The following is a 144,179-nucleotide window of genomic DNA, read 5'->3' as shown; positions in this document are numbered from 1 at the left end:
TAGACCTACAACAGTTCGATATCCTTTGCCTCCAGGAAACATGGCTGCTAGACAAACCTGTGCTGGATGGATACGAAATTGTGACATCACCGGCGGTAAAGGGTCCTCTGGGTCGTCCCTCAGGGGGTCTCTTAATAGCGGTGAGATCGGACCAAAATTTAAAAATTCTCAAAACCACTGCTAACTCCTACGGGGTTCTGGCGGTCCTGTTGGCATGGAACAGCCCGTCGGACCCACTTAGATCATCTTCTAAACCAAGCCTGCCACCCCCCCTTGCGTTGATCACCACCTATTGGAACCTACAGAGAATTTCCACATCTCTCTTTTGCCAAACTATGGAGGAAACAATCGACGACATTTGTATAGAATGGGAGACGCCATGGATCATCATTTGTGGTGACCTCAACGCTAAGTGCGACCAGCCGAAAGAGATCTCTTCGAAGGACACGGAACCCACGCAAGCCGAACGAAGAGGCGAAGTATGGATGACACTCATGTCCTCTAGGAACCTACATAACGCTGCCAAGATCAGAGAAGGCCAGCCTCTTCTACCAACATGGAAAAGAGGCCACTGGTCGGCCACTTTGGACTACATTTTTGCCTCTCCAGCCCTGTGTGCACAAGTCCAAGACTTCCAACTGCTGGAAACCACGTCAAGCGACCATAATCTTTTGTCCCTCTCTTGGGCCTCATTAGCGCTCTTGAACGGCAGCTACCTCCCTGAGGTGGAGCTCAATCCACAACAAACGCGCTTGCGTCTGTCTGCCGCAAATATAAGGACAATCACCTCTCAGTACGTGACAAACCAAAACGCGGAGTCACCCTTGGAATCTCTTGGCAGACCAAACTATCTCCCACTCCTCCTATCCTACAAGTATTCTTCGATGTTGGGTCCAAAAGCCCAAAAGATCCACACGCACCATTTCGACAAACAAATAGCACTCAAAAAAACAGCATTGAGAAAGCTAAAAAGACAAGTCAAAGCTGTCAAAACCGCCGAAGCACGGAACAAGTGGGCCAACGAATTTCGAATGTATAAGGCATGGTTAAGAGCCAGACCGGCAGGCACCTACCAGCGGGATGCTGAACTTATGCTCCGAGTCCTCACTACCAAAAAGACAGCAGACTTCTGGTCTCTAATAAACCACACGCAAGCGACAACCTCCTCAAACATGAGTAACGCTGTTCCGGAGCAAGCCTGGGTTACTTTCTTTACCGACCTTTTTGCGAGTCCATCGGCAGAAAAATCTCAGTGTATCACCATGTCAGACTCCCCATGGGTGGACCTTTCAGCCGTATCAGACATATCTCTCGCAATCAAAAGGCTTAAATCGTCCAGAGCGCCAGGTCCGGATGGGCTGTCTAACATAGACTTAAAAAAACATCACCATGAATGGTCCACCTTCATTTCTAATTTGTTCAGCCACTGCAGACAAACAAGAAAGATCCCACTCTCGTGGTGCACATCCATCATTATTCCCATTTACAAACAGGGACCCAGAGACGTCCCGGGCAACTATCGCCCGATAGCCTTGCTGGACATCATGGGCAAGATCTTTGCGTCTCTCCTCCTAGGCCACCTTCAACAATGGGTCAAAACAGCCCCCTGCAATGACCCTCTTCAAACGGGCTTTAAAAAGTATGGGAGCACTACACTGAATATATTCATACTATCCCTGCTGAAAGCGAAAACGAAAGAAACTTCTCAGCCTCTCTATGCTGCCTTTATCGACCTTTCACAGGCTTTTGACAAAGTCGACAGAAGGAAATTATGGGGCAAGCTAAAAAACTGGAATTGCCCAGAATCGGTCCTAAATCCACTAATGGCCTTGCATACCAACACCACTCTCAAGGTCAGGCTGAACAGACAAGGCACTCTCTCTAGGGAAATTAGTGCAAACAGAGGGGTCAAGCAAGGCTGCCCACTGGCTCCAGCCCTTTTTGTCGCATTTCTTGGCGACTATAAAGACTCTGAGCGGCTTGTCCGCTCCTTTCCGCCAAAGCTTGGAAACACGGTTCTGTCACGACTCCTCTATGCGGATGACATGATTTTGTTCGACCAGACGCCAATTGGCTTGCAACGGCAGCTCGATAACCTTGCAGCCTATATGTCAGCCAACAATCTACTAATAAACCAGGCCAAAACCAAAATCATGATTTTTTCAAAAGACATTCGTCCTCACAAAAAACCTACATCGTTGACAGTAAACAACATCAGAATTGAGGTGGTTTCCCACTTCAAATACCTGGGGGTGGTATTCGATGGTTCAAGCAAGGAACAGAAAATGCAAGCTCATCTCTGAACAAAAACAAAGCTTTTGACTTCTCAGCTCAAAGCGATCGACAGGAAATTTGGCAAATACTCACTCTCCCCGGCCATTGCCTTCTATAAAGGGAAAATAGTGCCAGCGTTAACATACGGCATGGACGCAATGTTCACGATTCCACACCAACTATGGTGAAGGCTAGAGGGCCACATCTGGAAATCACTTTTGGGTTTACCAAACGCAATTCCCATCGAAGCAGTCAGAAGAGAGCTGGGGCTGCTCTCGTTAAGCGCGACTGTCAAAGTGGCCTCGCTTGCCCTGTTTAGAAAGACCTTAATAAAAGATGGCCTTCAAATCTGCAACTTCATCAGCCAAGAGCTGTCCTCCACGTCCTCCAAAGCCGTTCTGCGTTGGGTGCGTCGGCAAGAACACACACTGGAGGAAGTGTCATGTTCCAAACTTGACCTAATTTCGAACCCCCAAAGGGTAAGCGACAAACTAAAGACTCAAGACTGGATCTCCACCATAGAAAAAGCGGCAGCAGCGAAATGCTTAAGACATCTCCCGCCAACATTTAACAAGTTGAAGTCGCCCCTAAGTTACTGTGTTAAATTCCCAGACAAAAAACTTCGAGGGATATTTTTACGAGCACGTCTCAACCTGCTCCACACAAGAGAAATCCTGGGGATTAGATCTTTAACTGCCACAACTACCTGCAGGCTATGCCACGATCCTGACTCCACGGAGTCAATACGCCATCTTTTGTTGAACTGCCCCTCGCTGAACCGAGAACGCCTGGCCTATCTCCCTTCACTATGGCACGACTCAACCCTGATCGAAGAAAACACATGGTGGTGCCGTTTGATTTCGGGTGAAAAACCCCGCTGGGCAACGGCCACGGCAAAAATAATTCAGGAGGCTTTCCTCAAAATTGCGAACCAAAGCTCGTATTCCCTACAGGAGGTGCATAGTGGATACCAACACGACCACACAGATGCACGACACGAAGTCTCAACTGGCGAATCAGGCGTCGGCTGAATATCCCCCTTTATTCTGTAAAATTTCCACCTTGACTTGACCGCAACTTTCCAACGCCTCGTCTGATCGCCGCCTTTTGCCCCTGTGTGGGTCTTCGAATTTTTATTGAAATTATGAACTGATACCTCTTGTAAAAATCATGCTTTTCTAGTTGATTATGTACAAGTAATAATAAAAAAAAAAAAAATAAGAACTAGGATTGATATTGGCTGTCCACTATCAGGTGGAGAACATATGGCTACCTCTAAAATGTCATCTTCAAAAACATTAGATAAACAGGTTCTTATTGGTCTTCAAACTATAAAGTCCTTCGTTATGTGGACTACTATAATTGGTTGGAACGCTTGTGCCATGGCTGGAACATTTGGTTCATTTAACAGTACGTAAGCGCAGACTCAGGTGCAAGGAGATGGGTCATGACACTACCTTCCCACCCAATTAGCCCAACACCTCTCATCGCCCATGCCTTCTGTCATGAATATTGTCTTTGTACTTGGCCTTGCAAAAGTATCCTTGTCTAGGACTCCAAGTTCAAACTCTATTTTCATCTTTGGCTCACTTGACAGGAGACCACCATTTGATCCATTTTGCAGGTGTTTAAATGCTCTAAATGTTTTAAACTTGGCACTCTCGGTGTTCTTTCTTTCCACTTTAACAAGGGATGATTCATCCTCTGCACATTTGCTCCTTTCCAGAATGGATAGCTGACCTTGGCTGCTTCAGTCTTGACTTCATGCCAGACAACCTCACCATACAGATCCATGATTCTCCTTATTCTTGCTGCCACACAGTTTTCCCTTCCCGCTTCATGGGTCCTGGCTTACTAAATTCATGATACTGATCCAACTTCTATCTATCTATCTATCTATCTATCTATCTATCTATCTATCTATCTATCTATCTATCTATCTATCTATCTATCTATCTATCTATCTATCTATCTATCATGTTCATATATACCGCGATTCACCCATAAGCCTTAGTGCGCTCACATGGCAAGGACAACAGAGAACAAAGAAAGCAGTGTCAGAAAAACGGGAAAGTCAAAGCCAGTAAAACTAGATGGACACTTCAGCCCAGCTCAAACAGATATGTTTTTAGCATTTTCTTGAACAGGGTGGTAGATTCACAGCCTATGTGAGAGGACGGGAGCTGGTATCTAACCAATGGTGGCTTTGCCTGCATCTATTCACTACGTATTCAGCTTCTATGATGACTTAATTTACCTTGTGTTTCAGCATCTGTACATTTATTAAACGGTTGATTCTCTACAGCACTTTGTGCACGTGTAATCTTCTTCTTCGTAGTTAAAAGCTCACTTAATTCTTTACTTCATCATTCATTTCTTTTGGAATTATACATTAACTTCTGTCAGTATCTCAGGACGTCGTACATACTTTTGATGATGTCACAAACTTCTTTACTTTGCTCTTTCTCATTTTCCTTCAGGGAGTTCCTCCCTTAGGTTGTCATCACTTCAGGGATACATTCGGTATGGTTGACTCAATGGGTATCTTCTTTTGAACACACGCTGCAGTATTGGCACAACGGCAGGTGTCAAACACGGCGCAGTCTAATTTCTCCAACATATGGGATGAAGGGGGTGGGGTCTCCTACAAAGTTATAGAGCTGCTCCTCTGCATTCCCCCTCTGGTTGAGTCCTCAACCACCTGCTCGAGTTTTTCCACATCTGGTATTTTCTCTTGAAGAAGTGTTTCTTAGGTGTCCATATTTTCATCACACCCCTCAGGGTGCCTGCTGTTTTGACATGTTCATCTACACTCCAGTTCATATAGTTACATTGTCCATTCAGGGTACAATAGACCCATCGTCCCGCATACTTCTTATAATTCTTTGGATACAGAAACATTGTTCCCTCAGGTGCTAGGATGCTAGCCTCTAAATATTTTTTGACAGCGTCATCAGTCAGATCCTTGGTGTTTGCTTCATTTTTTACATCAATCATGATCTTCATTCCTAATACCTTCTTTGCCGTTTTATTTTGCACTGGGCAATCACCATCTTCACTATACAGAATCCAAACATTACTAGCACCAGTATTACTCCAAGAAACTTGAATAGGTTCACCAACCACTGAGGATTCCATGAAACAAGGAGGTAAACCAACTGTCATCTTCAATGTCATCTGTCTCATCTTCCATCTTGGTATGCTGGTCTGTCAACATCGATATGGCCTCTGTCAAGGTTCCATTCTGGCCATTGTGAGGAGGTGTGAATGTGCAACAAGATGGCCCCATTTTGATGTAAACTCCTCCTTCCTTCATTGTGATCATTTCAAGGACATAACTATTCTGGAGGGTCATCAATCGTATGGCTCTCAGCTCTTCTTTAATGGGATTGAATCCCTTTATAGTAACATTGATTTTCTGCAGAAGCTCCCATCTAGTGATTTGCAACCATTTGGCGTTTGCTACTGTCTGAATTTCAGGCATGAATATAGCAGTCATTATCATAGCAGCCATGCTGAACAAATTGTGCTCTTCAGGAATAGTTTCAAACACTGTTGATTTGGCTCAGAAGTAATTTTCTCTTTTCATCCATATGAGTTCAAGTGATCTTCTCCTTCTTAAATGGTCATCCACTTTTGGAAATTCACCAATGTTTAGAACACTCTAAGGAATCACTAATGCTGGAACATAGATGAGCACCAAGGAACACACTCTGCCCCAATCCTTGGGAAACTTCATATAGGCTCTAGATCCACAAGCCCAATATCAATCCATAAGGATAGCTGTCCCTTCTCCCATTCTGGGAACGTCAATTGTGGTTTTGCATTCTTTGTTATATCCCACATGGTTCTTTCCATGTCTTCGGAAGCATAGTGTTGCATTAACCAATGGGATTACAACAACTGGGCATGATTCGTCTTCTACCCATGTCAGTAGCATAGAGTGCTTGGCCCATGGCATTAAGCATCCATCATTCACTTTCTGGACTTTTTGTACATAGTCTTTTTTCAGCAGATGAGCTGCACAGGACATCATCCCTTCTTCCCATCTCTTCTTGGTATGCACTTGTCCATACATAAATAATTGAGTTTGTTCCCAACATCCAGGCAATCCTGCTATTTCTTTCATATCAGGAAAGTTCATTCTCTTAATTTCTTCAATGATTACCTCATCCTGTCCTGCAGCAGGATACACAAGCATTTTGTCTGTCCAGTCAGGCTCCTTCTCCATTCATATGGTCTTGATATAGTCATCCTGGTATGGAAATTACCATTTTGATCTCCATCGCACGGGGCCCAACTTCCTAGGAACTGCCCTTGAGAAGTAAATGCTGCAAGATGGCTGAGGCATTTCACATCATGTGCTGAAACCTCTTTCGAAATGAAAGTACTTAATGGCATAGGGGATGAGAGAACAGACATAGCAATTCTCATCAGATGCTCATTCCCCCACGTTTGTCATGTTTTGGTGTAGAGGTGGAGCCAAGTACCCCCACCCAAAGCTCCTCCTCCATGCTGCTTATATGTTGGGAGCCAGAGTATGAGACACGTGCGGTGCAAGTGAAAATACCTATACCAAAGAGAATCTTGGAAGTGAGGTTCCCATTAAGAAAGCCATACGTGTATTCATGACAATATGATGGACATTTGAATGAAATCACGCCTGATGTGTGAGGACTGAGCAAAAGAGAAGATTGGTGACATCATGAAGAAACAGAGCTGATGCACCCAGAAGAGATGCAAAGACGAGAGAATCTAAATATTTTATAGGCTCTAAAGAGGAGGTGTCAGAGATGAGTAACATTTTGGGCTTGAGAAGAAGATGTTCATGCTACAAAAATAATGAAGAAGATATCAAGTTATTTTACATTGTACAGATGCAGTAACGCAAGTAGACAAAGTATTCTTAAAGGCTGGCTGTGTATTGAATAGATTGCGACAATGTGCCAACGTATATACATAGGAAATATGTGGACTATGGATGATTCCACAAAGTACTTTTGCAGAGCTGGAACCCGTGAGCAGAAAGGTTTTCAGTGGGTTCTAGTTAGAAATCGAAAACTGTACCATGGATGTGAATCAAAGAAAGGCTTGGTTGGTCCAAGACCAGGAAGTCAAGGCCACCGTGGGTCTGAATGTTCGAGCAATGGTTACAGAACGTGTGAAAAAAACACAACTCCTGTCTTAGGTGAGGAGCGAGAACATTGAAGACGTCAGAGGTTCATCATTTAATAGTATTTTAAATACAGAAAGACCCTAAAACGTGGTCTGCAGTCACATGAATGGATAAAAATAGACACTAGGAACTAGGATGAGCTGTATCGAAACCAAGAAGACAGAGTGCGTATATACTCTCTCCTATTCTCTGGAGCAAAGAACATTTCCAAGGCCAAGTTCAAAGCCTGAATTGACTAGCAGGCTACAAGAATGATGATAGCTGACAGGCTAATTGGTGGGAAGCTTTGGTTATAACCAGCCCACCAGCATCTGAGTGCCAGCCTGCGTGCTGCTTACATGTGTGGAATATTACAGACGGGTACGAGGGTGCCAACCAATTTTAGAGGGCCACGTAATAGAGAGCCCTATAGTTTGTATAACCAATGGGACGTTGTGTATTTGATGATGTTCGTAGAAACTTGAAATAGAGGAGGACTTAATTGCCCCACCTGATGTTAGAGACTCAATCACCTTCCCTGACAAGTATGGAACATATAAATAGATGTTCCCTGTAAACCAATCTCCTTTCCAAGTAGTTTGTTGTAGTTTGCCACATTAATGATGACAAGTTTTTAGTATATGAATTGCATTTTTTATGATGTGCATTGAGTGAGAAAATTGAGCGATTTCATTGATGTTCGTTATATCTCCCTGTTTTAGATAATTGATATTAAAATAGACACACATTGCCAACTTCCTGAGTTAGTTTGATTATTGATGTTTGAGTATATTCTGCATCCCCATCTATCTCAAAGTATTGCTACCTCGTCTTAAAGGGCTGGGTGGGACACCCCATTTCACTTGGTAGCAGAGCTGATGGTTAAAAATCCATCAACCTAGTAAGCTGTGAGGTCCCAGAAATTTCGGACGTCCTCCACCATTTAGCTCGAGGAGCGTGAAGCTCCCTGTAGATAGCGGCCACTAGTTTAAAAAACCTTGAAAATACAGGTGGGACGGGTCCCTCGTTTTCAAGCGTAATCCCCTCCCGACTACTACAGGAAGCTGAACGGAATGAAGGTTGACGTGGTTGGTTGAGGAGGAGCCGATCCCGAGGGTTGGAATTCAAAAATGCGAATGGTGAGTAGACTTCGTGAGGTGGCAAACTGAATGAGCACTGAGTGGGGAAAAGTGATAACGAGAAAAGAATAATGAAGGGTTGGTTGATTGGGGTATTTTATTTTTTGGTAAAACGAAGAGCATCATAGTATAAGATGAAGAGTGTCATAGTTTAAGGTATATAGACGAGGAGCGATCTATTTGATAAGCCCAGAAACCTATGTCAAGAACGTTTAGAAGCAACTCATCCTAAAGTCAAAGTGGACGTATATAGGCTATGAACGATAGAGGATCATTAAAGAGGATAGTTCATTCTCCCATCAGAGTCATTATTAGGGGCAGGAATAGTCACGAGGAGCATTGAAGGAAATATATGTGGGCCGGCCAGTTTGTCAGTCTATCTGTTTGTCTATATATTGTATATGGAGTATGAGGCAAAAAAATGAAATATTGAAAAACGAGGAAGAAATATACTATGGTAGAAACACTGAGAGTTTGAAATGTATTTATTTATTTATATAATCGACTGATAATGTTCAGTGAATAAGTAGATTGAAGTAAACGTGACACAAAAGCTTGGAGCTGCGAGGATTGGTGCACGCTCATATTGTATTATTTTTCTGGAAAGCATTTCTTTGTGTGATATAACAGTAATGTGTGACAGTCGATTGCGACTAAGTCATGATGGAGGATATTACTCTCCTTATACATTGTGCAGACAGCAGCCAAAACACTCAGCCAAGCTCAAGCAGTACAGTGCAGAATGGTTTAAGGGTACGGCAGATAAAATGTTCATACCACAGCCACAAGGGGATCACTGTCTAAAGCAGTTTTGCAACACATGATGACATATTTGCATGCAGCATACACGGGAAAATTGTTAGAAAAGAGGTTAGTCAGCTCAGAGCTTTGGAAGATGTACCAGGAGGAACAGGAAGACCTGCCTCCTGAAGATGGGATGCTTAACCATTGTAAAAAGGAGGGTGAAGAGCCTTCTGCTTCCTCTACCGAGCCTGAAGTAAATGGCGAAAGTGCAAAAGATGGAGGATTATATCCTTTCAGATAGCTTAAGGCAGCGACAGGGTATAGCAAAACAACGTATAAATCGCCTGCATATAGCAGCAACGAGAGTCCCAAAAAGACTCTAGAGCGAGATGTGATTCCTAAAGTCCCACGGGACAAGGAGAGAAGTGATCGACCAGGTATGTCTCTAGACATAGAGAGGGAAATAAAAAGATGGAAAGGAGAGAAAGATAAAGCTGATGAGGTAGCACTCGTACAAAACAAATGGATGGGTGGTCAAATATTGCTCAAACTGAATGGAAAGAGCATCGAGGAAGTAAGGCAAAAGGACAATCAGAATGAGCAAGATAAAAAAGATGAAGAAAGAGAGAAGCGGTTGAAAGAAGACAAGGCCAAAAGAAAGAGAAGACAGAGGTGAGAACAGCTGTATCAAGATGAACAGTTGAAAAAACAGAAAAAAGCAGAGGAGCAATGGAAGTATGATAAAAGGCAGAGAGCCATCGAAGAACGAGAGGGTCTAGAAAAGAAAACAGAGGAAGAGGAAGAACAGAAGTTAAGATAAAAGGATACAAAGATGCAGATATAAAGAAATGCATAGAGCAAACAAGAGAAGAGAGGTGAAAAGACAGGAAGAGGAAAGGGTTAGGGAGGAGCCAAGGAAATTAAGAGAGGTTGACGAGGAAATAGAATTTAAGAGAAGGCAAAGGGCACGCGACATTGATCGCATAGAGAGAGAATTAATAGCACCTAATGCAGTAGTAGCATAAGAAGACATAGAAGAATTCTTCCTGACACATGAAACAATGCCAGGATCGTCTAGAGCAGATCTAGAGGATAATTTTGATATAAGAAGCATTGTAGAGAAAATTGATAAGGTCTATCATGAGATGCGGACCAAAAGTGAATAAAAAAACAGGGGAAAAAACGATGTGCAACCGCAAGGCAAAGAGGGACGTTTGTTCAGCCTCAAGCCTTATCTTTGGTAAACTGACTCTGAATAGAGATGAGAAAGAGGGAAGCCAGGAAAGCAGGATACACAGGTTTACTGCCAAAACATAGCTCATGATGAAGCACAGCTTAATAATTGTTGAGTGGCAGTCTGGAAAGCGCTTCGAGTACAGTTTCCTGATATGTCAGATATGGGAGCTATAATGGCACATAAGAGGCAAGGAGGGGAGGATCCACTTATTTACATTCAGAATTTCCAAGAGCACTGGAGCTCGAAAACGCGTGAGCCGTGGGGAAAATCCATACCTGTATTCTATCATATTTTGTGGCAGATTCAGGGAAAAATTAGCGCCGAAAAAGGGGGACTTGCGTGTGAAAACACGTGCAAGCGCCGTTTGACGATTCATGGAACACAATGCGCGTGGCTCACCGTAGTCCTGCGATGATTCCGCGCATGCCCAACACGTCACTGCGACATCACGAACGCCATGCACGAGACACTCAGCAAAGGGGCGCACCGTCCTGCGCATTCACCTAAAAAGGGGGCGGCACACGTGGAATGGGGAACAACAAGAGTAAATGTGGGCATTACGTGGGAAGTGCCCCAGCGAAATACTCGAAACGCCCACACGCGTGCCGACAACACATATTCATGGAATCAAACGGGGCTCACCAGCACGTGTGAAAAGACAGGCAAACCCGGAAACACGTCCGCCAAGCGAAAGCTGGCATAAGCATCATGGCGCACCAATACAATGCATAAATAGACACACACAATACAAATGAACATATACTGCTACAATGAACATGCCATTTCTCACAGCAATGATCGTGAGACACTGCAGGAGGAGGAGGATAGCGTGTGCCTGCATTTTTTTACCAAGGACCAGCATTTTTGGGATGACTGATGACCAGGTCTATGGCACGTATAGGTTCCCACCTCATATCATCCTGACCTGGTCAGGGAGAGGGAAGATGACCTCACATATCTCACCCTGTGCTCCCAAGCACTGAGCCCCTTGGGAAAGGTGCTCATTGTACTGCATTTTTTGGCCACTGTGTCATTTCAGCAGACAAATGCCATAGTTGGGGGAGTTTCACAGGCCACGCAGTCACGCTGCCTACACCAGGTGTTGGCAATCATGACTGCATGCCCCTCAGTCCGCAGGCACAACATATACACCCAGAACACCCACAGAAAGGCAGGACGTGGTCGAGGACTTGTATGGGGTGGCACACTTCCCTAAAGTGCTTGGTGCCATCAATTGCACCCATGTGGCCCTACGCCCACCCAGGGCCACTGAGCAAATCTATCGGAATCGCAAGCACTCGCATTCCATCAACGTACAACTTGAATGTGATGCCAAGGGAATCATTACCTCTGTATATGCTAACTATCCAGGGTCCACCCACCATAGTTTCATATTCAGAATGTCACCCCTACACCGGGCCCTGGAAGCTGGGAGGCATGGCAACACATGGCTCATTGGTGAGTACAAATGGCCCTGCAAATTAATGCATGTCTCACACAGACCAAACCACACCACTGACAAGCCATCTCACCTCTACAGGGGACAGTGCCTACCCACTGAGTACCTATATGATGACACCTATACGGAACCCCGCCACACCACCCCAGGTAAGATACAACGCAGCCCATATCGCAACCCGGACCATAGTGAAGCACACATTCAGAGTGCTCAAGTCACACTTCCGCTCCCTTGACCACTGTGGTGGCGAGCTACTATATGCACCACCAGTAGTGTGCAGGATCATTGTGGCAGCATGTGTCTTGCACAATGTTGCAACACAGCGGGGCATACCGGTGGACATGGTGGTGCCCCCACATCCCCAATCACATGCACGCCCACTGCTCATGGGAGGGGTAAGGGACTGTGGTGAGGCTGCCCGTACCCAGCTTGTGGCACAATGTTTCACCTAAAATCCAACCCATGTGGAGTGCACACAGGCCTGGCAGATACTAGGTGACAATCAATGATGTCAAAGAGACAATCTCTGGCACAACCTTTCCACCCTGAGAAACTGTCATTGGAAGCGCTACATTGTGTGCTTCCCTTACAACTAAAACAAAAACAATCTTGTGTGCACAAAAGGCACACATGGAAGATGCATTATGCCACCACCCCATGCAGAAATACACATCCAAATGGCGATATGTCACCTAAAGCCCCCCAAACTCAATGACACCTGGTCGGTACGCCATGCCATGGCATGCAATGTCAACAGTGGCACATAAATGTCCAACGCATAACATCACTGTCAACAACCAACCGTCCCACCACTCAAAGAACCAACCACACACATCAAAACAATAATGTACACAGGAACATCAATTGGCCAGTATGACATACCAGAAACACAGGACACAACCGTGAATATGCCTGACAGTCACCAATCAGAATACCGTAAGTGAATCAATGTGCCCTAACTAGCCCATAGCACCCTTCCATCAGTAGTGATGTCCTGCCAAATAAAGGTTGGATGGAAGCGCATGCAGCTGGAAGGGCAACAACAATGGAGATGGGCAAGCAAATACATGATGAAGGAAAATGAACAAAGGAACTATCTCAAAGTCAAAACAAAAAGGGATACCAAACATGCACTGGACAAACAATCATGAATCCCACCAGGAGTGTATACACAGGTTGGACCTGAGACTACCCACAGATGAAACAGAACCTCAATTTATTTATTTATTTATTTAGTGTGCTTTACAGTACAAAAATATACTTTTAACACATAGCATTAACATCATACATTATTTTTCATCATCATTAAGATCATCATTTAAGAAGAGGGAACAAAAAAAAATGAATAACATTGCAGAATACCGTTCAATCTATTATACTAAAATCAGTCTAAAGATCCACTGCACAAGCCTTTAAGAAATCTAAAATATGAACGGACAAGCGTCAACTCAATACATTTTAAAATCCTTCTCCAAAGGTCTTCTTCTGTAGGCATAAATAAAACATGACATTTATTTACGCAAAGACCACAAGATCAAACACTGAAAACACAAATGCTTCAGAGTCTCTATGTGTGTGTAACAGTGACCACACAGTCTCTGGTCCCTGGGAATATTGTTTCGCTGGCCCAGGGTTTCTTGTGTAAACACTAAATTCAGCCTAAATCTCAGCATTTGGGAAATAAAGTGCCTTGAAGGGTGTTTTTTCAAGTATGGAGGAGGCGTATTGAAATTTGTAATTGTCTGGTCGAAATGATCCCAAAAACATTTGTGCTGGACTAGGGATTCTCTTAATTTGCACTACACCTGTCTAAATAATTTTGTCTTAGCCAATTTTGGTGTGGATCTCAATACATCTAAAGATTGACCTGTTTCATCTGATATTTTTGTGCAACCAGAGGCCCAATCTTTCAATACCTTGCAACCGCCTTTGCTCCATACTCGATTCATAACCTCAATGCCACTGTGTAAGTTACTTTCACATGTTGCAATCCTTGCAAGCCCATGGAAAGGGGAAGCAGGATTCACGTATGTGTCTGGACCCTAAGGCACAAACAAGGAGGGTACAACCATGAGACAAGCCTGTACGGGCCCAGCAGGAACCTACAGTGGATGCCCTTGGAAGCCACACAAAGCAACACACTGTTACATAAATGCACAATAGGCAAAATAAAAGTAAGAAAAATCAAAAATGCCCATGGTGGACCAGGGGCGAGGGGACCACCCAAGTGGGTGGAGGGGCAGGGTGCACCTCAATACCCACTTGTGTTGAAGCTGAAGAAAAAATAAATGCATGGCCATCATGGATTGGGAGAGCTGTTGCTGCTGTCGGCACCCTCTGGTGTAGCAATAGAAGGTGTTACTGGTATGGAAGGCTGACCACATGTAACCCTGGCCTGGTCCTCCATGGCAGTGGCCATGCAGGACTGTGAGGTGCGTATCTGCAACATGATGGCACGGATCTCTGTATGCAACACCTAATGGGATGCACAAAGTTCAGCTTGCAACAGCTCCCGGGATGCACAAAGTTCTGCTTGCAACACCTCACGGGTTGCTCACAGTAAATCTGATATGGTGTGTGTCAACTGTTGCATGAGCACTTCTGAGAGTCTACTGCATGCTGCCTCTAGTGCAGCCGGTGTATGCTGCAGTGACCTAGCCTCTGCCTTCAGGGCAGCCCTATGGGCACAACGCTCTGCGCACATGGCTGCACGCAGTGACCACATCTCTGCTCGTCTGCACCTGTTGCTGACCTGTAACTGGAGCATGCGTGAGCAGCATATGGACCGGACTGCCTGCTGCCGGAGCTGTGCCTGTCTTTCTGGGGGGAGAATGGAATTGGCCACCCTAGCCATGCCCTGAGCCAACAGCTCATAAGCAGCCCCCTGCTGTTGTCCAACAGAATACATGGACTGCTCCCACACATCATGGCCTGTTGGCAAACAGCCACCATGTTGGTGTGCACCACGCCCACTGGGCCCAAGGAAACCTGGCCCTTGATGTGCTGGCACTGTCTGTGGCTCCAGGACTGCATCCCGTCTTTGAACAGCTGTCCCAGGAACAGTAGCCAATACTGTAGAGCGTGGCCTTGCAGCCGTAACTACCAAAGACCGATGTGCCAACACTGACTGGCCTTGTGAGGGTTCTTCCCCCTCCACAGATGCTTGTAATGGGCCAGAACCCACAGTTGAATCACTCACCTGCGACAGTTCCAACAATTCATTGACTGACTCACCACCAGAGCCATAGGCTTCCTCAGAGGCAGAGCCAGAGTAAGCAATTCCCATGATGGACTGCAGCACTGGGTTCTCATGGGCCACTACACTACGTCCTCTACTGGTGCCTGGTTGCGGCACACTGTCCTGCACCTCTTCCACCTCATCCCCTGCACCCAGTGGCTCATGACCTACAGAAGGACAGCCAAATACATGAAGACACTGTTAGTAAGCCGAGCCCACACACATAGGTATCATAATGCAGCCCAGCCCACACACATAGGTATCATAATGCAGTCATGCAACACATTAACCTGCCATGTCAGTGAGTACACAAACTCTGCCACGTACGCAGTCGAATTGGAAGGCAAGGGGATCATGAAATCAGACATGGATGCACGTTATGGGCATAACACCACATGTAGTGCATGGTGCATAGCACCTGCTTCACACACAAGACCCAGACAGGCATAGTTGAGTCACTAGCATCACTGATGCACACACACAGATGACACTAGCATGGCCATGCCTGAACAGTCAAACTGCATGACATGTAAGGTGATGTCCACTGCCCCTGATCCATGTACAATGCATGTGAACTGACGTTAACTGGAAATGCCAATATTCATAAAGACAAGTGTTACACAGTGCTACGATGCTAGGGTGGTGGAACAGAGTGAAGGCAGGCACACTGATTCCATGAGTTCAGGTCACATTAACAGAATCCAAGAGAATAGCCATGTAGAAGGTGAGACCTGAGCATGGAACTGTATAGGCCATTGCAGTACATGGGAACATGCTCAATGTACAATTAAATGACATTTCCTGGGAAAGCAAAGTTGCGAGACGATGGCGGTGTAAGGACTAGTGCATGATTCAGGTGTTAAGTGCCGTCAGTGGGTTATAGGGATCTAGCAAATACCCCCAAGTGTAGATGCTGGGATCCAATTCCATCATCACCATCCTAGTGTGATACCTGGCCCTTCAACCAAGGGACCATACACCCAGCCCATTCCTGTGTGAGCTGCAGAGGGAAGAGAGCAGAAGTGCATGAATCTCTGTATAGTCAGTTGCAGCAGTCCATAGGATTCACCAGTCACCCGGAGACAGTGAGCTGTTGGGGGAATGAGCCGTAAGGTAGAATACCTCTGCGGAGAGACAGCTGGCAGGGTGACCTCTCACAGATGTCAAGAGATGCAGCGAGAGAATGAGAGTGTGCATAGGATGACAAGCACAGGCAATACGCCATGACAGGTTTCAGCAGGAAGAGGGCCAAGCGAGGCAGTAGAGAGAGTAACATGGAATGAGTGATTAGGTTTATACAATCTGTGATGGCCTGCCAGTGAGACATGCGCTGAGCAGGCGTATGTATGCACCCTGACTGCACAAGCATGTCACATTCATGTCCCAACACGTAGTCCATGAGGATGTCCAGCTCCTCATCACAGAAGCTCCTCATCCTCGACGTGTGGGTCTCCTGTGCCGTGCCTTGGGTTGGAGCCTGTCCTGCTGCTGCACGCTTTCACCTCTTGCAAGGACGTGCAGACCCAGAGTGGATTGTGCCACTCTGATCAGTAGGGGCTGCAGCACTGGTGGACTGGGACATGGCATCAGCCACTGATGGGACGAGAGTAGGCTGGCTTGCAGGTATCCGTACCAGGGCACTGGTGCTAGTAGCATGCGCCGCACGTTTCTTGCCCCTACGGGCAAGGCAGTCTTCCCCAGAGTCACTATGGGCCTGGACCCTGACAACTACTGTCTGGGCTGGCTGAGCCTGGGTCGTGGTAGCCACAGCTGCCCTTGCAGCATCCACACCCTGGCAGTCCTGGACAGCAGATGTCACTGCTGCACTGTGACCCAGGGTGCTGGTGCCAGTAGCCTGCGTTTCTTGCCCTTGGGGAGCCTGAAATCGGCCCCTGAGTCACTCAGGGTCAGGACCACTACAGTCTGGCCTGCCTAACCCTGGGCCTGGGGGGTGGTAGCCACAGCTGCGCCTGCAGCTTAAACACCCTGGCTGCTCTGGACAGCAGATGGCACTGCTGGTCCGGGACCACGGTTGCTGGGGATGTTAGCAGCAGCATAGGTCTCCCAGCACGTGCCTGCACACCTTGCCCAATTAGTTCCACCTCACCCACCTTGCCCACCTTGCCCACCTTGGGCACCTCGCCCACCTTGACCACTTTGCCCACCTTGGGCACCTCGCCCACCTCACCCATTTTGGCCCTCTGTGCCAGGTCGCCCACCTTTGCCTCCCTTCCCACTTGTTGCCCTCCCAGACATGGCACTAATGGAGTAGTGCTATGGGAGGTGCAGCTAATAATTTTCCTGGGCAATTTGAGTGAGGGGGCAGGGTACGTGATGTGAAACGTACCACTGTGCTCCAGCAAGGCTGTATGTAACCCCTGGTGAAAAAAAAAATAACCCTTGATAGCCCACGTGTGAAGAAAAACTGTCACGCAGTACGCTGTGCTACCCAGCAACACAATAAATGTATACGCGGGGAACACGTAGGGTACTATGACCTCAAAAATGGAGTACGCGACAAACAGGGGCAACCACAGTATGAAATATGCGTGCGTGGCTCACAGTCTGCCTCGTGGAAAGAAAAGAAATACATGCGCAACTCCCCCACCAAAACAAGAAGTATGCACTGCCACAGTAGTGACCTAATCACGTGTGACCCCAAAAAACTCAGAAGTGCACGCGTCCGTCCCACTGAAAAGCACGTACATTGCACTGTTGTCCTCTGCACAGCTTTATCCCATACGTAACGGCAACGCCCAACGTACAGCATGTGTCATGTAACTTACGCGCTTAGGGCGCTTAGGGCCATTCCTCAGATTCCACGCAAATTCGCTGTTTCCGCACGTGCAGAGTCACTCTGTTTCTGGCTGGCCACGCAAAGAACATGGAAGACCCACACTCCTGCCTACCACCCAATTTACCTGCCTCCAAGTGCCCTGAGCTGCTTCCTATGAGCCATCTGCTGCTGTCAGCCCACTCTGTGTGCCGGCTGCCCATGTGCCCTGCATTTTAGTGCCTGCTCTGAAGCCACTGCCAGTGATCCTGTGACTACCTCTGTTGATCCTAAAGACTCCCGACTGCCATACCACCACTCCACAGCCAAGCCCAGCTCCAGGACCACTTTGCCCACCCACATCTGCCTTAGGGGTTGCCATGTCTGACACAACACCATCTGAGGCAAGTGGCAACGCACGGACAGAGAGGCAGAGTGCTGTGAGCTTCTCACCCTGGGAAGTTGGCATCCTGGTGGAGCAAGTCTTCACCGGCCCATCGCAAGTCCGCAATGAAGGACAGAAGAAGATCTGGGCGGTCATCGTGGGTGCCATCAACGCAGAGCGGGTTGCACCCCCTAACTACCATCATGTCCACAAGCGCTGGGAAAACTTCAAGTCCAGGACCCACAACAAGGTCTGGCGCCTCATCAATGCTGTTGATGATAGAGTGAAGCGCCGGGCAGGTTAACCACTGATGAAATGAGGGTCTTGGAGTGCTTCTACCCAGCGCTGTGCACCCAGGTGTTGGAGTTGGCGCTCCGTCTGGAGTCGACTCGAGTCGAGTGTTCATGTGTTATTGTCCACCATAGTGCATGTGCATGTTGATGTGTGGCTGGAGTGTGCACCTTGGCCTTATGTTTGGCATGCCTCCTGTACAGATGGCTGTATACCTGTGTCTGGACTGGGGCATGCAAGAGTTGTGACACATGGGTGCTTATGTCACCCTCATGGACATGCATGGTGTACATGTGCGTGTGTCTGAGTAGTGAGTGTGTTATTGGCCAACACTCTGGGATGTATGTTACTTGAGTTATTGATTTGTGATTGCCTCATGCTGCCAATTTGCCCTAGAGTGCACTGTGATGTGATAGCTCCATGGCCTGCCTCATGACTGTCAGGTGATGTGTGTGAATGAGATGTGTATGTCCTATGATGTGTGTGAGTTGAATACACAATTATGATCTTGTGTCAGTGCCTTGTCCAAGGATGTGAATGTCTGTTGTGAATGACAGACATGTTTTGAATGTGTGTGAATGGCACTTCCCTGTGTGTAGTGGAGGGTGATGATGGTTGTGACCTTTGACAGTACCATTGATGTACATTTTCATTGTGACAAACACACATACACACATATGTCCAGTAGGCCGATGTTTGTGTTCTATGTTTCCCCATCCACAGCGACAATGGAAGAAGGCGCTGTGGAGCACGGCAGCAGGGATGCCTCCATCAGGCACAGAGGCATGGCCCAGTCCTCCTCCCAGGTAAAGTCCTCTTCCGGGAGCGAGGACACTGGTGCCGTATCCACGACAACAGCAGCAGCTGCTGAGGGGCGGCCCAAGAGGGTGAAGTTGGTTGTGGGCTCCTCGGCAGTGGGAGGGACAGGTGAGCCCAAACAGGGGCAATCAGATGTGGAAGACAGTGGGCTGGCATCCAGGTTGGTGGAGGAGGCCACATCAGCCCAGCACATGGGGCCCGGCGGGGGTGATGAGGTGGGTGTAACTGGTGCAGTCCGGGGTCAGGGCCAGAGTCAGTGCACATCACCGTCGAGGGGCCTGTGCCTAATCTTGTCCCTGGAACTGCGACTGCACCAGTATGCACCTGCGGGCATGCCTCAGTCCGGACCCATCCGCAGGTGGTGGATTTATCCACACAAATGGATCTACCACTACCTGCGGATAAAGCAATTCATGACAGTGTGGAACTGTTGCTAGCCGGTATCGCGTGGCGTTCAGGCACCATTTGTGATGATGTGCAGGGTTCCAATCGGGGGCTTGCACATCATCACTTTGAGGTCTGCGGCCTCATGAACTGGCTACCTCAGTTCCTGGTCACAACTTTGCTACGTGTGCTGCCCACTCCGGCGAACCCCTCCTCCTCTTCCTCCTCTGTGTGCCAGTCATCCTCCCTGCCGTCTTCCAGCCCAGATACCACCAGGGCCCCCTGTGTACCTGTCCCAACCCAGGCAGCCAGTCTGCTGGAGGTCACATCCTTGCCACAGTCGGGAGTCAAAGGAGGATCAGCAGAGTGGTCACTACAGCATCAGGAGCTATGGCAATGGAGGAAGTGCAGGCACCAAGCAGCAGGGAATGTGCACAATGGCACCGGGTGGTGTCATCATCCCGGAGGCTGTCCTTGTGGTGCAGGCACCGGGCATTTTGGCAGCAGCAGGCTATGTGTAGGATGCAACAGTCTTTGGTGTTCATCATCAGAGGGGCAGGTTTCGACCATCGAGCAGGAAGCAAACGTGGACCATACAACAAGGAAGTCTTCCGTGTTGGAGCGTTTGGGCCAGCAAATCAGGGCAGCGCAGCAGCGAGCACAGGAGGAATGACTCACCATGGCCAGGCTGGAGAATTCACTGCGTCGGGCAGAGAGGCAGGCGGAGGTCCTTGAGGAGACTTGCAGGGAGTTTGAGAGGAGCATGAGGCAGTCCCTGCAAGCCCTCGAGTGGGAAGCGGAGGCCCGCCTAGTGGAAGTGGATGCAGTGTTCTATGATGCCCTGACGGGGACTATGAGAGAGCATGGTGAGGAGATGGACTAGCCCGCTGCCTTTGTATATAGTTCTTTAGGAGTAGGATTTATTTGTTTTTTCATTTTATTTGGAGTTCCTGGACTTTGCACTGTATCTTGTATATAGTTATTTTTGTATTGCATTTTTAGGATGTTTCAACATGTTTTGGGACCATGGACCCTGGATCTTTGTAAATATTTGGAATTTAATTTGAACAGTTTTTTTCACCATGAAGGAATGGTTTTCTTATAATATGTGATTTCATTTGTACATACATTCATGGACATGGACCACATTTTTGAGTCTTTCATTTTTCCCATCACATTGATTTTGGTTTTAACTTTCTTGTGGTTTTTGATGTGATTCATGCAGGTTTGATTTGATGTTTTTACTGTGTGTGACTTAGATACATGTTGTTTAATATATTTGTTGACATTGTAATCTAAGTGATGTCTGGTCTCAATGAAATAGTGCATGTTTCACTCCTCCATGACTCATTTGCGCATCCCTGCTGTTCTCCAATAATGTTGTTCATGTGTGTGCACATATGCATGCACGTGTGATATTAGCATTCACATGCCATGGGGCATGTACTAAGAAGCATGACCAATGGATGGGTGTTGAAGTGCACAAGGGGGTGCAGCGTGTGGTGGCATTTTAGTTGGCATGTTCTGTATGATTGTATGTTGGTCCAATGTGTTTTGGGGTGGGGACATGTGGCGGGGCCTGCCTGCCTGTTGCCATCTCAGGTGGGGGGTGGTGACATGTGGTGGGGCCTGCCTGCAGTTTGCCGTCACAGGTGGGGGTGTGGACATGTGGCGGGGCCTGCCTGCAGGTTGCCATCAAAAGTAGGGGCTGGAGACATGAGGCGGGGCCTGCCTGCAGGTTGCTGTCACTGGTGGGGGTGGGGACATGAGGCGGGGCCTGCCTGCGGGGTATGATCATGGGTCATGGGGGACATGTGGTGTGGGCTGCCTGCGTGGTATGATCACGGGTGATGTGGTGGCCATGTGGTGTGGGCTGCCTGCGGGGTATGGCCATGGGTGATGGGGTGACCATGTGGTGTGGGCTGCCTGTGGGGTATGATCACGGGTGATGGGGTGGCCATGTGGTGTGGGCTGCCTGTGGGGTATTGTCATGGGTAATGGGGTGGCCATGTGGTGTGGGCTGACTGTGGGGTATGATCACAGGTGATGGGGTGGCCATGTGGTGTGGGCTGCCTGTGGGGTATGGTCACGGGTTATGCGGGGCCATGTGGTGTGGGCTGCCTGCAGGGTATGGTCACGGTTTATGTGGGGAGCCATGTGCTTTGGGCTGCCTGCAGGGCATGGTCAAGGGTGATGGGTTGGCCATGTGGTGTGGGCTGCCTGGGGGGAATGGACATGGGTGATGGGGGCCATGTGGTGGGGTCTGCCTGTGGGGTATGGTCATGGTTGATGGGTGGCCATGTGCGTCGGGCTGCCTGCGGGGCATGGTCACGGGTGATGGGGGCCATGTGGTGTAGGTTGCCTGTGGGGCATGGTCACAGGTGATGGGGGGCCATGTGGTGTGGGCTGCCTGCGGGGTATGGTCACAGTTGATGGGGGGCATGTGGTGTGGGCTGCCTGCAGGGTATGGTCACAGGTGATGGTGGGGGTCCCATGTGGTGTGGGCTGCCTGCGGGGTATGGTCCACTGCTGGGGTCTGGCTGTCCCGTGAGAAGGCGTCTGCTTAAAGGGGAGTTGTGCGTGAATCATGGGCCTTCCCCATGCGATTTGGCTGGTGTGAGTGGTGCACGCAATTTTGCTGGGGTGCGGATGGGTTATTTGCTGGCCATCGCACGCGATTTGGCTGGTGCGAGCGGGGTATGCGATTACGCTGGGGTGCAGATGGGGTATGCGTGGCCCTTTCCATGCGATTTGGCTGGTGCAACCAGGGTAGGCGATTTCGCTGGGGTGCGGACGAGGTACGTGCAGGCCTTTCAATGCTATTTGGCTGGTGCGACCAGGTTACGCGTTGATTTTTCACGCAATTACAAAGGGGGGCTGTGTGCTGTCCCATGGATGGCGCGGGGCCTTGCGCGTAGTAGGCATTTTACTGGCTTTGTCCTGCACATGCGGGAATGTTGGGGGCGTTACTAGCGCTGCTTTATGTTCATTGCGCCACGGCTAGTGATGCCTCAGAAAATCCATGCATATGCGTGCCGCACAATGGCTGGTTTGCACCATGGTTGGTGCATGCATGGCACACGCTCCTTTTCGGCGCACAGCGCTTGTGCTTCTTCTGCACTGGATTCTATGAATTGGGCCCTTTATGTCAAGGGCTGCTAGACAAGGTGCAGAGATAGCTCAAGAAGCTGGTGGGTATGGAGGTAAATCCTTGGGCAGAAATACAGCTGACCATAGCGCACCATTGCTGATTGTTACAGGGGAAAAATCAAAAGAAAGAAGATGGTAGGAAGCTTGAGGAGGCTTTTGTCAATGTGATATTTGGACAAATAGGCCATTTATTAAGTATAAAACACACATTCTCTTCTGCGTATCACCTGCAAGCGAACAGGATATGTGAGAGACTAAACGGCCTCCTCAAAGAAAGGATTGGCAAGATTAAATTGACTTTGAAAAAGGGATGGCTGTGTGCCTATCGCTGTCCTTATATGCCCTTCGGAATCAGCCAGGATTGGACCAGCACTTCAACCTCCATAAGCTGGTTACAGGGCATCGAATGAGAACACCCCTTACACCTTAGTCTAGTATTAGGAGTGATGCCCAGAGTGCAGCCAAAGCTTTAGGTGATGAGATGCATGATTATTTGATATGTATGACTACCATTATTTCTTTCATTTCAGATCAAGTCAAGCATCAGGGGGGAAGGTCTAAGAATATATAAGATTACTTGGGGTCTAATCCGAGTGAACTATTACCACCACCTAAATTATATGTTTGGGACCTATTCTGATCAGGAATTTCACCAGGAAGTGGCATGAGACTTGCTTCTATGGACCATTCTGTATTGAAGAAGTGCCCCCTTCTGCAGTTAAGATGCAAGGAAGAAGAGATTGGCTCCACTTAAACAACATGAAGATGTATAAAGGCGAGACCCTCCCTCCCACTGTGCAGACCTGATCGATGGGTAAGAAGAAGGACGATAAAGCAACAAGTGATTAACACATACTTTATTTGGACTAGAATTCTATAGACACTCTTTATATATATTTTAGCAGGAAGTGTAAGGACTTGCAGGGAATTCCAGTAATTTTTAAATGAACATTTAGAAATATATTGAAACAGAAAATAATGCATAAGAGTTATTCCTAAACATCATTTCTTGATCAGAAATTGGAAACAAGATCAGTATCCAGATTCATTTTGTGGAGAATAATTGTTTTAAGTGATTAAAACACATGGTATCTGCCGAAAGTGACATCCATCGGCTTGTGATTACTGTCTTTGTGTTCATACTTCAAACTTACCCTGCTCTTGTTAGAAGAGATGTTAATATTCACACTTTTTTTTGTTACAGGATCCTAAAAACAGTCCAGTGATGAGAAGACTCCTTATTGCTATCATGGAACAAATTACACAGTTGCAGACATAAAAGAAATGTGATGATTTTATTAAAAATGGTAACTGAGGAAGATGGCATGATCATAGAGCATGAACAAATTCAACAGGCAGTAGGATGGCAGGAGAAATGGTTGCCCATATTTGTATGCATGATATATATTTGCATGATTGTTCTTGTTGTCTTTCTGTTCCTCATCTGTCACAGCTTCTATCATCTTAATGTTTATACCGAAGAAAGAGCTCTTATGGTACTCTCCACTATGAAAATGAATAATGACAAATTCCTTGCGCTCTATAAACAAATTGGTAGGCATGAAAGTGATGCAGATGGAGATAATAAAGGGATACATTGATATCTAGATAATGCGGCTCACCTGGGGAATATGATGTGGTATAAACACATGAAAAAGGTGGGGGAAAGAGCATGTGATGAGAGTTGCTCTGTCTGTTCTCTCATCCCCTTTGCCATGAATACAGTAAGCAGTTTCATTTTGAAGGAGGTTTCAGCACACAATGCAAAGTGCCTCAGCCATATAGCAGCATGTACTACTCGAGGACAGTTTTAAGGAAGTTGGGAAACCTTGCGATGGAGAACAAAATGGTTGTTTCCTTGCCAGGATGACTATATCAAGACCACACAAATGGAGAAGGAGCATGGATGAAAGTGCAAGATGCTTGTATATCCTGTGGCAGGACAGGATGAGGTGATCATTGAAGAAATGAAGAGTATGAATTGTCCTGATGTGAGAGAAATAGCAGGATCACCTGGATGTTGGGAACAAGCTCAAATGTTGATTGGTTAATGCAACACTATGCTATAACAAAGAATGCAAGACCACAATGGACATCTGCTGTATGGGAGAAGGGACAGCCGTCCTTATGGATCGATATTAGGCTTGTGGATCTAGAGCCTATAAGAAGTTGCCCAAGGGTTGGGGTGGAGTATGTTCCCTGGTTCTCATCCATGTTCCAGCATTAGTGATTCCTCAGAGCGATCTGAACATTGGTGAATTTCCAAAAGTGGATGCCCATTTGAGAAAAAGGAGATCACTTGAACTATTATGGATACAAAGAGAACATTATTTCTCAGCCAAATCAATAACAGCGTATGACACCATTCCAGAGGAGCACAACTTATTTAGCAAGACTGCTATGATAATGACAACCATATTCATGCCTGGAATTCAGACAGTAGCAAACACCAAATGGTTACAAATCACCAGATGGGAGCTTTTGCAGACAATCAATGCTACCATAAAGGGATTCAACACCATTAAAGAAGATTTGAGGGCCATATGACTGATGACCCGCCAGAATTGATATGTCCTTGATATGATCACAGCAATGGAAGGAGGAGTTTGGCCCAAAATAAGGCCATCATGTTGCACATTGATAACTTCTCACGATGACCAGAATGGAACCTTGACAGAAAGATAACATTGTTGACAGACCTGTATGCCAAGATGGAAGACGCAACAGATGACATGGGATCCACAGTGGTTGTCAAACATATTTAAGGTTATTGCAGAGATACTGATGTTAGTAATGTATGGATTCTGTGTAGTCAGGATGGTGATTGCCCAATGCAAGAAAATGGCAAAGAAGGTGGTAGGGATGAAGATCATGATCGATGTCAAACCTGAAACAAACACCAAGGAGCTGACTGATGATGCTGTCAGGAAGTACATAGAGGCCAGCACCATAGCACATGAAGGATAGTTTCTGTATCCAAAGAATCATAAGAAGTATGTGGGACAACGGGTCTATTGTACCCCGAATGGACAATGTAACTACATGACCTGGATAGTAGATGAACATGTCAAATCAGCAGACACCCTGAGGGTGGTGATAAAGATATGGACACAAAAGAAACATTTCTTCAAGGGAAAATGCCAAGATGTGGAAACGATTGAGGAGGTGCTCGGTAAATTGACCGGAGGGGGCAATATAGAGGAGCAGCTGCAGGCCTCTTCAGGGAACCCTGACCAAATACCTCCCATATGCTGGAGACCTGCGATTGTGCCTTGTTTGACAACAGCAGTTGTGCCAATACCGCAACATGTGTTCGAAAGAATATTCCAGTTCAGAGAACCCTAGCGAATGTATCCCCAAAGCAATGACAACCTAATGGAGGAACTCCCTGAAGGAATATGAAAAAGAGCATAGAAAGAAGCTAGTGACATCAGAAGAGACATATATGACGTTCCGAGATACTAGCTGAAGAGGATGTATGAATCCTAGAGAAACTAATGATGAAGTAAAGAATCAATAGAACCTTTTAAATACGAAAAAGAAGATTACACATTCACAAAGTGCTGCAGAGAATCAACCGTTCGATAATTGTACAGATGAAGAAACACAAGTAGACTAAGTCATCATAGAAGCTGGCTATCCGTAGTGAATAGAATGCAGGCAAAGCCACCATTGTATGGAAGCTGGACATCAGTATCATGAATTTAATAAGCGAGGACTCATGAAGAGGAAAGAGAAAACTGTGTTGCAACAAGAATAAGCTGAATTGTGGAGCTGCATGGTGAGGTTGTCTGGCCTGGAGTCAAGACGGCAGCAGCCAAGGTCAGCTATCTATTCTGGAAAGGAGAAAACATGCAAAGGATGAATCATCCCTTGTTAAGGTGCAAAGAAAGAAAAAAAAGAGTGACAAGTCTTATTCATTTAGAGCATTTAAAACCTGCAAAATTGACCAAATTGTGATCTCCTGTCTCGTGAGCCAAAGATGAAAATAGAATTCGGACTTGGAGTCCCAGAACACAATAGTGAGTGCTCGCACTCCCATGTATTCTGAAGACAAGGATTCTTTTGCAAGGCCAATTTCAAAGACAATCTTCATTGCAGAAGGCTTGGGTGATGAGATATGCTGGGCTAATTGGGTGGGGAAGTAGTGTCATGACCCTTTTCCATGCAACTTGGTCTGGGTTCACATGCTGCTAAGTGAACCGAATGTTCCAGACCTGGCACAAGCAAGCTAACCAATTGTAGTGGTCCATATAACGAAGGACTTTATAGTTTGAAAATCAATGAGAAACTGTGTATCTAATGTTTCTGAAGATTACATTTTTTAGAGGTAGGCATATGTTGTCAACTTGACAGTGGGCAGCCAATCACAATCCTAGTTCCTATAGAAAATATACTTAGATGTTCCCCTTAAGCCAATCCCAACTCGTAGTAGGTTTTTCATTATTTGCCACGTAGTGTAACATCACCTCTGACGTATTATTGATGTATATATATACTATGTTTTGTGAAAAGATCGCTGAGAGAACATGAGCGTGGGTCAGTTGATGTTCGTTGTAAACTCCCTGTTTTAGATAATTGTAATAAAACAGTACTTTGCCATCTTCCTGAGTTGGTTTGGTTATTCTGTATGATCCCATCCATTACATGCATGTTCCTAAAGGGTCCTAAGCTCAGGTGCATATGGTACGAGTCATTGATAAAGATTGAGCACCCATTGTGCAATGCTGGATATGGGGGAAAAGAAAAGGGGTGTTGCTAGATCTGGAAAACATCTGGGGCTATGCTAATGTCACCACTGATGGGACTCTGGGTAGCTAGCCTTTTATTTGTAGCCCCTGAGCTTCTATCCAGGGTTACAACCAAAATAGCCGGGGCTATAGCCTCCCCTTCTCCCACCTAGCAATGCCTCTGAGAGAAAGTGACTGCTGTGGAGTACTTTTTGTGCCCCTCCCCCGCTTTTCCGGTTCTGGCATGACTGTGCCAGGGCTCACTTGAAGTGGTGAGCAAGGGAAGTGGGAAAAGAGATTATGGTATGTCCAAGCCTGGACACTGGAGTCTGCAGAGGGTCCCAGTGGCCATAAAGGCAACGGCTTGTCCTCAACCCCCCTGCAGCCAGTGTTAAGGAGGTATCTAGCCTCATACTTCCAGTGTTCGGTTTAGCCTTGCATCCAACAGTAGAGGCTAAGAGGTTGCAGTTGCTCCTTCTACATCCTTGATCCCAGGATTTGAACCCAACTTATAAGGGATCCACAGTGATCAGCATGGCCATTTCTAAACCCGGAAAGAAGAGTTTCTGAACAATATCCTACCTGAAAGCAGCAGCATTGCGGTGAATGCTGGGGTTCGGGCTTCCCTGGAACCAGAGCTATCTAATCAGAGCATCGTTTCTCCTATCTCTGCAAGAAAGCCTTCTCTGCGGGTAATACGCTTTGGAATTGCCACAGGCACATGCAGTACTATACAAAACAATGAAATAGCTAAATGTCATTAAATGAGTTCCTTCCTCCCCACTCAATCGATCCCCAAGTCCATGTGCCTGGATATTTAAAAAAAAGGTGCCTTTTGAAATTATACACATTAGCCCGTGAGTTTCAGCAATGCCAGTTTGGGGGCGAATTCATTTCACGTGCAAACAGCTCTGCATTAAGAGAATTCGAAAACACTCACCTCATCTACCCGCAGACCTGCAGTTAGTATTATATGCTGCTGATAAGAGCATAGTTTAGTGCCAGGCCATAAACTTTGGGCAAAACAGATGACTATCTCTCACATCCCATGCATCCAAGCGCCTCTATTTCAGAAAGAATGCAGTCCATAGTGCTTATTATAACCCAACCTTGCTGATAAAGGTCTATTTTGGGTGTAGAAGAAATTATGTTTACAGCTTCATGTTTCTAGTAGTTAGAAGAACACGCAGAAATATTCTTCTCATCACGAGCCACTTCTGGCATCAGCGCCACATAAAATGCTCTGATCCCACGGAAATGCAGCAAAATGTCAACCACGTAACTGCGACTGCGCCCAAGCAGAGCGATGGGTTGCAGGGGTGTCCTCCCGTCTACTTGGACGCATTGACAGGAGTCGGGGTTGTGGTAGGTGGGGAACAAGAACTTTTTAAAAAAGCACCCTGTGGGGACATCACGTGATCGCCGGAGCGCGGTCTTGTGAGATCTCGGCCAAACTGGATCTCGCGAGCCCGCGCTCCGCGAGAAGCGTTTGGCGCCATAGAGCGAGGCTGGCAGTGACAAGACCAGTCGCACTGGCGAGTGCTGCTCCTGATGAGGAGCCTTATAACAGGAAGCCTGTTAACCTGTTGACTACCACTTCCAGGGCATAAGTCCAATGCCACAGGAGGCCTCATGGTGGCCCTGGAAGTTACAGCGTGCAGTCCATGCACACCTTGCCCCCAGTGAAGTAACTGGGGCAGCCCAGCCTGAGATGTGAGTACATGCCCTGCCCCTTTGCATGGTCAGTTGCAGTTAATTGTTATATCAGGCAATAAAGCCAGTTAGAACCTCTCCAAGCGTCCTGTCATCCTTTGAGGCCACAACATAACTGGCAATAAGGATATCTCAAGACCCACGGACCCACCATGCAAGGCGCCACACTGCCCCCTGTGTTCCTCCCCTCACCCGGGACCCCGGCAATTCCATGGATGCAATGGGATCCACTTCTCTCCACGTATCTGGAGGCCGTAGGCGGCACGGGATATGCCCATGCAAGTAAGAAGGCGATGCTGCTGAACGCAATGGGGGTTGATGGACAGCGCATTTTTTCCAGTTTGACAGCCATACCAGTGGAGGATGACGACGACAACGTCTACAAAGAGGCAATCCGTCGCATTGTAAAGCGGTTCACCAATAAGGAGAACGTGGTGCTACACAGGCTAGGATTCTACACTTGCAAACAAGAAGGGAGTTTACCCGTGGAAGACTACATCACCAGGATGAGGGAGCTGGCATCCTTAAGCTCTTTCGGCGCCAACGCGGAACAGGTCATCTGTGACATGCTAGTCGTGCACACCAACTCTAGGAAGGTGCAGGACAAGTTCATACAAGAAAAGGAAGTGACCCTCGACAAAGCCATCCAAATTGCCAGGGCGGAAGAAGAAACCTCCAGCAGGCGCAAAGAGGCGGGAAGTCATCCACCCGTACCCGAGCTTGCAGCGCTACAATGGAGAGGGCGCAGAGAGAAGCAGCCCTGCGACACTCCCAGGGAAAAAGGTCCCAGGCAAAGGGAGGTGCCGAAATGCTACAGATGTGCCAGCACCAAGCACATGGCGAATGATTGTGACTGCCCCGCCAGGAATAAGGAGTGCTCCAAGTGCAGTCGCATCGGCCACGTGGCCCCGGCATGCACGTGGCAGGAAAGAACTATCTCCCGCGTCGATGGCGACCACGCCTCAAGCAACGATGATGAGCTACAGGACAGACCCATGGTCGTCATGGTAAATGCCCTTCACGCCAGGAGAGAAAAGCCCCACTGCACTATCAAAGTGGACGGCATGGAAGCACATGTTATGGCAGACTCAGGATCGGACCTCACAATCCTCCCCATCGACATGTACAAGGAGATGATGGGACAAGCAAAAGTGGAAATCATGTCGACCAGGCAGAAACCAACAGTCTTCGGCGGAGCAACCGTCGACCTACTGGGGTACATCAGAGCCCAAATTGAATTCAAAGGGAGAACCACCACCACCAAGGTGTACTTCTCACCCAAAGGTCCAGCTGTGCTCGGATGGGACGATCAACACAGACTTAGCATCAAACTAGATCCCAGCACTCCGGAACAGGTACTTATGGTCTCCTCAGGAGCAGCGCAAGATTACAAGGAGATGTTCCCAGACCTGTTTTCCGAGAGACCGGGGAAAGTGAGAAACTTTGTTCACAAGATTCGTTTGAAATCCAATGCGGTACCTGTGAAACACACAGTTAGACTGGTGCCTACCACGGCGAGACCTGCGTTGGAAGCCCATCTCCAGAAGATGGTCGAAGAAGGGACCATTGAGACAGTGGAATCCTCAGAGTGGCTGAGCCCGGTGGTTTTAGTCAAGAAGAAATCCAGCAATGACCTCAGAATATGCATCGACCTGAGAAGTCTGAATCTAGAGGTCGTCACCGACAGCTTCCCGCTCCCCAGTATCAGCGAAATTGTCCTAATGATGAAAGAAGCGGCAATCTTCTCGAAGTTAGACATGCAAGACGCCTATCACCAAATTCCATTACACAAGTCTTCACGCCCCCTTACGGCATTCTTCACTCCTTTCGGCACTTTTCAATACACCCGTATGCTGTTTGGGCTGTCCTCGGCAGCGTCCGCATTTCAGAGAATGATGAATTCCCTACTTAAAGGACTCACAAACGTGTCATTCTTTCAGGACGGCAATCCTTGTGTATGCCAAGGACAATGATACCCATGACAGAGCACTCAGGGCTGTCCTGAGCAAGCTTCAAGAGGCAGGCATGCATCTTCGCCACGAAAAATGTGTCTTCCGGGCGAGCAAGGTGGAATACCTTGGATACGGTATCTCGAGCGAAGGGGTGAGCCCCAAGAAGAACCTTATGGAAGCCATAGCAGACGCCCCGACCCCGATGTCCAGAGAAGAACTCCACTCATTCCTGGGCCTGGCGGAGTTCTACGCAAAATTTGTCCCAAGTTTCTCCGAAACCAAGTCTCCCATGAGGGATCTTCTGAAGAAAGGTGCAACATACTCCTGGGGCCCAGAGCAAGACGGAGCCTTTTCAAAAATCAACAGTAGGATTATGCACGCACCATGCCTGAAACCCTTCAACCCTGAATGGGACACCTGCATCACCACGGACGCCAGCGCGTATGGACTGGGGGCTACCCTAACCCAGAAAAGGGGCGACACTGAAAACATTGTGGCATTTGCATCTAAAGCACTATCATCAGCGGAGAAGAACTACTCCACCGTAGAGAAAGAAATGCTGGCCTGTGCCTGGGCCGTCGCCTACTTCAGATCTTACGTTTGGGGCACAAAATTTAAATTGGTCACCGACCACAAACCCCTCATCCACATGTTAAGCCCAGGCGGCACCAAGACTGCTACCCCGAGACTGGCCAGGATCGCCGCAAAACCTCAAGAGTATACATATGAGATAGCCCACATTGCCGGCTGGAAAAATGCACAAGCGGACTGCATGTCCAGGCTCTTGAACCAAAACACCCCTGGGACCACATTCCTAGAAGACAAATGTGCTGTAGCCTCCATAGGCGACTTGAGGAATGGCGAATACATGGACCTGACTGAGCGCCATTGGCAGGAGGAATTTGAGCAGGATGATGCCCTATTGCGCGTGGCAGCCTGGGCCCGCGAAGGTTGGCCTGATGAAAAAGCGATTCCCGAAGGCCTACGTCCCTACTGGAAGGTGAATGACGAAATCACTGCCATGAACGGTCTCATTCTGAGAGGCGACCAAGTGATCCCGCCCAGTGGAATTCGCAAAGTAATACTGTGCAGAGCGCATTCAGGCCATCTGGGGTGCAACATGACCAGGCGCAGGATTCGCGACACCTACTGGTGGCCATGCATGGATCAGGGCATACGACGAATGGTTGAAAGATGCCATGAATGCACAAACAGCTAAAAGCGCCTGTCTGTGAGACAAGCCTCCATGTTGCCCACCGAGATCCCCAAGGGAGTTTGGCGCAAACTATGCTTGAACTTCATCGGCCCCCTGGACAGCATGCCTCCAGAACATAAATACGGGATTGTCACAGTCGACTATTTCTCAAAATGGGTCGAAGTTGATTTCACTTCAGACATCACCGCAAACACAGTCATTGAAGCACTCACCGCCATATTCCAGCGTGAAGGCCTCCCGGAGGAAATTGTGATGGACAATGGTGTCCAGTTGGTCTCTCGAGAAATGGAGAAATTCCTCAGACTCAACAATATTGGACAGCGAAGAGCAAATCTCTACCACCCACAGGCCAACGGCCTGGTCGAGCGGGCGAACCGCTTCATCAAAGGAGCGCTGCAACTAGCGCATGCCTCGGGCCTCAACCCATACAAGACTGTCAAGGAGGCCGTCGCGGCCCACCGCATCACCCCCAACGCAGTCACTGGCGTGTCACCATTCCATCTGCTGAGGGGGAGAAGGGCAGCATCCACACTGGTACCCCCATGGCTCCATCAAGTGAGGGCTGACGAAGACGTGGACATGGGAGACGTAGTCTTTCGCATGCAGCGGAACAAGGAAGCCATGAAGGCTCAAGGAGACACGCGGCGGGCTGCTCGACACACAGCAGTCAACAGAGGCGACTTGGTCAAAATTCGTCTTCCCCACAAAGACATGGTGACTGGTTCCAGGTACAGCAGTCCCATAGAGGTCGTTGCCAAAGGGTCAAACCACATCTGCACCAGTGACGGAAGAAAATGGAATCTAGAGAGAGTGGCAATGTACCGGAGGAAGGAATCCATGGAACAGCCACACTGGGAGACCGGAGAAGATCAAAACCAACAAGAACAATCCAAAAGCCATCGCCAGTCGGAAAGAGGTCCCTCGGAGTCAACCTGCGGCAGCGAAGTCTCCAGGAGCAACTCCCCAGCCCCACTCAGGGAGTTACAGAGCTGGGCAAAGCAAGGAGAACTTGAATCACCCGCACCTCCCCAAGAGTACTCTCGCATCCCTGCCCCGTATCCAGATCAAGGCAGACCACAGAGAGAGAAAAGGAAACCCAGCAAGTTTGCAGACTTTGTCATGGAGTGACCGTCCATCCTTTTCCCAGCAAAGGAGGTGTGTGGGGACATCACGTGATCGCGGGAGCACGGTCTCGTGAGATCTCGGCCAAACGGGATCTCGCGAGCCCGAACTCCTCGAGAAGCGTTTGGCGCCAGAGAGCGAGGCTGGCAGTGACAAGACCAGTCGCACTGGCGAGCGCTGCTCCTGATGAGGAGCCTTATAACAGGAAGCCTGTTAACCTGTTGACTACCACTTCCAGGGCATAAGTCCAATGCCACAGGAGGCCTCATGGGGGCCCTGGAAGTTACAGCGTGCAGTCCATGCACACCTTGCCCCCAGTGAAGTAACTGGGGAAGCCCAGCCTGAGACTGTGAGTACATGCCCTGCCCCTTTGCATGGCCAGTTGCAGTTAATTGTTATATCAGGCAATAAAGCCAGTTAGAACCTCTCCAAGCGTCCTGTCATCCTTTGAGGCCACAACACACCCTGCAGCGTCAGCACCGACCTACGTTAGTGGGAGGAACTGACACGGCATGGATAGCGTGGGGTCGGCGGCACACACAGAAATGTGCCACTGTAAGGTAAGTGGGGTGGGGGTTGGGGGGTCGGGTAGGGGAATGGGGGCCAGGTGTCACGGGCAAAGTGATCTATCTGATCAGTGCGCCAAATTCAATCCCACACCCGCACCAACCATTGCTTCTGATATCAACCCACACTCATCCAGGGAAGAGAGGCACATGCATTCACAAATACACGTGGGTTGTATCTGATTTTAGAATCTGAAATAACCCTTATTAATAGGGTTTCAACACAGTCCACCCCTCCGCCCCCCAAACTGGTACCCTTTGAAAGCACCCCATCCTTCTGTTCGCCCTCTACAGCTCCCCATGGCCACTGCACCGCTCCCAGCTTCACAAGTATATTTTTTCTTACTGGAGCTCAAGCAGGAAAAAAGGTGGTTGAAAAACAATGGTTTGTAGGTTTGCCTTCCAACCTACTAATGCCCACATACTGATCCCACAGGCCGACATTTTGATATCTCCACTAATACCAAATGGAAATGAACTATAGGCATCTACACCCATGATTGGACTATTCACTTCTCTGTCCATACAGAACTGCACTAAATCGTTCTTAAAGGTGATTGGTGGGGAGGGCCTGATGGCACACAAACTACTTTGCTGGCGACTAATAGGAGTTCCACAAATGCTCAAAATATCTACTAAAAAAACCTGGATGGGCAAGAGGAAGGATATTTCACAGCACCCACCTCAAAGACAGGGGTGGGTCCTGCTATGACACCGCCATATATCATGGTAGAAACCCACACTTGTTGACAGTGTTGGAAATGGAGATAATTAACTGTGGGATCCCACCATTTTTCGAAATTGCCTTGCCCCCATAACTAAACATTTCCATTTCGGGAGATTAATTAATACATGAACAGCTAAAAAGTAAACCAAGAAAGAGAAGTGTTTCCGATAATATTGCAAACAAATTATAAAAGGTGTGCATCTTTTAAATGTACAAGCTGTACTCCTGCAGAGTACATTCCTTAACAGGAATATTCAGAAGTGCTTGACAGGTGGGCCAGTGGTCTAGACTAAAGGGCCTCTATGACATAATTTGAATCCTGGCTTCTGCAAAAAAAGAAGACCACTCACATTAAACGATGCAAATGGATTTCCTGGATCCGGGGAGACATTTGTTTTTCCAGATGCAAGGGAAAATCCGGCCCAATGACCAGCGCTGCTTGTAGGGAGATGTGGCGTCCCAACAGGCACATTAAGACTCAGACATCAAAATAGACCTATACAGACATTCTGTCCCACATTCCCAAATAGCAATTTGTAACTTTTCACAACCAACTGATTAAAACAGAGGGGTGCATTTTTAGTTTTGGCGCATTTCCTGGTGCTTGCACCACCATAAGGCCAATGCCATTGCTACAGTAAAACAAGGAAGGGAAGGGCGTTGCAAAACGTCTAGGCAGTTGACATGGCAACTGCATAGGTTTGTGGCATGAATCTCCTGAAATACTATTTGTTCTTTATAAGGCTTTCCCACATGTATTGCAATAAGTGGTTGTTTCACAGTATGTGTGTCAATCTATGTCTCGTGTTTGCACAACTTTCATAGCAGGGAACAATGCGTGCTCCAAGTATGCTATCCCTTTCTTGCACCAGGCCCTGTCAAATAAACTCCCCTTTCTTGCCCCAGGCCCCGTCAAATAAACTCTGAAGCTCGCTGATGACACAACACCAAGACAGCCCCAGACTGTGGACATCCACTAAGACAGTCGCCATTAGCACTGGGTGAAGGCACGGGGAGGGACGCATACTGACTGATCCCACTTATTGGGCAACGGGGGAGGGTGAGCTCTGAGCTCCACAATCCACTGAAGGAAGATGCAATTACCGTTTACCCATGTTTGGAGTGCCAACTTCTCTTCTCTGTCCTGGGAGATCTCTTAGTCTATTGACATATGTGTTATGTGTGGTTCACCTGCCGTTCGCTAGCTGTGTTTGCTCTTCTAAATCATCCCCTCCATCCCCTGTTCTGTCCGTCCTAAACTCCCATGATTCCCACTTGTCTGTCCACGTGGATTGTGACTGGTGCTGAACCCCCTTCTCGTCCCGCTGTATTTGTCGCCATTGTCAGATCCTGTGTCCATGTTACTGCATAAATCATCAACAAAGCTTAATCTCCTTAATGACAAGTCTGTGTTAGGTTTCATGCTAAAATCGATATCTACCTCCTGCCCATGCTCCTGCACTGTGAGGGTGTACTGTCTGGCTCTGCCCAGCTTTCCTCCTCTTGTTTATTTCTTTCCCACTCAAATGCTCCATGTGTCATTTACTGCACTTATGGCCCGCTAGTCCTCCTCCCTGCATGCTCATTCGCTTGCCAATCTATCCAAATGTGACTTTCTCTGTTCCCTTTCTGCTAACTTGTGTTTTTCTTGCTCTGCTATCTATCTCCGTCCCTCTGCCTTCTCTAGCTCCCTCTCCTTTTTCTCCCTCATCTACCGCTCAGCTCTCTTTCGTTCCTTCAGGTTCCTTTCTATCCTTTCTTCCCGTTCCCTTTCCAAATGCTCCCATTCGTCTTCCCTTCTCCGTTCCCTGTCTTCTCGCTCCAGTTTCTTCTCTCTCCTTCTTTTTCTATCCTTGTGCTCGAATCTCACTTCCCTGTTCTTCTCCCTTCTGTCCTCTTCTTCCATTAGTTCTGCCCAATCTGCCATGTCGTTGTCCCTCTTCAGGTTCTGTATGGCCTCAGTTGCCCCTTCTGCCTCCCCATCTGTCTTCCCCTTGAGCTTTAACAGTATCTGCGCTGCTATCCATTCGTTAGTGCTTATGTTCCCGAACTCATCCCTCGCGCTCTGCTCTGCCTCGCTGCTTGTCCCTGTGTCCCCAGCAAAACTGTCCTGTACCCTTCAGCTTATCCTCTTTAGTGTATGGTGGTGGCTTATATGTTGGATGAATACCCCTCTGCTTCCCTTAGTTCCCTCATTGGGTACATTCCCTGTTCCTCGCCTGTGTCATCAATAATACACTTGGAGGGGAAGGGGGTGGTGCAGGGGGATGGGTTTTTTCGCCCTTCACCACCTTCTGGCTTAGCATCCAATGACGCCTCGCGGTTTCCCCATCTCCCTCTTGAAACATGGACCACAACTCGAATATGGCCATATTTGTTGTCAATTTCTTCCTTTTGTAAGCACCCTGCATGTGTGTCATAAGTGGTTGCTGCACATCTTTGGAGAAACTACCACAAGGTGGCCATGGTTTGGTTAATTTACCTTCTGTACCTTTGGACCATTCTATACTATATGTACAGATCTTCTTCTTATGAGGTGGCAGTGTCTTACATAAATGCTGAAGTGGGCTAACTCTCTCACTGTTCCATTGATACATTTCAATACCTCTTTTACCTGACCTCAAGTCGAGGCTTTGGATAATCCGCTGTTCAAGGATGAAAAGTCACAAAAGTACTACACAATATAGATGAAGGAAAGACTGTGCACACAAAATAATAGCCCATTACTCCAACCCCACACAAAACCCTGACAGCTGACTTCCTTATCTCCAGGCAGAGTATACCAATATTCTCTTGTGATCGAACTGCACTGGTTGCGTCACCTAACATGTGACATGCCTCTCTCCAGGAAACTTAACCAGTCAATTCATCTTCTGCAATCTAGGATAACTCCAGCTAACCCTCCTGGGAATACCATCATCTATGAACTGAGCTAAAACGCCCAACCCACAGGATCACTTCTGTCACAAAACTCTTGTCATCCGAGTTCTCTCAGCCAATAGCCTAGACTGTTCCCCAGAACTTTTTCACCTCGAGCACCGAATATGCCCTAAAAAGAGAAAAGGGACTTCTACCTCCACTCCAGTCCCTACTCACGACAGTGTTAGAGAATACTATGATTCTACTAGACAATACTTTGACAATACTTCAAAATACTAGGCAATACCCCTCAATACTCAATACCCTCCCGCACACCCACAATTGCTGTCAGTCAGGCCAATATTTACATTCCGTGTTGCACTGGTGCTGATCGGCTGCCGGCTCCCCGTTAAGGTGCTCGGCTCCCCGTCCTGGTGCCTGGATAACTTGCTGATATGGGGGGGATGATTTCCAAATGGCTCCTGACGACCTTTAAATGGAAGCATATTCCTGTCTCTCTCGAAATATGCAAGGGTCCCACAACCACTCAGGTTCGGCGGCGAAGGAGTCAGCTTCATGCCAGGCTGGCTCATCTTACCATATTCAGCTACCAACTTGTTAGACCAAACTCTCAGGTAGGTTCGAGGGCTACTAGGAGTTTGTGGACTCGTGGAAGGCCCACCACATTCCCCAAAAGGAAGCAGACCCAGCCAGAAAGCAAGTTCAAACTGCAGTTTATTACAGCAAAAACCAGCAGGGATCAGTACAAGATCGAAGAAATCCAAGAACCACTCAACGTCTCCTGGCTCACACGCCAGTTTTGTCCTAAAATTGCGTCACAATAACATCACAACCTGGGCTCCTCTCCAGCAAACCTATTGTGCAACTGTATTGGGTACGTAGTGATAATCTACCTATTGCAGACCCTGTACGTGTTAATCCACTGGCTCTCTCACATCAGGTGGGTGGCCTGATCCATCCCCAGTTATCTAACTTTACACAATGTTGCAGTGTGAGGGTCTTACTGTTGGTTCTTGCCCGTTGCTACCCACCCCTAGGCTACTGAACTGTGGTCGCCTAGAGCTGAAGTTCCCAGGACTGGGACCCAAAATGATTCCCAGCTCTTGTACATTCTCAGGGTAATAAGAACAATTCTGTGTCTGCATTGTAACTTTTGTGTAACACCATAGTCTATGAGAGTGCCTGTTCACATCGTGCAACACTTGTCTCTCTGTGTAACTTCTTTGTTGAAAGCCTCTGTCTGGCGGCGTGAGATCACTCCTCTTTCCCAATGTCGATTTTGATTCATCATCTAGGTCGGCCAGATCACGTGTTCAGAAACAGTGATTTGGGCTTCTCTAGCTCTGAATTACTCTGAATTAGGAGGCATTATTCATCTTTATTGCAGCTGGTGTTACTGCCATTCAGGGAATGGATTGTCACTCGTATCTCGTGACCTTGGCAGCAGGCCCTGTCTCACACGTTTGTTTGTCTGTTCAGCCTGAATTCAACTCAGCTCAGCTCTTGTTGAGGGTCTGTGGCGTGCTGTAATTTTCCTAAATCATAACAGGCCCCTTCTTGTTCGTGCTATTCTGTAGTGTCTTTATATTAGACAAACATGGCTCTGTCAGGTCCCAGAGGTGCTCCTGCAGTTCCATAAGGTTGATTGCGTATAAGCATCTACAAACTTTCTCAGGATCTCTTCCTGACAAAATAATAAATTCAATGGCAGTATGTATATTTATCTGTCCTCTAACTTATAGAGCTGTTATGCATGTGTTCTTCATGTATTCGGGTGCATGTTTATATCCCGATGTGCGGATGGCACGTGTGCTTCCTGTCTAATGCTGCTCTGTCATGCTGTCTCTAACAACATCTGCACATGGTTTCTTGGCGCTTTAATCTATATCATCAACTGAGGTCTCCTTAGTTGCCGCCCAAAGCTTTTCGTCCACTCTAGGCAAGGTCTGTACAGCTCCTACTCTGTGTAGCTGGCTGAGTGGGTAACTCTCTACATACTGGTTAATCATTGGAGCGCTGGAAATCGGTTTGAAATAGTATGGGCGATCACGGTCTCCTGTTCTTCTTCCGCATCATATACTTCATAGGAGGGGGAGGGGATGATTTTGCCGATCCGTCTTCAGCATTTAACACAAGCATACATCGTGTTTGTTCTATTAAAAAAAAGACATTTCAAACACCGCCGGTGTCGTAACAATGAACACACAGTTTTACAAAAGTAGGCAATTCCTCTGCCGCATTAAAACGTGTTGCTAGCCAATCACAAATGCCATACATCGGCTTGATGCACATTAAAAGTGTCGTGAGCCAATCACAAATGCCATGCATCGGCTTGACGATCTTTAATATATTAATATCACCAGTTCATACAGAACGGCAGAGGCACCAATACCTCAAACCATAGGAAAATAGCCTCCAATTTCCCACTATAGCACCAGACAGCCTGAGATGTTAGATGCGTTTTTGTTGATGCAAGAACACAGGCTAAACAGATACACAAAGCTAGCAGAATAGTCCATCCTCCGACTTACATAAACTCAGGGCAAATATTACTTTTAAATCTCCCTCTTGCTCTTTGCAACACTGCACATACTCTCTCTGTGCCGCACTCTTTCTCTCTCTGCTGCACTCCTTCTCTCTGCTGAAATACCCTCCAACTCTACCACACCTCTGTTTGACACTCCCTGCCTCTCTTTACCAGACTCCCATAGCACCCTGTTTTTTTTTCTAATATACTCCCTTGTCTCTGGCATACTACTCCCTGCCCCTACTACAGTTTGCGTTCGCACTCTCTCTGCCACACTGCCCACTCTTTCTATATTTGCCATATCTACCACATTGCACCTCTCTACCACTCTTCCCCTCTCTAGCACACACCCTCTCTCTACCACACACCCTCTCTCTAGCATGTTCTCCCGCTCTTCTGTCACATCCCCTTTCTTACATACTTCAACATTGTACTATACCACCCTCTAGCACACTCCTCCTTCTCTATCTGTAATGACTCTACCACACTCAACCCTCTCTCTACCACACTTCACCCACTCTCTAGAACACTTCCCCTTCTTTTTACCTTACTGCATCCTATCTCTCTACCACCCCCTCTGCGTGTCATACCACTCTCCACCCTCTCTGCTACCCCTGTTTTTCTCACACTTCCCTCTCTCACCACCACACTTCCTGCTGAACCACTCTCACCATTGACCTCAATGCCCATCTCTCTACCACACTGCCATTTCTCCATATACTAGGCCCTGTCTCTATTTCACCCCCTTCCTTTCTCTGCCATTCTCCCTCTATCTCTACCACAGTCCACTCTTTCTACCCAGATCAGTCTCCACCACGCTCTCTCTGACCACACTCAACCTTTCTGTACCACACTCCCCTCTTACCACACACCCTTCTATTCACTACACTGCACCCTCTCTCGCTACCATTCAGTTCCTTTCTCTATCACACACCCTCCCTCTCTACCCGACTCCTCATTCTCACTACCTCTTTCTGAATCTACCTGCCTCCACTCTCTGCCCTTTACATCTAATCCAGAACAGGACTGCAAGACTTGTCTGTGACCTCAAGCATGGGATCAAATCTCTCCAACTCTGAAATCCCTTCATTGGCTCCCAGTGGATGCAAGGATTAAATTTAAAACCCTCTGCATTGTCCACAAGGCATTCTGGGGCCAAAATATCTTCTAATATCCCTCCGCAAATACCTCACCTCTCGAGACCTTTGCTCCTCTACTTCTAACTCCCTCAGGGTGAGACATTTTTCAAAAAAAACGAACTGCTGGTAGATCTCTATCTTCAGCTGGGGCCTCCCTTTGGAACAGCCTCTCTGCCACCTTGAAATTGGAGGAGAACCAACTCCGGTACTGGACGCACCTCAAGACTTTCCTCTTCGCTTCTGCCTTTGCCCTCTTCTCCCCTGCTGATCTGCTTTTTCTCTTGGCACCATGCAGCTGCCCCCCCCTCTGTCCTTCAGGCCCAAGTACCTGCTCATCTTGCCACCCTCCTGCACTGCCTCCATGCCACCCCTTGCACTGGGTTCTGTATCTGTACCCATACAGTCCCCCACCCACTTCTTTTCTGCACTTATCAGATATATCCTATCTGTTTAACCAATCACTTGCCACTTGCTGGCTGCACTACCACCCTTATTTTCTTTTACTTATATATTTATTCTGTTCTCTTCCCTATGCCACTCTTTCCACCTCTCCCCCGTGCCATGCATTTTCCCCCTTTTCCTGTTACCATGCGCTTGCGTGTTCTCAATGTCACTGGGCCTAGTAAGATCGTTGTTTTGTTCTCCCCTGTTCCCTTCCTTTTGCCTGGTCGTGCTCTATAAATCTTGTCTAAGAGTGCAATATAAATAAAATATCTTTTCATTTTATTACCATCCTCCCCGTCTATACCAGACTTTAGTCTTCCTCCCCATCACACTCTACTCTCACTCTCGACTACTTTTCCCTCCCTCTAACTCATTCCAACCATCTATTTCTACCACATTTCACCCTCTCTGCTACACTACATCCTCTATAGCACACTACATTCTTTCTTTGCCTCACTACCCCATATCATTTCCACACACCCCACACTCCTTACCCCCTCTCTTTCTACCATGCACTCCCCCTTTCTAACACACTCCCCTTTATCTACATCGTGTCACCTCCAAATACAAACACCCCCACCCTCTTTACCACACTCTTGATGCACTCTTGATGAACTCCACCTCCCTCTCCCATACACTGTTCTTTCAACAACACTCTCTGTCCTCTACAACATTCTGACACCTCTCACTCTACCATACCCACACATCTCTATCAAGCCCCATCACTTTCTAAAACACCCCTCTGTACCACTCTCCAACTTCCCACTCTCTCACTACAACACTTCAATTCTTTCTCTCTCTCTCTCTCTCTCTCTCTCTCTCCCTCTATGCTCCACACTCCCCCTCCCTATCTTAACCACACACCCCTCTCTCTAATGTACGCTCAACTCTATCACTGCTACAATCACCCCTTTCTTTCTATGCCACTCCCATCTCTCTGTACCCCTTTCCTTTCTGTATATATATATAACACTACCCTGTTTCTCTCTACTTTTTATTTTTTATTTTGTTGTTTTAATGAACTTAGTTTATTACAAACTTTTTCATTTTGATCATCATTCACAAAAAAGAGATGAAAGAATGGTAGAAGAATGCAGGAGTCCAAAAAGGTAAGAAAACGCAATCAGCGGGCATGCAAGAAAAGTGATGGTATCACATTGCTCCAATTGAGAGCTACAAGCCCTAAGAGTTTCGAAAGTTCAATCCAGAACTTCAGCACTGTAAAAATCACTATTTTTTCTTTGCCCAACGATATAGAGTTCCATCACTCCTCAGGGGTGACCGTGGAGCTGACTCATGATAGAAGCTGTGTGAATCTGTGTCTTATCTCATTTAAGGCCTCACATTTCATCCCCACATGGTGTAATATTTCCACCTGTGAGTTGTTATGGCAAAAACTGCAGGTGTTTGGTAGACCCCCTAATTGATTCATTTGACCCAAGACTTCACGTGTTGGTAGTAAGTTGAGAGTCAGTCGTAGGAACAAATCACATCATTTTGCAGAGGGGAAGAGATGAATATATGGAGGAAGTTGGTTCAGCTTTCGGGCTTCAAACAGGCAATTGATGGACAACTGGTAGAGTGTCTTCTGGTTCTGGGTCTGTATCCAATCTTCATTTTTTCTTTTTTTCTTTACTGCTAGTGGATGTTGTTTTAGTGTATCTAATGAGGATTCCAGTTCATGAATCCATCCTATACAGATGGTCTTCCGTTCAACATGAGGTTATTTGAGGTGGGTAGATGTGTCCTCAAAATTTTAATGGCATGAATATCATCATCAGCTATTGTTTTTCGAAATAAGTCCAGTGATTTCCATAGAATCTGCAAATTTATGGATTGAAGCCCTTTTTCAAAATGTATCCTGGCTATTGGAAAAGAGCACTTTTCACCAGAATAGGCCATCCCATCTATCCCAGATGTGATACGATAGGTTTAAGATGGTTTCTGCTCTGTAGCATAAAATGGGAATTGCTTTTTGCCTGTAAAAGGTTGTTAGTGGTTGCATGGAGAATTTGCCTTATTTTTTGTGTAGAATTACTCCTTGACAGGCTAGAGATAACATTTTAGCCAAATGGAGCATCTCCCAATTTCTTTCACAGATACTAGAGTTGAGGGGAATGTCTGGGTACTTATATGTCTGGACCTGGGTGAGTCGTGTTGATTGTAAGTACACGGAACGTTTTTTCTGTTTACTGCCTTGCAAAGTAGAGACAGTCGTAATCTTTGATGTATCAGTGTTGATCGTCAGGTTTTTTAATTCCACATAGGTCACAAATCCATCCATCCATCTCTGTAGATCCATCTGGGTTTTATCCAGCAGGACCAAATCATCCACACAGATCAGCCATGGTACTGTTATGCCATTCAAGATGGGCGGAAAAACATGGATCTCTTCTTGTTATATTTCAATATCCGATATATAGAGGGTGTTGGGTGTTGCTGCGAGGGGACAGCCATGTTTCAAGCCTCTCGCTGTCTCTATTTTCCTTGTTTCTAGCCCTTTCGCTGACAGATGCACTCTCACTGACGTGTTGGAATAAAGTGTTTTGATGGCTGCCAATGTATCTGCGGGAAAGTCCCATTGTTGTAGTTTGACCCATAAGATATCTCGGTCCATGAAATGAAAGGCCTGTTTTAGGTCTATGAAGATCACATGCAGATAAGTCCTAGGGACTCATTATAACATATTTCAAAAAAGGTAGCTGGCGCTGCTCTCCAGAAAGAACAAAGCATGATAACCTGTTCTGAGGTGAGAGTTTGCAGCACACGCTTTTTGCTCACTGTGCATTTCACAGATAATTTGCATATCAGTCTTTGTCCCACCCACATGGGCAGTCCAGCACCAAAATGCTATGGCAATTCCTCTCTGAACAAGAGTACCAAAAGCAACCCCATACACGTGTTTCAGCCTTGTTGGGTCTCATCAGTGAGGTGAAGCTTTGCCTCTCTGAGCACAGTGAGCAGGGAGTCCACGTCTGGTAACCCACAGGTAACTCAGGGTGACCAACCCCAAGTCCCCTGCAAATATTTCAAAAAAGGTAGCTGGCGCTCCTCTCCAGAAAGAACAAGGCATGATAACCTGTTCTGAGGTGAGAGTTTGCAGCACACGCTTTTTGCTCACTGTGACTTTCACAGATGGGAAATATCCATTTGCATAACAGTCTTTGTCCCACCCACATGGGCAATTCCTCTCTGAACAAGAGTACCAAAAGCAACCCCGTACACGTGTTTCAGCCTTGTAGGGCCTCATCAGTGAGTTGACGCTTTGCCTCTCTGAGCACAATGAGCAGGGAGTCCACGTCTGGTTGCCCCCAGGTAACTCAGGGTGACCAACCCCAAGCTCCTTGCAAATATTTCAAAAAAGGTAGCTGGCGCTCCTCTCCAGAAAGAACAAGGCATGATAACCTGTTCTGAGGTGAGAGTTTGCAGCACACGCTTTTTGCTCACTGTGCCTTTCACAGATAATTTGCATATCAGTCTTTGTCCCACCCACATGGGCAGTCCAGCACCGAAATGCTATGGCAACTCCTCTCTGAACAAGAGTACCAAAAGCAACCCCATACACGTGTTTCAGCCTTGTTGGGCCTCATCAGTGAGGTGAAGCTTTGCCTCTCTGAGCATAGCGAGCAGGGAGTCTACGTCTGGTAATCCACAGGTAACTGAGGGTGACCAACCCAAGTTCCTTGCAAATATTTCAAAAAAGGTAGCTGGCGCTCCTCTCCAGAAAGAACAAGGCATGATAACCTGTTCTGAGTTGAGAGTTTGCAGCACACGCTTTTTGCTCACTGTGACTTTCACAGATGAGAAATATCCATTTGCATATCAGTCTTTGTCCCACCCACATGGGCAGTCCAGCACCGAAATGCTATGGCAATTCCTCTCTGAACAAGAGTACCAAAAGCAACACCATACAGGTGTTTCAGCCTTATTGGGCCTCATCAGTGAGGTGAAGCTTTGCCTCTCTGAGCACAGTGAGCAGGTAGTCCACGTCTGGTTGCCCCCAGGTAACTCAGGGTGACCAACCCCAAGTTCCTTTCAAATATTTCAAAAAAGGTAGCTGGCGCTCCTCTCCAAAAAGAACAAGGCATGATAACCTGTTCTGAGGTGAGAGTTTGCAGCACACGCTTTTTGCTCAGTGTGCCTTTTACAGATGGGAAATATCCATTTGCATGTCAGTCTTTGTCCCACGCACATGGGCAGTCCAGCACCGAAATGCTATGGCAATTCCTCTCCTAACAAGAGTACCAAAAGCAACCCCATACACGTGTTTCAGCCTTGTTGGGCCTCATCAGTGAGGTGCATTATAACATACGTGCTCCCGTAAAAAGGGTGCTGGTACGGGACCGGCACCGTTCATTACGGGTTGCCCTATTACGAGGTCCCCTTGCGGACCCGTAATAGGGCTGTCCTGCGAGGGCACCAAGGAGCTAATATCGGGCCCAGTAATTAACGGGCCCGTTATTAGCTCCATCCCCATTCCCATTGAGCCCTATGGGGCTCAATGGGAATGGGGATGGGTTTTTCCAATGAGGATTTACCAGGTCCTCCATGGTTGGAATAGCCCGGTAAGTCCTCATTGGAGGAACTTGGTACTGGAGCCTGGTATGGAGGCAGCCATGCCCTTAAGGGCATGGCTGCCTCCATACTCATAATGAGACCCTTTGCCTTTATAGCATCAAGCTTCAGAAGATTCATGATTAATAGATGGACATTTGTGCCCAACCCCTTGACAAATCCTGTGTGTCTAGGGTCTCCTCGTTGCGAGGTTTTCATCCAGCTAATTAGGTTTTTGAGCAGCATTTCATGCAACAAGCTGCCCCAGCAGATCTTAAAAGGCTATGGGCCTATCGCTCGAAGGTAGGGAATCTGTCCCCTTGTTTGTAAATGGGGTTTAAGACTAGCGTTTTCCATGAGTCCGGCACTTGTTTTTGGACACAGATTGCTTTAAAGATCGTGTGACAGAGCTCGGCCAATGCTTCTGGGTTAGTTTTGAGATGGTTGTTCGATAAGCCATCAGGGCAAAGGGCACAGGAGGCGTTCAGATTCTTAATTTGCATGACAATCGTCTCTCCATACCACTTGAGCTTCCATCTTTACATTGTCGCCTGTCCCTTATAAGATTCAATAGTTGTCTTGGGGTAGTGTTTTGCTTAATTTTTCCTAGGTCAGGGTTTGCGAAGAGTGATGAAAAGTGGCTCCCCCACGTTGTTTTGGGGATTTCAGAGATGAGTACATAGCTTGATTTGATTTCCCGTTCACAAAGACCAATATGCATACAATGTCCGATTTGCCAAAGCACATAACATAGATTCAGCATTGTGTTGCTATTGGGCAGCTTTGGAAATCAATAGCCAGTTTCTGTATCGCTGCTTGATTTTCTTCTGCTCATTCGTCCGCTGATTCAGGGGTAGAAAGGGAGCGTTCCTAAGTTCATTACGTTGCTGTTTCCTTTTTTTCAACCAGATCGCCATTGGTAAGCGTGATCATAGTTGACATCCATAATTGGAGAGATCTTTCTTGCTCATCTGAAGGGAGTAAGTATCCAATCATAATTCAGTTTTCCTTGTCATGATCCTGCACTATTTAGAAAGGTAGATGAAATAGACTGGGCTTCTCTGGAGCCTATTCGAAGTCTAGTGAGGCCATTGTCTAGTCGCAAGTTGGGGAGATTTATCAAAGGTCTTCTTTCTTGAGGTAGTTTCCAGGACAAAGATAATATCATAAGGTCACTTTTTGTAGCATTGTTTATTAGCAAATTGTCCAAATCGAGTAAAGCTGCCGAGAGAAAGATGTAGTTCAAGTATGCCTGTGTCTTGCTCCCATGCCAATAGAGGGTATGTCTCCTTTTATCTGACCATTTAATAAAAAGCTAAGACAAGCAAGCGTTCAGCTCTTTTTGCCATATGATCAGCTTCTCTCTACTACACATCCCTCTCTTGCTAACCACCCCTCTCTCCCTGTCACACTCCCTATCTCGTTCCCACATTTTCTCTAGCTCAATCTACAACACCCCTCTTTCTCTACCACAGCTACCCCTCTCTCTGCCACACTTTGTTTCCCTCTCTCAACTACACACTTCGTCTGCACCACATTTCCCCTCTTGCTGTGCGAGATTTCCTCTCTCTCTACCACACTCCCAGATTATTTCTCCCATACGCCCCTTCTCTCTGCCATGCTCCCACTGTCTATATTGCTTTCGCATTCTCTACCACACTCCCTCCATTACTACACCTCCTCTCTCAACTACGCTCTGCACATCTTTCTACCACATTCACTCTCTCCCCACACTGCACTCTCTGTACTACAATCCCAACTCTCTCTGATATGCTGCCACCCTTTCTCGCTCTACCAAAATCCCTCTCTCCACACTTGCTCTTGCTTAGCATCCCTCGCTAGCACATACCCTCACCCTCTCCACTCCACTTCCTTTATCTCCACACCCTCTCTCTCTGCTCTAACTCTCTCCACCAGTCTCTGCCACACTCCCTCTCTGCCACACTCCATCCGTCTTTCGATTACACTACCTACATCGCACTATACAACAGACTCCCATCTCTTTATAACACACTCCCATCTCAATAACAAAACACAAACCCTCCCTCTCTTGCTAACCAACACCCTGCATCTCTCTCTCTAATACAATCCCTCCTTCTACAGCATCTCCTCCCTCGACCATGCTCCCTTTCTATGCCATGCTCTCTCTCTCACTACCACACTGCCATGTCTCTCTATACTACCCCCCTCTCCCTTAATAACACTGCCCTCCCTCTCTACCACATGAACATTTTTCTCTCTACCACACACCCCTCTATCTTTATCACACTCCCACTCGCAACCTACCACACTCCCCAATTCTCCATCTGCCTAATGTCCTATTTCTCTTGTCAACACCCCTCTCTCTCTACTACAATCACTCCTCTCTCTCTCTCTCTCTCTCTCCATCGCTCTCCTTCTCTTTCTCTCTCCCTCTTTCCCTCTTTTTCTTTCTATACCGTATCCCCCTCTCACTGTACTACATTCCCAATCTCTCTTCTACACTCCCAGCCTCTCTGCCTCTTCCACAAACTCCTCCTCACTGCCATGCTCCCCCATGTTACTCCCACACACCTCACTACCACACTCCCTTCCATACTACCAAAGACCCATCTCTCTCAATCATATCCCCTGTCTCTCCCCATACTCTCTATCACACTCTCTAATGTATCTATTAAACTCTGCCTCACCCATTCTATCTCTCTACCTTGCACCCCTCTCCTTCCATACCCGCCCTTTCCACAAAAAATATCTGAAGCTCTAGCTCTACTACACCCCTTCTCTCTCTCTCCACCACACGCCCTTTCTCTCTCTCTCCCCCTCTCTCTTTCTCTCTCTTTCTCTCTCTCTCTCTCTCTCTCTCTCTCTCTCTCTCTCTCTCTCCACATTGCCCATCTCTACCCATGCCCCCTCTCTCTACCACACCCCACTATCTTGGCTCTCTACCACACTTCCTCATTCTGTCTACATATACTTTCCCCTTCAAACAGTACGCGGCCTCAGTCTCTCCACTACACGCTCCTCTCCCTCCAGCAAAATCCATCTCTCACTCGCAAACACACTTCTTTCCAACAAACTCCTCTCTCTTTCTAATGCACTCCCTCCCTCTCCCACACCCTTCTCTCTCTGCAGCACTGTATCGCTCTCCCTTGCTCCCTCTCTCTACCACACCCCCTCTCTCTGTCTCACGCTCTATCTATTACACTGTCCCGAATTTCATCAAACACTGCTTGCCTGAGTTTAGCTTCCACCATAAAAGTGGGAAACGCCTCAAGCCATGCCCCCCTCATGCTAAAGGGTGGTCCGGCGCTATCAAAGGTGTATGGGTTGCTTTGTTTTGTATTTATATGTTCTCCCTGTCAGCCATCTAACATCAACTAACCCTTGCGCCCACCTGATGCCACCACAACACTAAACACTTACACACCACTAATCTGCACACTCCGTACCACAATACTCCACACCACCACCACACCCCTAAAGCTAAAAGGAAAACCTACACCTCTGCCCTGTCATACCTCCACACCCCTACAATTCCACCCTAGCACTCAACACTACCACCACTCCACACCACACCACCACAACACATCAGCAGAACCACCATGCCCCAACACTGTGACACACTAGCACCCACAACCATCACAAAAACCAAACACCTCACCCCACATCCATATTCATGCACTGCCACTCTGGAACTCCCCGCCACACCACCACTCCTCACTACCAATCCATACTACCACTAAACACCACCACTCTATACCACCACTCCTCCACAAACCCAAACCTCCACACCCCTCAGACTCCACACCCCTATACCCCAAACGTCTAAAATCACACCATAGCCATTCAAACACCTTCCCTACACCCCCACTCTGCATCACCATTCTAAACCGCCAGCACTCTACATCACCACTATACACCACCCCACATCACCACTCTGTGGCATCACCTTTACACACCTCCACCACTACACAGTGCCACTCCAACATACCACTCCACCCTGCCACACATTCACTTTATACCACCACTCAATGTCACCACTCCATTCCCCCACTCCACATACCCACCACTCCACACCATACCACACCCTAAACCTCTTCTCCACTCCAATGCCACACTATTTTGTTTGTCACCACAACGCCACTCCACACCACCCCAAACCCCAACCTCCACACCACCATTCCACACCACCACCATGCTACACCATTCCTCGCCACCACAACTCTGTTCCACTCCACCACACCACTCCTGTCCCCACTCTAACTGCAGCCCCCCTCCAACACACATACTTTACTCTTTTTTAGCCACCCACTCCACCTCACTCTTGAATACAATACTCAATCTACCTCTTCGCACCCACACCTCTCCCCACTCTCCCCCACCCACCTCCTTGCCCCACTTTACCCCACTCCACATTTCCCTACCCCTATCTTTCCTACCTCACCCCTGCCAGGTTCTACCATGCCCACCCTACATCCTCCCTCCATTTCTCACCCCTGCTTATCTCCACCACCCCACCCACCTTAGCAGACCTCTGCCGGCCACCACTCCTCTAACTCGTACATGCCTACCATGGTCCCTCTGCCTACTGCCTACCCCCTTGGCTCGTCTCCTTACCCTTTTTCTCCCTTACCTCACCCATATGCATGAAAGCTTAGCTCATTCTTAAAATATCCATGCTTCTATTCAAAGCTCCTAACATGTCCTTTAGTTAGATTGCTGACACGTAACATTGTTATTTTTCTGCAAACATGAACTTGAAGGCATGTTTGGAAATACTGGGTAAGTAGAGCCCACGTAGTTACTGCATCCTTACCTATAAAAGTAAAATGTCATAAACAATGGCATACGCCAAAACGATTGACTTTGCCAATGCTTGTTGGTGAATGGTGGGTGTTAAAGCAGATTGGGCCGAAGGAAATGGGATACAGCTAGCCATGTACTGCACAAAGTCGCTCAATAACGCAACAGACCCACAAACTTGACATGGTGTAGGGGCACGTCAAGCACTGTTTTATTGACATGTAGTCCAATCCGAGTTTGCCCACAGGCACCCTACCCATCTCCTCTGCCAGGACTAGTTATTTTACCAATCCGTCTCACAAACACCATTGTTACAGGAGAATGGTCGAAGACCTAGAGGAGCCACATCCTTGACATCACTGTACCGGAATTCTCAGATGCTCGCACATATCATCATAACAAACCCGACTGACAGATCTCTATAGGCAACTGGACAATCAGCCAGGAGCAAGCATCTCAGCCTTTCAACAGACAAAAGTGCGAGGACCCATAGGTCTCTAAAATCGCTGCAGCCAGTAGGAACAGCAGTCATCCAAATACACCAACATTGAACCATATTTCACGGACTGGCAGGGCAAACTCCATGTATCCAACACCTCTGAAAGCATCTTTCACCCGAACTATTCTGCGGTGTTCTCCCCTACCGGAAGTTCAGCGATAATTTAGGATATTCGTTAGGGCCAGGGGGTCATGCCAATGGCAGTGATGCGCTACACAAATATTACTTAGCATACTCATCATGCCCGTGTGCCAGTATACCATGTGCAGACACCATGAGACAAAGCGTCGTTCGCCATTCCCAACCCGAGTACAGCCAGAAGGGGGTCTGGGCATGACTGGTCCTGACTCATGACATGTTCAGAATGAGCACGCACGCACTCGTAGTAAACATTAAGACGTCCATGAGCCGGCAGCGTGACGTTTGAACAGTTTCCAGGAGCCGCATCGGTGCCCACATCAAGTGAAAGATGACGAGAGCTCTGCTCCTCTTCCTCCCGTCGTCCTCGCGCCGCTTGGCAGGGATGAAGCATTATAATATAATGAGAATCATGTTTGTTTGCAGAGAAATGTACGCGCCTGAGCATTTTGCAACATTGTCACCGTGAGCCGGAGAACGTTCATACAGTGGCGCAGAGAAATCATCACCACTGGTACTGCGCCGAAGGACAATAGCCAGATAGAATTTCAGCATTCTGGAAAATCAACGCAGGCTTTATGGGGGGGAAGAAGACCATTCCTCAGCGGCACTGTTGTTGTGCAGATTAACATTCGTAGGCAGTAACAGTGCCAAGACTAAGAATTATACATAAACACGCTACATAATGGCATGTTTCATTATTATAAGTGGGCCAGACAAACATGATAGTGGGTAGGTGTGCCCACGAGCACCTAATGGTGGTAACAGGTGGCCCAAGAACATTTGATGGTGGTCATGGGTGTCGATGAAAACAAGTGTGTGGCTCAGGAGCACTGTGGGTCGTCATATGCACCCACAGCCCTCCCAAGTGCAGCCATGAGTTGACCAGGAGCACCCACTGGTGGCCAAGAATGTCATAAGGGCATCCATTGATGGCATAGGGTGGCCCAAGAGTTTCCAAGAGTGCCCTGTATGGCCCAGGGGCACCAAAGGGCTGAAGGACACATTATGGGACTCAAAGTGTTATCTATGGCGCCCCAAATATGAAGAAGGCACCCAAGGATGACCTGTTGGCACTTAAGAGTACCTAAGGGTTGTAGCTGGTGGCCGTAAGCCCCAAGGGTATACGTGAAATTGTATCAGCCCTGCTGGGTGGTCCAGGATGTCCCTGAGCACCCAAGAGTGCAGCTCAACAGTACCTAATGGTGCCTAGAGTAATCCAAGTGCATCTAAGAATTACCTACGGTCATCCCAGGGTGTTCAAGGTGGCTTAGGGTGGCCATGGGTAGTGTGGGTCGAGCATAAACTGGGGTGACCCAAGGGAACGAAAGTGTGGAATATGCTGGTCGAAAGCCAGCTGCGGATGGCTATGTGCACCTTGGAGTGGCAGAAGGTGACACAAGGTGGAGGGCGTTCACTTAGGGTCCAGAGAATGCTTGCAGCCTTCAGGAAACCCTATGATGTGTAAATGGCTGTGCCAGTAACCATTTTCCTACTCCTAAAACCGGAGGAGAGCTTTGCTTATTGTATCCTCATCAGTTTGCCCTTTCTCTCGTTCTGCTTCCTATTAGACACATTGGGCCTCATTCCAAGGTGGGCGGTAAGGGGTTAAAGGTGCCGGTAAGAGTGCCGGCGCCGTTAACCCCTTATCCCCCTATTACGAGTCTGCTCGCGGGACCCACAAAGGGCGCCTGGTAAAACCAGGCGCCCTTCGCGGGTCCTGCTAGCAGACCAGGGAGCTAACAATGGGCCTGTTATTAACTCCCCATAATGCTCCCTCGCATTCCCATTGAGCCCTATGGGGGCTCGAATGGGGATGGGTTCCCTGAATGGGGAAATACTGGGTCCTCCAAGGCTGGAATGGCCCGGTATTTCCCCATTCAAGGAACCAGGACCGGGTATGCGATATGGGGCTAGTCATGGCGCAAGTAGCGCCATGGCTACCTCCATACTGGTAATGACCCCCAATATTTCCTATGAGTGTACATGTAGTAATACACTTACATCAGTCAGGGAATAGGCAGGGCATGGTGATATTGTTCAGACTCTTCGCAGGACATGGAAGCATTGGCTGAAATGACTTAGACATACATCCCTTGCACATTATGCAACACGAAGGTGGGACAATATGCAAACCATGCTTGACCATACCCATAACACTACTCATTGAAAGGCAGGGCTACTGCTAGCATGTATAGGTTAAGGCGAGAAACAGGGGAATGCGGGCGATTTTAAGACTAGACAAGAAGACAATGGTTGTATTCTGGAGAAAATCGGCTAGACAGGCAACATTAGTAGATATTATGGACAAGGCTTTTATTTATCATCAGTGTCAAGATGGTCAGTGCAGTGATAAAACATTTTCTTTTTAACCCTTACTCTTCTGATTCTTTCCATTACTGTGCTTCCCCAAAATGGTTCTGCCCATGCCACCCTTCCAGTGTGCAAAGAGGGGTTACTCAGATTTAGGCAAGTGTCCAATGATGGGATTGTAGCACCTGCAAAATTCTGCTACACATCTTCCCTGGCAGTTTAGAAGGTCTGACCACATCTCTCCAGCACTTTTTCAACATGATCGGTTGGTTGCCTGTTGAGTTTCACACTTTTTGCGTGGTCCATAATACACACAACACAAACTTGGGGTCTTCCACTGAAACATTTGTGACCATAGGGCCAGTGGAACTCATATTGCAAAAACACTAAAGGGGGATTCTATGTCAAACATAGTATAAAGCAATTGTGGACATAGTGAAAACAACGTTCAAAGGCATTGAGAAGGCTAATATAGACAATGGAACAGTCTGGGGAAAAGGAGGAATGCTATTATATTTACAATTCTCAAAATTACAAAAAAGTGCAAACACTTTTTTAAACATTCTTTTAGTTAATGACATCGATGTACTCATGAAAAATACATTAATAAGTAAATCTCAATAGGTCGGCACTCAGCAAACGGTCAGTAAAACATAACGACATTCACACTCATACACAACCAAACAAATAACCACAACTCACACTTGAATTAAAAACAAGTATCTAAAGCTAGACACTGTTTAAACCTTAATTTGTGTACAAAATAACCAACACAGTGGGCCTCATTACGCCCCTGGCGCTAATAGGTTAAAGGCGCCGTAAAAGGCTGCGGCGCTGTTAACCCATTAGCGCCTAATTACGAGGTCCCTTTGCGGGACCCGACCTTAACGGCTGGTCTAGACCAGCCGTTAAAGTAGTGGCCCGCAAAGGGACCTTCGTGGTAAGTATGGTAACGCAATTTGCGGTACCGTACTTAGTGCCTTCGCCATTAAAAATGGGAATGGGGAAGGGATTGGGGAAATGGGGAAATACCGCCCGCCAACCTCGGAATGGGGCGGCACTTCCCCATTTCACCCTGGCGGACACGTTACGATACCGGCACCAACCATGGTGCTAATAGCGCCATGGTTTAGCGCCGGTATCGTAATGAGGGCCAGTGACTTGTGCGGGATACAGTCTGGCACTAGTATTTCATAAGGCGTGTGCCCATCCTTTCGAAAGCCTCCCGGCTCAAAGGCTTAACATCTAGGGCAATGTGCTTAGAAAAGATGGCCCATAAGACAAGCATTACCTCGCCCTCCAGTCTATTCTAACGGGGTCTCATAGATTTCTGCCCTCACCTATATATCAAGATCTTGTGCCACGCTTCCCAGTAAGAATGAATCCTCAATTTGCCTTGAAGGAGGAAGATACTTGCAGCCGGGCTCTGGATATACCTGCCACCCTCTATTATGATATGATATGGCATTTGTAACGCGCCTATACACAAGTGTTTCATTAGAAGTGTGGAGGCACACAGACTCTTCTAGAAGATGCTTGAAGTCCTTTCTCTTCCCTAGTAAGCCTGCCAGCTTGAGCTTCCGGGTTGTTCTTTCACTTGGTTATCTCCGTGCAGCTTTGAGCCTATTAGACATAACTCTGGCATAACATACCCAAACATCTTTGTAACACCGTGAATTTGGACTGTTGAGGCCAATATGATATGCTAGGAGAGAGAACACAGGCACGCTCATGATCTTGTGTCTTGTCGCGTTTGTTATTTTCTGCCCCAGACAACAGAGAAGACGGGAGAAAGCATGTTTTAAATTGGAACAACATGCTGTGTGAAAGGTTTGCACGTGTTCGCATGATATGGGTCTGAGCATCAGAGTTTTGGAACAACGTCCCAGTGTCCTTTTTTTGAGAATCGGACTGCCTAGGGGCCCTGGGGGACGTTACATCGCATTGCATTTTGAAGGGATTGGTTCAAGGTCGTGTGTTTACCTTCCAGGTGGAGCAGTGATTTCAGGGGTGATCATGGGGACTCTGAAAGTTTGAAAGCCAGCACTGTCAGAATAGTGCTTAACGCATCCTCATCACCTCATGTGGACCTTGAAAAGCGGCCAACCATTTTTGCCCTTTCAATTATTTTTCTAAAGGTTCCAAATCCTTTCTGCTACTGCTGACTCGTGTTGGTTTCTTAATTAAAGCAACAACATGACTAGGAGTTCCCTTTGACACCTTGCTATCGCCTGGTCTCTGACGTGTTCACCTGTTCGGATGGGCGCGAGGAAAGCCCTGGAGAGGCCATCTCGTGTTATTACAGAGAGGCAGTTTTCTCCAATCGGAAATTTCCTGTTCACGTCTCTGTCGCTCATAAAACAGCAGTGGGCAGCTCGGAGTGTGCTGGCCAGCTGCTGGTCCAGCTGGTGGCCAGCCAAGACCACGGCATTCCGTTGATGTCAGCGCTTCTCCGTCTGATGACATCAGTCCTCTTGGAAGCTCCAGCCACTCTCCCTGCGAATGATAGGGGGAGGAGGCGTCGTCGCTCGGAACAGGGAGCCCACGTAGGACGTAGGCCTGAGGAGACGCATTGCAACAGGCGGGAAACGGGCTTCCTGTTTTCAGGGACTCCATGAATCGTTAGAGATGTCGTGGTTCCGTGTCCTGAACACTCAAGGGGAAATGCTTTCTTGCTGCTGTTTTTTGTTGATCTCGATAGGCCCGGTGGAGGAATGTGCTGCGTGCATTGTTTGAGCTTCTATGAGACACTTAAGAAAGCATTACGTTGGAGGGATACGATAAGCCTTGTCACCAGCACCTGCACTTGCTCTCTTCCTATGCCTGGATGTGGTGGGCGAGGGGCTCTTTCATTCTTACGCAGGTGGTACCCCAACAATCAGGGGAAGTCAACACGTGCGTTGCTGGACGCACAGACCGTCTTCCTTGCATGTACAACACAAATGCATATCCCCAGAGGTGAAAGGCTATTGGGATATTCAAAGATGTCTTGGTAGAAGACCATAGCTCTTGTTTCTAGTATTAAGTCCTTGGGTATCTGCTTGCTTTATCATCAGTAATTACTTTGTGGTAATTTACTACAAAGTAATTACGTTGAATTTACTTCAAAACATATCGGTATTTATGGATTAAGTGGTACAAAGGGGATGTGGAGGTATTTGGATAGATGTAGTAATGAAGGGGGAAGGAAGACACCTTCTTTTAAGAGCGCCTCAATGCCCTTGGGCTGCCAGTGAGCTTTATAAATGGAGATCAAATAAATAAATAAGGGTATAGACGGGGGACCCCACCAAAATAAAAAAGAAAACGCATTTCAAGTAACATTTCGAAGTTATTTCCCTAGCAATAAATGACCATGAAGTAATTATTGTCGATGAAATGACATGGAACCAGCCCCTGGATTTAAATAATATGAAGCATCAGTCACACCATTTAGCAACATTGGGCTTCATTATGGGTTTGGTGGTAATTTACGAGGAATTACCATACCAACAAACTCAATTACAATTAACTCCCATTTTTAATCGGGTGAAATCCTCCCACTTACAAGAGGAAGAATGGCAGCGTTAATCCCCATTTTTGTAGCTCACAGGGTTCCATCTCGATTTTTGAGGAATTTGTGTTGGTGGTAATTTCACCTGCAATACCTCTTCTGTTGTTGGACGTAAAGTGGAGGAGTTACCTCAGTCTATATGCAAGAGGTTACTCCTCCACTCTATCTCCATTCTCAGAATTTGGCACGGTTGTATATTTGGTGGTAAATCTGTTACTGCTAAAAAGGTGGGGTAGTGGATTAACTGCCTACTTTTTTTTTACTGCACTGCAATACTCATAATGGGGCCGTGATATGTTTTTGGAAATGGTGTTCTTGTGTGTGTGATTGTGTGAAGAAAACGTGGTTGTCACATACACACATTTCAGTACACTGCTGTGTGTATTTAAGAGAACACAACCTTTTAGTACGCGGAAGAGTGCGTGAAAGTGGGCATGCATGTGTGTGAGTCTACAGCCACATGCACACCCACCATAGGTGGGAGGTAGGTGAATAGAACATGTCACCCTGAACTTTTGAAATGGTCCTTTTGAATCCTACAACTTTTGACCAGTGCTTCCAGCAGAGCAGTTTAACTGAGTGAGCACTCACATGTGACCCTTCGTAGCTACTAAAGTTCTGCTGCAGTCAAAGCGTTAGTGGAGAACACCCCACGAACATGCTGTTAATGCATAATTTATAGTGCGTGTGCAAGGAAGATACTAACAGACCTCCATGTACACTTGCATCATTCCTAGCTGGCCCCATTTAGGAGGATTAGTTGCAATGTTCAAATCAATATTTGACACACTTATGTGCATTTCATGGAATAGTATTTGTATAGTGGGACCCTTCCACATGGTTCCAAAGACCATCTTTCCAACGTGCTTGTGTTGCAGGGTATGTATACTGCTGTTTCTGATCAGTCTTGGGGTGCCTATCAAACACCCACAAGCTGCTCACTTCTACTTTGAAAAGCTTACAGTAAAGGAAACATTTTGACAAAGAAAATACTACTAGCTTCTAACCCGGGATAGCCTCGATGCAGAAAGTTCTTCAGTACAGGGTGCGTACTCACCCCGATGAGCATTATTATGATTGTGGAAGTCTGGGCTGGGCTCTGAAATAGAGTTGCAATTATTCCCCTTTCAGCCTGAAGGGAGTGATGCACGCCCCGGTCTTGCTCGCTTTATTCCTTGGGGCGTGTCAAGTTCAAAGTTGGCCTGTGGAAGCCTTCATCCTAGGCCTTGTCTTGGGACTCCTGTGAATCTCTGCTGGTGTTGTCTGTCCAGGGCAAGCACCATTGGTGTACCTGAAGTAGTCCTGTTGAGCGGCCAGGACACGTCTCTATCCATGGCACCTGCATTTTGGCCGCTCCCTAGTTAGTCTCTGTTAGGGATGTTGTCTGGACTCCCATCTATTTCATTTGGAGGAAGAGGGTTTGTGATTTTCCATGAGATGGTCTCTACTCCTGCTGTGCAAAGGGGAGGTCATTTGTTTTCAGTGCAATTATTTTCCAGTCCGATCCTTGAATCTTTGATATACTACATAAGAAAGGATTTTTATGAGGACGAGGGTCATAGAGGTAATGCTATGGTTATTTACGGGTAATCTTCATTACTCCGCGACATACTCTTCCACATCACAGAACTCACACCGTCCTCTCGCTCCCCAGTTGTAAGATCGCCCCAGTTCCTTCGATATAGACAGGACGATAAAGAGATGTGGCAGGTGCTTTATACCATGGGCTGTGAATGGAAGGGCTCTACGAAATATGTTTTTGGGAAAGGGTTCTGTCGGAAAGCAGATTGCCTTCATATTTAATTACTGTGGTGAGGAAAAGTAGGACTAGGAGTAATGAAGATTAGTGGTAAGAATTCAGAGCATTGAAAGTTACTACCTTTGTTGACAATGCAGGGTGAAAGTTAGAGTTGGGCCTGCAGAGATACTAACCTGTGATCTGTAGTTTACATGCAGATCTCTGCAGCAGGCACATGAACTATTTCATAATGACTGGAACCAGGCTCCGGCAGGCTATGCATTTCTCTCTGTAGCAGACACATTCACCCCTTAAATGATCAGACTGGGATGTGAACCTGTGGCTCGCAGGTTATACGCACAGATCTGCAGTAAAATAATTTAGCTCAGAAGCATCTAAATGGCTGTAGAACCTTCAAGCTGTAGATTACAATCACATTTCTGAAGTGGGCACATATACCCTACGTCATATTCATATATCTCTTAAAAAATACTCCCCTATTTTTCATGGGAACTTCTTTTTGGCCTTTTCTATTTCGAGATGCAAACACATGTTTAGAGAATGCAGATTAATAATCTGGGATTTGTAAAGTACGTTCAAAATGAATGAGATGGATGCAGTTAATACAGAAATTCTTTTTTAAAATGGTACCTTTTGGACCAACCACCTAATTGCATTTCACTTGCAGTATTTCAATTTGAAAAAAGAAGGTGTGTGGTATTCAAATGACGGAGCAGGCAGAAAATACTGCATGCAGATTATGAAACTCTGCAAATGGTAATTACTGCCTCAAAATGAGTAAGGGCAACCTTCAAAAATGCATCAAGACATCTACTCCACTAAAAAGAACCTTGGTATTTGCTTCCATCTGAAAACAAACTGCACAAAGGTCAATATGAGCCCATACGTAGGAGATGCGCATGAAAGCATCCTGGAAAAGTGAGCACCCATCAATGTAATTCGGTACACTATGGGCCTCATTACGACCCTGGCGCTAATGGGTTAACACCGTTGTAAAAGGCTGCAGCGCCGTTAACCCATTAGCTCCTGATTACGAGGTCCCTTTGCGGGACCCGACCTTAACGGCTGGTCTACACCAGCCGTTAAAGTAGGGCCCCGCAAAGGGACCGTGGTGCTAAGTACGGTACCGCAATTTGCGGTACCGTACTTAGCGCCTTCCCCATTCCCATTGAGCCCTATGGGGCAAAAATGGGAGTGGGGAAGGGCCATGGAGGAAGGGGGAATTACCGCCCGCCAACCTAGTAATGGGGTGGTAATTCCCCCTTTCTCCATGGTGGAGTCGGTAAGTTACCGGCATGGACCATGGTGCTGTTAGCACCATGGTTTTCCGCCTGGGTCGTAATGAGGCCCTATGTCCACTATGTTATCGCCACATTGTGCACAGAAAAACTAGGAGTGGTAAACATCTAAAAGACAAGAAATTCCAATCGATAATGCACACGCAACATCTGAAGCCAATGCCTGGAAGGTAATCAGAAAAGGTATGAAAAGTCAGAGCCCTAGAGAAACTCAACTGAGAAACATGTATAGGACTGGCCCCATGCACATGCATGTGCAGCAACTGATGATGATCTTTGAGGAAAATCAGAAGGAGGATGTGAGGAGGCATCTGGCTGGGAGAAGGGAGAGGAATGGTGCCCCATCCCAAGCCCGATTTGCAAACTGTTCTTGGGTGTGCTATCCAAAGAAATTGGAAGAACCTCTTGTGTGATTTACAAACGCAAATATGTTTTCTCAAAAACACAAAAATAACTATTTTTTCTATATTTTTGAAATACATTTCAAACCACAATGTTATTTTCAAATGGTAGAATTAAGCTTGAGCAAGCTCTCGATTTCATAAAAGAAATTCTTGAATCCAAAGTCACTGGCACATTTTCTTTATCCAATGCATTTTGGTCCATTAGACCATCTTCAGGGATCGTGATCTATAAAAATAGATGAACATAACTGTAATTTCATCAAATGGTTTGGATCTCTAGATTTTCAATGTTTATATTTTGAATTTGTAAAAATTAGTATCTCCCCACCTGCCTGTTTTTGTGTGTTCATATCTAAGAAATAATAAACAAAAATAATGTTTCCATTGTTTGCAAATTTCAAATTGAAGGTACAACTAAACAATGTTCATTTTTTCTAAAAAGCTATAGATCATACCAGTGGTATCATGTTCCTCTTCATGCTACTCAATTAAAGTTTGTGCTGCTACTGGCTTTTCTTTAACTCCTATGTTCTAATTGGCTCTATATTATTATTGGTCCTTGTTAAAATATATGTCCTGTTAAGAACCTCTGCATAGATTTGTACTTGTTCTCTTGCCTTTTTCTGGTGCTCTGTGGTCTCCCTCTGCATCAATCGGTTCTGAAAATGATCTGGCTACTTTCTTCTTCTTGCTGTCAGATTTGAGCCATCAGCAGTGATTATTGGATACTGAGGTTTAAGCCTCGTTACTCCATCCTCTCGGGTCCAGTGTATAGTCATGGGTTGCTCCTGGTCTATATGGACTTGTCACAGTAAGGCTGCTTTCACAAGGTCTTCACCGTGATGGACCGCAAGTAGTGGTCAAAAGGTTTTGCAGTGGTGAAACCGATCTGCTTGAAGGATACCCTTACTAATTCTTCAAAATGGTGCTGCCTCATAAATGTGATGATACCGTTTGGCGTGATGACGTCATTGTGTGTGGCTCACGACCATGTTTTATTTAATGTTTACTGTACATGTCGATATCACAGTGAATACACGTACATTCAACCAATATATCTGGGAACATGACGTGATGATTCTTAATTCGCTTTATATGTGAACTATAGACAATTCCATGGTTTATAATGACAGTAAATTCTCAGATTTTCGTAACACTCATTGCTTTGCAGTATGTTCATGAACTACATGTTCCATCACATTAACAATTACAATGTGGCATTTCTGTGATGCATCACATGCAATTCTTTCAAACTACTGTTGGTAACAATGTGTGTCACTTATATTAAGGTTCATGAATTTACTTTATAAGCTCCACATTGTTTTGTCAACATCTCCTGTGCAGCTCAACTTTAAATAGGCTAGACAGCATCACGTAAAAAGTGAGATAACCATACAGGCAGCATGCCCATCAACAAATTCCACTGGCCATCCTCCACTTTTCTGTCTTGAAGATATTTCGATACACCTTTGGACTTCTCCATGTAATGTCCAAGACAACATTCTCTGATGTGCACAGTTAATGTCGTGGATGCTTTCCTGTCCTACACCCTTCCCAACATCTCCCTACCCAAAACATCATGAATGTACAAATGACCTACAATGCCTTTCTATTCAGTGTGAACATATGTGCCCCTTTCACAGGTTGCCCAGTGTCCCTAAAATCCTTCAGAAAAACACCTTGCTCAGGTACATGGATCACTCAGTCAAACACTCACCTAGCTCAGAGGCATACAAAAGCCTCATATTCATATTGATTCTTACTTTGTTCCTTATTCAAGGTGTTCATGGACACTGTGCCACTGGGATTACCCCCCCTACTACGTCTGGGGCTTCCTATGCATATAATTGTGCATTAGTTGATTATATGTGACGGATGTGCCTTAAGGCCACAATACCCAGAAGGCCCTTAATTAAGGACTGCTCAGTCACCTGTGCAATGCAGTCATGTGGTCACCTTAAACCCCAAACCACCCCTTAACCCCTCATGTACCTTCCCAGTCAAACACTTCCTCACTCACCCATGGTGTGTAATGGTGACAGCAATTTCAAGTTCAGGCACAAGGATATATGGTGGAAGACAGAATGTATTCAGTGTCACTGCCTGCCCAGGGCCTCGGATAATGACCTTATGTCTGTGTCAGATATGGACGGGACTGTGCATGTGCACCAAAACTGCTGACTATAAGCAATTTTGCGGACAAAGGTGACTGGGAAAAGGCAATTGAACTAAGGGCCGCAGATCTCACCAGCACAGGTGGGATAGAGAAATAGACTGTTCATAGATGCAGGATGTCATCATGTGTGTGAAAGCCTTATATCCCTTGCCTGACGAGGAGAGGCTGGAAGTATATTGAAACAGCCACTGAAAACTGGAAGTGCCATTGTGACATGTCATTCTCTGATATTGATTAAGAAGACGGACTAACGTTTCCATGAACACACTTTTTATTCAAGGTGGGAGGGTGAGAATGTCAAGTCCGAAGGCCTAGCCGAAAACTTCTTGATAGTTCTATGATCATGTTGTCAGTGCTCTATAAAGGGACCAGTCTGGAGGGAACAACTTAATGGATAGATAGGATGCTGTCTGTATTTCTGTCAAGCAAACTAATAAATCATCTGTTTATTTTACCATTCCCCAAAAATTATAATATTATTATCTATTGCCAAATTAATTCTGTCCATGATATCATCAGCAATCCCTCAATGGATGGAAGAAACCTGAAAGCTTTTTTGGCTAGCTAGCTGAAAAAAAGATGAGGAGAGGGGGAAGGATTATATCCATTGTTGGCAGTGACAGCGAATTTGTAACAAAAAAGGAAGCCACAAATTGGACCTTTAGAAATGCTGATAATATATTGTGTGATAAGGGTACATCAACTGCGATTCCAGAACTGGGCAGGATTTTAGAGATTGGTTGTCGGGCAGGGGGGGGGGCCTGGAGGCTGCAGTAACCATCAAAGTGATTCAAGAAGCCATCAAAATGAACCATTCAGAACGAATCCTGTCCAGATGTGCTATACGTTGAGTTCATCTGAGTGTACAGTGATGTCTTGTTACCTACTCCTAAAAAAGTTGTTCACTGAAATGACCCAAAGGGGGAAACTCTGGAATGTATGCAAATGACCCTTATCACCCCTATTACAAAGCCAGGGAAACCTCACACAGACTGCACAAACATTTAAAAAATCTTGTTACTGAATGTAGAGATTAAGATTGTAGTGAAGAAGAATAAAGCCATAGTGAACCCAGCTGAGAGAAGTTGAGATTTGAGAAGGGTCTACGCCCGAAAGAGGCAGACCCATGGGTGAAGCCATCACCCAACCTACATTTGGAACAAACTTTTATTTGTTTTACAGAGAAATCAGACCCTCAAAGGCAAGAGACTTGGCCCTTGAAAACCTGATAGCTGAAACCGAACTGTCGACTGTTCGAGCTGAGAAGGCTCGAGTGTGTGCTACCCTCAGGAGACCCACCTCATCCTGTGCTCAAAACGTGGGGCAGAGCGACCCCTTTCAAGCACATCCTGACATATTATTTGTGAACACTTTCTTTTAAAACCCCTATCCCACACTCTTTCTATATTTAGTTGTAAGGATTTGGCAATCATTTTTAAAAACATTTTTTAGTATTGCCCATTTATTTTGATAAGACGCCACAAGGACTGCCGCATTTTCATTTGATGGTCGACGCATGCTCTCATCTTAGATTTAGGTTTAGGTTAGCCGGTTTTCCAACCTGCATACAGTTTAATAAACACGCTTGAACTGTGATCACGTGTGTCTGTTTTTACTGTTGCCACCATGGGTTTCTTACAGCTTACATCATGTCCAAAATGTCATGCAGACCTCTGCAATTAAGAACCTCACACAATGATAGTCTACACTTGAGCAAGTTTGGTGAAGAATTGTGAATAGTTGAGGTGGTATCAGCAAATTCCAAAATGGGGTTATCATTATTTTTGGGGACTCATTTATTTATTTATTGATTTAATATTTGTAAACTGCCAAAAGACCAGGCTCATAGGCATGAAGCCACTAAATGAATACAACAAACAAAGAACACACAAATAGTCAGACAATGACTAAAAAAGCTAATCCAAGGACAAAAACAGGAAAAAGTCAGAAAACTCAGGAAAAGCCAATATTGTCAGGGCCCATTTATAGATGTACAATGAGGCAATGCTCCTGAGATCTGGAGGCAATGCATTCCATAAACTGGGTGCTGCAGAGGAGAATGCACCTCGACTGACCAGAGCCATTGTGGCCCTGGGGACCAATAGTAGGTTGGAATTGTTTGATCCCCAAGTCCTGCAATTGGGGAGCCTTGACAGACGTTCAGACAAATAATCTGGCCTTGTGCCAAACAGACACTTGTGAATAATGGTCAGGAACTGATTTGTGTTCCTGGTATCAATTGGAAGTCAGTGCAAATACCTTCTGGCTTTTGACACATGTTCACACCTGCCTAAACCTTCTGCTGCCAATATGTGCTATTTTAAATGAACGGGAGTGTGGGGATATCTTCCTTACCAATACCATAGCCAGTGACTGCTGCAAAAATCTAGCTTGGTGCCAATATTGACTCTTGCAATGGCGGCACAGTTCTTTTTAGTGAAAAACAACTGTAACTACGATAACAGTTTGATGTAATATGCTGCAGGAGACACAATATTGTCTACCTGCTCTTTCATGTTCATTTGTTGATTAAAAAAAAAAAACTCCAAACGTTTTCAATTTAGGTAAGGATGCTATTTTACAGCCTGCAGTAACGAAATGCTGATACTCAGGACCAAGCATTCTGAGTTTGGCAGCTGTTCCGGCAATCATCATTTCAGTTTTCACACCATTCAAATCCAGGCCATTCATCATCACCCAGCATTGAATAAGAAGGTAGACCCTATTGATGTCCTCAAGTTCTTTTTGATAGAAACCAGACAGAGGGATTAGGCATTGAATATCGTCAGCGTAGTTGGTGTAGCTAATCCTCTTGTCATTCAGTAGCTGAAACAGTGGCAAAGTAAATACATTTTACAATGTTTATGCGACGCAGGAACCCCTGGATCACCAAACTGGATCTTGACCAGGTCTGCTGATGCTTCACTGAAAAATACTCAGGCCAAGCGATTCACTAAGAAGGAGTTAACCCACATGGAAGTGGGTGATGAAAAAGCTGCAACCTGTTGGAGTGTCTCGGTCAGAAAAGTGTGAACAACTAGATCAAACACTGTGGAAAGATCTAACATCACCAAGAGCAGTGTATGTCCATTATCAATAAATTGCAAGATATTGGATTTGAGATCCTGCAACACTGTTTCAGTACCACAGGCAGCTTTGTAACCAGATTGTCTCTTGCCCAGGATGTTATTGGCTGTCAAATGTTCCTGAACCTACAAATAAGTCTATGGTCTAAGATCTTAAGGAGAAATGGAATGTTTGTAATTGGCCTTAAATGTGTTGGTATCTTCAGATCCAGCATGGGCTTCTCTAGCCGTGGCATAATCCAGTCTTGCTTAATGCATGCAGGGACATGTCCGTCAATGAAGGATTGATTGACAAATGTAGTAATAGATTAAATTACGGAGGGCAAGCAAGTCTTGACTATGATCACAAGACAGTTGTCCCCCTTTCAGCTACGAGGTTTGAGCTGTTAGATGTTTGTCATTTCAGCCTGAGAAGCAGATATGAACTCAAAGAGGGTTTGTACTTTACCCAGCAAGGGCTGCAACCCTGTATCTGGTAGCCCAACCGCTTTGTGCGCACTGTCAGCATCCATCAATTTCCACTTGTGGCTAATGCTTTGCTGTTTTTCTACACCTTTCCAAACATGGATGGAGGCACACCACGCATTATCATGTTAGTACATTTCTAGGGCATGGGATCTCTAATTCTTTGAGGATTGTATCTAGCTCATGTGTATGGGAACCCACATTCAGAATTCTGGAGTTGAACTCAGCCTTAATAGTATTAAATAATGCCTGTCTGTGACCTTAACTGCCCTGGTGTATGCATTTCTCTCTATCTTCAACAAATCTAGTTTTAGACCACCAAATGAAGCATTTTCGCTTTGCCAGCTTTAGACATGTGCTTCTGGGGATTACCATACTTTTATACTTTTCTTGCGCTGTAAAACTAAAGTTTATGGTGCCCCAGATATGCAGGTTGTGTGTGTATGCTGTATGCATGTGCTAGATTTTCAATAGAGCCAGGCTTGCTCGAAGCGGAAGAGTACAGTGCAACTAGGAGATACAGTATTAGGATACACTTATATTGATACAGTTAAAAGAATATTAAGTTAAGGGAACTCATGGAAGAAAATTGTGGAAGAGAGATTCAGAAGAATACAGGCAGGGGATATAGATTAGAAAGGGAAAACCCGACCTAGACTTGATTTATTTGTTTGTGGATTTGCAGATGTGAACAATGTCTAATCAATCATGTGTAAAGGCTTTGTGGCTATAATGGCAGGGGCCAGAATTTCAGATTCCAGGAGAGTGTGCCTTTACTAAAGAGTATTGTATCAGGGTTCCTTTAGGGACATGTAATCAATATGTTGTCAGAAGTTGTCCAAGAAGGAGCATAAACCAGGCAAGAAGTAAGACTGTTTATTTGAGCTGGGCAAGTGCAAAACAAACAGCACAGTGGAACAGTACTGGTTGATGAGGGCTGACAAATATGCTCACAGCAGACAATACTTTTATACAGTTAATGCAATGTGTATACATATTGGAAAAGCTGCACGTAAAAATTCACATCTTCACTATTCTCACAAAGCTGACTATGTCATGCCCCTATAGCTAGGCATATGTTAGTTGGACATTATTTGAGCAGAACAGACCTGTCCTCTCCTGGTTCGTCCCCTCCCAGTGTGGCACCACATTGCCTCCCACTCCACTTTGCAAACTATTCGCTATTAGTAATAACATAATTGTGCTGACTTCCATATCTTTATTGATCTGCCATTGGTCAGCACTGGATAAGAAGGAACACAAGACATCCTGAACTAGTCGGAAGGGAGCCATTCAGCTGGTGTCTGCCTGATGAGAGACCTTGCAAACATCGATGTGGACACACAATGTGCTTTTTGTTTTTCAGGGACACCAACACTACCATCTGATTGTCTCTTCTCTGATCACCCCTTCATCCCACATCCTTGTTCCCATACCGTGTGGCCAAGGGGTGATTTGAAACCGCCACTGGTGTTATGCAAGTGCCTTCCCAGATAATGTTGATTTCCCAAGCCACCACGAGGAATGGTGGGACTATCTCACCGACCTTGTTCCCAGTAACAATGGTCTGCTGGAGACAAGCAGCCAGAATTCAGCTCCCACCGTACCCCCGGCCACAGCATGCCTGCAGTGTGTTCTGACTGGCCTGCTGTAGAAGCCTATCTAAAGCATCCCCATGGCATGCATGCACTCACTTGCAATTTCCACTTTCCTTTTGCTTATGCAGCAGGTTTCTGTGTGTCCATTTTGTCATATGTACTGTGTGTCCCCCACTTGTTCCGCTCCTCACTTGGTCCCTGGGGCTGGATACAGCAACCAATGATCTATTGTCCCTCCCTTGGGGAACCAGCACCTTTATTGCCTACTTCTTCGATTGATCTTTTGATGAACACCTTTTTCCCTATCCATTTTTTGCTCTTTTTCTTGGGCATCCATAGTCATGTTACCCTGTCTATGTCCCCTCCCTTGTTTCCTATCCATCCAATGTGGACCAGATAATTCTGCAATCCTGTCCATCTACAGAGCATGCTACACAGAAAGCATCATAATACTCTGCAATAGGTGGCGGCACTGCAAAGACCACATGAACTACATCCTCACCATCATCCATCCTGGGAGGCTGCATCTCTAATCTGTTACCCTCATCATCAATTTTATTAGTAGACATTATATACCATACTTTTCCCTTGCTGTAGTTATAGTTCTTGATGATCGACTGCCTGACACAGTAAGAAATGAGCATCATGATGAGCATGGGGACAATAATTTTAAACATAGCCGCTAGCCATTCGGGCAACCAAGCTAGTCCAGCCAACTGTCCGAGGCTGTTGTCATGCATTTCTTTGACCATCTTTTCATGTAGTGTACGGATCTCCTCCACAGCTTCTGTGAGTGTCCCGTTGGCGGCATCGTTGGCGGGTATCACTGTACAGTAGCTTCTAGCAATTTCAAGGCAGACCCCACCCTCCATTGCAATCATTAGATCAAGAACGAACCTATTCTGGAAGGTCACTAGGCGCAAGGCATGAAGCTCCTTCTGTACTGTATTCAGTCGCATTTGCCATCTGTAGACCTTGTAGTGGGTAATCTGAAGCCACTTAGCATTTGTGGTTGCTTGTACCACGGGAAGTAGTAAGGACAGACAATTTCATGCAGAGTCAAATGATGATCCACACCGGCTGAATTACAAAGAGAAAGAAGCACTAATGGGAGGTGATACAGGCAGTTTTTCCACAACAGTGTGGTTAGCTTTGCTAAGCATTCTTTAAGGAAGCCATTTAAAGGTTCAACAACCCTGTTTACTTGTGGCCGCTACACTGTGCATAGACTGTGTTTTATTCCAAGGAGGTGGATTATTTCTTTCAAAATGTCTTTGGGGAAATGTTTCCCATTATCAGACCTTATCTCATCACATAACCCCATCTTGAAAACACCTCCCGCACTAGGAACTTTGCAGCTGATTTTGTGTCATTTTTTAGCACAGAATTCCACCTCAATCCAACGTGAAAGAGCACAGACTACCACAAGCATGTACCCAATAAGAAATACATCTGTTTTGCACGCCAACATATTCGATATGCAAGTGCCAGAAGTGCACTTCCGGATGCAGCGATCTCCCTGTATGGTTTTCAAAGTATGACTGGACAGAAATTGCAGGCACACCACACAATTCCCTGTGAACTCTGCCACTAGTTTATGTAGCTTTGGAATATACCACCCCTCATTTATTTCTGCCGTTATGTGTTCATTGGACACATGGGTGGGAAAATGCAACTGCTTTAGCGCTAAACTCAGCAACTTCTTTGGCATGACTGATTTCCCTGTTATATTCTGCCTCTACCTCTAACTCCCTCAGGGTCAGTCATTTTTCAAAGAAATGAGCTGGACGGGTTTGGTCTCTGTCTTTGGCTGGGGCCTCCCTCTGGAACAGCCTCCCTGCCACTCTACAATTTGAGGAGAACCATCTCCTGTTCCGGAAGCACGTCAAGATCTTCCTCTTTGCTTCTGCCTTTGTTCCCTCTCTCCCCTGCTGATCTGTTCTCTCTTGGCACCCTGCACCTAGCCAACATCTGTCCTCTGAGTCCAGGTACCAGCTCACCCTGTCACCCTCCTGCACTGCCTCTGGGCCACCCCTTGCACTGGGGTCTGTGTCTGTACCCATACAGCCCCCCCTTTTTTCTTCCTGCACTTATCAGACCTACCCTATCTGCTGCCTTAAACCCATCACTTGCCAATTGCTGGCTGCACTACCACTGTTTGTTGCCTTTATTATTCATTTATTTATTTATTATTTATCGGTTTCTCCTTTGCTCCACACTTTCCACTTCTCCTCCTTCCAGGCACTTTTCCCCTCCCCCTCTCCCATGCACTTGCACATTCTCAATGTCACTGGGCCTAGTAAGATCGTTGTTTTGTTCTCCCCTGTTCCCCTCCCTTGCCTTATGAAACACGTGTGTACGAGCGCGATAGAAATAAAATATCAAAATCATTATCAATAGCCTCACCAGCGAGCGCCTCATCATTATCAATAGCCTCACCAGCGAGAGTGAAGAACCTCTTTGTACCAACAGTTTTTTTTCATCCTGTGGGGCTTCTCCATGCAGTTCTATTATCTCGCATGATGGGTATTGTGCGAAAGTTTCCTGCTTTATTTGACTCCTGACCCTTTCTGTCACTATCATTGGTATTCTTTCCTTTGCTCCAGGGTATAGTCTTGTTATCCCTTCAGGTAAATCGGCCACTTCTTTGGCTGTTCTGTCGGTCATTTCGTTTCCTACTGATAGTAAGTCTTGTTCACCTTTGTGGATGGCACATTTTATTATTGCCACTTCCACTGCAAAATTCAATGCTTCGATCAGCTGTCCTAACAATTTGGCATGTTGTACCGGAGACACGCTGCTTCTCCTCAACCCATTACTTTGCCATCGTACTAATCCTGAATTTACTATAGATAAACAGAATTTGAGTATATATTAGCTGCATGCCCTTCCCCCATATTTAATGCGCAGATCATGTCCACTAGGTCTGCTACTTGTGCTGAATAAGGAAATGATAATCTCTGTTGTGATGCAACTACATACTATGTGTTCCAGTAGTACACTATTGCAGTCCCATTATGTCTTCTTCCTGTATTGGGGTCTATACGTGAGGACCCATCAACAAATACCATCTCTACTCCCTCTATTTCTTCTTCCATCACCCTGATGTTCTTTTCCAATCTGTCCATATAGGCTGCACAGTTATGCATGTAGCCTCCTTCCTCTACTGGTTTTGCTGTGAATGTTGCTGGGTTTACCACACAACACCTCACTACCTCAATAGCAGGGGTTGTCATTATTATTTCATATCCTGAAGCCCTTTGGGTTGCCAGTGTACTCTTTGATATGACCAGTATGGCGAATAGCAAATGCTCCACGTACAGTACTACTGGACCCCACATAGTAATTGTCATTGCCATTTCTATCACATACACAGCAGCCACAAGCACTTTATGACTGGGCAAGTGCCCCTGCATTACTGGATCTAGAAAAAACAATGTAGTAGACCAACGGTTTGTGTCCCTGTAGCTTCTTTCGTGTGAGCACTGGCGTCATCACTGAGCCATCCGAATGGGAAAAAAAGTAAAATGTTTGTTGTCATTTTATGGTGGCCTGCACTGGTGCATGGGCCAATGCCTCTTTCAGTTTGGCAGAATTCTCGTTCATCTCTGATATCCACTATATTTCAGTTTATCTCTTTGTGCATTAAGGGCTTTGTGAATGTGGAGTAGTCGAAAACTCATGCCCTGCAGTAATTGCATAAGCCCATGAACTGCTGCATCTTTTTCACTGTGCGAGGGTGAGCAGTCATGTGAATTGCTTTAACCCTCTCCTTTGCTATCTTGCATCCTTCCATTGATATTATCTGCCCCGAGTATACAAACTCCTCCAGGCAGTATTGTAGATTCTCCTTGTCCATTTTATACCCTTTGTCTGATAGTAGCATGAATAGAGGTACCAAATTGGCCCTACACTGCTCTACATTCTAGCTGCACACTAATATCTTGTCAACATATTGGATGACTGTGCTTCAAACTTGTAAGTTACTTAGGTCCATCTGTATCACACTGTTGAATTTGATTGGTGATTCGCAGTACACCAATCCCAGCAACATAGTGTGTTCAGATCGGGATCCCTGAAACCTAAATGGTGTCAAATATCTATAATCTGGGTATAGTGGGATGGAAAATAAGGCATTCTTCATGTTGATGGCCATGAAGTACTTTGCCTTCAATGGAATATTACATAGTTCTGTGGCATTGTTCGGTACCAGGGGAAATTCTGCCTCAACCCCATTGTTAAGAGGCCATAAATCTTGTATACATCTCCACAACCAGCCCTTTGATTTCTTAATCTGGTATATAGTGATATTAAATGGTGACATGGATGACTGCATTATGCCATGTTGCCACAAGGCACGTAGGGTTGGATATGTCCCCTCATCTGCTTCTCCTGACAATGGGTATTGTTTTGCTCCTGGCAGTGGCGCTCCTTCCTTGAGCTTTATTTTTACTGCCCCTGCCCCTTTTAGTACCCCTACATCGTGGGACCCTTTTGTCCGTAGTCTCTCTGGGATCCTTCTTTAAGTCTTCATCTTTGTGTCTGCTTCCCTTCTTTATCAGTTGTGTGAGTATTGGCACCAGCTTTTCTACCATTGTTACTGGGCAGGGTATTTGTAACTGGAATACCATCTCTCCCTCTTCCTACCCAATGGAGAAGAACTGTTCATCAGTCATTCCTATAATTGTAAGTATTGGATGAATGCATAGCACTTTAAGCCATTGCATTCTTGTCATCATCCATTCTGCATAGTATCACCATACCTTTGCGGATCACCACCTCTTCAAGCTGTAGCACTACCGTGGTGTCTTTTGTGTCTTCCTTCTGGTACTGGGGTTGGAATGGAAAATTCTGATGGCAATCAGAAGCCCTTCCCTTGTATCCCCGGGACCCATCCCAGCAATATCTCGACCCGTACATGCTGGGGTATATGGGCCGGCCTCCTATTGTGTTTTGGGCATGTGCCGCTAAAAGGAGCGCAGCCACTCATGTTTAATACACGCCTGGCATTGAGCACACCATCCCCTTTTCTGTGAATGATATTGCGGCATTCAGTTTACTCTGTAAGTCTCTCCCTAGTATGTTAATCGGAGTGTCTTTGGAGTAAAACAGGGGTGCTACAATGTGCTGTGTCCCTATTGTTAGTGATAGATCTTTTGTTACTGGAATCATTACTACTGCCCCAGAGAAGACTTGTGTGTCCATTAATTTATTTGCTAGTGGGACTCCCCTCTCACTTATGCAGGATTTAGTAGCTCCTGTATCTATGCGGAAAGAGAACTCTCTTGTTCCTATTTTCACTGCTACCTTGGGTTCCTTTTCGGGGCTGTCAGTTACTGCTAGGACTGGACATTTTCAAACTTTCTACAAGCTCCCCTATTTTTGTGGCTTATTCTTTGGGAACAGGAAAGGATTTCCTCCTACAATGCTGACCCCGGTGTAGTGGGGTAACACAGTCTGCCCTAACACTACTGTACTTCTCACATCCGGTGCTGGAGTATGTGTTATACTTGGAAATGCCATCCTGCCATCCGTCACCACACCTTGTGCATGGTGCAGACCCTCGGACAGTGGCAGCTGCCCCTGCTGCAATTGTGCTCGGTGGGGCTGCATCAGCTGCGATTGCTGCTGTACTGCAACAAACCCTTGTTGCTGTGCCATTTGGATTGCCAGTGCCTGAGCTTATTGCCCAAAAGGGCACATGCGTGCAAAATCCCCATGTGCCCACATATAAAGCATGGCCCAAAAACCCTGTCTGCATTGTGGGTATCCCCTCCACATTGGAACCACCCGGTATGTCAGTTTGCTGCTGCGGAGCTCCCCATTGTGGGGCATACAGTGGCAGCACATAACCCCATTGCGGGAAAACATTCCCCATGAGAAACCCTCATTGTTGGGGGGGTGCCACAGCGGCAGCGTCGGGTACGAGCATTGCCCCTTCCCTTGTGTATCATGCCAATTTATTTTTCACCAGCCTATTTGCTGCCTTCCTAGCATTTACTGATGCCTGTCTCTCGTTCTATTGCTTCTTTGTACAGTAATGCACTATTGTTGAATGTATCTCTGGCCATCCCTTCACTTCTATTCCTACAATCTTGCTTAGGGATGCCTGGATGTCCACTGGCAATCCCTTAACCTTTATGTGGTTGAATAAGGGTATGCATTCATCCCAGCACTTTCATGTTTCCAGCATCCAAAGATCCTGGACCTATTTGATATACTCTGCAGCGTCTTCATCAGGCTTCATCTTATGCGCCATGACCATCCCTCATTCTGAACTATCTGGGTACATACTTCTTAGGACCTTCCACACATGAGCTCAGCAGTTATTGAATGAGGTCCCATTGTGTGCATTATTATACTCTATTTCATTCCTTTGTGCCCTGCCTGTTCCCATGTTTTGCCCCCTCGGTCTCCTATTATGGCCGCCAATGTGTTTTTCAAGTCCCCTATTCCTAATGTCACCCCAACCATCTCTTTATCCAGTGCATTCATCCATTTGCTGGCCCCAGACACTAGTGAGGGCAGGCTACATATTAGGTTGCCTCATCCATTGTCTGTCATTGTACATAGTGTGCATCCCTGCACCCCTTCTGTAATAACAGCATCTGCATCACCCAGGGTTCTGTCTCCCCTCCCATCTTTTTCACCTGTGCTAGTCCTATCTTTACATTCTCTTTCCTGCTATGAAGGACAGTCAACCAGTCCCTCCTGGAACCTCGTGTTCCTCCCTTTTCCTTTGATTTCATCCCTTCCCCTCTCCCTGTCAGCGATCCATTATTCATGCTCGCTATTGTGTATGTCCACTACCACTTCTTCATCGTCTGACCCTATACTGTCCTTGTTCTCCACTTCTGTTTCCTCCTCCCCCTCTCCTTGTTCCTCATTGTCCAATCTAAATGTAATCCTTTCCAATGTCCACCCCTCTAAGTCTCCCATTTCCCGTCTCTGCCGATCCTTCCTCTGTACCTCCTTTTCAGTCACTCTCTCTGCTTCACTAAATAATGCATCCACCTGTTGTTGTGTGCTCTTTTCAATGTCCCCTAGGTATTGCAGCTACACCTTTTTGTGTGTATCATCCCTTTGTGTGTCTTTATTCTTCTTTATACCCTTCGCAAGACCCTCCCTCTCTGGGGACTCCCGCTGCGGGTTGGTATACACTGCCACAGGTTTTAATGCTGGATAGGCACCTGTTAGGCAGAATCATATGCAGTACCCTTTGGGAACACCACACACAATTAAGACTACAAGTGTAAGTACACTTTCACCTTTGGTACAAGCCTGTACTACACAGTAAAGTGGTAGCGATGGCTGAGCAGCCAGACTTATCTCAAGAGTAAAGTGAGCAGTACCAGAAGTTACACAAAGGACAGCAATTACCATGGTTCAAACCAACAATGATTCAAAGTTTCTGGTTAAATAATATATATTTATTTACACCATCAGTTATAAAACAGTTCACTATTATAAAGCAGCAGAAAATCACAATATTAATACACTACAACAACACCCAATCAGTTCTGGACAAGTTAAGCTCAAAATGAAGTGTGAGCAAAATGGCACTCCAGCAATTTAAAAAGGGGAGGAAAGACAAGGGGGGGTCATTACGAGTTTGGAGGTAGCCATGGTGCTATTAGCGCCATGTTTGCCTCCAAACCAGGGTCCAGGTGTGGTCTCACTGAATGAGGACTTACCGCGACATTCTGACCTATGCGGACCTGGTAAGTCCCCATTCAGTAAACCTTCACTGCCCAGGGATGAAGCCAGCAGCGGAGCAAACGTCGAATAAAAGGTGCACTCCTTAAAACCCAAACAGGTTCCGTTCCTCCTGGCTATTCGCTTCACTGCAGCGATGCACAGCAAATTCGACCAGGAGAGGGAAGCCAGTGTTTGTTGTTTGGTGAGCTGACTGGTCCCACCAAGCTCAAGGCAAGAAGATTCCTTGCTGATCTTCTCTGTCGTCAATGTTTCGGGCGATTTGGACCTGCAGCAGGGCTTCACTGTGATGTCCTGTAGTTGCAGCAGTCGTCTTCCTTCAGCTTCTCTTTGGTTCTCTCGATCCAGTGGCGACTCTGCCTTCCAAGTCCCAGGGACCTGCTTTTAAGCAGTTTTCCCCCATTCACACAGCCTGGCCATCAATCACACAGCAGGGTGGCTGTCCTGTCAGAACAGCCACCTAGCCCATCAAACTAGGGTGCGACTTGGGTCTCCAAGGAGACCCTGTGCGGGGGGCATCAAACCCTTCCCTCACATCCTGTCCACCCAGACTCTCAGGCGCCTAAGAAGGGCTTCTGTGCAGAAGCCCGCCAAAGGACGGTGAACAAAGGAACCAAACCTGGTTTGGCGTGCAGAGTAAAACACGAGAAAGACCTATTAAAAAAGAAATGACAAATAAACCCAACCGGAACCAAATAAAAAAAAAGGAGTCCAGCGGGTTAGAGTTTGAGGCTACCACCATAACGTCTAACATCACTGAGGCTATTTTCATAGCTTTCATTAGAATAAAAATGGTAGATACCACTGCCACCAGCCAAATCTTAGGGAAAGGGGAACAAAATAATGTTCCATGAAAACCAGACAAAAAGGGATAACTATTAACCCTTCTAGTACTCTATGGGAAGATAGGGTGTACTGGGTCTGTAAATTTAACAAGACTAGTAAATTCAATGGCAACTTTACATGTTCTGGGAGACAGTAGTCAATCCTAGAAAATGGAGTTTAAAGTGCGAAGTCTAAAAAGACAACGCTGTTTCACTGCACTGAAGGTGCTGTGTGACACACAGTAAAAAGATGATGCCCATGGAGTGGGTGAGACTCCATAGCCCATGAGCATAAAATGTACAACACACTGAAAATGAAAAGTTCAAAGCCAAAAAATAGAGTAAAAGAGTTGGAGGGCTCTAAGGTAGAGGGAATGTAGCACTTCTGTGAGAAATCTCCCTTACAGCACCATAGGGAGGGGGGCACTAGGCTGGTACCCCTCCTCAGCCCCCTTGGTCTCTTTCTTCATGGGCTTCCCTTATTTTCCTCATATAACCTCCAGAGTCAAATATATTCTGCCTGCTCTTTAACTTGGAGCCTTAAAATCCCATCAGTAAATACGAGAACATTTTTTCTATTATTTTACTAGCGAACGTTCCCTCCCCAGGCCACGCACCTGAAACACTAACCTGCAGTTACCTGGACTCACTGAAATGCATACTTTATTATAATATTATTGGGGTCGTTTTTCGCACATATAGTCGAGGGGACCATTATCTCCTCTCTTTTTAGTTGTGCCTCCCGAATACCCTAGTTACCCCAATCACCTCCTCCCAATTCTCTTTTTCCCCTTATATCTTCATGTTCCCCTTTATATCTTGTTTTCCCCAAAATACCCACACTCACCCGCATTCACTTCTCTTCCCCTTATACTTCCCTTTTGCTGTGGCCCTCTCAACAGGCCCACCCACACACTCTTGTTAGACACACTGGCCTTATCCACAGGCATTTGCACACACTCTCGTTGGATACAATGGCCTTCTCCACAGCCCCGTCCACTCACTCCGGGATAGTAGTTCATTGGCCGTCTTGTTGAATTCAGGGTCCGGCCATAAATGACTGACACTCCAGTGAACTGTTAACTTATTTACTTAAGTTCAGGGACATCAAATACAGTCCTTAGAGTCAGGTAAGTAAAAGGGGACATAGGACACCCACCGGCATCCTCTCTCAGGGCTTACATCCTTGCAACTGAGAAACCTGGAACACACTCATAGATAAACATTCTAAGCCCTGCATTCCATCTCAAGATTCTAGTCACTTGCACCAGATGAATGCAAAGTTAATCACAACACATCTTCCCCCGTAGGGACAACAACAACAGCAGTAAAATATGAGTGACAAGAACAATATTTCATCAAAAAAAATAGTCTAGTAAAGTCCCACCTGAAAAGCAAAAGATTAAAGAAAGCATTTCACAATAACCAAAAACAACTCCAAAAAGTTTAGACCTTGTCATCACTTCAAAAATCTATTAACATTAATGTCCATCTGTGGAATAAAATTAAAAAATCCACTTGTGGAGATATTGATCTACCTACATGGAACAGCTAATGATGAACACTCTTATCAACTTAATAACTCTAATGAAGACATAATCAACACTCATAACACTAATATCTCATCTCACTGCCTTCACACCACATCCACTGAAGCTACACCTCATACACTTAGATCTAAAAATCCACACACAGCACCACTCCCTACTCCTGCTACATCACCAGTAAGTAGTTTACATTTGCATTGCCATATTTATCACATTGTTCTAGCTAAATTTTAAACCACGCTGTTCTTGCAAAAGCTAAACACTATAACGTTGACATTGCACCTGAGTCAACAACCACCAGTCCCCACAAACATACCAAAATGACGAATTGAGCATTAAAAATGGTTTAAAATAACAACTAAACATTGCATCACGATACCATACTTTAAGCCTGCAGAGTCTTAATTGTAAGATCCTGTGGCGAAATGCATGGTTAAGTTACTCAAACACATGTATTGAACTTCTTTAGCGAATTTCATCCATATGGCAATAGCATGACTCACCAAACTTGAACTGGGGCCCAACCACAATGAACATTAAAACCTTCCACCAGATGAACATTAAAATCCTTCACCATACATCACCCTCCTGGTCGGTTCTGTGAGGTTCCCAAAACAGAAATCCAACCACCAAATAAGAAAACATTAATAGGCCTCATCATCACAGATGTGCATTATTGGATGTTAACTCCAAACATCAATAGTGTGACAACATTTCCATCAAAATTAAATTGTGCACCCCCTTTCCATGAAACAAATCCCTTGGCATCTGCAGCAAAAATCTTCAGGAACGGATTTCTGTACCAGCCCCTTCTGTAATCCAGCCACATAACAAAGGTACTTCCATTGCACCAAACTCCCATCAACCGCCGCAATGTTCATCTATGTGACTTCCTGACACAGCATTTTCTCATTTAAACTTTAACCAAAGTCACTTCAATTTTCAGCTCCTCTGGGCTCCAGTCCACTGCAGCTCCTCACAGCTCCCTGTAGCACTTCCTTGAGACTCCCGCCTCTGCCATTTCTAACCAATGGACCTCTTGACTTTCCACTGGCACTTTTAAGCAGCTCCCTTGGACCTCCTGTCCAACTACTTTTACTCTGCAACGCCGCTTGACAGCCTCTTGCAGCGCCTCACTGCACACTGCAGCACATCACATAGGGGCTCACTTGCCATTACTAAAGCGCCTCTTCACTTCAGCAAAGTGCAACACTTCATTAATGCGCCTCTTCACACCTCTTCACATCTGCAGTGCCTCTTCACATTTGCAGCACCTCACTGTGCCATACAGCGCTTTTCTGCCTCTGCAACACCCCTTATGCAGCGACTCTTCACTGCATCTTGCAGCACCTCACTGCCCTTGCAGCATCACTTCACTGCCTGAAGCAGCACCTGTTCACTGCCTCATGCAGCACTTCACTGCATCTGCAGTGCCTCTTCACTGCCTGTTGCAGCACCTCACTGCTCTCGCAGCACCTCTTCACTGCCTCATGCAGCGCTCCTTCACTGCCCCATGCAGCACCTCTTCACTGCCTCATGCAGTGCTCCTTCACTGCCCCATGCAGTGCCTCAGTGCCCTCGCAGCACCTCTTCACTGCCTCATAGATCATCTCACTGCCTGTGCAGCGCCTCTTCACTGCCTGTTGCAGCGCCTCACTGCCCTCGCAGCACCTATTCACTGCCTCAAGCAGCGCTCCTTCACTGCCCCATGCAGCACCTCACTGCCTCTGCAGCGCCTCTTCACTGTCTGTTGCAGCGCCTCTCTGCCTCTGCAGCACCTCATTGCACATAACAGCGCTCCACTGACTCTGCAGCACCTCTTGACAGCCATGGCTGCTCTCTGATTCCCATGCCTTCACAGTGCCTCTGCCTGGGCCTTTCTTGCGCCTCTACCTCTGTAGCACCTCTGTCTGGGCCACACTTGCTGTCACTGCACCTGCAGCGCCTCACAGCCATCCAGCGCTCTTACCTGAGAGAGGATCACTTCTTTTAGGGGGGCGGTGGGTGTCTCCCTTTGGCGCTGTCCCCCCAGCACAGCCAATCCCATCCTCGTCGCCAGTGTTGAATTCAGGGTCCGGCCATAAATGACTGACACTCCAGTGAACTGTTAACTTATTTACTTAAATTCAGGGACATCAAATACAGTCCTTAGAGTCAGGTAAGTAAAAGGGGACATAGGACACCCACCGGCATCCTCTCTCAGGGCTTACATCCTTGCAACTGAGAAACCTGGAACACACTCATAGATAAACATTCTAAGCCCTGCATTCCATCTCAAGATTCTAGTCACTTGCACCAGATGAATGCAAAGTTAATCACAACACGTCTCCATTTGCTCACCTCTCCCTATATTAGTGTAAGTAGGCGTCAAGCCACTCCCTCTCCTCTTGCTAACGCTCAACTCTAGAATGCCCAGCGCATTATTATACAACAGGTACCTTTCAACAATGACCCTTCCAGCTTGGTCAATGCCCTGAGACCATACCAGCAGAATTTACTAACACACAAATGTCAATTTCTGCTCTTTGAAAACACTGCTTCAACAACTACACAGTAAAATAACACCCATCTCCCCTAAATGATGGAACTATACAATCACTGCACCATGAACAACTCCCGTCTAATAGGGTTTGCTTCTCACTACGCACCTCTCCTGCTCTAATGCAGGTGTGCCCACAAACACATCCACTCCCTATGGAGTGAAGTGTACTAAAATATACTACTACTATGGACGATCGTCCTCCCACCTTGAGAATGCATCCTAAACACCATAAAATACCCTGTGTGGGCATGCAACCACAATACAACATATTCTTGCACAGATAGACTCACGTAGCCGAGAGATCCTCGAGACCTCTCGGCACCAAGCCTCCCAGGCTGGCACACTCCTCCCCTTGAGCACAGACAGGGCTTGAGACCAGGCAAACCTTCCCAAACTCTGCGTCTGCAGGGCTTCAGTGGAACTGGTCTGCATTCGCCGGACCCGTGCCCCTATGGAGGGCGGTATTAATACCCTCAGTTAACTGAGGGAACTGAGGAGCTCACTGGGGCCTCCAAAAATGTAATATGGGTCCTTTAGGGACAGGTAATCAATAGGTTACCAGTAGTTGTCCATGAAGGAGCATACACCAGGCAAGAAGTAACACTGTTTATTACATCTGAGCAAGAACAGAATTGTTGATGAGAGCTGACAAACTTGCTCACAGCGAACAATACTTTTATACAGCTAATACAATGTGTATACCGTTAGAAACAGTTGCACTTCAAAATTCACATCTTCACTATTCTGGTTAGAATAGGTCATGCACCTATAGGTAGGCATATGTTAGTTGGACATGATTGGAGCAAAACAGAGCAGCCATCTCTTGGTTCATCCCCTCCCACCATGGCACTACATTGCCTACAGATCCACCCTGCAAACTGTTCGCTGTTAGTAATAACATAATGGTGCTGCCCTCCGGATCTTTATTTATCAGCCATTGGTCAGCACTGGATAAGAAAGAACATGAGACACCCTGAACTAGTGGGAAGGAAGTCATTCACAAGGCATCTGCCTGATGAGAGCCCTTGCAAACATTGTTGTAGACACAGTTCGATTGTTGCTTTTCAGGGACACCAAACCATTCAGTTTTATTGGTTCTTCTTGTATCGGCACTTCATCCCACATCTTTGTTCCCACACCCCCTGGCCAAGGAGTGATTTCAATCCGCTGCTGTTGTTATGCAGGTTAACAAGGGGCGGTACTGGGGGTCCCTCTGCCAGACATTAGTCCTGGTTACGAGAGACTGGTTGGACCTCATCAGTAGGGTGGAGCTGTGCCTCTCTAAGAATAGTGAGCAATGGGTCCACGTCTGGATTCCCTTAGTGACTTAGGGTGAGTTAACCCTTGCTCACTATTCTTAGAGAGGCACAGCTCCACCATACTGATGAGGTCCAACCAGACCAAAACACGTGTCTGCGGTTGCTGTTGGTGCTCTTGTTCAGAGGAGAATTACCTAGCATTTCGGACAAAGACTGATATGTTTGGGGAATTTCTTCTCTGTGAAAGATAGTGAGCTAAAGAATCTGTGTAAGTCTCTCATAACCAGAGCTAATGTCTGGCAGAGGGACTCCCAGGACCCTCCTTGTTAAGTTGTTATGCAGGTTCCTCCCTGAATAAAGTTGAATTCCCAAGCCACCACGAGTAATCATGGGACTGACTCACCAACCTTGATTGTATCATTGGGTGCCATTCCGAGTGACAGTGGTCTTCTGGAGACAAGCAGCCAGAATTCAGCTTCCCCCAAACTCCCAGATGTGGCGCGCCCACCGTGTGTTCTGATTGGCCTGCTGTAAAAAGTTTTATCTAAAGCATCCCCATGGCGTACACTCACCTGCAATTTCCACCTTCCTTGCGCTTATGCAGCAGTTTTTTTGTGTCCATTTTGTCTTATGTACTGTGCATCCCCCCTTGTTCGACTCCACGTTTGGTCCCTAGGGCTGCATACAGCTATTAGTGATCCATTGTCCCTCCCTGGGGATGTCCCTCCCCGCCTCCATTATTCTTGCAATTGGTAGGTGTGCCCCTCTTCCTGCTGCAGAATCAGCACCTTTATTGCAGTATCATCAAGCAGAGCATGGTTGCCAGTATTTTTGCTAGAGATTTCTTAAGTGTGTGTTGCTGTGAAGATAACAATCCACATAGGAGGATTCTTTAATCACAGCACTCCTTGAGATCACCATAGAGAGGCCTATCATATCTATATCTTGATCTATCTATGCATCAATCTATCTACCGGTCTAGCTTTAAATTTAGGGGAGATGGTGTACCATCAAGAGTAGTCTAAGATATTTCACTTCACATCAATGACTTATAGCTATTCCTTTGCTACTAATGTGAGGTGTGGACTGTATTAATAGTGAATTTGGTCATGTGATGTGTTTCCTGAGAAAATGAAGGTCCGCCCCTTAGTGCACCTAAATTGCCGTTCTCCTCTTCTCATAATTATCATTTCATCAAAATTGCTAGACCATCCTTTGAGCAACACACACTTAAGGGGTAGGAGAAATACTGTTTCCTCATATTTAACACCAATCTTTCCTAGTCCCATCTCGGAACCATTTGGACGACTCAAGTTATTTCCATTCCACACCCTTGAAATAGCCCCCTCTCCATTTATTTATGTAGCAGTACTTAATAGCTTGAAAGTGGGGTTACCACCGACATGTAAAATCAATGCCCATTTGAGGGTTAAGTAAAATCAGGCAGCCCAGCCAGTTTGATATCATACAGGCACTATGCCCTTGCAGGTGATGTGTACAACTTGAGTTAAAAAAATAATCCTTCCTCAACATAATACCACTAAGGGAATGACTGAGCCCATGCTCCAACACCTTTCTCGTCAAGAAACCATTTCTTCTCGATACCCATCAATATTACTAGATAGGAGAAGTAACACATCTCCCAGAGTATTTGGCAGCACTGATTTGCAGAATTTCCACAGTGCATCAGATACATGGCTGAATAAACTTGACGGCTCGTCTCCTCCAGCCTTTTTGATTCATGTTCCTTTTCATCATACAATACCTATAAATAGAGATAGAGCATTGTGTAATCTAAGGTAGCAAAGATAGCAGACCTTACTAATTACAGTATTTTATTAAATTTAAATATATGGTTAAAAAAGTGTTAAATCACTATACAATGTGCAAGTAGCAACAAAAACAAATATAAAAGGCAATTCTGATTGGAACTTGTCAAGGCCAATACATGATCGTGTTACAGTAGGAAGGTTAGTATAGCAAAGCAATCTGTCATTGCATATAATCAACAATTCATTAACATGTGTAATACTTTTTTCAACTCTGTTACAATCCAGAGAGTTAATATCTCAACATGTTTCTGTTCGAGAGAATTGAATACAGAACATTCATCAGGAGGATAGAATTACAACAGAATCCTATTCAGTGAGTCCAAATGGAGGAAGGGTAAAACCATACAACCTGTACATTTAAAAGAAACAAGGGGTAAACTAAAAATAGCTATAGTACCTTCAAACAGTTCTATAGCAGAACTTAGAACCTATAAACTGAGAGTAGGGTTAACTTAGTAGGTTCTTGTGGGGGCAAGCAACTTCGTTAGTAAGGTTGTGGGTGACTCGTAAGTAGGCCCTTGATGCTGATACTGCAAGAAAAGCAAAAACGTAGCTCTTTGTGATTGCAAAATTAGTGCAGACTTAATCTAACCAGTGGGGTAAACATAAGGACGCCAACCAAGTAGAAACAGAAACTCAACTTGGTAGCTAATGTCCGGCTTGGGAATTAAGGGATGCGTCTAAATGGAAATATTGCACCAGTCGTGGTGCGCGTAGTATTAGTAGCAGTCAACCAGGAAGTAAATGATCCGTAGATTCTCACAACATAGTGAGTCCACTTTAGCGGCTTATGCAAAGTTAGCCTGTTAGTAGAGAATCATCATCAAGTTCCAGCGGAACGGTGGCTACCATGCCTGTGTTCTGTATATAATCAAACACAGGAATATGATGGAGGTGTGCAAAAAATTACTTAAATGAACATCACGACAGCACCCATGCAGAGAACTAACACTCACCCTAGTGGCTAGGTGCCCAGCTTGTGAATAAAAGGATGCACATAAATGGAAGTATAGCCCCAATCATAGTATGCGTAGTGTTTGTCGTGGTAAACCAGAATGGAAATGATCCATAGGTTCTCATAACTGAGTTAGTCGATATTATCGGTTATGCAAAGTTAGCCTGTGGGTAGAGAAACAACATTGCTAGGTTCCAGAGGAACGGTGGCTAACGTGCCAGAGTTCTGTATATAATCAAACTCAGGAGTACAAGAAATGACCTTGAGCATCTCTTCTATGTGCGATAGATTTCACACAGCGCCGGGATCGGAATTACTTCCCTGGACGCAGCAGAAGTAAAGAACACTGACCACTGGTATGCAGCGTGTGTGCTGGAAGAAAAGAAACACCAAGGGTGGCTATAAAAATGATTGTGTGGCGGAGCTGCTAGGTCTGAATGGCCTATAGCTAATATGGACATGTAGAGTGCTTACCTTAAGATTGACCATTTGAGGGGTACACAGTGTTGAAGTCCCTGCCAGAGGGCGAGGCGGCATACGCTGGTCCGCTGGAATCAGTCGAGCGAGCTATGCTTGGCTGCTGGAATGTGATGTTAGTATGTTGACATGACAACAGACACGATAAGTCCTTTCTTGATTATAGTAACAACACAGTGAGTGTCATCTTAGAGTGGAGGAGTGAGAACATTCAGTATAGTGTAGTGCTTACTGCCACTCAAGCCAAGGTTGGCATAAATTAGGAAAATGTAAGAAGGTAAATATAAACCACATTAACATTAGGGATAGCCGCCAATGGGGTTAAAGAAGGGGAGGTGGTCAATAAAGACCTATTAATCCTGTGGGGGCCAGATGGTCATGGGTAGCAAAGTGTCATGCCCTAAATAAGGAATCACAGGATGTGGGGAAAATACTCTGTAGGTACACTGCATGTCTCGCTAATGCTAGCCTGAAAAAGGTACTCAAAGATAGACCATACAGGTGTGAGTGGGGAGGGTGAAACCCATTCCTATGGAAAGGATCTAGTTCTTAATTTTGTGCCATTCAATTGAATCATTCAGACCAATAACATCACTATGCAGCATGTAAATCATTTCCTGTTCTTTCGTGAACAGTCTATTCTCCAATGTGTGTATGTTTCCCCCTTTAAGGGCCAGAAGAACTGTCCATATAAAGCCTTCATGACCATGGTTCATCTGAGTGAAATGCTTTACCCTGGGTGCATTATCAGTCTTGTTTTTCGGACAGCTCTGATGTTCCATAATGCGTGTTTTCACCTTCCTGATAGTTTTACCCACATTTTGTAGCTCACAAGGGCATTTAATCAAGTAAATGGCATGGCCAGTGTTACAATTGGATAGATTTCTTTGTACCCAAAGCCGCCCAGTTCCGATGTCAATATCTTTAGTTTTTTTGGTGAGTTTGCAAACACCATGACTACCACAGGGATAGGGGCGAGCTGGCAGTGTCATAACCCACATAGTAGTGAGGCTGGGCATTGGTGAGAGTGTGGATTTTAGCTTGCTAGTACTAACCCTATTGCCTATGGACATTCTTTTCTTATAGGAAAAAATAGGTGGAGGCATGGGATTCTTTGTGGTCTTGAAGATTTTCCAGTGTATGTTCATGATACTTTTTATCTGGAGGCTCTGGTCTGTGAAGGTGTTCACACACACTAGTCTATCGGCCAGTGTTTTGGCCTGTTTCACCTCCCAATGTGCTTCCTGTTGTTATTGAAGGCACGTTTTTCAGCACGTCTAACCATTTTTTTAGGGTATCCCCTTTGTCTAAGCTTGTTGGTGAGTATTTCTGCTTCTGATTCGTAGGTGGCATTGTCGGAACTGTTACTTTTAAGATGTAAAAACTGCCCAAATGGTAAATTGTCTCTCAGATGTTTGATGTGGTGGCTCCTGTAATCAAGTAGAGAATTCTTATTGGTGTGTTTATGATAGGGCTTAACTTGCAGAGATCCATTCTGATTAAAAATGGTAAGATCCAGGAAATGAGTAGTTTGGTTATTGATGGTTAAAATTAATTTCAAGTGAGGATTCAGGGTGTTCAGCCAGGCGAAGAACTCATGGGCAGTATCCTTCGATCCTTCCCATATCACAAGGATGTCATCAATATAGCGTGTCCATTTTTTGATGTTCTGGATAAAAGGACTACTGTCGCTACAGATGTGTGTTTTTTCGAATGTTTCGACATAGAGGTCCGCTAGGCTCGGGGCCATGGTGGCCCCCATGGCAGTGCCTTCAATCTGTTGGTAGAATTTGCTATTAAATTCAAAGTAGTTGCGTTTAAGCGCCATCTCTATAGACCACATAATGAATGATGTTGGGACAGAGTCCTCATCTTGTCTGTTGAGAAGAATCTCTTCCACCACTTCCAGCGTAGCCTGCTGGGGAATGTTGGTGTAGAGGGAAACGATGTCCAAACCTACTAGTATGAATGTATAAGGATTAAAGTCCAGATTCTCATATTGATTTATCGCATCTCTTGAGTCTTTCAAATAGGATCTCTTGCTTTTGACATAGCCTTTTAAGTAGTAATTGGCCGATTTTGACAAAGGTTCGGACACAGAGTTGATGCCTGCTACGATGGGCCTTCCAGGTGGTTTGACAAAGGTTTTGTGTATTTTAGGCAGAGTGTAAAAGGTTGGAATGGTAGCTTTGGTCTTAGTCAGAAAATATGCTTCCTGTTTGGAAATCCAGTCACAGTCTTTGGCTTTAGAGACCTACCCGCAATCACGTGCTGTAGTTCCATAGTGGGGTCCTCTTTCAGGAGGGCGTGGTAATGTGTATTGCGTAGTAGGCTCTCGCATTCATTGATATAGTCTGGGCGATTTAATGGCTTCTTGCTCATTTTTTGTAAGATTTTGAAAAGATTTCTGATGATTAGCTTCTATTTTGGTAATGTCTGCAAGAACTTCCTTCTCAAAAATGTGGGATTCAACTGAGAAGCTACAACTGGGAGGACAACAGATGGATGGATTCCTCAATCCAGTGTGGTTGTGGGATTGCTCGAAAGATGTTTCTTGTGGGAAGAATTCTTTGAAATGTATTTTTCTCATAAAGTTATTAAACTGAACGCGAAAGTCAAAGGGATCATGTTCCTTGGTGATAACAAAACCCAATCCATTATTGAAGACTTGTTGTTCTTATTCAGTAGGGACATAATTCGACAGATTAACTAAAAGCGATTGCCACTTCGTGTCTGTTTTGTCCTGTCATCCCAATTGCTTCGATTTTGGCCTTGGTATAAAAAAGGTTGTGAGTTTCCTCTGTGTCCACAATTTCCTTGGCGTCAATTGTGTTATCCTCGGCCCCTTGTAATAGGTGTATTTTTGGTGGTGGATGTGCCCTCATCTGCATTGTCCTGGTCATTACTGTCATTGCTGGTGCTATATGATGTGTTCCTGAACCTCACTCGTCTGTTGGTTTTGTTGGAGCCAGCTTGGCAGAGTGTTATATTCAGATAGTCTTCTTTCACATATGGAAATGCGCTTTCATGTGTGAAAAGAGCTATGTCTTTTTTCATTCTTTGTATTCGCTTTTGAGTATTATTGATCTTGAATATGTTCATTTCTTTTTTCTATTTCTTCTATCCTCTTCTTGTAGTTGTCTAGTGATAGAAGTTTTTTCATGTTCTCCTCTATTTTTTTCAGGTATATTTCTATCTCTTCTGAGGTTTCTTTGGCCGTGTTGATTATGAGGATGTGCCAGTCCCGTCCACAGCGGTTGGCGAAATAACTCCATTGAAAGTGAACATTTCTCATCGTCCAAAAAAAGCCTTGGTTTGTTGAGTATAGTTAGTCCTTGTGGTAATGATTTTTTTATGTTTTTATATTCAAGCATTCTTGTTCAGTGTAGTTCTGTGCGGATCAGCCACTTTTTCAGTTTCACTAGTTCATTCATTCATCTGGTTGAGGGGTGAGATTGCCAAGATCGCCATTGTTCAAGATTGATATCGTTTTCATTAATGCTGCTGCATAATCGTCGCTTTAGGCAAGGATTCTGTTGTACAACATGGTGCTGAGCTCAGTCTACTACTTTTTAGATTTAAGTAAACTAACTACCCCACTTTGGGTGAATTCCTGTGACTATCAGCCACGGAATATATTCTAAATATCAGATGAATCCCGGTAAACACAATACAAACCACCGTTTGGAATGTAAACTCTATCTAGTTCCGTAGGGGAGATAGACAATACTTATAAATAGAGATAGAGCAAAGATAGCTATCTCCCCTCTGGAATTATATAGAGTTCACACTACAAACAGTGGTTTGTATTGTGTTTACCGGGATTCCTCCTCATCATACAGAATGCTCTGCATTCTAACATTTGTTTGTGACATCAAAGAGCTTCATATTCATTAATGGCCTTATTGTGACAAAAGGACTACAACCATCTCCTTTTTGTGCTTTTATGCTTCTTGCACATGTCCTCCATCCACAGTCAATTCCTTTGCTCATAGGATGTCCTCCAGTTTGGAACGGTCCTCATATCCTTCCCCCAGAAATGTATTGCCTGTCAGAGAGCAAACTAGCCTGACAGGCAGACCTCTATACCTTAGGGCATTTGCTGGGCTGAGCAGGCAATGGTACTTCAGGCTAAGCTTCCATAATTGCTATACTTAGATCACCTTAAGTCATCATCCATTGCTCACAAGAAATACCCGCTAATCCAGCAGCACCTTAAACACATAAGCATCTCTGAATCAGCGTGAAATGCCTCAGTCAACACACCAAACCTATTAGTAATACATTATTTTAATAGGTACTCTACATGAGCACGAATGTCTGCTTCTGTGCCATTCTGCATTGTAGCTGGCAGCTTTCGCTATGTGTAGTGTGCAGCTTGCATTGTTTTATGCAATGCAAGCCATGGAATCTTGGTAATGGAATTCTGGTTCCGTCAGAGTTTCATAGAGAACAGTTAGGGATTCAGGATGGGAGATGTAACTGGGAAGGTTGCCTCTACATAAGCTGTCCCTTCACTTCTAGCTTGTAAGCTGTAACTACAATAAAACCTACTTAGCCTTTGTACCTGCTGACTCCTGTGTGCTCCCTGCGTATTCCATTTTTAGGTATTAAAAAAAATAAAAAAGTAGAAATACTTATGGAACGGTGTGACTTTTACAATACAGCAAGTCAATGTTTTAGTGCCTGATATTAAATAACATTGGCGTTTTTTTCTTCACTTTCTTGTGCCACCTGGCTGGGCAGGAACGGTATTGCAGAGTTGAAAGGCAACGTTCATAAACATCTCTGAAAGCACAGGTGGTTAAGAGCTTTGATTACAGTTATAAGTAGGCGTAACTATATAAACGAAATAGCACCCGTACTATTGTTTTTTTTTTACGTTTTATTTTTCAGATGGACATTTCAGATGGATTCTTACTTTTAGTTTGATGTTGTAGGTGAACCGGATATCGATATACATAGATTTAAATGTGGCAATGTTTTATTAACAGTTGGGGCAATGAAAAAAACGTTGCAACACAGAAATGAAGGGCAACGCGTTTGCCTGGTGCTATGTCGCATTGTTATGGCATAATATAGTGGCAATTTTAAATAGAGTGAAGTGGGGCCGATGATGGTGTGGTCCTGAGAAACTATATTACGAATATCTTACACCAACCTTAAAGCATGCTTGATTGAGCCAGACCTTGTTTTTTTCTATGGGTGGTGCCAGATCACCCGCACTTGCAGGGAAGTGGTATTCATTTAATGGCCTCACCATGCATACATATTTTAATGACCACATTTAAAAAGTTAATGTGGAGTTAAAATGCTAATGTGGATATTTATCCTGTGGTATATTTGCTGCAGTTTCATGTGTGTATATGTAAGGGATTTCAATCAGGCACTCACCCAGGTCTCGCCTAGCATGTAGGCCGCGATGAAACCCTTATTTATTTTTGTCTATAAATTCAATATTCTGAATGATATACCACTCATATCACACCCGTGTCAAAATACCCCCCAGGTCACACTGAACCAGGAATCAGGCTAGTTTGTGAAGGTAAATATTTATTTATTTAATATTCAAATCACAGGTAAGTTTACTATAAATATATATACATATTCAATGAAAAAACTTTGTTAAAGGGACGTTATGGTTCCAAGTGAAACCGAAAAACCCTTGAAATACGCCAGTTATGGTAAGCTAAGCAACCATAACTCGCGCCACCACCGTGCACTGCTAAGACTAACACCAGGACATCGAAGATGACATCACAAATATCATTGATGACATCACTGATGACATCACTTGTCTAGCCCCTTCTTTTTTGTTCACTGCCATATCTAGGCCAGGTGGGTTTATTTACTGACAGTCAGAAACTTACATTTCTAAAGGTATTACATTTATAGATATTGCTATTCTCACATGTTCTTACACTACTTTCCTTAGAATTTAATTGCATATTATGATGTACATATATAGGGGTAGAAGCAGGCCTGAAACACAGCAATAATTTTTGTGCGTGAATACAATCATGTAGATTATACACATTTGCTAATGATACTGCCTCTTGTTTCCTTACTTTACTCTCCATATATAAGCCCCATATTTGTATGCATTGTAGTCTATTTATGTTTGGTGTGTATTAGTAGAAATATGTAGTAAGTGATGCATTATTAGCTACTTAGTACATGTTTCACAGTACGGAAAAGTCTGATACAGAAGCATTCACCGTTTTATTATATAACTTTGTAAAATTACAAATCTAGCACCTCTGTGGTGTATGCTGCAGCCAATACCTACATTTCTATATGAGTAGGTTACTGTACTAGAAAGAACACTGCAATCGAATGTTCTTTAGAACGCTACATTGCGTGATGAAGTATGTAATTTATTACACATCTCCCGATAATCCCTGATACTTTTTTGCCAACATTACATTCACAACCCCTTGTATGAAAAGTAAATGCACATGTGATGTCATCAGTGATGTCATCAATGATATTTGTGATGTCATCTTTGATGTCCTGGGTGTTAATCTTATAAGTGCACGGTGGTGGCACGAGTTATGGTTGCTTAGTTTACCATAACTGACGAATTTCAAGGGTTTTTCGGTTTTACTTGGAACCATATCGTCCCTTTAACAAAGTTTTTTCACTGAATTTCATAGGTTTTTAGTAGCACAATTTAACCATAACGTCCCTTTAACAAAGTTTTTTCACTGAATTTCATAGGTTTTTAGTAGTGCAACTTAACCATAACGTTCCTTTAACAAAGTTTTTTCATTGAATTTCATAGGTTTTTATTAGTGCAACTTAATCATAACGTCCTATTCAATAGATGAAGACGACTAGCATCCTAGGTCCAAGTGGGAACCCCGGGCGGTAAAACAAAAGATTTTTCTTCCCAAACCGGGATGCCTCCGGCATCCCGGTGTAGGAAGGAAAATCTTTTACCAGGATGACCACCATGGAAAGGGAAGGCGGACTGTATAAAGAGAACACAACAGGGCATCAGCGGGGGGTGTGGGGAACAAGAGGTCAACAAGGGGCACCATAGGAGGGGGGGACAAGAGGAAGACACGGGGCATGAGCGGGGATTGGGGAGGAACAAGTGAGGCACGGGGCTTGAGTGGGGGCTGGGGGGAACAGGAGAGACACGGGGCATGAGCGGGGGGTGGGGGCAACAGGAGGGAGACACGGGGCATGAGCGGGGGGCGGGGGGTAACACAAGGGAGACACGGGGCATGAGCGGGGGATTGAGGGGGGAACAGGGGAGACACGGGGCATGAGCGGGGGATGGGGGAACAGGGGAGACATGGGGCATGAGCGGGGGGTGGGGGGAACAGGAGAGAGACACGGGGTATGAGCGGGGGGTGGGGGGGTAACACAAGGGAGACACGGGGCATGAGCAGGGGGTTGGGGGGAACAGGGGAGACACGGGGCATGAGCAGGAGGTGAGGGGGGACATGAGGCATGAGCGGGGGGGAACAGGGGAGACACGGGGCATGAGCGGGGGATGGGGGGACAGGGGAGACACGGGACATGAGCGGGGGTTGGGGGAACGGGAGGGAGACACGGGGCATGAGCAGGGGGTGGGGGGACAGAGGAGACACGAGGCATGAGCGGGGGGTGGGGGGAAAAGGAGGGATACACGGGGCATGGGTGGGGGGGAACAGGGGAGACATGGAGCATGAGCGGGGTGAGGGAAGACATGGGGCATGAGTGGGGGGGAACAGGGGAGACACGGGACATGAGCGGGGGGTGGGGGAAAAAAAGGAAGTAGACACGGGGCATGAGCGGGGGTGGAGGGAACAGGGGGAACACGGGGCATGAGCGGGGGGTGGGGGAAACAGGAGGGAGACGCAGGGCATGAGCGGGGGTGGGGGGAGCAGGGGAGACATGGGGCATGAGTGGAGGGTGGGGGGAATAGGGGAGACATGGGGCATTAGCAGGGGGTGGGGGGACAGGAGGGAGATACGGGGCAAGAGCGGGGGGTGGGGGAGAAAGAAGAGAGACACGGCATGAGTGGGGGTGTGGGGAACAGGGGAGACACGGGGCATGAGCGGGGGATGGGGGAACAGGGGAGACACGGGGCATTAGCGGGGGTAGGGGGGACAGGGGAGACAATGGGCATGAGCGGGGGTGGGGGGAACAGAGCAGACATGGGGCATGAGCGGGGGGTGGGGGTAACACGAGGGAGACACGGGGCATGAGCGGGGGGTGGGGGGATCACGAGGGAGACATGGGGCATGAGCGGGGGGTGGGGGGGTACACGAGGGAGACACCGGGCATGAGTGGGGGATGGGGTCGAACAGGGCAGACACGGGGTATGAGCGGGGGTGGGGGGCAACACGAGGGAGACACAGGACATGAGTGGGGGGTGGGGGTAACACAAGGGAGTCACGGGGCATGAGCGGGGGATGTGGGGGTACACGAGGGAGACATGGGGCATGACGGGGTGGGGGAACAGGGCAGACACGGGGCATGAGCAGGGGTGGGGTGTACAGGATAGAGACACGGGGCATGAGCGGGGGCGGGGGGTACAGGAGGGAGACACGGGGCATGAGCGGGGGTGGGGGGACAGGGCAGACACGGGGCATGAGCGGGGGGTGTGGGGTAACACGAGGGAGACACAGGGCATGAGCGGGGGGTGGCGGAACACGAGGGAGACACGGGGCATGAGCGGGGGTGGGGGGCAACAGGAGAGACACTGGGCATGAGCAGGGGGTGGGGGGGTACATGAGGGAGACACGGGGCATGAGCGGGGGGTGGGGGGAACAGGGCAGACACGGGGCATGAGTGGGGGGTGGGGGAAAAGGAGGGAGACAAGGAGCGTGAGCGGGCGGTGGGGGGAATAAGAGAGACATGGGGCATGAGCGGGGGGTGGGGGAACATGGGAGACACAGGGCATGAGCGGGGGGGTAGGGGGAACATGGGAGACATGGGGCATGAGCGGGGGTGGGGGGAACAAGGGAGACACGGGGCATGAGCGAGGGGTGAGGGGCAAGAAGAGAGACAAGGGGCATGAGCAGGTGTGGAGGGGAAGAAGAGAGACACGGGGCATGAGCGGGGGGTGGGGGGGAAAAAGGAGAGACACAGGGCATGAGCAGGGGGTGGGGGGAACGGGAGGGAGACACAAGGCATGAGCAGGGGTGGGGGGAACAGGGGAGACATGGGGCATGAGCAGAGGGTGGGGGGAACAGGGGAGGCATGGGGCATTAGCAGGGGGTGGGGGGACAGGAGGGAGACACGGGGCATGAGCGGGGGTTAGGGGAGAAAGAAGAGAGACACGGGGCATGAGTGGGGGTGGGGGGAACATGGGAGACACTGGGCTTGAGCGGGGGATTGGGGAACAGGGGAGACACGGCATTAGCGGGGGTGGGGGGGACAGGGGAGACACTGGGCATGATCGGGGGTAGGGGGAACAGAGCAGACATGGGGCATGAGCGGGGGGTTGGGGTAACACGAGGGAGACGGGGCATGAGCGGGGGATGGGGGAACACGAGGGAGACACGGGGCATGAGCAGGGGTGGGGGGGTACACGAGTGAGACACCGGGCATGAGCGGGGGATGGGGTGGAACAGGGCAGACACGGGGCATGAGCGGGGGTGGGGGGCAACACGAGGGAGACACGGGACATGAGCGGGGGGTGTGGGGTACACAAGTGAGACACGGGGCATGACGGGGGTAGGGGGAACAGGGCAGACACGGGGCATGAGCGGGGGGTACAGGATGGAGACACGGGACATGAGCGGGGGCAGGGGGTACAGGAGGGAGACACGGGGCATGAGCGGGGGGTGGGGGGAACAGGGCAGACACGGGGCATGAGCAGGGGGTGGGGGGTAACACGAGGGAGACATGGGGCATGAGCAGGGGTTGGGGGAACACGAGGGAGACACGAGGCATGAGCGGGAGGTCGGGGGCAACAGGATAGACACAGGGCATGAGCGGGGGGTGGGGGGAACAGGCCAGACATGGGGCATGAGTGGGGGGTGGGGGAAAAGGAGGGAGACACGGGGCATGAGCGGGAGGTGGGGGGAACAAGAGAGACACGGGGCATGAGCGGGGGGTGGGGGGAACATGGGAGACACGGGGCATGAGTGGGGGGGTAGGGGAACATGGGAGACATGGGGCATGAGCGGGGGTGGGGGGGAACAGGGGAGACACGAGGCATGAGCGGGGGATGGGGGAACAGGGGAGACACGGGGCATTAGCAGGGGTGGGGGGGACAGGGGAGACACTGGGCATGAGTGGGGGTAGGGGGAACAGGGCAGACATGGGGCATGAGCGGGGGGTGGGGGTAACACGAGGGAGACACGGGGCATGAGCGGGGGGTGGGGGGAAAGAGGAGAGCACGGGGCATAAGCAGGGGGTGGGGGAACGGGAGGGAGACACAAGGCATGAGCGGGGGTAGCGGGAACAGGGGAGACATGGGGCATGAGCTGAGGGTGGGGGGAACAGGGGAGACATGGGGCATTAGCAGGGGGTGGGGGGACAGGAGGGAGACACGGGGCATGAGCGGGGGTGGGGGAGAAAGAAGAGAGACACGGGGCATGAGTGGGGGAGGGGGGAACAGGGGAGACACTGGGCATGAGCAGGGGATGGGGGAACAGGGGAGACACGGGGCATTAGCGGGGGTGGGGGGGACAGGGGAACAGAGCAGACACGGGGCATGAGCGGGGGGTGGGGGTAACACGAGGGAGTCACGGGGCATGAGGGGGCGTGGGGGAACACGAGGGAGACATGGGGCATTAGCGGGGGGTGGGGAGGTACACGAGGGAGACACCAGGCATGAGTGGGGGATGGGGTGGAACAGGGCAGGCACGGGGCATGAGCGGGGGTGGGGGGCAACACGAGGGAGACACGGGGCATGAGCGGGGGGGTGTAGGTACATGGGGGAGACACAGGGCATGACGGGAGTGGGGGAACAGGGCAGACATGGGGCATGAGTGGGGGGTGGGGGGTACAGGATGGAGACACGGGGCATGAGCGGGGGCGGGGGGTACAGGAGGGAGACACGGGGCATGAGCCGGGGGTGGGGGGAACAGGGCAGACACGGGGCATGAGCAGGGGGTGGGGGGTAACACAATGGAGACACAGGGCATGAGCGGGGGTTGGGGGAACACGAGGGAGATACGGGGCATGAGCGGGGGGTGGGGGCAACAGGAGAGTCACGGGGCATGAGCAGGGGCAGTGGGGGTACATGAGGGAGACACGGGGCATGAGCGGGGGTGGGGGGGAAAAGGGCAGACACGGGGCATGAGTGGGGAGTGGGGGAAAAGGAGGGAGACACAGGGCATGAGCGGGGGGTGGTGGGAACAAGAGAGACACGGGGCATGAGCGGGGGGTGGGGGGAACATGGGAGACACGGTGCATGAGCAGGGGGTAGGGGGAACATGGGAGACATGGGGCATGAGCGGGGGTGGGGGGAACAGGGGAGACACGGGGCAAGGGCGGAGGGTGGGGGGAAAGAAGAGAGACAAGGGGCATGAGCGGGGGTGGGGGGGAAGAAGAGAGACACGTGGCATAAGCGGGTGGTGGATGGGAAAAGAAGAGAGACACGGGGCATGAGCAGGGGGTGGGGGGAATGGGAGGGAGACACAAGGCATGAGCGGGGGTGGGGGGAACAGGGGAGACATGGGGCATGAGCGGAGGGTGGGGGGAACAGGGGAGACATGGGGCATTAGCAGGGGGTTTGGAGACAGGAGGGAGACACGGGGCTTGAGCGGGGGTGGGGGGAAAGGAGAGAAACACGGGGCATGAGTGGGGGTGTGGGGGAACAGGGGAGACACTGGGCAAGAGCCGGGGGTGGGGGTAACACGAGGGAGACACGGGGCATGAGCAGGGGGTGGGGGGTTACACGAGGGAGACACTGGGCATGAGCTGGGGATGGGGTGGAACAGGGCAGACACGGGGCATGAGCGGGGGTGGGGGGCAACACGAGGGAGACACTGGGCATGAACGGGGGGTGGGGGGACAGGGTAGACACGGGGCATGAGTGGGGGTTGGGGGGAAAGGAGGGAGACATGGGGCATGGGTGGGGGAACAAGGGAGACACGGGGCATGAGCAGGGGTGAGGGGAGACATGGGGCATGAGCGAGGGGTGGGGGGAACAGTGGACACACAGGGCATGAGCGGAGGGTGGGGAGAAAAAAGGAAGTAGACGTGGGGCATGAGCAGGGGTGGGAGGAACAGGGGAAACACAGGGCATGAGCGGGGGGTTGGGGGAACAGGAGGGAGACAAGGGGCATGAGCAGGGGGTGGGGTGCAACAGGGGAGACACCGGGCATGAGCGGGGGTGGGGGGAACAGGAGGGAGACATGGGGCATGAGTGGGGGGTGTGGGGTAACAGGGGAGACACGGGGCTTGAGCGGGAGGTGGGGGGAAAGGAGGGAGACATGGGGCATGAGTGGGGGTTGGGGGAACACAGGGCATGAGCTGGGGTGGAGGGAACACAAGGGAGACACAGGGCATGAGCGGGGGTGGGGGGAACAGGAGGGAGACACGGGGCATGAGCGGGTGGTGGGGGGTAACAGGGGAGACATGAGTATTGAGCGATGGGTGGGGGGGAACAGGAGGGAGACACAAAGCATGAGTGGGGGGTGTGGGGAATGGGAGGGAGACACGGGGCATGAGCAAGGGGTGGGGGGAACATGGGAGACACGGGGCATGAGCGGGGGTGGGGGGAACATGAAGTAGACACGGGGCATGAGCGGGGGGTGGGGGGTACACAAGGGAGACACAGGACATTAGCGGGGGAGGGGGGTACACGAGGGAGACACAGGACATGAGCAGGGGGTGAGGCGAGACATGGGCCATGAGCGAGGGGTGGGGGGGAACAGGGGAGACACAGGGCTTGAATGGGGGATGGGGGTACACGAGGGAGACACGTGGCATGAGCAGGAGGTGGGGGGAACAGGGCAGACACGGGGCATGAGTCGGGTGGGGGATACAGGAGGGAGACATGAGGCTTGAGCAGGGGGTGGGGGGTACAGGAGGGAGACACGGGGAATGAGCGGGGGTGGGGGGAACAGGGCAGACACGGGGCATGAGTGGGGATGGGGGGTAACACGAGGGAGACACAGGGGATGAGCGGGGGGTGGGAGGAACACAAGGGAGACACGGGCATGAGCGGGGGTGGGGGGCAACAGGAGAGACACAGGGCATGGGTGGGGGGTACACGAGGGAGACACGGGGCATGAGCGGGGGATGGGAGGGACAGGAGGGTGACACAAGGCATGAGCAGGGGGTGGGGGAACAGGGGAGACACGGGGCATGAGTGGGGGGTGGGGTGGAAAGAAGAGAGACACAGGGCTTGAGCGGGGGTGGGGAGAACAGGGTAGACACAGGGCATGATCGGGGGGTGGGAGGAACAGGGGAGACATGAGGCACACAGGGCATGAGCAGGGGTGGGGGGAACAGAGCAGACACGGGGCTTGAGCGGGGGGTGGGAGTAATACGAGGGAGATCCGGGGCATGAGTGGGGGGTTGGGGGAACACGAGGGAGACACGGGGCATGGGCGGGGGGTGGGGCGGTACACGATGGAGACACCGGACCTGAGCGGGGGATGGGGGGAACAGGGCACACACGAGGTATGAGCGGGGGTGGGGGGCAACATGAGGGAGACACAGGGCATGAGCAGGGGGTGGAGGGGAACAGGGCAGACAAGGGGCATGAGCGGGAGGTGGGGGAAAAGGAGGGATACACGGGGCATGGGTGGGGGGAACAGGGGAGACACGGGGCATGAGCAGAGGGTGAGGGGAGACATGGGGCATGAGCTGGGGTGGGGGGGTACACGAGGGAGACACCGGGCATGAGCGGGGGGTGGGGGGCAACAGGGGAGACACAGGGCATGGGTGGGGGTACACGAGGGAGACACGGGACATAAGCGGGGGATGGGGCGAACAGGGCAGACACGGGCATGAGTGGGAACAGGGCAGACATGGGGCATGAGCGGGGGTGTGGGGCAACACGAGGGAGGCACGGGGCATGAGCAGGGATGGGGGGAACAGGGCAGACACAGGACATGAGCAGGGGGTGGGGGGAACATGGGAGACACGGACCATGAGTGGGAGATGGGGGGAACATGGGAGACATGGGGCATGAGCGGGGTGTGGGGGTGTAATGGGAGGGAGACACGGGGCATGAGCAGGGGGTTGTGGGGGGAACAGGGGAGACACGGGCATGAGTGGGGTGGGGGAACGGGCGGAAGACATGGGGCCTGAACTTACTATGCAGGCTGCAGGTCCCGCTCCTCAAATGACAAACAAAAATGGCGGGCGTCTCTCAAAATATGACGCACTGCACGCTTCACCTCAGCCAATGGGAGGGCACGTCAGGTGTCCGCGTACATCATGCAAGCCGCTCACCCAATCCCCGTTCTGTCTGCGGAACGAACAGGGAAGTCTGTCCGCGGACCGAACACAGATATCACTAATTTTTTGTGACCTACATTTTGGTAATTTAAAAAAAAATACTGGATGGATTTTCACCAAATTTGCAAAAGCACGCTTTCGGGACCAAGCCGCTGCTCCTTGTCCAAATTTGGTAAAAATCCATCCAGCGGTTTGGGCTGTAAGCGTGAGCAAAGTTTTTTCACATTCAGTTTATGCGAAAAAAAGATGTTATGGGACCCCCCTTATAACTTTGCCTCCTGGGACGAATCCTCACCAAACTTTGCAAAAAAATTCAGAGTGAGCCATATACGTTTTTTGCAAAGTTTGGAGAGGATTCGTCCAGGGAGAGCGAAGTTATAAGCCGCCCAAAAAGTGCTCTTCCTATGGAAACTGCAAATACATACATATGTATATATATATACATACATATATATATATATATATATATACATATATATATATATATATATATATATATATATATATATATATATATATATATATATATATATATATATACATACACATGGGACAGCAATCACCTACCAGTGACGATACAATTCAGAAACTAAGCAAAGCAATTGAATTTACATATAATGATGCAGAATAGAAAACACATGAAAAAGAACAGTTTTATTTTGTGAACAGATAGAGTTTAGGTTAATATTCCCACTGCAAAGTTTTGTTTAAATACAAATGAGCAATCTTACACAAATGTGAGTAATCAGCAGGTATTCAGGAATGAAAGAAAAGTCCCCATTTACCAAACCATTCCCCATTCCCATTTGAGCCCCCATAGTATGCCAAGCCCGTTATTTGCGCCCAGGTCCCTTAACGGGTCCCGTCCTTAACACCTGGTCAGACCAGGCATAAAGGAAGGGACCCGCTAAGGGACCTCGTAGTAGGGCGGTAAGGGATTACCGGCACTGGTCTCCTTACCGGTGCCCAGTATCCCTTACCGCCCTACTCGGAATGAGGGCCAAGGTCTGGAGTTTATAGGCAATGTTCTCTCCCCCAAACAAAAGAGAAAACAGTTTTGGGAAATGGACTCTTTTAAAATGACAGGAAAAAGAAATGGCTTTGTGAAATACTGCAAAATGGTCAAAAATGCTTAAATGCTGAAAAATTCTAAAGAAAGCAACTCTAAACAAGTCCTAACACACATGAGCTATAATATAAAGAACAATACCGACTTGAGATCAGGATTGGATGGAAGAAGCCTTTTGAAATGGGCAAAAGACACATTTACTTTGGCTAAAATTGCAAATTCCTGGTAAACTTTTACTATGCAATATTGAAGAAAAACGGGTCAAATACACTGTTCCGCAATGTGTTTGAGCTGTGGATGTAGCTAATGGTCGTACGTATTAGTGAGAGTTGAAATGTTGTTTCTATCTTTAAAACTGAAGAAGTTATAGAGGTTTTAATGAGAGGTGTTTTTGCAAAATAGGCGCAAAAATGAAAACAGAAATTAGATTTAAAAAATGACAGGTAGGTTTTCTTATACTATATTAAGGACTATGAAAAAGAGGATGCCACACATGAAACTTCACAGCTACGTGGCCAGCACAACCAGTCGGCGGTGGATACTCGATTTCTGGGATTTACTTTAGTTATTCAAAATCACTAAGGAGTTACGGTTTTGTAACAAAGATGAGAGAAAAGTCAGGGCAAGAAGGATTCTAACAATACTAGGGTTCTGAATTAAAGATGGGATGGGTTGAGATTGGGGCAATACAATGCAAATATCCTATGGGAAACTGTTCTTCCTATTATACTTACAGTCCTTTTGTAATTTATTGGACCGTCAGCTCTGGTCAATGAATCGGGCAGGTCTACCGGCAGCAGGGCACCTATGGAGGGATTGGATACGCGGTGCGTTTCTGGTCAATTTTGGACTGCACCTCAGACTGGATTAACATGGGCTCTTCTGGTCACTGGACACAGTAGATAGCAGGATGCAAGTTTCAGTGGGCAACCCTTAATCGTAGCAAACCAAGCTGAATCAAAATTATTCTTTTAAGTTTTGGAGGTTTGCAATTGGGTCAAGCTAGCAATAGTTCAGCAAGACTAGAGTCTAGATTCTGCAAAGAAATCTGGATCTTCAGAGATTCTGGAGTCAGCTACAAGATGAAGAGTTCTGGAATAAGGTGCTGCACGGAAATCTGCATGGGTTCTGGAAGCAGTGCATGTGTAGTGAAACTCCTATATTTATCCATTACAAAGTTTATGGCATGGGCAGAACTTCAAAAATACACCCCCATGTCTGTGAGTGGCTACCGGCATGTGCTTTGTTATAGTTGGCGGTCTGAACTGAGATGTCATCCTTATGACAGGATTTAGGAACTCCCACATGGATTTTTACCAAAAGATAACTTTTGCACAAATGTACATTTCTAACATTATGTACCCTAATAAACTTGGACACATATATTTTATATTCGATTGTCTACATTCACATTCACTCCCCATCTTTGTGCGAGCTGTCTTGGTTATTCTATGGATTTTTGTCGATTTTAACTATAACGGTATGGATTCATCATTTCTAATTCGGTACATCTCTTGGCGCTGATCATGTACATACAATATTAGGTTTGCAACATTGATCATTCTGCTACAGCGGGACGTTTTTCATCAATTTGGTTTCTTAAATGGTACACGTTTCCTCAATGTCTTCAAATCACAAGCCTGAAATTAGTTTAATGACTACCAATTTTCAGATTTGTTCCGCTTTAGGTTGCTCCGTTAAAGACTTCTAAACTTTAATCAAACATAAGGATCTAACATCAAAGTTCTCCTTTGTAACCTCCCCTTCTCAGGTAGCAGCCGTCCAGTCTTTTGATCGGGGGAGGTGTGTTCCCTTTCCTGAAGGGAAGCTCTCCTGTAGAGATCAGTTGGGCAGCTTGCCATTGTCCTCAGCTCAGCCCCATACGAAAGTCTACTGAGGTCCGATTGTACTGCTTGTTGTCATTATGCAGGAACCATTAACATCACTTAAGCTTTCCTGTAGCAAGGGAGTGTCAAGCTGAGATGTCAACTTTCCCAGGCAGGCACTGTCAGATCAGAATGAAATAGTTGATTAGCTCCAGACTGGGTTCCTGTAAGATTTAGCTACAATCTTGTATTTAAAATATATAAAATGAACAGAGTTTATAATGGATTTTGACATTTTAAAGGAATTAAGCCCTTCACAGAAAAATGCTTTAAACAGGTGGATATTTCACTTCTTCAGGAAAAAGAAAACACTATTAAACTGGGTTTGACAGCCAGTTTCCTTAGCAGCTGTCAGGCAGTGATGCCTGGATTCCTCTAATTGCATGGAGAATCTTTGATTTCAGCACACTTTCCTTTGCATAATTCTCTGGGAAAAGTATTGAATGTATAAGCGCTTTTTTTGGATTGTGCCCTTCTGTGGCCTTGTTTCAGGTGACAGATGACAGCTGACAGGTGACAGCAGTGATTCCTGTTTTTACACCAACTTTGCCTGTGGGTGTGGCAGGGTGTCAGCTCTTTTGTGGTTTGTAGACCATGCACAATTTTGCAGATTTAGTGCACACAGGGGTTATCTCCTCCATTTTTGTCAGTTTTGTTTCCCAATTGGCAAAGCGGTGCAGTGTGGCACATTGGCGTGGATAAACATATTCCACACATACAAAAGGTTTTTTATTTTCTCTCTTTTCTGTCCTTTCTTACCTTTTTGGTGTGCTGTTTGGGGAAGTCGTAAGGTGGTGTGCATCTGGCGTATTTGGCTGTTTCGATTGTGATCTAATTGTTGACAGGATCTAGTGTGGGGATCAGGTTGGTGGTATGATTGCTTTGTTGGCTTGTCTGCAGGAGGTTGTGAATGTGATTTTACAACTGAAAGGTTGTGTGCGTTGTGCTTGGGATCTTGCCTGGCTTGGTGTTCGTGTGTTGACCCCTTCCTATGGTTTTATAAGGAAGGGGGATGTGTACTGTGGGGCTTGCATTGCGTTATGCAGTGCAAGCCTAGGAATCTTAGTTGGTGATGGAACACTGGTTCGTTCAGGGTTCTGTAGATGGTGTAAGGGATTCAGGATGGGAGATATGACTTGGAAGGTTGTCTCTACATTAGCTCTCCCTTCACTTCTAGCTTGTATTTGTATTTTTATTTTATTTATTTATATAGCGCAACCAGGCCCAAGGGCAACCGGGCGCATATCTTGAGAATGTAAGTACAATACAGTAATGGTTACAGGTTGGAAAAGAGGACATATCAAAGTATATGCATACAGTAGAGTTTCACAGATTATGCAGGATGACGTGCGAGAATATTTACAGTTGCAGTATAGTTGTACATAATGTGCAGTGTACAATATCTATAATAACTACTGTTTAGCAAAAATTAAATACAGATAATGCCAGTTGAGGAACCAAAAGCCGTCCACGCAGAATTGAGTCATTTAGACATCTGTGGTAACTAGCCACAAGTTTGGTTCTTTGTTTGAAAATGGTAGGAGAATGTTCAGTTCTGATGTGTAATGGAATTGAATTCCATAGTTTGGAAGCAAGAACCGGGAAGCTAGTTCCCCCAGCTTTCTGCAGTTTGAATCTGGGGATAGTCAAGCATTGTGCTTGAGCCGATCTAAGTATGCGAGTAGGCATGTAGTAAGAGAAGCCAGAGGAGAGGTAGGAGGGGTCTGATTATTCAAACATTTATGCGTGAGGGTGAGAGATTTCAATGATATTCTTTGCGTTACTAAAAGCCAATGTAAACTTCTCCTAGTTTCAGAGATGTGTGAGGATCTGGTGATGTTGAGGGCGGCTCTAATGGTGTTGTTTTGGGTAACCTGTAATTTGTTCAGGTTACGTTGACTGTCCCTAGGTATAAGGCATGACAATAGTCCAGTTTGGACATTACCAATGTCCTAGCCAGTATAGTACAATTCTGAGTGGTGAGGAAAGGATGGCATGCTGTAATAAGCTTACATGTGTAAGCGTAGGCCGAGACAACTGCGTTAGTTTGTCCAATCAATGATAAAGTGGAGTCGAGGAAGATCCCTAATGTTTTGGTATCGGAGGAGACTTTAATAGAATTACCATCGATGTTGAAAGTTTTGAATGCAGGGTCAAGTTTATTCAGTCGTTGTTGGGAGCCCAGGATGAGGAGCTCTCTCTTGCATCATTAAGACATAGCTCATGCTGGGCCATCCAAGCTTGGATAACTTGATAAATGTCATTCAAAGCTTTTGCGTCAGCTGTGTAGTCATCTGTGATTGGGATGAGTATCTGGGTGTCGTCAGCATAGTTGGTATATGTGACACCCAGATAATCAAATACATCAAACAGAGGTTTAGTAAAGATGTTGTAGAGCGTTGGCGAGGTGCACAAGCCCTGTGGAACCCCACAAGGCACTGAGGTGGGTTTTGCTGAGGCGGTAGGTGAGAATACCCTCATCTGCCTGTTATCCAGAAAGGAGCTGATCCATTTGGCAGCTTTATCAGAAAAGTGGACAGCTGCTTTTTAAATGACGAGAGAGGATTTGATGGTTGACAAGATCAAAAGCTGCCTAAAGGTCGAGGAGTAATAGTACAGCCAATTTGCCATTGTCTTTTAAATCCTCAATTTGTGCTTTGAGGTCTAATAAAGCTCTTTACGTCCCATTCCTGGGACGGAAGCCAGATTGTCTTGTGCCTAGCAGGTTGTTGTTTTCCAGGTATTTTTGGATCTGTAAATACGCTGCCCTGTCCAGAATTTTCAATAAGAATGGGACTGTAGTGATCAGCCTATAATTGGTGGGGATACTTAAGGTTGTTAGGGACAGTGCCTGTGAGAAATGAGGCATTGATAAATGCGGTGATGAAGGGGGCAAGTTCGTGGGCAGATTCCTTGATGATAGGAGCGGGACAGGAGTCACCTTGACAGTTGGAAGGTTTCAGTTTATTGATGATACTTTCTACCTCCGTAATTGTGAGTGGGGCAAAGCTAAAAGGAGTGAATAAATTGTTTCTAGGTTTATTAGACGAGGGTTTGGTAAGGAGAGATGTTTGTAAGCAATTTTGCTTAGCGCTGATTCTAGATTGTAAGGTGGATATTTTGGTGAGGAAAGCTTTTTGAATGTTTTCGCACCACATGCTATCCTTATTGCAAATATCGGGGCTAGAGGACGGGGATTCTAGTTCCGTAAGGATTTTGAAAAGCTCCTTCGTGTTAGATTCAGCCTGTGTGATGCGTTGGTTGTAGGTCTCTTTTTTAGCTTGTAGAATAGCTTCCTTGTAGTTCAGGGTTGCTAAAATGAGGATGTTTTGTTAGTCTCTGAGGGAAGGCTTTTTCAAAGTTCTTCGGCGCTCTGCTTCTCTTTACGAAGAGTTCTGAGATAGGGAGTGAACCAAGAATTGAGGTGGGCACGCTGTTTAGGTTTCCTAGATTTAAGCGGTGCTATGGTATCAATTGCTTTGAGCAATGTTTGATTGAATATGTCCAAGACCGTAGGGTCGTCAGATAAGAGATCCTTATTATTTAGTATGGGCAGGATGAGAGGGAGAAGTTTGTCCTTGGTAATGTCCTTTTTGTTTCTGGTGGGAATGGATGGTGCAATATTAGGTTTAGTGCGAGGTTCATTGGCTGGAATGTTGAAGATGATGATGGGGTGGTCTGACCAGGCACAAGGGTTGTTAGCGATGATATTCGTGTTGCAATTTAAGTCAGCGATCCAATCGAGTGTCCTACCTTTGGAGTGGGTGGGTTCGAGGATACGGTGCGAGAATCCTAAGTTGGAGATGTTACTGGCGATCTCACCAGCATGTGAGTCGTTAGGATCTAATAATCCAAGATTAAGATCACCAAGGAGTAAAACTTGGGAGTTGTGTTTAGTGTTGTCAGCCAAAATGGTCGAGATGTCATTAGAAAAAGAAGCGAGTGGACCCGGGGGTCTGTATGTAAGGTGCATAGTAGCTGTGCTGTTGTGAGATTGAAAAAGTTTAGCTGAGAGGGTCTCAGCTGAGCTGAATTGTGTGTTGGGGATCAGTCTTATATTGATGTTGTCTCTGTGATACTTATTGTAACTGTAACTACAATAAAACCTACTTACCTTTAGTACCTGCTGACACCTGTGTGCTCCCTGTGTCCTGCTTACCATTCCTGGGTCCAGACACTACACTATGTTGCTATTGTAAGAGTCAGACAGAGGAGAGAGGAAGGTGTGGATGATCCTCTGGAAGAATAAAACATATGACTAAATTGTGGCTCAAATACATCGTTGATGATGAGCTTCTCCACCTTTATCCCACCAAAACCACAGCACCACAAAACCAATAGTCCCTTTGCCTCAGCAACCGAGGATGTTTCACTGGTGCAGGCAAAATAAACATGGACAGTAGCATTGAGCACCAGCACGATAACCAGAATTTGAGAAGTTTTGAGTTGCTCACAAGGGCATTCATGTGCTAAGGATATTCCACAAGCTTACACAGAAAAACAATCACAGCAAGAGACTGAAACATCAAATTCCAGCATTATGACAATGCACAACTTGACCTTCAACATGTGGAGCTTCCATAAAATGACTACTGTATCCTGGTAAGCTGCTCATCCTTGGCTGAGATGGAAACAGAATTTCCTATCCTACCTGAAAGCCTACAAAAGACATTGATTTTCTGCTGACCAGAAAAGTGTAGTGCTACTAAACTGCCGACGGTCAGAAGCGCAAGAGGTCAATAGACATCTACCATCCATACCAGTACCTAGTGGTGCTCCTCCCATGTGGCTCATTGAGTAGAATGGCACAAAATGTGGACATATATTTTCTAACCAAAGTGCACACAGCTGTGGAAAGACACCTGTTCTACACATGTGACCAATAGCCAGGTGAGAGCATTGAAAAATATGTGACCATCCTAAGAAATATGTGACCATCCTAAGAAGTGGGGCTTCCACGTGCACATTTAAAGCCTTTCAAATAGAAGTCATCAAAAACCAGCCCATGGTACACATCAACAATCATCATGCGGAAGACTGACACTGGCTGGCAGGTGAACCAACATTGGAAGAAGCCATTACATTGGCCATGGGGATGTAGCATTTGGAGCAACACATAGGTTAAGAGAAAACGCAGATGCAAACAACAAGCTCTTCTCAAGTGCTCAATCCAATATGTTCAGTCAATGGACCAAGAAAGCCTCACAGAGAAATGTTCTTGACCAATGTCAACAAAGGGGGAGGCAAGAAAACAGGTGCCAATCAGAGAAACTCCAACCATTGTCTAGAGTACGGTAGCACACACCATAGTTCTGTACAACGGGCCAACCATACATGGGGAAGGAAATGTGCCACATGTGGGCGCTTGATCCATTTCACACAGGCATGTATGCAGCACATACGTACACTAGTACCCAATGAAACAGTTTCTACAATGCATTGGCTGAATTTCGTGATGATTAAGGACCTCAATCAAGTGCCACGGGATGTAGCGGTAATTACGAATCATCTTTCCAACATGATCCTTGCAATTGACGAACCGGAGGAGGAATCAGGCCCACCCAGACCCACCATAGACATACAGATATCGGGTGTTCCTGTGTCTCTCATTGATGACTCAGGGTCGGTGTACACTGCAATATCCAAAGAACTGTATCCATAAATTCTGCATAAAAATGTGGGAATCTTCGTGCCTATCACATTCTCTCCCATGTCAAATTCCGGCCAATTCTGAAAGGGTCTAAAAACATTTCTATTTTAATCACAGTAATGGCTCGCTCTCCCATGTGTTTTGTTGCGTTTTTCCGGTTTTACTGTTTTGCTTCCTCTACAGCCTTGATGACCTTGGGCCTTAGCAACACTGTATAAAACTCAGATACATACATGCAGTAGTGGTTATCGGAACATTTTCAAAATGGTGTGAGTTCAAGTTTGTAGATTACCTCACCACCTACTCAGTGATAGAAGTATTGAGGGAACTTTTTGGGAGGGGGATTCCTCCAGAAGTTTTGATATCTGATAATGGGGTGCAATTAGGCTCAATAGAAACGAAGTAATTATTAGCTTCATATGATGCTCTTCACCACACTACATTCCTTATCATCCCCAATCAAATGAGATGGCAGATATTTAATAGACTGTTAACCTCAATGATACAATTAGCGGACAAAAACAACTTCGAACGGCCACAGGCTGTCCAACGCATGATTTTTGTGTATAGAACTACACCACACCCCACAACAAAGATTTCTACTTTTGAAGTTCTGAGAAGGCAGAGTACTCTGTTACCCACTAGACCATGGTGGTTTGGTAAAAGAAAAATAAAGGAGATGTTCTTCACTACAAATATGGGGAAAGTACACTTTGCCCATGTTGGGAGCCCAAGATGGTATGAAAATGCAATTCCAATGCACACATAACACTCACCAGCCCTCATTCAAAACAGGAGATTGGGTTCAAGTGAGGTTGCCAGGTAATGGTCATAAGGGGATGTCTAAGCATTCCTCTCCCTGCAAGGTAGCTACAATGCTTAAGGGTTCTGTATGCACCATGGATGGCAAGGTGTGGAACATGGAGCATGTGATGCATCACAATCTGAGATTACCACCGCTGATGGAAGAAGAAAGGTTTTGCGTACTCCCCGGGTGGAATACACAGGAGGGTTCCACTAGAAATCCCAGGCAGGAAGACTGTGGTAATGAGACTATTAACTGAGAGTGCATCGATGATAATGCATTTACTGAAAAATAGGTGGGGGAGGATGAACACTCAAATCCCAAATATGCTGCCCAATAAGTGAAAGGGAGAGGGTGCAGGTCAAGGTCTCCTGTGAGGTTTAGTTGAATGACCTGAGGTGTGACATAGTGTGAGTCTAACTTTGCACTAATATAAGTGTTTGTTGCAGTATTTCTGAGTTCAGAAGTGAATATTATTTAATATGTGTGGGTTCATTTTTTGCCGTCTATATGTTTGAGCCATATTCATGTTTAGTTCTTTTGTGTCCTATTTTCCATTTTCCATGAACACATGTTTAGTGGTGTGGGGTACATTTATCCACCCAACAGAAATCCCTGCACCACGAAACAGCATTTAGCAGTTGCAAAGAAATCATGGCTGTACTGTGTTTGCTGAGCACATATTCCCTGGCATCACAAAACTGCATTTTAGCAGCTGCAGAAATAATGTCTGGTCTGTGTCTTCAGAGCGCACATGGGGCGAGATGGAACATAGCCCCCAATAATGGATGCACTTTGTTTTCTTCCTGTCAATCCATAGAAAATAAATTAAATCAAGAATGGTGCAGCACTGCTTCCATCTTTTAAAAACCTAAGGCTGCACCCAGAAATGGTCTGCATTTAACATGACCCTGGTGCTACCTTCATCGAAAATCTCACATCGATTTGTTCTAATTCAGCAAAGCCCTGTTCATATGTTTTGCCTTAACATAATCAAATAAGGCTTCTCTGCTCAGAACAGCATTGTTTATTAAGTAAAATATGTGAAGAGCAGAGAAAATCCATTTCAGCCTGTATGGCTGGCATTTACTGTGAAAACAAAGTAACACAACACAAAACATTTCAAATGAAGCTCTCCCTCGCCTTTGACTGGTGTCAGTTTCAAATAACCCCTTTCTCAAACATATTCCTGTGTATAAGACATTGACCAGAGCTATGGAAATTTTCAGAATGAAGATGCAAGGAAAATTGCATTTGTAAAGGACCAAGGAAAGTAAAATGAACCAGTGTTCTACTGCTCGCCAAAACAGGGAATTTACATGTTTTCAAGCTAAATGGAAATAATACTGTAACATGCCCAGAAACAAAACTGTACATGTTGGGAAGAAAAGCTGCCAAAATATAGGTAAAATGTACTGTGTGTAGTTTATTTTTCCACACAAAAAGAACTTCAACATCCTGGCTAGGTCCAGGAATTGCTTTCAGTTTTGCAAGGCAGGCACTTCTAATGTACCAGCCCCATAGGAAAAGAAGTTCTTTTATAACATGAAAGACCCAGAGGGTTGGGAAGTGGCGACTTCATCAGACTTACGAGCATTGCTGCAGCAAGTGACAATGGACAGCCCTGTCACTGAAGTGTGAATTCCTTTGACACCTCTCCTCAGCTTCCACTGCCTAGGATCAAAGAGGAGTCATAGCAAACTCTGGGCAAAGCTGACCAGAGCAAGACATTTGGTTGGGGGGTTGGAAAGACTGCCCACTTTTGGGAACAAAGCCCGCCTACTCGATGTAAAAGACTTGTTATATTAAGACATTTATTTCAGTAATCTGAAAATGCAGTAATGTGAAATTAGGATGGTTTTACTGTAATTTTTGCATAATTAAAATGAGACGATGTAGGTTATCCTAGCATGTGGGGACACGAACTGCATTAAAGGGGAATTTCTGGAAAAAAGCGTACATGGCACAGTTATGAAAGTTAAATGAAAATATGCCTGACATTAATAGGTTTAGGTGTATTCATTTTTAGAATTTTAGGGGAAATATTTTGCATACTTATCTCACTCAAAACCTCACACAACCATCTTTCACACCACAAGCCACACGCACTTCACAACACTGCAACAACACATAAGCCGGAGCAACAGCACACGCGGACTGACACCGATCCAATACCTGCACCAAAGCTCACTATCTGGTGTATACCGAGCTGAAGCTGCCAACAGAACACCACTCCTCTCACTATCCTACTACCTCTTCACCTTACTAACCCATCCCACCTTATCGTTTACAGATCCGCCAGAGCGCCTGGGGACCAATTCTGTTGGTGACGGTGCGTGGTACATATACCTTTAACATTTAACATTTAACATAGAAATTGTGAAAAAGCACCAGAAGGGCAAAGCAGCATCGTACAGACTTGGCTTTTGAACAAGTATACTCTATGTGAAGTATGGTATTTGCCTATCTAATTTTTAAAGGGTGGCATTTATAAATATGAAAGTTTTGTTTCATTACTGATTTTGATGAAAGTAACTGTGGTTAAACAAAGCACCTCATAAAAACACCCACACTAAAACTGATGTCACTTCCCTGGGTCCAATCTGCTTACAGGGAGGTGGTGACATCATCAGCCTGACCTATACAATATTATAGGTATGTCCAGCTTAGTTCTGCCCAAATAGTAAAAATCCTCTGATGCCATCGGTTTGTAAAAGGAGGAAGCTTAGGGAGAGTCATGACATTCAAGAATCATTAATTCACAATTCACAATTTAACATCCAGAAATCCAAACATTTCACATTCACCCTGCAAGATTCCAGACTCCAGTGCCAGGCCAGGGGTAGCTGATCCAGATCCATGCAGTACCTCCTATCCAGGCAGAGCCACCACCCACCACCTAGAACTAAACCCTACAAAAATCCCAATAATTCAGGGAGAAAGGTTGCTGACCCAGAGGGAAAATCCAGTGACCAGACCTGTCGTTGTCCAGCTGATGCACCCCACTGTCCAGACCCCAGTTGCCCCACTGTTCCATTAAGGGAGAGCTTGCCGCTGTCCAGAGACCTGGTTAGCTGTCCAAACGACCCAATTCAAGTGCTCCTCCCCAATATCAAAACGCTGCACACACCTTTCTGTTACCTTGCCGTTTGTCAAACCCTATAAAAAGCTATATAAGAAATCCCATAAGTATCCTAGTAACTCCTTAAAATTGTTAGAATGCTCTGTGTATCCTGTCCTTATAAAAATCTGTGTTAGTCTCCATGTGTAAGTACAATGCTTTCCAAATCATTTCAGTGCATTGTTTAAGTCCTTTGTACTATTTTCAATAGTTTAATTAATTTCCCATAGAGATGGGTTAACCTTGCAAGTAACCTCCTTACGTACTGTGTCTTTCTTTAACAATCTAGCCATTAAAAATATAGTAGCAGTAGAATAAATCCTTTTTGTAGCAAAACGGAGTTGCTCGTGAAAGTGTTTCCCGTGTAAAAAACAGATTTTTCCTTTCCACTAAGAATCCAATACTGTCACCATCCAGAGTCATCCTTCCACTTTAGTATCATACATGTTATATGCCTTTGTAGATTAGCATTAAACCAACTTCCGATTTTGATTGTTTAGCCCAATTCCTATGTTTTTTGCTTGTTTTAAACCCATGAAAACTAAGAAATTGCAACTTTGCCATGTGTGATTCTTGCTGCACTGTTTTTCCTTCCCAAAGTTGATTTTTAAAGCTGTATGCCCATTGTTTAGTACCTTGCCTTGTAGTTAGTGAGTTTTCTTACTTCTTTGATACAGCCACACTCATTCTTGTCTTATCCGTTCAACCGCACATTTAAAATAACTATTGCGTAATTCTGAGTGCCATTTTGCTCATTTTTCAAAGGAGCTCAATCTGATTTTGGCCTCCCATTCAGGGGTGGTAGGTCGGATTTTCTTTCTGAATTTTGCCCAGTATAGCTGTCTCCTTGCTACTCCTCTCCACTGACACAAAACTTGGTTAACAGGGGTTTGAGGGAGTGTGGCAGGGGAAATGCCAAAAAGTAATCTTGCTTTCATTCATTTGTGGATTGTGCATCTGATGTTAGAAGGTTAAACTAAGTGTATTCTATCATGTTACTGTGTAATTATCACCACACTGGTGATTGCTGCCCTATATGGAATGTGTTTGGATTTTATTAAAAATAAATAAATATTTCATTATTACACACCAACCTGGTTCATGGTCCATTGCGACACGGGATGTACGTCAAGGAGGATCTGAGATTGGTTGGCTGCCTTCTCAAAAACAGAATCTGAATGTAATAAACATAAGCATTTGTATTGTGCGCTGCGTCCGTGGTCAGTAGAAAGAGTCCTGGTCTAGAGGGTGCTGCATCTTTAAAATCCTTAGTGGTGATTAATGTATCTGCCTATATGACAACTTAATCATGCTGCAGTGAATTGTATAATGATAATGATAATTATGTGTTATTCATATAGTGCCTTAATCCAAAGCGCTTTACAGAGCACATATTTACATAGGGTTTCAGCATAGTTGTTCATTCAATGGATGGGGGTGGTGTTGCATCCTGCGTTCTCATATGTGTGTTCCAGAATGAAATACAGCTTAGGCACGAGAGAACAGAGGATGGCTGAGAGAAATGAGGATCTAGAGAAGAGAGGAAGGTGCAGACGGTTCCAGGCAGAATAAAACATATGAACAGACTTACCTTTGTCTCGCCTAGTCCATTAAAACAAACACAAAACAGAGCCAGATAGGCACGTCATGTGGCAACATGGTGAACCTCAACACATGGCTGTTATGCACATAGTTGTGGCTATAAATGTGCTGATTGAGTAGAAACACTGAATTTGGGTGAGCTGAAACATAGATTGATATTTTGATCTTTTCTGGAAAAGTGCAGCCCTATTCATCAGTCACTCTCAATTACGTAATGGATGACGCAAGCAAGGCATGTATTTGGTTCTTATCAGGGAAAAATCCTGGGATGTCCTTACATGATATCCTGTCATTTGACCCATTCTAAGATCATTTAAAGTCCCTTTCCCACTGGAATGTGTACAAGATTAACGATGTATGCTCTATCGTACATATTTTGTGACTTGAATCAAATCCCATGTGACCATGTTAACATTGAACGAGGTGCTGAATGTAAATTTGCTGTAATATTTTTTATTTTTTTATCAAATGATTTGTGGTTACAATACACCTTAAAACACCAAAAACATACCACATTAGACAATAAAACATGATCCTAGCATCAATTCGCTATACATAAAATATATGCCCAATGAAAACCCACTTCATTGACATGATACAAGAATATAAAGGTTTTTAAAAACCATTATTAATCTTGAATACAGTTTGCCATTTATAAAATGTGCTAAAATGTAAAACAAAATTGTTTCCTAAATAGATATAAACCCACGGTTGGTCTCCTTGTAGGCTATCTTTATCTATCTATCTTCTGTATCCTTTATTGCAAAGTTCTTCCTATGTGTGATAGCCAGTCAACACGTGCCTGGCTGTCTCTACTTGTAGCCTAAATATCCTACACAAGTGCTATAATCAGGGGACGTGTCCTCAGGCAAATATTTGAAGAAAGGTGGGTAACTGTTCAAGGCGCAGTTGGACGACACATTTTTAGAACTTACCAGTTATTAATATTCGTCAAAAAACTGAAGGGAACATCACACGGAGTGCTCTGCTTTACAAACAAGGACTTTTTATTCAACTCCAACATATTTTTGTTTCTGTCTTTTCCGCTTAATTTTCCTTTCTGCTATACCAAGATTAAAGGGCTGTGTGATTCCAAAAACGATCTAATCCAGAAATATATGTATTTCTGTCAGCCATGGCTTTAAGGTTTTTTGAGAAGCATTGTTATCCAACACTTCCCAAAAATTGGAATACATCAAAATCTCATTACCTTTCTCTGTAATCATTTTCAACTTAAAAATTGCAGTCGGCACTTATTTCCATGTTAGTAAAACAGTCAGACCCAACTTACTTTGTATTGCCTCCATCGGAGTAGATCTAGACAGGCCCAATGTGGTGCATCATAAACTGCCTGCTTGTTTTGCGAGCTACAAACCTCCTTTGTTAGGTAGATTTCCCTACCATATGACGCCCATGGAACTATACTGGTATTGTACACTTGCAGTAGCCCATCCAGAGAGTAACCACACCTCTGAAAAAAAGAGTTTTTTATTGCATTAAATGTTCTCTGTTCCTTCCCCATAAGGCCCCAAGCAAGCAGATTTGAACTAAGGGTATCGGTAATGGGGAGACCTAGATATGAATATTTCTTAATCACCTCCACCAATTCCCGTTTTAATCTTCCAGTTGAAATTAAGATTTCTTTTGTTCCCAAATTTCATGGACTTAATGAACATGATCTTAGTTTTTTTTTGTTTACGATTAGTTATCAGGCTATTTCTGTCTGCATGTTTTTCTCTGGTCGAGATACTTTGCTGCAGCCCTATCGGTGTCCGATCAAAAAGGACAAAGTCATCTGCATAGGACTGCCATATTATGGGTGCAAACCAACACGCGCTGTAAAGTTAATACAGTTGCTTACTGCCTCTTCCACATCCTCAGTTTAGAGATTAAACAATACTGATGCCATGGTGCAACCCTGTTTCAGGCCAAGATTAGTTTTTATGTTAGAACTAAGCAAGACCTCTTGGCATAACCTGAGTTGCGCAGTGGTATCGTAGTATAAATGATAAAATATAAAAACCCTGGGTGCAGGCTCCAACTCTTCAGCTTTGCCCAGAGACCCTGGCAGTGCACAGTATCTAAAGGCTTACTACAATCGATGAAACATATATATGACAGGGAGTCCCTACTAACCAGTGAGGCAGTGAAGTAGGTTAGGGACCATACATTTGCTAAGGTATCAACACCCCTTCTGAAGCCTGTCTGTTGTGTACTCAAGATTGTTCTGTCCTTTATCCAGGAGTTAACCGTCTCGAGAAACAATTAGCAGAAAATTGTTTCCTTAGTATTTATCATCACGAGAATTCTATAATTCTCTGGAGCATCCCGGGCTCCTTTTTCAAACACTGGGATGAAGATTGGTTTCTTCTAGCTGTCGGGAATGTTTCCAGTTTCCATAATGATCTTATGTATATTATACATGATCTGGGTCCAGTACATCGTGGCATGCTTAAACAAAATGTTGGCTTACAGGACCCGTTCTCTAGAGGGGTTGAGCCTTACATTTCCTGCAACATAATTGGAAGTTTGCCATTAGCAGGACACTAAGCACACCTGTACTGTATTACAGGGCTCATGACAAAGGATACCATTATTGCAGTTCCTTGTCCATGCGGTCTAGAGTATTGTGCTGAGCTTTTGAGAATTCTGGTTGCAGATCCCTCATCACAGCAATGAGATCCAGCAGAGTCCCCTAGAACTCAGCCTTATCATCCCATCACATTCCTTTTGCACCTCTAACTTTAAAACTCAATTTGCTAGAATCAAGACCTCCAGATCACTACTTTACCCAGGTCTTTTCAAAATATTCAGAGGCCTGCAGCCTGCAACCTCTCACTATGCATTGGACATCATTATCCACTTGCTCATTGAACATATAATTCCACCTCTAGAGAAAGAAGTTGTGATCATCCAAACCATCAGAGGAAAACCAGCCTAGAACACACAGATGAACGGAAATACATGGCTATCCCAACCCTCCCTCTCTGCTTATTTGCTATACAAAGCTGCCTTGTGGACTCCCACAAGGCTGGTCCTGGGCCTGGCAAAGTCACCATTCTGCTCCACCTGCTTTACAATCTGACAATTATCGATGGCATTGATGTGTGATATTCTTGAACCTATCACCTACCTTGCCTTAGGAACCACTGACCCTCAGGTCCTACTTAACTCAGTCTCTGGCCTATAGGGCACTGCAATTCATTGGATACACTCTTCCTAAGTTACAGAAAGCAAAGGACTCAGCTATTGCATTTCCTCTTTGCTCCTGGTCCTAATCTTCAACCAACAGCATTGATTGTTGTCTGATAGCCTTTGCCTCTGTAGCTTCATCTACTGCATGTATGTTAATAGCACCTAGATCCTACTGTGCACAGAGGATGTAGGTTTTTTTTAACCAAAAATAAGTGATCGAAAGTGCAAAATGTTTGAAAATGACTATGGATAAATGATCAAAAAAGGTGATATTTTCAAAATTATTTAAATGTATACTTATTTTTTAAAAACAAAACTAATATTTTCGTGGAAAATCCTACATGCGATGGTATATACACATTGCGGAAATACAGGTAGGTGTATGAGAAAAAGAGCCACACCTTGTTTTCTTTATAAACCTTTATCATAAACAAATTCACATGAGGTGACTAAGCTATAGATAGCTCAATACAAAAGATTTAAAAAAAGTTCCCTGGCTACTTCATTCAGATATTTTACACATGTGGGTGTGTAAAGTTTGCACTTCCACTCTTTACTCACCTGCAGGACTGTAAAATATTCTGATTCTCTGATTCTCTTGGATTTCAAGGGCACAGTTCTAACCCTCTTCTTTGGTATTGATTGCTGAGACTGGTGTGGTAAAATGAGATCCTGTTGTGAAAGTGCAGTTTACGTATACCCATACAAAGAAAGTGCTTACACTCAAGACCTGTCTTGCAACTCCTGCTTCCATTGTCTACCTAACATTAATGCACAGAATCTGAATGTGCATTCCTAAAACACTTCTATATCAACTATAGAAGCGCCTTGTCTGCTTGCAGAACTTGAAACCGAGCACACCAAGCAACTGTATTGGAAAGGGGTTGGAGGTGATTCTAATATAGAATAGATAATGGGAGGTATTGGAAAATATGGGGATTGGAGTATGCCAGACGATGGGCATGACAATGCTGCACTTACAGTACAATCTCCTTTGTTTTATTGTTCGACATCCCCCCACATAATAAACCATGCCTATCCAAAAGAAGTGGTTCTGCTTCCCATTACATAATCACTAATATTTTCTTATCAATAACGCTAATGAAAAGCACAACTTCTATCTCTGACTGTATATAAAATGTACATCTGAATAAAATGGACCTAAGTGAAAAGAAAGCAGCAGATAAAAGCATGGTAATTATTAATGTGGGCAGGATTTGTTTATGCCGCAGATGCTATCCTAAAGTCACGTTAGAGCAATTGTGGAATAGGACTAGTGCCTGCAAGCGGGAAACGTCCCGTGAATATTCAAACACATGCTATGGTTCGAATACATTGTTTTAGAAAAAGTTGGATATGGTCAAATGGCATTCGGTTTCTTATAAAGAAATGGTGCGCATGCAGGAACAAGCTCAAAGCAGCCCTGATGCCTTGCTTCGTGTCTTGAATCCTGTCAACTCCTGTGTGTGAACAAACTAGCTGTAGCTGAAGCACTCTGTCCTACTCCAATCTCTTCCATTCAAGACCTCAGCTTTGTCATCAATACCATTCCTCCCACAAACTCAAAGCTAGCATTGTTAACCGCTTCAATTTTTTCCTACTTAACCTACGCTGCACATTCTTCTCCTTCCTCTATGATTCAGAGATACTGCTGTGAACAACCTTATTTCCTAATGCATTGCCTATATATGTGGGTCACCAATATAGATAATAGATATATATATATATATAATTGTACACTTACAATACGAAAATGTACACTTTTCATTTGCAAATGTAGACTCTAGGGTCATAGAATGCATGAGCAGAAAGGAAGTACATTTTATATTAAAACCCTACGTGTACATTTCTGATATTAACATTGTAAATATAAATACTAATAGCGTTCTCCCATGAAACGTGCATCTAAGACACACACGCTTAATACACATAACATGTAGAGTATGACAAGTACTTTCACATGCACCCAGGACACATGCACCTATGACACATGCATCTACAGCAGGGTCACCTACAAAACATGCCCTTTTGACACATGTCCCAACCACACACACTCTTACGATGCACACTTTAAACAAACTCTTATGACACATGTTCCTACAACATATGCTCCTACAACACATGTTCCTATAAAATATGCAGCAACTACATGTGCTCCTATTACACACACATGCTCCTAAAATACATGTTCCCACAACATTCACTCCTACAACACTTGGTCCGATGACACACATTCTTATAACACATACTCCTACCACGCAGGCACCTACAACATGCTATTACTGTATGCATAACAAATGCAAACATGTCATATGGGTGTTAAATTAAATTTAGTGAATAATGCAAACCGTAAATATGCAGCACAAATGTAATAAACATTAAACATTTAAATAAAAGCAGTTTAACATTTTTATTAAAAACAAATATTCACACAACACATTAAAGTACTTTCACTATGAAGCATTTTAGAGCAAAAACAAAATATTACAAAACAAAAACAGGGTGAGTTAGGGATACCATGATATTTGATTTTAATATATGTTTTAAATGCACTCATAACGTTTACTGTGTTGTTAATTTAACCTTACTATTTCTGATGTTTGTAGACTTCTTTAAGTTTTTGTTGGTTTAACCATTTCTTATTTATTTCCATATGTACATATATATTCACTGAAAAAACTTTGTTAAAGAGACATGATGGTTAAGTTGCACCAATAAAAACCTATGAAATACAATGAAAAATATTTTTTAAAGGAACATTATGGTTACAGGTAAAACCAGAAAACTTCTGAAGTTTGCTAGTTATGGTAAACTAAGTAACCATAACTCACGCCACCACTGTACACTGCTAAGACTAACAAACAGGACATCAAGGATGACATCACAAATGTCAGTGATGATGACATCTCATATCTAGGCCGCTTGTTTTTGTTCACTGGTATATGTAGATCAGGTGGTTTTGTTCACTGTCAGTCAGAATATAAAAATTCAACAAGTGCTATATATCTAGACATTAACCTTGCCATATGTTCTTAAAGTACTGTCGTTAGGGTTTGGTCTCAGCTCATGGTGCACATACATGGGGAAATAAGCAGGCCTCAAGCACACAATTCATTGGAATACATGAAGATAAACTTTAATGGTATTAACATTCTGATGATGCTGTTTCTTTAATCCTTACTTTAGTCTCCCTGTATGTGCCTTTGATTTTCTGATTTGTATGCATCGTGGGTCTTCATATGTATTGTTTGTACAAGCACAAGTGTGTAGTAAGTCTTGAATTATTACATGTTTAACATTACTCAAAACTCTGATAAGGTAGCATTCATTATTGTACTAACCAAATTTACAAGATTCAAAATATTGTAATTCTATCGTGCATGCTGCAGCAATAGTCTATGTTTAGGCATGATTAGGTTCATGTATTAACAACAACATTCCAATACAATGTTGTTTAGATGAGTACATTCTTTCATAGATTAAGTAGTTCATGATAGGTCTCCCGATTACCCCTGACATCTTGTTACCAACATCATAAACAGAACACATTGTAGGGATTTATCATCAAAATTAATTTCACATGTGATGCCATCAGTGATGTCATCAATGGCATTTGTGATGTCATCTTTGATGTCCTGGGTTTTAGTCTTAGCAAAGCACAGTGTTGTCATGAGTTATGGTTGCTTAGCTTCCCATAACTGGCGAATTTTTGAGGATTTTCGATGTTACTTGTAACCATAACATCGCTTTAACAAAGTTTTTTCATTGAATTTCATAGGTTTATTGTTGTGCAACTTAACCATAACGTCCCTTTAAGAAAAACATTTCAGTGAATTTCATAGGTTTTTATTGTTATAACTTAATCATAATGTCCCATTAACAAAAACATTTCAGTGAATTTCATGGGTTTTTACCAGTGCATGTTATTTTCCTACAACTTACTAATATCATACTTACCCCAATATAGCAAAAACAGTTCTTTACCACTGTAGGGAGTGTACCAAAGGCTAAAGCTACCAAAGCGAAATGCACAGAATGCAACTTTGTAATCAGTCACGGACTACCTGGACAGTACTCTTACAGGACCACCTCCAGGCGCAGCCACACCAAATCCAACCACAGCAATGGTCTCAGAAAGGTTGTTCCTTTCTTAGCAAGTAGTACACTGTCTTCCTCACCTCATCTTTCTCAACCAATACTGTAACCACACAGCCTACTTCTGTGGGACACACAAACCCACCAGCTACCTTGCAAGCAATAAAAAAGGCTGTTGTTCCACATCTTTCGAAGACAACAGTCCACTGCATATACTGCAACACACCACTCTGCAGGGGGAAGCAATTTCGAAGTGCTTTTGAAGCTGTAATAAAGCAGCATGAGAATCACTGCCCCTACCTTATAAGTAACACATGCACAACATCTTCCCCTGTCCATCTGCCCCCGCCCCATATTAGTGCTTGGTGCCTCTTCCCTCATTTCTCTCCCCATCTCAGGTTCTAACCTCTCCTGCAAAAATAAAAATACAGCAAAAAAACAACAGAATGGGGATAATATATTATAGTGCAAGGGAATTCCCATCCCATATATGTTTTTTTCGTGAGAAGTTCCTCATAATTCAGTAAAAGGAAACTAAGAAAATAAGAGTCCAGTTTTGAAAAAGACCTACGCATGGTTAAAACACGTGTCAACATATGGGCAACTAACATAATAAAGACATTTGGGCACACAAGTCTGAGACCACTGTCATGCTTATTTAACAAGAACACTGGTGCATCTAATCACTAATGGACTAGAGCATAATGTTAGTCATATTAAGGTATGGGTATACATCACTGTACCTGCAGAGAGTGATAGTCCTCAAGGTCTCATTCCGAAGTAGTTGGCACAGTGGGACAAGGTATTCCCCACTTCTGGATCCATGTTCAAAGTAGAACAATTAACAATTATAAAGTTATTAGAATAGGTCAGAAACATTTTTTCTAGAGATGCACAAAGAAACATGGCTAAATAACAAATGGGGATTACACCTTGTTGTTTCTTTACTGTACCATAATTAACTATTTGGTTGCAGCTGCCAACAAATTGGCATCTTTAAAAAAAATACTTATTGCCAAATTCACAAAAAGTAATGCAACAAAATGCGCAGAGGATGATTTTTTTTTATTTGCATTACTTCGACAAGTGCACGGGTTACCTTATTCACAGAGGAGTTAAAGGAGTGTGGAAGCCCAACTACTAAGAACACACACGGGTCAAATACCCTGTTCTATGGAATTTCATCTACTCAGGGGAGTCTACAACCACATTTTAGCTCACTGGACCTTTCACAAAGTGGCCTGCACAAATTATACCTTGGCCAGCCCCCTTGCATGCATTAGTGTATAGAGCATGTTTTACACTACCTGCCCTCGCATGGATGCAGGAAGTGAAATGCAGGGCCTGTCATTTTAAAGAAAGAAAAAAACATTTCTATCCATGTCTTGGGAGAGTAATAAAAGTAGGACAGCAATGGTTTATTTTATGCCACAACATGTGCATGAACTAGTCCGAAGTTACCCTGTCATGCATGGCACTTCCTCTGCGCTGTTTCATAGAGGTACACGGGAATGTGTTTTATTTCTGTACATTTTAATGTGCATCCCCTATTTAAATGTGTGCTGTGCTTTGCAATATGCAGAAAAGCCCCCTTTTTTGTCTAAAAATACTTAAGAGTTGTGTCCGTATTTCTTCTAAATTCACATTGTCACTTTTATAAATTGTCTTAAAATGTTCATTTCTTTACTTGCTTTTTAAATGGTGATTAAGCATTCATGTTTCTGAAAAAGTGTAAAAAGTGTAATACTTAAACAAATAAATAAGCAAATCAATATTCAACCCCTAGCCAACCTATGTTCCCTACCCTTAGAGCTAAAGTTAATGATATCCATTGCCATCATGATGATGTGAAGGCGTAGAAGAAGGAAAAGCAAGAAGAAGTAAATGCAAGAGGAAGTAAATGTCTTCAGAAGTGACAGTAGAAGAGGTAAGTGTAGAAGAGGGTTTTTGGAAAAAGTAATGGGGTACCATGAGCAAAGGGGATGAACAAATTGTATCTGCATGTGCACTTATATAATGTGAATAGGGCACATGAATGTATGGGTGCAAGTGATGCGATACACAAGTACACTGGATCACTTGCAGCACCAAATGTTAGTCCTCTTACTGATAAATGTTTTATGGATTTTCCAAGGTACATAGCTCACTAAATTGCAATCCTATCTAACTAAATAGTATTTACATCATGCATAACGTTTGACCTTACTGGCCTTTCTGCAGCCATGGACCATAACATTGCATTAATAACTAAGGGGTTCTTATGCAAGCAAACCGAGTAAGAGGAAATGTCATTCAGTCAATAACACATTACTAACTCTTCCTGAGCCTAATTCTTTTTCACAGGTCCATGTCTGTTACAAATTCCCTATGTTCTTGCAATATAAACCTCAATAATACTCAATATTCAGACCTCTGAATGATGAAAAGTAGACACAGACAAACCTGACATGCGATATACTTGCCTTGTCTGAAATGCAATCTTCGATTATCTGCTTCAACTTTCCTTATTTTATACACTTCAGAAGGATGAATGGCTGAGTTCTTCTTACCCAGATTCAAACCTGGGTCCAGCGTGTTATACATTGATCTCTGCAGTAGGTGCATTCATCTACTGAGGGAAGTTACCACAGCCAACATTTAAAGTGTTGTCTTTCTCGGATTACATTCAAATGTATTCAGGACTTCAGTTCTTCTTGCTAACACCCCACCCAGCCTCACACACCACCTCCTTTTTCATCGAACATGTATCTCCCTCCCTGAAGCCTTTTAAATTAATTTGTGTAGGTTTTTTTTCTCAAGAATCAGCCCAAACCTGCCCAGAATTCTCTTAAACGTCCATGAAGATTCATAGCTCTTCAACAAGATTCAGGAAGCTCTGGGCTGGAGGAAAATCAACATGCACCCACAAACCTATTGAAGTCTGGGTAGATGTTTCACAGGGCTCCACAGATCATTTTGAGAAAGTTTGCCAATTTTACTTGGGGCCCCCGGATGATACATTTACGTGTCACCACAGCAATCCTCTGGTAGTACTGAAGCTTTTTGGTGTGTGTTATTGGAGCCATGAGTCTGTTGTCACTCTCCGGTCACTGACTCCCTTTCCAACTTCCTGGTAGCACTCATGTTTTCCTTGCGTCTAGAGTCCTCATTGGTCTGCTCTCCTTTCTTGAATCTTGTGTTTACTGCTCTTCCATTTGCCATTGGCTAACCTGGTTTCCCCCTTCCTCCCTGCCATTGCTGTGTTTGCCTCTTACTCCAGTCGTTACAATTTTCTGTAGATTCTCTCCACCTCCCAAGTTGTTACTTCCTCCTCAGCACATACTCCTGACACTACCACCGACACAGCTCTTCACCTCCTCCTCTAACTCCTTCTCCACCACTTGCCTCTACCAGCCTCCATTCCTAACCGATCCGCAAAATCTGCTCCAAAATCCTTCATCTGCCAGCCACAACCTGCAAAACAAAAACATGCTATCCAACTGAACATCTAGGTTTACATAGTCCTTTTACCTTTCACCCCAGCTTCCTGCACTGAGAGACACGGAGGCTGAGGAAGCCATCTAAAGTGTACAAGAACCCATGACACCATTTCGGGCCTTTTACACACACAGAGTGAGTCAGCGATAGCTGAGTGTGCCTGGGAGAAGCCTGCAGTTAAGAAGTGGGCAGATAATCTTACATGGTGAGGGATTGTTTGTATTGCCTTTTCTGTACCTTCCATATTCCTGGGATTGAACCCACTTATTTGCAGGTTTTCTGACCTACTTTGCCGGTTGGCAAACACAAACAGGTCAAACGATCTTCCAAATGGGTCAGCGGACCGGTTTGGATCTGCAAATCTAGTGGGGGCCACCAAATCTCTGCTGGCTAAACGCAGGGCCCATGGGGAGACATTTAAAGCATGGGGAACGAGTTTTAGGTCTCCCTGCTGGAGACGGGTATGCCACTAGTATCTACAATATGACTATGGCTTGCCCCACTGTGCAGCCTGAGGGACAATGGACCTGAGCTTCTCCACACCGTGGTGGCTCCTCTTCAAGTAGCCCATGGAGGATCTCTGTCCCTTTGAGCCAATCTCCTAGATGTCTGCACAAGCAGGCATGGTATCTCCCCATACACCATTAAAGGGTGACTCGGAGAAGACCAACATGTGCATTAAAATCTCAGTAACCTAACATAACGTAACATAAATAGTGGGTACAAATTCATAAGATGCCATTTTGGATTAACAAAATGTAACGCCTGGTTATCAGCAAAGTATACCAATGAGAATGACACCCTAAAAGTGTGATATGGGGAAGAAGTGGAGTAACATACATATAAACATATGCATAGCACAACAAGCTCAATAAAATGACATTCTATAGCTCTAAAGGCAGCCCCTCTCTATCAGTGAAGAATACCAATGAGGAATACAAGATTAGAGAGTGATTAGGAGAAATGTAAAGACTACATTTCAAGTTGAGTAAAATAACATAAGCTAAATATTGCATGCAACTTTATAAGATGACATTTCAAAGTTCAAAAAGGTAGCTCCCCACTATCCGCGAAGTATGCATATGAGGAATAACACAGTCAATCAATATAGGTGAAGTATACTTATGAAGAATACCTTAAACATGTTATGCAGTAAAGCATGAAATAAGTAATGAGGAGGCAGCGTTAATCAAGAAAGTACACACTTGTGTTGAAACAGTTGAGCCAAAATATCTTCTCAAAATGAAATGTGGTGCTGAGTCAGAACATTCAAACGATATTCACCTCACATGCTCTGTAGCAAAAGGCACTACCTGTTCTATGACTTATCCCAGCTATGTAGTCTTGGGAATTGAAACAAAGTACAGCATATCGATGGCTTCTCACTTTTAAAGTGCCAAGCTGTCAACCTTGACTTAGTCAGCCCGACTGTGCTAAACCTCCCTACTCTTTTTATCCGCACACATTCACTATTGTACACATTCTTGATTTGGCTACATGTGGACCTTAGACTTGGCAGTCCCAGAATTAACATTCTGGAGTTGGGCCAGGGATATAAGTTAAAGGTATTCCTAGGAAAATGAACCACCACCTCTATTATGATTTCCCAAGCACATCTAGAGTCTTTAATGCATCCAAAATATTACTTAGTGTACAAATGTTCTCATTTTCTAAATCTGCATTGTAGTACATTCCAACTTATCCTATACACAATCGACTATTCCCACCTTATCTACACCATGAATTCTTTGGTCCAGATAACAAAATCAATGGGGGTCATTACGACCCTGGCGTTAAGGGTTTAACGGTGCCGTAAAAGGTGTCGGCGCAGTTAAACCCTTAACGCCTGATTACGAGGTCCCTTTGCGGGACCCGACCTTAATGGCTGGTTTTACCAGCCGTTAAAGTAGGGTGCCGCAAAGGGACCTCAGTGCTAATTACGGTACCGTACTTACGCCTTCCTCAGTCCCATTGAGCCCTATGGGGCGAAAATGGGAATGGGGAAGGGCCATGGTGAAATGGGGAAATACCACCCCGCCAACCTTGGAATGGGGCGGTATTTCCCCATTCCACCATGGCAGACTCGTTACAACACCGGCACCAACCATGGTGCTAATAGCGCCATGGTTTAGCGCCGGGGTTGTACTGAGGGCCAATATGTGCCCAAGCTATGACAAACCACTTTCCCCCCTTAATCTCGGAGGCACCTATCCCCCCTTTTTCATTCCACTTCTATTTCCACTGCTCCTTTTTTTTTGGAAGACTAAGGTCTGTTTACCCCAGGGGGCGGGAGGGGGGCACAATATGCCAACTTGCAGATGAGCCTAGGTGCTCTGGGAGTTCCATGGGATATTTCCACATTTTTAAGACTGAACACACATAAATATATAATTTGTCTGACTTTGGGCAGCCCTCTACCCCAACCTCTGGGAAAGCGACCCTGTCGCTACCACCACCCTCTCCTGCGCTATTAGGATTTCTTAGAAATTGTAGAATTACATCCTCGGAGCCCCCCTTTAGTCCTCCACTGCCTCCCTTGCCCACCCAACACATTCCACACCCTTTCCCACCCCTCACACGACATGCAAACACACTGACAGTTACCCGCTCCCTCACCCATTCCCTTCCCTTTCCTGTCCCTCCCACATAGACACACCGCAAGACACACATAAACTCACTCACAAACACACACATAAACAAAAAAACATGTACCCTGCACTCCTGTGACTTCCCTCTCCCGGCCACACCTGTCATCCCCTTTTTGCACTCACACTTGCAGATGAGGCTGCCACACATGTAGCACGACTGGCCACCCCTCTGGTGTTTAAGATATTTATATCAGATTGTGTCAGCTATAGAGGAGGGGGTGTTGCCAAAATGGTTAAAGATTCATGGAAATGGCATTTATCTAAGGTTGTGGAGCTGGAGAACTGTGATTGCCTTTATCTAAAGCTTAGCGTCAATCAAAATACCACAGTGTTTTTTACTGTTCTCTACAGAACTCCTCAAAAACACCTTCTTTTGAGGAACAATTTCTGTCATTCATGACTCTTTGAAGGCCTGGTTCAACTTGCTGGTCCTTGGCGATTTTAATCTTTGGGCACATGATGATCGTCACTTAGAGGCGAATGCATTGTTGTCAGCCCTGTGCGCAGTGGGCCTTATTCAACATATCAAAGTGCCTACACATAGGCATGGCAACACACTGGATTGGGTGCTCTCACATATCCTTTCTGTATCTTCTCCTAGCTGTACTATCTGCCCTTGGACAGATCAATATTTTATCTCCTCTGATTTCCTTCTAGAGAGTGCTCCGAGTTGGGTCAATTGCCATCCTTGACTCAAAAGTGCATAATTTAAAAAAAAAGCCACACTGGAGGTTTTTGCTGACCTTGCTACACTGCTACTCATTGGTAGGCCTCCCTCCGTGGATATTGATCACCTCCACTGTAGTAAATACTCTTGCCCAAATAAAAATGAGGGTTGTTAAAAGTGAAGTAAAGTCCTGGTTCAACAACAAAATTATAATGAACAGAAAGGTTAAAAGGTCCAGTGAACAGTCTTGGCGCAGACACCCTTGTTTATAGACAAGAATTGCTTACCAGTGGCCCACTGCAGCCTATAAAAAGAGATATTAATGGCCAAGAGGGTGAACTATAATAAAAGAATTGCAGGGGACAAATCTGGACCAAGGGAATTGTTCTCCATCCTCAAAGAGCTTGAGGGTAGTAAACATAACGACAGCAAGTGTCAAATGAGTGGCAGCTGTTGTGAAAACATTCAGCTTGAATTTGGCAGAAACATAGAGCTACACCAATATCAGGCCCCACCAATTAGAGCTGCACAGTGTCCCTTTGATATTAAATCTGGAGATCGATAGCCTAAGTAGTAGGGACAATGATCACCCTACGTTTGACTTCCGTCAAGTTACAGAGGATGATATCCTTTAGGATTATCGCAGGTCTTAAGCCTGACGCTTGCCCTGAGAGCATAATTAAGGGGGCTATTAATTGCCTTGCTCCCATGATCATTTGTATTGTGAATCAGTCCTTCTCCACTTCGAGTGTCCCCATGAGCCTGAAGGAGCTCTGGGTGACCCCCTTGCTTACAAATGCGACCTTTGATCCTGGGATTGCGGGAAATTACCACCCCTATAACCAATGTCTCTTTGTTGTTAAAAATCTTGGACAGGGTGGCTTGTCTGCACCTCCAGGAGCATATCTGTTTGACCCGCGACAATCTGGATTCAGGAAATCTCATGGAACGGAGACTGCATTGATTTCTCTCTGGGCAAATATTGCTGAAAATATAGATAAAGGTCGAGTTGCAATTCTAATGCTGCTCGATCTGTCCACAGCTTTTGACCTTGTGGATCATTCCTTAATGCTTAAAAGGCATACTGAGTTTACCAACTACTCTGAATCGGCTACAGCCTAATTTGAGTCTTTTCTTGGTCCAAGACTTTCTAGGGTGTCAGCTGAAAGAATTTAAGCCATCACCTGTCCTTGTCATGCGGTGTGCCACAGGAGTCATGTTTACCCCCCCAGGCTTTTCAGCCTATACACTCATCATTTTTTCAACCTTCTTGACGAGACAGGGCTGAAATATACAAATTATGCCGATGATACTGAGCTAGTTATCGAGCAGACTGGGAATGATGACAATGATTCCTTGACTATTAGCCATATTTATTGGCTGGTGCAGACCTAAATGGCTTTCAATTTGAAGAAGTTGGAGGAAAGATGCAATTATTTTGTAATTGCTGGTTACAATATACCGGTGGTCCCGTCTGAGAAGACGCTGTGGGTTGATTTTTTATTCTAATTTGACCATTAAAAAACGTATTGCACATCTCAGATCCACCTATTCCTATACCATTACACTTATTAAGCAGATAAGCGCATATCTTTCCATCAACAACCTAGCCTATTTAGCTGGGGCTTTGTTCAATATAAAAATGGATTATTGCAATGGCTTTTAGCCAGTACCTCTGCAGCAGTAAGAGCTGTTAACGGTCTTACGAAGGTGACGCATGTCTCTGAAGCCAGAAGAGAGCTTCATTGGCTAGCAATGTGTCATAGAGTGAACCATAAAATCTTGTCTCTGACACACAAATGCCATGCAGGTAGCCGCCCTGGATATGTTGTGAATAATCTGCAGGAGGCTCGGGCACCTAGGGTAATGAGATCAAACAGAAATAACAATCTCCAGCAGGCACTTGTCAAACCTAATAATCTTTGTGGCACAAGCCTGCTGAGTTTCAGGAGGCTATGAATCTGACCAGTTTTAAGAAAGCAATAAAAATCACTTCTTTAATTCGAATGATTGAGTTGTTTGAATAACTTTTACTCCTGGTGTACCTCTGAATCTGCCTTTTCACATTGGATGCCTGCTTTTTTGTTATTTGTCTATTTAGTTCTGCGTGCACACTGAGGCCGTAGGGCGCGATACGCATCACAAGTAAATAAATAAATAAAACATAAAATAAATAGATCGATTTAGAAAGACCGTCTCAGAGCGGTCTTTCTACATCAATCTTTTTTAAATTGAACACAAAAAAATCACTCTGGACCACTCCAAAACCATGATGGTGGGGATCTATTGTATTATAAAGGCTTCCTAACATAAGACGGCTCAGGGGAAATGTAACAAATATCCTGATATTCCAACGATAACAAGTATAGGCAACATTAGGTAGGCAGTGTTATAATAAGTGTGTCCCGCCTGCCTACCAGGCTTTACACTTATCAGCACGTTATCACCAGGGACAGACGAGCATTTTGATCAATCAGATTGCTCAGAGAACTGGCTGTATCCAACTGTTCAAGAATACATTCCTATCAATCTGTTGGCCACGGCCTGCCACTCCCCTCCCAGTTCCCCCTTGCTAAATATCAAAATACAATCTCACCTGCCTGGCTTCATTTGCGGCCACTCATGACACCCCAGGGCTACACGTCTCTTCTCAGCAGCCCTGAGAATACACTCTTTTTGCATGATAGGGAAAGGTCCGCAACCCTGCATCTCCCTCGTCTTCATCTTCACAACCTTGTGCCCGGCTCAGCCACTGCCCTGCATATTGGTCCTCTGTTCATAGGCTGAGTAGTGTGGGTTCACCTTGCTGCTCTTACCAGATCCCTACCTTATAATAAGTTACAGACAACTTTGTGTGTATGGAAAATTTGTAGGCCGTAGGCATTTTATTTTCTTACAGAAAATCCATTATAACAAACATTACATATACATATGCTTTTGGGCACATTGTGTCCAGTTCCGAAGCCGCTCAAGCTCCTTCTGAGTCTTTGTTATCCCTGAGCCTTCATTCCTGGGCACATGCCGCCACACCTGAGTGGGTGTCCTTTACACCCACTCAGGTCCCCCCCAAAAGCCCCCTACCTACAGCCTCTTGCCTGAAGTGCCCTAAAAATGTTGTCGGAAAAACCCCCCATCCCAACCTTTGATAGGTGCACTCCATCTTGGTGGAACATGTCCGGGTTGCTCCGGTGTAAACCATGTCTTATGAAATGTAGACCTGTACTCTTGCAGTACTTCTCTACTGATTTATTTAACTTTTTCCTCGCTGTCTCGATCGCATGTCTCTTTTGTGCCCCATGCCAGATCCTTCTAGGTATTATCTCTGACATAAACATCTCTGTCTTCCACCAGCTGCGAGCCAAGCTATGCAGTGACTCGCAGATCTCTCTTTGCAATTTGCCCCTGTTCGTGCTCACCAGATCATTCCCCCCTAAATGTATAACCAGGTACTCGGGGGGTTCCCTGAAACCTATTAAGTCCGAATGCCTGTCGTGGATGTCCATCCAGTGCATCCCCGGGACGCCCCACCATGACGTGATTGTGTTCCTGAATGTAATCCTTGATTCACCTCTTCCAGCCACCTGCCTGCCCGGGTCACAAAAGAGTGCCCCACTATCCAGGCCGATTTGTAGGGTCTGACCTCTGTGGAAACGGGGGAGATAAATATCATATCAGTTCCTCCCTTATGTATCTCTTAAAACATTGCGATTTCCATCCCCCAATTCGTTTCACCCCCTTCGTCCCCAGGCCCCCCGCCCACGCATAGGTTGCTGCCCCTATCCTGAAGGAGTGCGTCCCAAACTCGGCTGGATCCCATCCCGCCTTTGCCACTGCCTGCTTCAATACCACGTGAAACTGATACCTGCTGAGCGCGCTGCCGTCCCTATGTATCAATAATTGCCCGTCGATTTCTGGTCGCAGATCTAAAAATTCCCTGGTGATGCATCTGGGACAGTGGTCCTTCTCTCTGATGCAATTGAGGTCTATCGCTCTCCCCCTCCCTGTTTGGTCTGTCTTAGATTTCCTTAGCATTATTGACATACCTTTGTCGCCCATACTGATATCTTTCCTTGCCAGGCCGTCCCCTGCCATCGTATTCCTGGCCACCAGTTCCCCTATTCTGAAAGCCCCGTAGTACGAAGCGCGAATGCTGCCCTGAACAGCGCAGTTTCGTATGTGCTGCTGCTTATATTAGGTCGCACTTTCAGTAAAATTATCAACTTCCCAAAATTGCCGGCCTTCTGCTGTCTGGCTTCTTCCCCTCTAGCTTCGCCCATCCCCTCATCGCATATTTTATCTTATCGCTGTCAGTCGGGTCCGGTATGCCCGCCACTTTTGCGGGAATTCTTCAAAGGGTAGGGCCATGAATGGGCACTCCACCCTCCCTAGTTCCACTTCCTTCATGATCTTCTTGGTCACTATCTCTCTGTTTTCCCTAGCTGATTTCAGATTCCTGGGAATGTCTCGTGCTCCTTGGCCGGTGAACGGGATGTTGAACCCCTCAATAAAGCCTCGCCTAATCTGCTCTGCCGCTTCTTGGTCGGGGTAATCTCGGAGCCACTTTTCCATTCTCTCGATCTTTACCGGCGTGGCCCCTTTCCTGCTCCAGCTCTTATTTCCGTGTCTCGTCTCTTCTGCCGCTCGGAGCTGCAGCCCTTGTGCACTTGGAACTGCTGTGGGCTCCTTTGCATTTCTCGCATTTGTAGCTGAATTTGCACTTCCAACCCCAGCTGCATGGTACCCCTTTTTCAAAGCTCCTGCATTCCCCTGGTTCTGTCCGAGCCGTACCCGGGCTCCCACTGCCACCACCTTGTGTTGTTGGGGGCAGGCTGCTCTGCCATCCTCTCTGTGGCCTGAAATTTCCGCTCCGAAAACTCCGTTCCCTGTATCTGTCGTAACTGGAGTCGTATCTTCGGTTACTAGATCTGTAATCTGTCTTGTAATCGCTCTGCCAGTACTGCCTTCTCTGCTGTCCCCCTGTATTCCGCTCCTTGGAATCCCATTTTTCTTTCAGCACGTTAAAGATGTAAAGGTTGAAATTTTCTTCGTCCCAGCCCATGTCCGGGAAGCAGTCCATCTCCTTTCGGAATTCATGGTCGTACTCTAGCCATGCGTCCCCACCAAACGCTGCGTGGACCTTCAGCACCCTCTGTTGATAAGCAACTAACGCCACCGCATCCTCCGGGAATTTCTGTAATATGATTGTCGACATTATGGTAAAGGCCGACATCCAATTATCGAAGTTCCTAACTACTGGCCCCTTTTTGAGTAAACTCTTTTCATCCTCTTTCATGTCTTCGACTGCCACATTCATCCCCCTTTTTTGACAATCTAATAACGTAAATATATCGATCAACTCCTTTCTCCAAATTTTTTCCTTTACTTTGTCGTTTATGTACCAGGCCATCGCTTTCATTGACCTGCCCTGTGCGTCTTTACCCATTGTTGGCCTGCCATACTTCGTCATGAGTGGTGCTTCGTTCCCTACCGTTGCCGCCGTTCTTGTTGCCCCTGCCCCTATGTTTGGGCCTACCGTCGCGCTTTGCAGCGTCGCTACAATTTGCACTACTTGGGGCACTGGGACTACTGGTGTCCCTTGCAGTGTCGGGACCGGAACTTCCTTGGGCTCAACTGGTGCCCTCTGTGGGGGCCTCTTTGGGTTCTATCCCTGCCCCCCCTACCCCACTCCGCTTTTCCTTGCTCACCACTCCTTTCCACTTTACCCAAGCTTTTAGATGATCCCTTTCTTCATCCTCACTGCTGGTTTCCTCTGACGAATTTCCCAACCATTCTTCCCTGCTTTTCTTCCCCCATCTGCTCTTCCTGTCGTTGGTTCTGGGCGACTTACCCGAAACCGTGACGCAATTTTTTAACATCTTTACTATTTTTTTCCCAACATTATTATTCACAGTACCAGGGGAGTTGCTAGGTCTGGAAAAGACCCGGGGCTACGCTGATGTCTGCACTGTTGGGACTGGGGGCTAGCTAGTCTTTTGGCTGTAGCTCCTGAGATTCTATCCGGGGCTACAACCAAAAGATCTGGGGCTATATCCCCCTTAGCCCCCCCTAGCAACGCCCCTGCACAGTACCTTTCCTTTTATCTTTCCTCTTTCTCTTGCCCATCGTCTCCGTCTCCTCCTCCGTTCTTCCTGCCTCTGCTCTCCCCCTCTTCTGTCCTTGTGGCACTTCTTCCTCGCCCTCGCTGCTGCTGTGTTCGAAGAACAGTAGGGGGGATGCTGCCTTCGGCCTTTCTTCTTTCTGCATTACTTCCAGCACCCATTGTGCGCCATACTCCTTCTCTGCTTTTCTTGCCCATTCTGAGAATTCTCGGGCCCTCTTCGCTCTCCCATCCGCCATCTTTCTCGTCTGAATTCTGCCGGCCCCGCTTCCGTTTGGCAACAGCAACGACTATCCCTCTCGCTTCGGTGTCGTCTCTGTTGCCGCGTTAGTCTCAAGCGACGAACGCTGTATAAAATTCGTGAACCCACAAGAGCTCCGTTTATTGAAGGGTCGAAAGCGCGTGAGCCCGCAAGAGCAAACGTTTTTCCTTTCCCTTCTCCAGGTACCAAGAGCCTACCCGAGAGAGGTGAGCTCTTACCAGGTTTGTGCCGCCTCTCCTTTTCCAGGCTTACTTATATCCCCCCGGCCTTTTGTTCCTTCCTGGGGGCGGCCTGGTTACCCCCTGACCTCCTGTTGTTATATTTCGCACCTACCCAGGTGCTGCTTCCTGCCCTTCCTGGGCCTTTGTTTCTTGTGGTGCCCTTCGGACGCCCCGCCCTACGCTTTTGCGCTGTTTTCCCCCCACCCCGCGCCTAAACTCCCAGACCCTCTATCGTTCCGCATTTCATGCGGCCCGGGGCCTGGGTCAGTCTCTAGTACAGCTCCTTCAATGCCGACATCTTCTCAGCTGCAGTTGCCCTTCCTCCATCACCTTCTCATGCATCCTGGGTCCACGCCGAGCTGCTCTACCTGGATCTGATGCCAAAACTGCCAGGAGTGGAGGACTGTAACGACCGTTACAGCCCCCCATGACGGTCATCACTGTCTAACTGACGCTAGCGCTAGTTAGAAATGTGGTAATATTTGTAAGAACATTAAACATGCAATTACTGGTTAGACTCCAATTTCAGATTGCAATAAACTATACGTTCATTAACGTTTCATATGGTTTACCACTTCATTTTAGCTAATTCATTTTCATCAGACGTACAACAATTGAAAATGTGTAGCTACTTTAATCTAGTAAACGTTGTTTTATATATTTGAAAAAAGTAACATTTATATTAAGGCATAATACAATATTTATTTCAGCATTATACTTATTTTTATAAACGGTTAAATTGTGTTTTGACCTGAATGGTCATCAAGTTTTTTATATGTTTTTATTGCGTTTTTCTGATGAATTTCTGATAATATTGACGATTATCCTTTATTTCACCCCAGGGTACTCTCCACTCGTAGTTGTGTGTCATGATGCTTCATGCTTCACTTTGATCTGTTCATTTTGTGTGAATTTTGATATTTGACATAAATCTTGCTTTGACAGTGCAGCAGTTTGTGTTCATTTAAGCCCTATGACAGGTCAGGTCCTAAAATGGCATAATGTATTTTTGTTTTGTTTTTTGGCTGTGGTCCTGCTTGACATTACAGGCACCGTAAAGGGAAGGACAGCAAGCATTTATACACAAAATGAAAATTCCTGCCCATGACCCAATCTGGAGTAGACTACCTTCGACTTAGTCCTTAAAACAGATGTCAGAATGTAGTCATTTTTTTTAAATGAACATGGATTATGTAATGTCTGCTCTTGACACATTAGAACTGAGTCCTTCACGGACACTGGTGTTCTGAACATAATATTTAGGGACAGGCATACATGTCGTCCTTCTTTGGAAAAAGAAAGGCGGAAATTGCAATTATTATTAGTTTGGGCTACTAGGTGTCACTTGCACCATCTATAAGCCAACACTGTTGCATTAGAGTACATCTAGGGAGTGATGGCCTTTGAGAAGAGACACACAGTTTGTAGGTGTGGTTTGGTTATTTGCCCCTCCCCCCACTGACTGCCCATGGCCATGCCAATCTCTATGGCCATTCCCACTCAGTTCCTGCCCCTCCCCATCCAAAGCACATCCTCATCAGAACTCTTTGAGCTTGCTTTGATCAAGCCTTACCATTGAATGTTGCACTCAAAGGGCCTGCCAGTGTTTTTTTCAAAGCAGTCTTCTGAGAGTTAATTACTTAATTGGAGTTGCAAAAAGCTGGTACTAGTGCAATAAAAATTTCTTAAACAGGTCTGCCTTCAGCCACTCGATTTATAAGGATTGTGTGTGTCCTTTACCTTAGTGAATGAAATGTGCCTGGGCTACAGAGAAGCAGTGATCAGGGATCTTTCAAAGGGAATTCTCACACATAGGGCCTCATCACGAGTTGGGCTGTATTCCCGGCTGTGATACCACCAACTGTAATAGCCCTAGCACCAACCGGCCCGGTGGTATTACCACCGGTCACGGGTTGCGCCTTAACGGTAAATCCCCATTCCTGTTTGGGTCCAGTGGATCCAATGGGGAATTTTCGGTGCTAATACTGTGGGCTAATACAGCCGTCTGCAATACCGCCAAAAACAGGGATTTTTACCTCCAGAAAAAAGCTGGAGGTAAAACGGCCAATTTAGCGCCCAACTCGTGATAGGGCCAGCCCTTAAATGCAGCGGTAATACCGTTACCACCGCATTTAAGGGCTACAGCCCAACTCGTGATGAGGCCCATAGAGGTAATGTGAAGGTATTTGCTAGCACACTCTGTTAGCTAGCGGAAGACATCCCCGTGCCACCCCTTTTCCAGATACCCGGTAACCCAGCTCAGGACAGCTTGTTCCAACAGTCTATTACAGGCAGGGACGTGAGTCATTCCAGTCTGCACAGTTGTGTAATGCGTGTCAGGAAACAAGGTGGCAGAAGATTGTCGTTTTGCCAATAGAAATATTATCATTACATTTCCAATCCGAGTTGAAGGTGTACGGTGCGCCCAACAGGTTGCGGCGTTATGTGTGTCAGTAGACATGTAAGTGCACAAAGATATTAATACAAAGACGTCTCGGACAGAGGATGGGCAGTGTCCTGCCTTAGGTCATTAGGTCTAGGCGGACACAGAGGATGGCGTGGGCCAGTCAAGCCGCACCTATACATCCTGTATCCTGCTGAGGGCTATGTATGGAGCTGATGTAAGTCAATTGATTATTAATCCATCAGATCCTGTATCTAAGGTGCCTCCTATCAAATGGCTGAATTCTTGGGACCGTGGTGGGTCTCCTTGATTTTGGCAGTTTTGAAATGATATTCTTATTTAGCATTTGGTTAACGTGTTGTTCTGTATGTGTCCCAAGCCACAACAACAAACACAATCTGAAAATAGAACGTAGGGTATATATCGGATGTCTACCACGGGTATCCCTCCCTAGGCATGTAGACAATCCTACCCGTTCTTCACATTGTAAAGGTAAAAAATCCCGGCACACCTGCATTCCACATAATGGCAGGCCTTCCAACCATAGAGCATTGGAGTGTATTTCTTTTGTTGGGGATCCACAGCTGCACCTATTAGTTGGTAAGTCATTGTGCACTTGAAAAGAACATGTTACACACTCAAATCCACCCACAGCTGTGCAGATACCTTGGATTTGGGTCTTTAGCATCCTGTAATATTATGCGTCTGCATTTGAAGGTGAACTTCATTGTGGCTACTAGTTTTGGCAGGAGAGTTTGTAAATGCAGAATCCTAACTTTCATCCTTGCATAGTCATCCATAGGGAAAAGGTTGGCTTCCAGGCTCGGTGCCCTTCTTTCCATACACTTATTATGCCTTTCTTTGGCTTGCATAGTCTTCCATAGAGAAGACGTTGTTTTCCAGACATTGCCTTATTTCCATAGACATACTATGCCTTTCTGTAACTTGCAAAGCCTCGCATAGCGAAGATGTGTATTCCAGGCTTGCTTCCCTTCTTTCCATACACCTACTATGCCTTTCTTTGACTTGCATAGTCTTGCATTGTGAATACGTTTTATTCCTGGTTTGCTGCCCTTCTTTCCATAGACCTACAATGCCTTTCTGTGGCTTGCATATTGATACATAGCAAATAAGCTGTCTTCCAGGCTTGCTGTACTTCTTTCCATAGACCTACTATGCCTTTCTGTGGTTTGTATAGTCTTGCATAGCAACTAGCTTTTTTGATTGATTGATTGTTTATTTGTATAGTGCCTATACACAAAGTGTTTCAAAGCGCTTCAAGGAGGGAGGGAACTGAGGAGAAAAACAAATACATTCTTACAAGTCCTTGAAGCAGATCAGAATGTGAAAAAGTAACTATCAATCATAACAGATAGTAAGTACAAGTGCATGGAACAAAAAGGGAGAGGTGGGGGCAGACAAAACTAGCAGTAACATTACTATACCTGATGACAAGTGTTGCAGTGCAAGAATGACTAGAGGAGGGAGGAGGAGGGGAGGGTTAGAAGAAAAGGAAGGGGTTAGGTGAGGAACAAACAAGTAACTATCAAAAAAGGTCGACGACTGTTAAGATAGTACAGGGGTGGGAGTGGGAGGATAAGACAAGAGGGAAAAAGAGGGGGGCAGACAGACTATAAGGTAAGTTCTGATAAAAGGTTTACTAGGGGGGGCGAGAAGGCTGCACAGACAGGCAGCTATGGATTACTATTCCTATCAGCAATTGGGGTAGTGCTAGAATTTGACAGCGGAGAGGGGAAAAAGGTAGGGAGGGAATGAAGGAGTGACTTGCTGCCCTTCTTTCCATATACCTACTATGTCTTTCTGTGGCTTGCATAGTCTTGTATAGGGAAGATGCTGTATAGCCAGGCTTGCTGCCCTTATTTCCATAGGCCTACTATACTACTAAAAGGTCAGTCCCTCATTGGTGAAATCTTTCAAAATCCCCCCCTAAGTATAAGATTTAACTTCTTTAATATCAGCTAAACAAAATGGAGATTGTACAGATGTGGGTTTTGTAATAGTGTAGTCATTGTTTCACATAAATGATAAGCAATACATTCTTGTAATTAATTGATCAATACCTAAGGTTGGGCTTATTGATAAATATGTAACCCTAAGAAAAATGAGGCTATACGTAACATTTGAAATCTAAATACAGCGTTTGACAAGGTCCCAGGGTGTTGTTATAGAGCAACTTGTGTAATAAGGGGATTCCAACAGCCCCCCCTTAAGGCAATACACAGTGAATTAAACTGTAGTAAGATGGAGTGCTGATGGGAGGGTTACCAAGAAAACACCAATGGAAATGAACGTTTGCCAAGGACATGTATTACTTCCAAGCTATTTTGTCTTTTTATTAATGGTATACTTGATGTATTGATGAATTCACCATGTTATGCACCAACTTTGGCCTGGGAAAATTGTCCAGTGTTAATTTTTGCAGATGACGTAGTACTTCTATCCTTGACAACGCAAGGTTTGGGAAAACAATTGCTAGTGTTTGATGAGTTTTGTGATACAAACAGACTTTTCATAAATGTGAAAAAACTAAGACAATGATCTTTAGGAAAAACAACACAAAAGGGGTGAACTGGCTCAGTCAAATTCTTAAACAGGAATGTGTTGTGCAGGTAAATGAGTATGATTTTTTGGGTGTTGGATTTCTAGACAAATGCAATTGGACAAATTGCTATGGTGGTGCCATTGCTAAATGTGCCCGGGAATTTGGTAATGGGGCAGTACAAGTATCCTTGGAAGCATACTCTGCCTAGGTTAGACAAGCAGCACTTTATGGGGTAGAGCTATCAGGAGGAATGAATTTCAGTAGACTAACTTTAAGTGAAAATAACCTTATTAAACACGTGCTCGGGCTTCCAAGCAGTACTCCTAATATACCTGTTTTCCTAGTGGTTGATGGGCAGAGAATTGCCTCTTATGTAAGTCAAAACCCCTATTTTACTGGGTCAGGGTATTGTCATCCAGGGCTTGCTGCATATAGATCGGCACTTGAAGACATTATGTGCTAGGAGGGAGGTTGTTCTCTGGCATCGATGAGATACCTTAGGGAGGCTTTTAAATCATTGGGTTTTAGTGAGTGCTGGCACGATCCTCAACTGATAGGTCATGAGTTAAAAAGTAAAAAAACGGATCAAGGTAGCACTTACGTATAGCGAAGCAAGTGGAACCCTCGTTGATATCGTAAGTAGCAACAGAGGAAGGAAATATTGGGACCTAAAACCGAGCCTTGCATATGAAAGTTATTTATACATTGTGAAACCAACATTCTCAAGGAGTCTTTATCTCATCGGAAAAGATGGATCTGTGAGCAATTAAAATAATGTCTTGCTTGTTCAAATGAAATCGAGACTGTAATGCACTTTCTTTCATTTTGCCCCTCCTACTATCATTTAAGGAAGAGATATCTTATGGCACTATTTAGCCACAGATCAGTCAGAACTGTGAACAAAGTCCTAGCATTGTGAGTTAATTCAAAACATGATTTAGCTGTTCATTCGGTGGTTAATTATCTCACGAGTTCATGGATGACAAGATCACGTTGTATTATTTAAACCAGCGGCGACAATTCAATTTAGTGTCTTGAATGTAGTAGTCTGTCTGCATTTAAGAGTTTACCAGCATACCAGTCCTATGCCAGTGCAGGGTACATTGATTTTATAATAGTACGTACTCTTTAAAATCTGTGTATTCGAATTTTTATAGGAATGAAAGGGAATACTATGATGTTGTTTAACTAATGCTGTTTTAAAAATAATAACCTTGAGTAATGTATTTTGTCAATTGTTCTTGTTGATGTATTACACATTTTGTTTGATTTATATTTGTATTTTTGATACTTGAATGGTCTGCTGACCGAAATAAATGTACACTGACTGACTGAGTGTAATTAATTGCCATGTAACTTGAGGTGAAGCCTAACACCATTGTTCGACAAACAAAGCAAAAAGGACTATGTTCCTGTTGGTACTCCTTTCTGAAACGCTTGCCACACCTTTACCTTCCAAACCTGAAAACATAGAAATACACCCAGAGCATACGATAGCTTGAATCTACTACAAACAGTAAGAGACGGGAGACAGGGTGCTTTGTAAAAGCTCAAAATATGTCCTGTGCGAGTACCCAAGTTATGGAAAATCTGTAATTACTAGTCGCATTCGCCCCTATCTCACCTTTGTCCATATTCATCCTCCCCACCCTCATACATTTAAACATTGTAAACCCCTTACATTTTTAAACAAAGCAGTCTAGAAAAGGGGATGTAGTAGCTTTTAGAAAGCCTTGTAACAGTGTTAAAAGAAGGTATTATTCAAGTGTCATGCTGTCACCTCGGCTTGTCAAAATGTAAATGAGCACAATGCCAGTTTAGGTTAATTTGAGCCATGGACCTACTGGATTTCCAAGGTCCTTGCAGATCAACTCCAAAGGGTGATTGGCAGTATGTGCACAGTATGCAGAAGAACGGCATTGCCATTTCCCTTTCCTCCTTCATTCAGTGGGAAGAAGCTTCAATCATTATTTGTAGATCACAAGGTGTAAAGGGTTTCCTCTGTATATGGAAGACAACCCACGTTGTCCAATCCCTCATCAATAAAAACAACTGTGTGAGGACTCTTTCCCTGAATATGCCCCTATCCAATTGTAGGGTTGGGTTTGTCAGCTGTTCTGGTCTTCAGATAGGCCATCAATTCTTTTTTTTTAATTATCTCTTCTGAAATGGATTACCTGTACGTATATCTCTTATAAATCTTCATTGCATGTGTCCTGAAAATATGACTACTGCTGTATCTTGTCTTTCCCTGCATCCTACCCTGTATGCATGGAATGCTGTGAGTGACTGACATGGAATGCTGCGTGTGAGAATGTTATGTTCTGAATGGTTCTGTGTATGTCAGTTGAGAAGATGGGTTGACTGAGAGGGAATGCCGTTGGATGTGTCTGTCTCTATGGATTTACCTGATGTAGCCTGTACCCTGTACCTGGATCCAGAACATAAGTAAAGAAGTTGCCTGTTCGTAGACTGGTGTCAGTATCATAATTGGCCAGGAATCCAACTTATCAGCTACCTTTCAATATTTAGTAGTCCACAAGAAAACCCACATGACTTCATTATATATACATATTTGACATGGACTACTTATTTTATCTGGTCTCCCATAAAACTCACTTTTACATTGAAAGCCTTAATGAATATTCTATATGGCCTTTGCACGAGATAACTGATCCTGGCCCAAGGTCCCCAGTTGAACTCCAGGCATCTAAAAAATGTAAGGGACACTTTTTCATTGGCCAAGAAGGGTAGAATGTACATTCATGCTTCTACAGGTTGTTTGGTGACAGCAGAAGACTCCATCTGCATTACTTAATACGTTTGTATCAAAATAAGGTAAACTGCTTGATTGCATACAATGTACTAATGAGGCAATGTTGGTTTGCAATAAGTGCCATGTGACATCATAATGAAAATGCTGGGCTGAGCCGAACCGCAGAAGCTATCAGACTCAGATTTTGATTTTCTATTCAAATAATATTATCGTGAACTACAGTCTTTTTCAGGAATTAGTGCCCCTTTTCAAAGTCATTTAGAGGATCAATGTGTTATTCCATACCAGTTAGTGAATGTACAGAAACCAGAGTTAACCATTAATGGCTACCATAGCCTACGGATGCGGCAATATGGCAATTACCTTCAGAGCAACTGGCCTTGCGGCAGTCCGGTAAACACGTTTCCACTCCAAATTCAGTTCACTCAGGGTCCAAATATGGTTGTGGGCAATGAAATGAAAACACCAGACAATGATGGTGACTGTTAATACATGCAAGTAAGCAGCTGGATGGGTGAGGAGAGAGGGACGAGGAGAGAGGGAGGCTTATTTCTATTTCCAATATTTCTGCCCAGTAAGGCGCACTGGGAAACATGGGGAAGAGGAATACTGGAGCAGCCCTGAAGGAGGGGGGTGGGGGGGAGAGAAGAGAGAGAGAGAGAGAGAGAAAGATAGAGAGTGAGAGAGAGAGATAGCGAAAAAGCAATAGCGAAATAGCAGCAGAGGAAAGCAGAAGGGAATGGGCAGACAAAAGCACAAAAGTTAGGTTTGGACTGTGGTGGTGTTGTAACTCCGCTTGGCATGAGTATCGCAATTTTTTGAGTGTATGAAGTGCAGCCTGTGTTCTCTGTAAGGGTGTCATGGAATGTGTGGATGTTAAGGATTAATGGCGTGTGTGTGTGTTTGCAAGCTGGATGCGTGCCAGCGTGCCAATGATAGGCAGATGTGGAGAGGCCGTCACTGTGTGTTGGACTTATACTCTGGCTCCAATGCCGTTTCTGCAAGTGGTCACGTTGCAGGTCGAATGAGTGGAGAGCAGAAGGATGGAAAGCTATCTCTCCCTAATGGATCTTCTTCATATATGTTGTGCGGGCTTAGAGCCGCTGGAGACCTGCTGCTTGTGCTGTGCATCAGGGGAGTGAAGCCTTTAAAATCCTAAGTGATGGAGAGTCCCAAGACAGAGCTGCCAGAACATCATCACTTAAGTTAATGCATCCGCGGCAGATGTTCAAAATGATCCCTATCCAGAGTGTAGGGTTTATGGAGCCCAAACAAATCATGAAGCCCCGCCTCTTTCAGAGGAAATTACAGACTTTCACTGTTGATTTATCTGAAAGCCATATGGATTTTTCAAGTTAATCTGCAATTTGTATGTATGCCACATAAACCGTCAATTAAGGGGACCCTCTATGAAA

This window comes from Ambystoma mexicanum, chromosome 11 (assembly GCF_040938575.1).
Source record: "Ambystoma mexicanum isolate Mex_15411 chromosome 11, UKY_AmexF1_1, whole genome shotgun sequence".
NCBI lineage: Eukaryota > Metazoa > Chordata > Amphibia > Caudata > Ambystomatidae > Ambystoma > Ambystoma mexicanum.
Note: the sequence above shows the minus strand (reverse complement) of the source record.